General features: G+C 44.0%; 2 protein-coding genes across 3 annotated transcripts; one reads left to right on the top strand and one right to left on the bottom strand.

The window, feature by feature from the left end:
• The first annotated feature begins 7553 nt into the window (after positions 1 to 7553).
• Positions 7554 to 66177, top strand: Plbd1 (phospholipase B domain containing 1). Its single transcript, XM_032905519.1, has 11 exons — positions 7554 to 7991; positions 18956 to 19175; positions 30769 to 30852; positions 32354 to 32492; positions 37675 to 37815; positions 38596 to 38740; positions 60847 to 61047; positions 61152 to 61292; positions 64432 to 64617; positions 65525 to 65631; positions 65903 to 66177. Exons 1-11 carry the CDS (start codon positions 7874 to 7876, stop codon positions 66071 to 66073), a joined length of 1653 nt encoding a protein of 550 aa, XP_032761410.1. The 5' UTR covers positions 7554 to 7873; the 3' UTR covers positions 66074 to 66177.
• Positions 66178 to 67499: 1322 nt separating this feature from the next.
• Positions 67500 to 118544, bottom strand: Atf7ip (activating transcription factor 7 interacting protein). Of its 2 annotated transcripts, none has more exons than XM_032905522.1 (15): positions 118469 to 118544; positions 110687 to 112365; positions 108031 to 108108; positions 106655 to 106800; positions 104747 to 104884; positions 100716 to 100781; positions 98293 to 98366; positions 95192 to 95280; positions 90941 to 91576; positions 88351 to 88415; positions 85010 to 85088; positions 82223 to 82378; positions 77072 to 77254; positions 75142 to 75254; positions 67500 to 71683 (listed from the first exon to the last, which is right to left on the bottom strand). In XM_032905522.1, exons 2-15 carry the CDS (start codon positions 112356 to 112358, stop codon positions 71264 to 71266), a joined length of 3915 nt encoding a protein of 1304 aa, XP_032761413.1. In that variant the 5' UTR covers positions 112359 to 112365; positions 118469 to 118544; the 3' UTR covers positions 67500 to 71263. The 2 variants fall into 2 exon arrangements, with proteins under 2 accessions (XP_032761413.1, XP_032761412.1); XM_032905521.1 differs by lacking the exon at positions 118469 to 118544 and adding an exon at positions 116715 to 117161.
• Between the last annotated feature and the right edge of the window lie 25635 nt (positions 118545 to 144179).

Consider the following 144179-nt stretch of genomic DNA (forward strand, 5'->3'; position numbering starts at 1 on the left):
GCCTCCAGGTCCTCCTAACATCCCTCAGTCCTCAGTCCGATTCTGGCACACCAGCCTGTGCGTGTCCTTTCTCTCTCCCTGCATCCTCCCCATGGCTACTCCCATGGCTTCAGTCCTTGGGGCTAGTGAATTGGGGGCTATTGCCTCCCAATAAACCTGCCTTTAATATAACCTAATCTGGCTTGAATTGGCCCACTCAATGTAGTGCAACCAATTTAAGCTTCTCCCAACTAGCGTGCAAATAAATGAGACTCAGACAATGGTTGTTTTATTTGGCTTTTGACAATTATCTACTCTTCTAACTGATGGCCTGGCTGCTTCCTCAGTGCTATACCCCAGACTCTTGGCCAAGTGTTCATCATATATTTCCTGTCATGGCAGCTTCCTCTCCAGGCTTCTTCCTCCTCCTTTTGGTCTCCCCCGCCCAAACCCCCCACCCCACCCCCACCCCCAGCTAGGTCATTCCAAATCCACCCGCCTCTAATCCCTCCAGTAATTGGCTGTGGCCAATTTTATTCAACCAACTGTTTTAAATCTAGGAACAAAGTTTGCACAACAAAAGCTTGTAAACAAAAGACCTTTGGGTATAGAATTTATCATTACAATACATAGCAACAAAACAAACCTCAACATTTCACCCAGGGAGAAATAACCTGTTCGGTACCTTGGAATGTGATTGCGTATAACTTGGGATCAGCTCCCAGGCACAGAGGTAAGAACACATCTGAAGATCTGCTAAGGGAAGTACAAGGCCAAGGGAGCAGCTCTGCCCGGGTGGGGCCGCCCTCGGAAGGGTGGTTTGGGGTGTGGAGATGTTTAGTAAGCAAATTCAAAACCAGACCGGTTTTGAATTACCAGGAGATGATACTCCAACTCCCACACTGTAGCCCATGAGCATGCAGGCCTTGTAGAGTAGCCACAAGTCCCACGTGGTGCTGGAACCATAGCTTGGCAATGAGCAAGGGGAACATGGGCTGGGGATGAACCCACCATGAGGTGAGAGGGTCATTGAGTCCCTACTGCCACTACCACACACCCGGAGGAGTCTGAGAAAGAGCCTGAGGCCTCGCTGGGATGCCTGTTGAGTACCAAAGTCTCTATGAATGGGTCAAAGCTCTGTGCTGCTTCTGTGGTGATCGGTGACAGCTCCTCTCAGAGCTGTGCTTCACGGTCCTGTCAGCACAGTCGCTGCAACTGCAGGCCTGGCTCCTGTCAATGAGGAGGAACAGAAGTGACTGAGGAGTAGTCTTGTCTGTGGCTGAAAGAAAAGACTCCAAGGCCTTTGGTCCAGCGCTCTTCCCTAACATCTGACATCATAGTCAGTCAACGGAGCGTGATACCTTTTGGGTATTCTAAACAGGGGAACAGCGGTGAGTAACTAGCAGGAAGTTGACAAGCTGTTGGACGAAGGTGCTGGAGAGATGGCTCAGTGGTCAGAGCACACGCTGCTCTTCCAGGAGACCCGAGGCCACTCCCCACCATCCATATCAGGAAGTTTCCTGCACGCTTTCCGGCCCCGACGGGTACTCAAATGCAAACCCATGAATAAACATAAAATACGTGTTTAAAACCGTTAGGTATTTCTTTTGATTTTAAGCCTTTGCTGTATTTTAGTGGGACTCCAAGACCATTTATAAACGATAACAACAAAGTGTTTGGAAACATCTGCCTTTGGAGGATGCTAAAGCCAGAAGATGACACGGGGCTCCTGGATGCCTACATAGAGGAAAGTCAAGTTATGAGTGAAGAACTCCCACACTGGACTGGTAGAATAATAAACTTGTGTTGCGGTAAATCTCTGGGGTTGGTTATCACCAATGGCATGCGTTACCCTCGGTGATCAGAGTATGTGGGAATCTTTTCCCGAGGCCACAGGTGGTGGCAACAGATAGCACACAAGTCCTGACAGTAATGAGCCAAACCACATCCCACTGGAAGCCACTGAGTCAATGAAGGATTCTTTAGACACAGACCTACCCAATACTCAGTCAATACAAAGCTTCCCTTTCCCTCCCGAAGTAAGAGAGAGCTCAAGGGAAGGGACAGGGATGTGGACTGGGCAGGGGCCTGAGGACTTGGCTCTGTTTTAAGTCCCTTTCTGTGACTGTGATAAAAACACTCTGTCTCAGAGCCGGATGTAGATCTCTCCTGAGAGACACAGCAAGAATACAGCAAATACAGAGGCGAATGCCAGCAGCAAACCACTGAACTGAGAATAGGACCCCCGTTGAAGGAATCAGAGAAAGAACTGGAAGAGCTTGAAGGGGCTCGAGACCCCATATGTACAACAATGCCAAGCAACCAGAGCTTCCAGGGACTAAGCCACTACCTAAAGACTATACATGGACTGACCCTGGGCTCTGACCTCATAGGTAGCAATGAATATCCTAGTAAGAGTACCAGTGGAAGGGGAGGCCCGGGGTCCTGCAAGAGCCTGAACCCCCAGGGAAGAGGATGGTGGGGGGAGGGGGGCAATGGGGGGAGGGGTGGGGAGGGGAACACCCATAAGGAAGGGGAGAGGGGAGGGGGATGTTTGCCCGGAAACCGGAAAGGGAATAACACTCGAAATGTATATAAGAAATACTCAAGTTAATAAACAAACAAACAAACAAACAAAAAACACTCTGTCTCAAAGCAAGCTCGAAGAAGAGAGGTTTTATTGGGCTTACACTTCCGGGTCACGGGAGAAGGCAGGGTCTCAGAGCAAGAATCCAGAAGCAGAAGCTATGGTGGAAAACTGCTTGGTGGCTCACGAGCGTCCCTCCTTAGCTTCCTTGTATACCCCAGGATCACATTTCCAGGGAATCATGCCACCCACAGTGGCCGGAAGCCTCCCATATCAATTGACAATCAAGACACTCCCTCATAGACATTCCCACAGATGACCTGGTAAAGACAATTCCTCCTGTTAAGACTCTTTTTTATTTCCAGGTGATTTCTGTGCTGTGTCAAATCGACAGTGAATCTAACCAGGATAGAACCATATGGGATGACGTGAACTAGGTCCCACCAGCCCAGGCCAGTCTTGAGTTCATGAACCTTTTGCTTCAACCTCTTTGAAGGCTGGCTGATATCATTCCTCTTTCCTACTTCCCTTCGCTCTGGCTGATGGGCAGCCAGTAGGGGTTCTCTGCCCACTGTCAAGAGCCTGGGACCCTCTGGTAATGCTCAGGTGGCCACCACATGCCCATTAGCCATTTCCTTGGGGCACAGTGGTTACGAGGGAGATTAGGGTTCTGTCTTGGGCTCATATGGGGCTGGGAGTCCGGGCGAGCATGAGTCTAATCACCTGAGTTCCATCTCTGGTTCCTAGATGGTGTGAGGAGAAAACCAATTCCTGAGGGCTACCCTCTGATGTCCATACAAGTGCTGGAGCATACACATGACGTTCTCAATGAACGTAGCTTTTTAGAAATCTAAAAACAAATGCAGCTTCTAGTAAACTCTATACCCTAGACTTAGGGTAGCCCTCGCTTCGGGAGTGGCTCAGGAAAGGCTTGGAACTGACACCAAGGGGTTCTTAGTCCTCTACCTGGTCAATACAGCTTTAGGTAAACTAGTTTTTCTGGAGGGTCAGCCTCCAGTCCAGGCAGTGACAGGCCCAGCCACAGACAACAGGATGTAATGTTCTAATCTTTGGCACAAAGATGAGCATCCTGACTCCACCCAGGCCAGAGGAAGAACCCATTTTGTTGAAGAGGAGGAGGCAACTGTCCTTCCGAGCACCTCCACTGCACGTCCACTGCACCTCCACTGACACCTCCATTGCACCTCCACTGCACCTCCATTGCACTGCCACTGCACCTCCACTGACACCTCCATTGCACCGCCACTGCACCTCCACTGACATCTCCACTGTCCCTCCACTGCACCTCCACTGCACCTCCACTGACACCTCCATTGACACCTCCACTGACACCCCCACTGCACCTCCACTGACACCTCCATTGACACCTCCACTGCCCCTCCACTGCACCTCCACTGACATCTCCACTGCCCCTCCACTGCACCTCCATTGACACCTCCACTGACACCTCCACTGCCCCTCCACTGCCCCCTCCACTGACACCTCCACTGACACCTCCACTGACACCTCCACTGACATCTCCACTGCCCCTCCACTGCACCGCCACTGCACCTCCACTGACACCCCCACTGACACCTCCACTGCACCTCCATTGACACCTCCACTGACACCTCCACTGCCCTCCACTGACATCTCCACTGCTGCACCTCCACTGCCCCTCCACTGACACCTCCATTGACACCTCCACTGCACCTCCACTGACACCCCCCATTGCACCTCCACTGCCCCTCCACTGACATCTCCACTGCCCTCCACTGCACCTCCACTGCCCCTCCACTGACACCTCCACTGACACCTCCACTGCACCTCCACTGACACCTCCACTGACACCTCCCTGACACCCCCACTGCACCTCCACTGCCCCCTCCCTGACACCTCCCACCTCCACTGACACCTCCACTGCCCCTCCACTGACACCCCCACCCCCACTGCACCTCCACTGCCCCTCCACTGACACCTCCATTGACACCTCCACTGCACCTCCACTTCTTCTAAATCCCAAGGAGGGGTGCAGCTTGGGTATTTTTCCTTTCTGCTGTTTCCATGGGAAGAGGAGAGTGGTGTGTGTCTGTGTGTGTGTGTGTGTGTGTGTGTGTGTGTGTGTGTGTGTGTGTGTAATGTATATGGTTTGGGGTATGGGTGCTGTGTGTTGTGTCATGTATATGTTATTTTTGGTGTGGTCTGTGTGTTGTCGTGTTATGTGTGTGTAGAGTGTGTATTGTAGAGTGTGTGTTTGTGTGTCTGTGTGTATTGTAGGGTGTGTGTGTATGTGTGTGTATGTATAGGGTGTTTGTGTGTGTGTGTGTGTATATATGTATGTATAGGGTTGTGTGTTTGTGTATATGTGTGTGTATATGTGTAGGGTGTGTGTGTATGTGTGTATGTGTAGGGTGTGTGTGTAGGGGTGTGTGTATATGTGCAAGGTGTGTATGTGTATGTGTGTATAGGGTGTGTGTATTTGTGTGTATGTGTGTGTGTATGTGTAGGGTGTATGTGTGTGTATGTGTAGGAGGTGTGCGTATGTGTAGGGTATGTTTGTGTGTGTATGTGTGTATGTGTAGGGTGTGTGTATGTGTGTGTAAGGGGTGTCCGTCCATCAGACTGGGTTCCTCCTACTGCTCTGGCTCCTTTCCTTGTGTTTTGCAGTCTGTGGTGGTGGAGATTGAACCCAGGCCTTCAACACAGGCCAGGCAAGCATTCTAACACTGAGCAATGCTAGGGCTTCTTCTCAGAGAAACCTTTCAAAGGACCAAGGAGAGTTTTCAAATTCCATTTTACTGAAACTAACATTTTCCCAAGAGACTAGAATTTCTCTGAGAATCTCACACTGTGGCAAGTAAAAGACTGAAGCCTGGTGCTGGCCATGGGGCCAGGGCAGGGCTGAGGAGTAGGGGAGGGTTTATATCCCTGAGAGTCCAATGGTTCTGAGGACTGATAGGCAGGACCACATCATCACCAGGACTGCTTGGCATGCATACCCTTTCTGCTCTATTCAAACCTAAAACTCATGTCAGGACCCTGAGGGGGAACTTGGGGTGACTGGATCCCTTTGTTCATCTTCCCAACGTGGCCATAATGAACCAACCCCCTCTTTTTTTCTCTTTCATGAGTGTGGTGGGGATGTGTTCTAGTTTGCTCCCCGACTGCCATAAAATATTGACTGGAGTGGGAAAGAGTGTATTTCAGTTTTCAGCCCTTCACTGAAGGAAAGTCCGAACAGGAACCCGGAGCACAGACCATGGGGGAACCCTTACTGGCTTGCTTCCAGGCACATATTCTGTTACCTTTCTTATATGGCCCAGGCCCGCCCTGCTTAGAGATGGTTCTGACCACAGGACTGGCCCTTCTACATCAGTTAGCGATCAGACGCGTGTCCCACAACACGCCTATAGTTCAATTTGACGGCAGCGACTCCTCAATTGCTTTTTCTGAGATGTATCATGTTGACAACTAAGATCAGCCATCACAGGGTGGGGGGCTGAGGCTAGCCTGCTAGGACTGTCGGGGCTGAGGCTAGCCTGCTAGGACTGTCAGATCCCTATTCACTCCAGTTACAATTTCAAAACCAATATCCTTGGACCCTCTCACCTAGAGTTTGCTGTCACTATTCTTTTGGATGTTTAAAACCCGCAATTTAAATGTGTCAGATGTACCACATCTTACATTAATGGTGCTCGGCTAGGGGCAGTATTTCACCTTGGGGAATATTGGATACCATCTAGAGGCACTTTCAAGGATCGAGTTCAAGGTCTCGGAGTGTGCACGTGCGCACACACGCATGCACATACACACACACACACACACACACACACACACACACACACACACGTATGCTCTCACACACCAAGGAAATAACTGGGCAGAATTTCATCAGTGCTGAGTTTAAGGAAGTCTAATCCAATTAATTTGCTTATACAAATCAAGCCAATCACTTCCTCGACTGGACTGATGTTCTATGGACAGAGTGTCACATAGGTAGGGCTCTATCCTGGAACACTGATGTCAATAAATACCTGGCCAACAAATCAGCAGGTGGGTGAGCCCAGCTCCCATTAGGCATCCTCAGAGAGTCACTTCTTCTGAGCTCTTGCCTCTGGACATCAGAAGGGTCAGCGAGGTCACAGAGTGCAATATGGAGACATGCCTGGAATATTCGGGGTGACACTTCGCCAACCATGTGCCACATGACCTAAAGGTTCAGTTCGCCTTCGTTTTTATTTTATGTGCAGTCCCTATAATGCCCGCAGTTTCTCCCTCCACGAAATGAATATTACCAAATGGAATTGTGATTTGTATTTTTCATAATTCACATGTGTCGTTTCTAGCAAGTACAAATACATTTCTTCCTCTAGCAAAGGCACTTCTTCATTACTTCTTTAATATTTATTAAAAATATTTATTTGTTTATCTGGATTTTTTTTCTAATTTGGTCTTTGGAGACAAGGTCTCATTCGGTAGCCCAAATTGTCCTCACACTTTGAGCAATCCTCCTGCCTCCGCCTCTGGAACGCTGGGATTACAAACCTGGCTACAGGGGGTTTGCTTGGCTGGGTTCAGTAGCAAAAGGTGAGCTCAGTCAGCCTGAAGCCTGTTGCCTACTTCACAATGTCACCTAGGGCACCCTGGGCCAACTTCACAATGTTACCTTCAGCCAGTCCTGCCCAGACATGGGTCTCTATAGGGGGTCAGGGGTGGATCTGCTTCGAGCCCCGTGCGAATCAGCTCTGGCCAATGAAGACACAAAGCCAAGGTCTGGAGGTGTTGAGCTCCTGAGGTCACACTGGCTGGCGCAAGAAGCCCTGGTTCCTGACGGATGAGGGACCTGAGAAGACAGGAGGCCACAGAATCCGACCTGCGGGGAGGCATGCGACCCATCGCTGCCTCGGTTTCTTTTTCCGCGGCCGCTGGGGCCAAGGCTAGCCTTGACTGATTCCTTAGCCTTGAGCCCCAACCTGCAGGAGACAGCCAGAGAAAGCAGCGCGGCCCCTGCACTTCCCAAAGCAGCCGAGAACTTTCCTGGCCCGGCCCACAGGTGGCTGGAGGGTCATACCAGACGGAGAGGATCCGCCTATCCTAGCCCGGGGCTCAATAGGACGAAGGTTGGTTCCCAAGGCCACGTGAAGCGCCCAAGCAGGCAAGACTAATGTCAGAAGAAAGTTAAGATCGTCCCGGCCTCTGCAACGCAGCGCCCCGCTGCCACCCTTCAAGTGCGGCTCTTGCAACAGCTGTCACCACCGGCGCCAGCGGGACCTAATCCAACCAGGCAGAGGTCACAGCGGAGGAGCGATGTGCCACCACAGTCATGGCAGGAGCCTCAGGCCGCCATCGCCGCTGCTGTTGCTGCTGCCATTGCTGCTGCAGCCTCCCTGGGCTGCCGGCGCCGCTGAGAAGCACAACTCAGCAGGTGAGCAAAACGCGCGACCGCGGACTAGGGGCGCCGCCCTGCACCCCCAGCCCACGCCCGCGGTTGGCCAGAGTCCCAGCATGTTTGCATCTAGGGGAGTCTTGGGTCGTATTTCTTGGTGGGGAACCTGGAAGGTTACGCTCCAGCCCTGAGGTAGATCAGCGGTGGCATTTAAAGTGGGCACAAGGGCTCCACCAACTTAAAAAGTTTTGGCCTGAATTCCCCTGTCCTACATCTTGACCCAGACAACCTCGACTGGTCCAAAAGGCTCCAGTCCAGAGATTTATCCAAATCAGACTGAAGCGTGATTTCGAGTTGACTGACCTTTGTTCTGCTTCTAAAAGTAGACAAGTGACTTTGGCTCAAGAGAATTGATAGCAAACTGGTTTTGTCATCTCGATACTGGCCAAGACCAGAGCCTAAGGCTGCTGAGTTATTTCTTCCGAATGGCCTCAGAATCCTAAAGTGGATTAAAGTCTCCATTCTACAGCGCAGAGACTGGGACTTGGGGGAAGTCAAGAATTTGCATAAGCGATAAGGTAGCTGGGTTGCCCGAGGGCACTGGTGTAATCCTTCCTGTCAGTAAAACAGGCCCCAGCAGGTCTTCTTCCAATCTTACTCTTCCATTTGCTTCCATTTTCAAGAAGACCAAAATGCGTTGTGGGATACATAGACTTGGAAGATCCCAAAAGTCAAATCCAGAGAGGATTACTTTGATTTACGTAATGTTCTCCGTGCTGACCTGTGCAGGAATGCAAGGAAATTGCTGATTTTCTTGTTACCTTCCCTCAACAAGTACCTGCACCCTTCCCATGTTGAGGTGTTTGCTTTCAAACTCTGCTTCCCTCAATCTTGCCTGGAATCTTTCCAGTGAGCACAGGCTTATGGGATCAGAAGGGGCTGGTCCAGAAGTGCCTGGCGTCTCCCTGTTTTAGCTGTATGTTCTTTGGACATCCCCCGTTGTCATCATCCCCACCCCCAACACAGACACACACACACACACACACACACACACACACACACACACACACACACACACACGTTAGTCCCGAGAAGTTGCTGGTTCATTACTGTGACCAGCAATCCTGAAAGGCTCCTCCCTGTGGCTCTGGGGATGGCTAAGGATTCCTGCTGTGGCTATTTGAAACACATGTGATGTCCCTTCTCTCTCATTTCAGTATATTATTGGACTGGAGCTTCCTCAACCTTCCAGTAGACTACCTAAAACTTAAATCATAAAACACCAGAGACATTGCTATCTCCCTGTGCTCCCAAAGGTACCTAGCGCTCAGTACTGTGAGCTTAGTAGGTTCTGTCCTAGCTGTTCCTGGGGAAGAGGAAATAACACATTCACCCTAGACAGGACACCCGGAAGCCATCTTAACTGGCCCACCTCTTTAATTTTTCAATTCAGGTTTTATTTGTGTTCTTTTTTTAAAAAAAGATTTATTTATTTATCGTATGAGTACACAGTAGCTGTCTTCAGACACACCAGAACAGGACATCAGATCTCATTACAGATGGTTGTGAGCCACCATGTGGTTGCTGGGAATTGAACTCAGGACCTCTGGAAGAGCAGTCAGTGCCCTTAACTGCTGAACCGTCAGGTTTTATTTATTTCAGATATTGGCAAATTGTTTGGCGGCTGTTTCTTCATACTGTTCAAACTATTACAGACGGCGTACAGATGACAGTGTGACCTCTCTTTGGACACTGGGGAGCACACATGGATTTTTCAGAACTTCCTTGTATGGTGTGGGTGTGTGTGTGTGTGTGTGTGTGTGTGTGTGTGTGTGTGTTCTATACTGGGGATTGAACCCAGAGCTTCACGAACATTAAAATACAGCCTCTGCCATCAAGCCACCTCCTCTCTCAACCCCTGCTGCCATCTGAGAATTATCTTTTTAAGCAGAGTGCATGGCGAAATGGGGTGGTCACCAGAGAGAGATGAGCCGACCTCTGTGAGACTCGAGATGTAGCACATTCCTTGGTAAAACTGGTTCTCCTTCTTGGCAGGGCTAGACTCCAGAAGTCAGTATGTGCTTCATACCAGCTGTGATCAGATCTAAGGGAGACAATTCACCCTGATACACGCCCAAGTCTGTTCCCAGATTCATCATTAATTATTCATTAGAAATATAACTGTCAGGCTGACTGGGGACCTGACTCATCTGCCCTGACTGGGCACTGGGGACTGGAATTAGCTGGTGGGAAGCACTTGCTATCCTGGCCATCGTGTAGTCTCTCTCCTTAAGGTGTCATGGCTGACATGGGTCCAAATGACTGCTCTAACCCTGACAGCAGTTATATATCTCAGTTCACCAAAAAAGTGGGCCTACTGGTTGCTCCGTGGCTTATTCTTAATGTGGAAATTCTTTAGTACTTTTTTTTAAGACACATTATGTGTCTCCTTATGTAGCTCTGGCTAGCCTAGAACACCCTGTGTAGGTCAGGCTAACCCGGAACCTCAGATCTACATTTCTCTCCCTCCTGAATACTAGACATAAGCGAGAGCCACCACTCCAGCATGGTCTTCTCGTCCCCAAACAATGTTCCAATTGCTCCTGTGTTCTGATTTTTAGCTTTAAAGGGTGGCTAGTGAGTTTGTGCTGGCGTTAGTATGTTACTTCTCCTTACTAGGGCAGTGGAGGAACTTACTAATGTTGTGAACCTAGTGAAATCATGAGGAAATGTTTATGCAAAACTTGCAACTCTGTGTCCTCCGCAAAGCCCTGGATGTCCCAGGACATGTGTCAATCCTTCTGGGGGTGGGGAAGAAGTTGTGGAAGTCTTTTGATTGAGGTTTAATAACAGTGAACAAATCCCTTAGAGAAGCTGCCAGTGCTGTGAAAGGCCTCCCTCCTCAAGTCTGGCGGGTGCTTTGACAACAGGTCCAGCGTGAGCGGCTGGCAAGTTATCTAAGCATTATTCTCTTTAAGCGCCTTTGTAAACTCAAGTGACCAACATCCTAATCCATATGTTGAAATTATGAGTCAATATACAGGGGCCAGCGAAATAGCTCAACCACAAGGCCTCATGGGGCCCAAGGCTGACCTGAGTTCGATCCCTGGGACTCACATGAAGGTGGTGAGAGATACCTGACTGCACACTCCACAGAGTTGCCCTCTGACCTCCCCACCACCACCACCACCACCACCACACGCTGCGGCCTGTGCGCTCCCATATGCCACATACTATGAACTCCAGGTGTGTGACCTTCCGGTCCGGGTGACGGTTTGGGATTTAGGTGGCCATGTAATCAGGAAAGAATTGTGCTAGGCCCAAGGGGGTGGATGTGGCGACAGACAAGACTCCCCTCCCATTCTCTAGGAGTCTGTGATGGAGATCATCTCACCAGACGCACAGATATGTCTCAGTGAGGGCCCTGAATGGGAGGTGACTCAGAGTAACAAATCTGTCAGGCATGGCGACACACCTGTAATCCAGCACTTGGGAGGCAGAGGAAAGATAATCTCTATAAATTGAGGGCCAGCCTGAGCTACACAACAAATTCTAGGCCAGCCAGAGGTACACAGTGAGACACTCAGCCAAAAGGGAGTGCGGGCGGGACCTGGGGGAGAACCACAGCTGAATGGAGCCCAGGTAGTGTTCAGGGGGCTAAAAGAAGGAAGGATGAGCAAATCTCTAGGTATTTCCTGCATTCTGTGCTTCGTTGATTCTCAACCGTCCTTCAGGTTTATCCCAGCTTCACGCAGTCGCGTTCCACTGTACCGCGCTCCACTGTGCCTCGCTCCAGCTGCACCCACGTGTCTCGCTTCGCTACGGGAATCTGTGCGGTTTAGCGCTGAAGGCCATTTAAAGGGTTTTAACCTGAGGCAGGGCATCTTATGAGCGTGTAGGACAGGAACAGGCAGAGAAATGAGGGAAATGCGCCCTTTTCCATCCATGTTTGGGTTTGTGTTTGTTTGGGAGAGGAGATCTCACTACGGAGGCCAGGCTAACTTTAGAGTCCGGGTGATCCCCCTGTCTCAGCTTCCCACGCGCTGGGGTTATAGGTGTGAACCATCAGGTCTACTCCCGTTCTTGGGATGGAGCTTGGAGGAGTATATTCCACACACTTCCTCACCAGGCCCATTGAGATCAGCCAGCAGTCCACAGCAAGGGGACCCTGACTGGCTGCCACTATTCCACTCTCCAAGCCCTGCTGTATTCCCAGGGAGAATTTGCCGGAACCATCTTTCTCTTGGGCAGAGACGTGCGTTTCGACCTCTGCACGCAGAGGAGCTGAACACCTGCCATTAGTTTCTTTCGAGGACACTACATAACTCACAAATCAGTTATGCCTTTGGTGACTCTGATAAAGACTCAAAGCAAATTTAGAAGCCAGAGAGCAGTTTCCTGAGGGCCCTTGTAGGAGAAGGTGTCACCCACACACGCACACGCGCGCGCGCGCGTACATGTAAAAGAGGCAGCACGTCTGAGGTACATCAGCGAACCTGCCCTCAACTCAATCTAAACAGACAGTAATCTCAATATTACTGTCTCTCTCACGTATCCCACCTGCTCAAACTCTTTTCTTTCTCCCTCTATAGGACCCATCCATTAGCCCATGCTGTCATCTAAGGTTGAGAGCCATTCCCTCCCATAAAATGAGAAGCTAAGTCAGTTAGGTTCTGAAGATGAGAGCTAGTCACACATGGTAGCTCGCACCTGTAATACCAGCCTCAGGAACCCGAGGCAGGAGAACTGAAATGAGATAGAAGCCAGCCTGGGCTACGTAGTAAGTTCGAGTCAACCTGAGCTACAGAGTACTATTCAATCACAGAAATAAATAAATGAATAAATAAATGGAAGAAATGAGTATTTTTTACTAACTTCAAGAGGTTTTGTTTTTGTTTTAATTAAAAATAAGTTCACATAGAATAGTAAAGTGCACAAGAAATGTAATGAGGACATCTGAGGTTTTGTTGTTTTGTTTTTAAACAGTATCCCCCGGAGCTGGGGATCGAACCAGGGCCTTGCGCTTACAGGCAAGCGCTCTACCACTAAGCTAAATCCCCAACCCCTGCTGTTTTTTTTTTTTTACATGAAAATTATGAAAGCCATCAGAAGCCCTCCAACTTTATTAAGAATTTCTTTCTAAGGTAACTGTTTTGTACAGTCTGACGAATAATCTACAACTGGAAAAGCCCCATTAAAGCACCAGCCAGAGTTCCCAAGAAGGAGTCGGGGCAGAGAGTTCCCCTAGGTTGAGACCAAAGAACAAATAACTGACAGACAGCATCCTCAGACTTAGCATTTCAGGACTTCCGGTAGAAATTGACAGGGAAGTTGAGGCATCAGCTGGAGTTCCAAACTGGGCTTTCTCTCCACGGATGAACTTCTGGCTCCCTTTCTCACTGCAGGCACTTTTATATCGTGGGGTAAATAACAGTGACCTCGGATGGAAATGGTTTAATTTCTATCTGTTCTCAAGGACGCTGTTTTCACTCCTGGGCCATGTTGCTGCTCCCTGCCCTTGCCCCACCCCGCCCCGCCCCGTCCCGCCCCGCCCCGCCCCGCCCTGCTCCTCCCCGCCCCTGTGGGTAGGGAGCTCATCCCCCACCCCAACCTTGGAGGACTTCTTGAGTCAAACGTGCTTCTTCTGAAATGAGGTCAGGGCGACTCCGACTCTAGGTCCAGCTTCTCAGTGAGTTCAATGAACACACAACAATTTAACAATATGACGTACAGTAGGGTAGCATTTCCATTCACTCAGATGCGGATGCTGATTTGGAAGGAGTTGCTGTGAAACACGTTTGAACATGATCCTTCATTCCCACAATTCTAAGAACGTCGACATGCTCGGCATTTGCCTCTCTCTTATGTTTGCAAACACAGTCACGGGAGCGATGTTAGACTAACTTCTGTGAATGAACTGACGTTTGGATAAATTTGTTTTTCATTGGAAGGATAAGCACAAAGCTGAGAATTGTGCGGCTTAGAAAGCGGAGAACAGAGAGTGAGGCGTTCAAGGCCTTCATGGTCTGTATATGGAGCCGGAAGCCAGTCTGTGCTACGTCAGACACCGTCTCAAAATAAACAAATAAGGCTGGAGAGCTGGATCAGGAGTGGAGAGCGCTGGTTATTACAAAGAACATGGGTTCAATTCCCAGCACCTACAAAGAGTCTTATAACCATCCTTAACTTCGGTTCCAGACATCCAACACTTCTTCTGACCTCCAAGGGTATCAAGCACACACAGGCACCAGGGATGCACGTGGTACATGACCACATGTGTGAGCAAAACATTCATAAAATAATTAAATAAGTTAGAACACCCAAATGAGATTACCCAAAGAAACATCATTGGGGGTGGGGGTGGGGGGCTGGGTGACATCGACCTTCACAGAGGTGGGGGTGGGGGGCAGGGTGACAGCGAACTTCACAGGGGTGGGTGGACACCGCTCTGCTTAAATTGAGCTGCTAAAAACCAGGTCAGGGTTAGAAGGACACAGCCTTTTCCCCGCGCGAGTCCACTTTCTCCAACATCTGTCCCTACATAGAAATGCTCTTCCACGGTAGAAATGTATGTTAGATTAACATTCTAAGGAACTTGGGGAAATAGCACAGATGCAGAAGAACAAGACGAAATCGATATAAACTGTGGATTAAGCAGAGTCTATTAGGGGTTAGTTCTGAGAGCATGCTCCAGGGTAGCAGGCTGTTCTGGGTGAATTCTCCTAAGGACTGGGCTGAGGTGTCCTCGCAAGGAGGTGCAGAAGCTAACGTTTATGGTCAGGGGAGGAGGTTGCTCCAGCGGGGATGAGAACTGAGTGAGCCCTTGGGTACTTCCCTTGGTTGGTCTGTAAGATTTGGAGAAAGATGCATAAAGCGTGCTTGTGCTTTGAAGGTGGAACTGAAAGCGGGGGGAGCCCTGGACTTCTCTTTCTTTCGTGGTTTCTGTTTAGTGACTTCTCCCAGCCTTGGTTTTTAGTTAGGAAAGCCATTTTGCTTCCTCATTTCCAGGGCTGGTATGAGTGTGTGAGAGAGTATATGTATATGTGAGTGTGTGTGAATGTGTGTGAAAGACAGAGTCTGTATTTGTGAATGTGTGTGTGTGTGTGAGAATGTGTGTATATGTGAGTGTGTATGTGAGAGAGTGTGTATATGTGTGAGTGTGTATGAGTGTGTGTGAGAGTGTATGTGTGTATGTGTGAGAGTGTGTATGAGTGTGTGTATGTGTGAGAGTGTGTGTGTATAAGAATGTGTGTGAGAGTGTGTATATATATGAGTGTGTATGAGAGTGTGTGTGAGAATGTGTGTGTGTATGTGTGTGAATGTGTGTATGTGTGAGAGTGTGTGTATATGTGTGAGTGTGTATATGTATGTGTGAGAGTGTGTGTGAGTGTATGTGTGAGTGTATGTGTGTGAATGTGTGTATGTGTGAGAGTGTGTATATGTGTGAGTGTGTATATGTGTGTGTGAGTGTGTGTGTGAGTGTGTGTGAGTGTGTGTGTGTGTGTGTGTGTGTGTGTGTGTGTGTGAGTGTGTATGTGTGTGTGTGTGAGTGTGTATGTGTGTGTGAGTGTGTGTGTGAGTGTGTGTGTGTGTGTGTGTGTGTGTGTGTGTGTGTGTGTGTGTGTGTGTGTGTGTGTGTGTGTGGTGTGTGTGAGTGTGTGTATGTGTGGTGTGTTTGTGAGTGTGTATGTGTGTGTGTATGAGTGTGTGTGTGTGTATGTGTATGTGTGTGAGTGTGTGTGTGTGTATGATGGGGGAGGCCAGTAAAAAGATCTGCTATGTCTTCTGGAGACACAAAGAAACTTGAAAGCATATTTTTATATTTGAAAGGGAAATTTCTAAAGAAGACGTCTACAGTTGCTAAACTGTGACTGGTCAGTTTCCTTAACAGTTTCTTATTTGTTGCCAAAATTTCTGTGGGGGGGGTGAGTGGGGGTTGGGGGGTGGGAGGTCATGGCGGTGATGATGGTGGTGGTGGTGGTGTTTTGAGACCAGGTCTTATTCTATTATCCTGGCCAGCCTGGGACTAGAAGGCTAGCCTCAAACCTGTAGTGATCCTCCTGCCTCAGCCTCCTGAGTGCTGGGATTACAGTCGTGTACAATCAGTCCAGACCTACCAGGAAGGTATTGGTAAAACTTGACTTGCATTTGACCTTTGTAAAGGCTTTCTGCTTGGGTTTTGCCCTGACCTGCAGGGGATTCAGTGGAGACCTGGGGAGGGGGCAAAAGAATGGGGGACAGGAGGCACAAAGAAAGAAAGCAAGTCGTCATCTGATCAAGCTCTCAAACTTTATTTCAGGGCAGTGGCTTATAAAGACAAGCAAGCGGGGAGGCCACGTGGGGGCCCAAGACCAATTCATCACCGTCCTAAACCGTAAATTGCGGGTGTACAAATTGCGGGTGTACTGATCAGAACCAACAACTGGCTAGAGACAGGGGTTGTAAAAGTGATAAGAACAGATAACTGGCTAGGTTTCCTGGAGACAAAAGGCTGTAAAAGAGAGCCTGAGAAAATTCCTGAAACAGAAGTGCTTGGCTCCCTGCAGGGACTCATGATACTGTTTGTAATTCTAGCACTCAGGAGTCTGAGGCAGGAGGGTGGTGAGTTCTAGTCCAGCCTGGGCTACAATAGTGAGACTATGCCTAAACAGATCAACAGCAACAAAAACCCTTTTTTCCAGGTCATAACTCAGGCCAGTCTCAGCCTGAGATCCTGGCCATCTTCTGGGTGAGTGTACAGGTTAAAATTAAGACCGTAAGGGGGTTGGGGATTTAGCTCAGTGGTAGAGCGCTTGCCTAGGAAGCGCAAGGCCCTGGGTTCGGTCCCCAGCTCTGGAAAAAAAAAAATTTTAAAAGGGGTTGGGGATTTAGCTCAGTGGTAGAGCGCTTGCCTAGGAAGCGCAAGGCCCTGGGTTCGATCCCCAGCTCCAAAAAAAAGAACAAAAAAAAAAAAAAAATTAAGACTGTATCCTCACTGTCTGGTTGATAGGCAACATTTTCGTCAAAATAAGAAAACGTTGATTCAGTTCTGAACTTTGCTATTTGCCTTTTAGAAATATAAACTCTAGAGTAATATCTAGTCTGAACTCCCCGCCTTCTGACTACTAGCAATGTTATTGAGTCTAAAATGAATGTATTTTTCCTTTCTGATTTCTCTCTTATCCCCTTTGTCCCTTGGTTACACAGTCTAGGATCTTCAGCCGCAAACCTGAGAGTCATCTGACCTACTTCCACCTCTTTGATACTTACATTTAATAGGGTTATTTCTACTGTATTATAGCTATGTATGTATGTATGTATGTATGTATGTATGTATGTATGTATATAATGGCATTGGAGTGTGGAAGTGTACTGTAGAGGTCAGAGGACATTTTGCATGAGTTTCTCTTTATACCACCGGGGTCTTGGGTATCAAACTTAGGCTGTCAGGTTTAGCAGCAAGTCCTTTACCCACTGAGCCAGGCAGCCTGCTCTGTACATTTTTTTCTTTTGGGCGTTTTCTCAGAAAGAATGATGCTTTACACACTGCATGCTTTCTCCACTCCATTTTCCTCTTTCTTCTCTTGGTGTTCGTGCCTTTCATAGCTTCTGTGCTTCTTTATCCACTGCCGGAAGATTGGGGCATGCTAGGCAAGTTACCCACTGTGAGTTCACCTCTCCTTCCCTGCAGAGCCTTGCTTTCCCTCTAGTGTCTTAGGAAAGGATCTTGTGTCATCCAGGTTGGGCTCGAACCTGCTATGTAGCCCAAGTTGGCCTTGGCCTCTGGGCCTCCCGACCTCTGCCCCCGGGCACTGCATTACAAACTTAGTGTCTCTTCCTGTTGCAGTGCAGGATACCTTGACAAAAGCCACTTAGGGGAGAAAGCGTTTATTCTCGATCACAGTTTAAGGGTACAGTCCATCCTGGCAGGAAAATCAAGTTATGAGGAGCCCGGAGCAGCTGGTCACAGTCAGGAAGCAGAGAGTTACAAATACACATGGCTACTCAGCTCCCTCCCTACATCCCGGGATCCCAGGCAGGGGACAGTGCCACCACAGTGGGTGGATCTTCCCATCCCAGTTAATGAGATCATGAAACCCCACCCCCACAGCTATGCTCAGAGGCCTCTCTGATTGGCAGTTGACACGGACATTACACAAACGTTCAACACCGTGCCAGATGGGAAAGAAACAATCTCTGACCCCAGGGATGTACCATGGGTTCAAGGTATTAGTAACGTGTTTTGGGTGCATGGGTCCTGTGGGGACAGTGGTTCCCTAGGAGGCAGGATTATTTCCTAAGTCTTCATTAGCCATCTCTAGCCTGTTAACAAAAGATGCTAGGGACAGATGAGCAGGGCTGGCCAGTTCCTGGCAGGATGAAGAGCTGAATGGATCATTTCTGGGCCCCGGCGTGCTGGGGCTTTGATGTTACAGCTGGACACCTGGACAGGAACCTGTGAGACCAAGAGAAGGAATTGAAAAATTTATTTTTAAATAGTGTGGTGTGTGTGTGTGTTTGTGTGTGTGTGTGTGTGTGTTTATTTTGGGACAGGTGTGTGCAGCAATATTTGTGTGTATTTTGGGGCAGGTGTGTACACTAGTATGTGTATACCTATGTGTGTTATGTGTGCATGGGTGTGTGTGTGTGCGCGCGCGCGTGTGCATGCGCGTGCGTCCGTGCACACGCGTGTAGCTAGACGCCAACCGCAGGAATTGTCCCTTGGGATGTTGTCTACCTTTTAATTTTTTTCAAGACAGGTCTCTTACCCCAGTGAGCTGTGGAGAGGCGCGTGTGGCCACCCTCGCAGCACGGGGATGACAGATGCGTGTTATCACACCTGGCAGGTGCCAGGGACCAATCTCAGGTCCTTAGACTTGCTCAGCAAAAACTTCACTGACTGAGCCATCTGCAGAGCCTGTAGGCTAGAAAGCTTCAAACGCAAATGTCTGACTGTTGATTGCACAGGGGGAAGGCGCAGGCCACAGGTGAGTGGCATTCCTCACGGCTCCCTTTTCCCACAGGAGTCCACTATGCAACTGCATACTGGTTACCTGATACGAAGGCGGTGGAAATCAAGATGGTACTGGACAAGAAAGGGGACGCCTACGGCTTCTACAACGACTCCATTCAAACCACAGGCTGGGGCATCCTGGAGATCAAAGCTGGGTACGGCTCTCAGATCCTGTCCAATGAGATCATCATGTTCCTGGCTGGCTACCTCGAGGGCTACCTCACAGCTCTGTAAGTGCCCCATCCCTTTGCTTTGTCCAGCAGTGGCTCCTGGTGTGATGTGTTAGTGGTGGAGGGTAGCTGGGGTACACATGATAGGTTATCGGCACCCTACTTGTACCCATAATCATCCATTAGTTCATTATCCGCGTTTCATCTTCCATTTTTTTTAAAGATGAGATTTGTGTGTCTGTATGAGTGTGTGTATGTGTGTACTGGTGTGCCTGTGTGTGCGTAGGCCAGAGGCTGGTACTCCAAGCCTTCCTCAATTGCTCTCCACTTGAATGTTTTTGAGACGCGGCTTCTCACGGAACCGGAAGTGATTCAGCGAGATTGGACAGCCAATGGGCTCCAGAGTGCCTCCTGTGTCCACCCCCGCAGCACTGGGTTAAACATGGTGTAACCTCAGCTTTTTTGTGTGGGTTCTGGGAATCCAAACTCAGGTTTTTGCAGCGGCCATCTTCTCAGCCACCTTCCTTTGTTCATTTTGAAAGCTATAAAACCATTTGAGAGATGGGCATCATGCAATCCTACTAGTCATTTGCCATTGGGTAGAAAGCGGGTAATATGCGGAATGACTTCCTGAGAGAGACAAAGCAGGGAAGATTTATTGAGAGTGAAATGTAAGATGACTAAATGGTTAGAGGCAAGTGCCACCAAGCCTGACAGCCTGAGTTCAGTCCCAGGGACCCACTTGTTGAAAGGAACGAACCAGCTCCTATGAGTTGTCCTCTGACTTCCAGACTTACACACCATGGCACGCTCACCTCCATATACACACCCTAAATGAATGGATGAATAAATAAAAACAGAATAGAGACTGCTTAAATTAATAAAATGCAAGAGCATTTATCTTCTAATATTTTGAAACATTTCCAAGTAGACGAGGAGATTTAAACTGAAAATTTAATGAGTTTACAGCATACTGTAACCATTCCTCCTAAGTCTATTGCCGTTCCCTCTTGGGAGTCCTTGCCTTGTCTTATAAAATAACAAGGACAGAGTTGATAACAATGTAATCACTATATTTAAGCTTTTCTGGGGTATTTGTAGCAGGCTCTCACATAGCCCAGGCTGGTCTTGAACTCACTATGAAGCTGAAGATGACCTTGCACTTCTGATCTTCCTGCCTCTACCTCCCAAGTGCTGGGGCCACCATGCCCAGTTTCATGTGGTGTTGGGATCCAAACCAGAGCCTCCAGCACTCTCTGAGCTTCACGCTACCACTGAGACGTGCTCCCACTGCAGTGTTTCCCTGTGAAACGCAGTCACCCTAGCCATGACTGGTCTGGGACTCATACAACAACCCAGGCTGGCCTCAAAGATGCAGTGATCCTCCTGCCTCAGCCTCCTGAGTGCTAGAGGATTGTTTTATAGAGCAAAGGCTCTAAGGGAGTGAAGTTATACCTCCCTGAGTCACGTTGTGTTTGATAGGAAATTGTCTTTTCGACTTGGCTGGCTTCTTTTGTTCTCTGTGACATCCTAGTTAAGTGCGGTTTAAACCTAACTTTATCGGGGGCCACTAAACCCTGCTTGTGGTAAGTTAAACACGGATCTTACTCTGTGCCACTGAGATGGAATCAGTTATAGACTGTGTCTCTTATTGCTTAAACTACAAATCCTGTCTTGTGTGTATTCGTGGGTGTATACCTGCCCGTGGGGAGCAGAGGTCAATGGACGGTGTCTTCTATTTCTCCCCCACCCCCTTATTTTGAGGCAAGGTCTCTTACTGAACCTACAGCTCATCCATGCAGTTAAATTGGCTGCCAGTGGCTCCCCAGACCTTTCTGTCTGCATATACCAGCTCTAGAATTACAGACATGCACTCCCATACCTAGCCGGGAATCCAAATTCAGGTCCTCTTGTTATTTTTCTTTTACCCAGCTTTTGCAATTTTATTATGTAAATAACCTTATCATACAGAAGTGTATAAAAGCCATGCTCTGGAAAAGATTTATTTAATTTTACAAGTGTTTTGCCTGTCTGCATGTAAGTGTGCCCTCTGTTTGCCATACTTGTGGAGGCCAAAAGAAGGCATCAGGAGCCCCCAGAACTGGAATAACCTTGTGGGTGTCAGAAACTGAACCCAGGTCCTCTATGCACTCAACCACTGAGCCATCTCCTCAACCCTTGCACATAATTTTAAAATGCGTTTAAAGCAGCATTAGATGTGTGAATCTAAGTCCTCAGCTCCTCTCGGACTCCGTTTGCACTTCCTTCTCCACTTAACTCTGGCTGTGTTATTTAACCGAGTTGCAAATTTGGAGAAATAATTCAAACAGTAATTGTTTGACTATAAACAGTTAAGATTAAGTTGTTAGTGGCATATACATATATATACATATATATACATATATACACATATATATACATATATATACACACACACATATATACATATATATATATATATATATATATATATATATATATATATATATATATAGGCATGAGGGAAAGCGAGTTCTGAGAGAGCAGCTCTAGTGGTACAGAAAACATGTTGTAACATCTTCCAGCAGACACTTAGGGGTGCGTTAGGGTTGTGATTAATTTTGGGTTAGGGTTATCAGTGGTAGAGAAGCTTTTCAAAGCGCAGGCCACTGGGTGTGTGTGTGTGTGTGTGTGTGTGTGTGTGTGTGTGTGTGTGTGTGTGTGTGTGTGTGTGTGTGTGTGTGTACTTGGGTATATGTATGTGATTGGTAGAGAGCACTCTGTGAGAGGCCTCTCCTTCTGCCTTGTGGGTTCTGGGGATCAAACTCAGCTGAGCCTCTCGACAGATCCTATACCTCCTTTCTAGATATAAAGTGTTTTTCTTTGAGTAACCTTATCCACCTGCACATACCCCCACACACCCCTCAGCCTCCGCAAAGTCATTAAAAGCATGTCTGTAATAATCACATTACTTTTTTCCCCTTTGGTTTTTAAGACAGCATCTTACTACGTAGCTCTGGCTGTCCTTGAACTCCCTGTTTAGACCAGTCTGGCCTTGAACTCAAAGAAATCAGCCAGTCTCTTCCTCCCTAGTGAGGGATTAAAGGTGTGTCCCACTGTGCCACTGCTGAAGTTTATTTCTTAAAAAGCAGCTACAATTCAGTAACTATGATTTGTTTTTGTTTTGTTTTGTTTTTAATTGGTTGGTTTGGCTTTGTTTTTGAAGTAAAAGCTCGTGTTTTGACTTGTTTTCTTTATTCTTTAATGTTCCTTTTCTTTTTCCTTTCTTTCTTCTTCATTTTGTTTGTCTGAAAAGGGGCCCCCCCTATGCAGCCTTGGTGGTTTTGGAACTTGCTATGCAGTCCTGGCTGGCCTCAAACTCACAGAGATCCCCTTGCCTCTGCTGCCTCCTTAAGTGGGGTGATCTGAGCGTCATCGCCAGCCACCCGTGAGAGTTCTGTGAACATAGTCCCAGGGAACAGACATTCTGGAAACGTCCGCTCGGGCTCTGTTGTCTTAACTGTTTCATGAAAGGCAAACACAGGCAGGGACTTCAGCACGAGGGCGTGTTTGAATCAAAGCTTCAAAGAGCGGGCCGCTTTCTTGGTGACCAAGCAAGCTTCAGAGCCCAGCGGCCAGGAGCTGTGGGAAGGCGTGGCCTTATCCACTTCCTTCCTCTTCTCGTGTGGCCCCAGAGAATTCCACTGTACGAGAGCTTGTTCAGTGAACGACCTGCTCAATGGAGTAGATAGGCCGGGCTTGCAGGGGCAGGAGCGCCAGCTGAACGGTACCGCAGCAAGCTGGGCTCCTAGGATCCCGACGTCTAGGTTGAAGGTGCTGCAGTGCAAAGTCTCAACCGAGTAGATTCCTTGGCGCTGCCGCCTTCCTCTCTACTACCCAAACGGTTGCTAGCCATCCAGAGTCAGACCTGCTGTTTGGATATAAAATGTCCCCCACAGGTTCATGTGTTCAAATATTTGGTCGCCAGATGGTGACCCTGTTTGGGAGAATTTGTGGAAACTTTTGGACACGGGGCCTCGCTGACAGATACAGGTTTGTAGGTGTCAAGCTTGAGGGTTAGAGATCAGTTCCTGCCTGCCATCTCTACTTCGTCCCAAACCAGATTTAAAGAGTCCCAAACACAAGCTCTTCCCGATATTAAGTCCACTTCCCCTTCCACGCTGTGTGGACTGTACCCTCTTAAACCATGGGCGAAAATAAATTCTCCCTCCCTTGAGGTACTTCCTCGAGGTACCCCATCCTGGCCACAAGAAATGTGCCCACCCCCATAGGCGCTCACTCTTCCTCTGCCGCACTTTCTCTTATCTTTGTGGGTGGTCGAGTTCTTATATAGCCTAGGTTAGCCCATCACTCACAATAGAGCTGAGGATGCCCTTAAACTCCTGATCCTCCTGCCTCTAGTTCTCAAGTTCTGGAATTGCAAACATGTGCCACCATGCCCAGCTAGAGGCTGTCTTTCTTATTTGTCATGTGGGCGTGTGCGCACATGTGCGCATGCGCACGCGCAACCCCCAGAGGCCAGAAGAGGGCATCAGATGCCCTAGAATTTGAATTATAGCTGGCTGTGATCCATCCGGTGTGGGTACGGGGAACCAAACTAAAGTCCTCTGCAAGAAGAGGAAACACTCCTAACTACAGCCACCTCTCTATTCTCCAATGATGTCTTCTTGATAAAAGTTGGTAAGCTTGTATCCCCGCTGACTTCCGGCTCCACCTCTCCCCTCCTCCAGCTGTGCGCCTTGGAGTTAGGGTCCCAGCCTTGACCCAGACACCTGGCTTGGCACTCTGCCTCCAGCTGGTAATGACATGCTCATTAGTGTTAATTGAATCCTGTTGTTGCAGTCGATGAATCAGAAGGAAGAGGCTTGAATTTCCATATACTGCAGCAGAGTGGTAGCCCCAGCCAAGCTGAGTTTCTGTGTTTTTAACATGATTGGGCGGCTCCCTAAGAGTTGTAAATTGAGTCTCTGGTGTCTCTCTGGTGAGCTAAAAAGTTAAGTGGTCCTGAATGGGTCATTAATAAAATGAGGCATGAAACCAGTCTGAAGAGAAAAGGTGATGAGGACACGGGCCCTGGGATGCTCTCCCTAGTTGTTTAAATGGAGTGGATGATAAATGGAGTGTCCATTGCAGCAGCCGAAGCCGCCGCCTTTGGAAATGCCCAGCTGCAAGGAGGAGTCAGTGCCGCGCACATCTGTTTTGCTGATCAGGAGGGAGGGACCGAAGTGGGCATGAGGGCGTTCTGTGGTGGAGAGTTTTTGACACAGTGATACAATCGATACAATCGTTGCTAAGGCTGATAAAGTTTACCAGAACCACAGACCCAATAGGGGCAGCAGACAATCTCTCCTCAGTATTGCGCAGCTGTCAAGAAACTCCTCCAGAATTTCTTACACATGCCTGGCTTGCTCCTTTTGATGTTAGAAGGCGAATATGTTTCTAGGTCAAGTCTATAGGCAAAGGCAAGAATTAAGCTACAGCTTGACCCTCAAGCACAGCTAAGGAACCATCAATGTGTAACTATTTGGAGCTTAGCGAGGACCACTGAATACAGAAGGCACGATGGCAATCCTGACGTGTGACAGTGGTCACAGCCAGCTAGCTGCAAGCATTTATCTAGTGTGCCAGGCTCCACACTGTGTTCCGAGAAACTTCGTGTGAACCCTTCATGCACTAATCCTGTGATCACTGGGGTCCCTGTACTCGGAACCTGAAAGGGCAGGGAGGCACGCATGCCTTAGGAAGGTGAAAGTTAGAAAACCAGTAAGTGTGTCTCAGTCAGGGTTTCTGTTGCTGCAATGAAACATTATGACCAAAAAGCAAGTTGGGAAGAAAAGGGTTAAATCTTACACTTCCACATCACTGTTCATCATCAAAGGAAGCCAGGACAGGAACTCAGGCAGGGCAGCAACCTGGAGGCCAGAGCTGATACAGAAGCCACAGGGGAGTGCTGCATACTGACTTGTCCTCCATGGCTTGCTCAGCCTGCTTTCTTGTAGAACCCAGGACCACCAGCCTAAGAGATGGCATTACCCAAAATGGGTGGGTCCCTCCCCCATCAATCCCTACTTAAAGAAATGCCCTAAAGGCTTTCCTTATGGAGGCACTGTCTCATTTGAGACGCCCTCCTTTCAAAGACCTCAAGCTTGTGTCAGGGTTGGAAACCAAGCTGTTTAGTCAGAGTTTGTCCATTTGTACACACACACACACACACACACACACACACACACACACACACACACAGGTTAATTACTGTGGAAAACACCAAGGCAGCCTGTCTGGTTCCTGATCCAGGAAAGCCAGACAAACAGAAGAGTCAGACACAGTGAATGACAAGCACTAAATAATATGGTGTTGACAAGAGGAAAAAGATTCAGAAAAGATAAATGGTCATGAGCCTTTGAGATTCTCGACATCTGAGTGTGTGTGACCAGTGACGGGGGTGAGCAACTCTTAGCCCACTTAGGAGGAAGCACTGCTGGTCCCAAAACTAAGCTTGACAGATCCACGACGTTCTGCTGCATGAGACCCGCAACCGTGGAGAAGCCGGGAATCTCGCTTTTAGTCGTTAGCCAATGTAGAGTCAAGCTTTGACCTTAGAATTCAAAGTCTGTGTCCTTGGGGCCGACTTAGTCTGTGAGCTTGCCTTTGCAAGCAAGAGGACCCATGTCACAGAAGAGCACGGTAGTGTGCAGGGGAGGCAGAGACGGGCACATCCCTGGGTTCACTGGACAACCAGCTCATGGAACTGGCTGAGTTCCAAGCCAAATGGAAACCCTGCCTCAGGTGGAAAGGGCCTGAGGCACAAACCTCATGGTTGTCATCTGGCCTCCATGATTGCATGTGTGTGAGAGAGTGTGTATATACACAGAGGGAGGGGAGGGGAGGGGAGGGTGGGGGGAGAGGGGGTGACCTTGGATATTACAATGTTATGCTTTATTATTTTCCCCTGCACAAAGAAGCACGACCCAGGCCAGGAGTCTGAGCTGAACATCGCTGAGACTAAAAGTAGACGGTGTGTCCCTCAGAGCCCCCAAACGCAGACGGATGCACAGCTCCACTGTTCACCTACTTATCTCTTCCCTGCTCTAAATGTCAGAACAAAACATAAACAAACAAACAAACCTCGTCTTGGGGCTGGAAAGGTGACTTAGAAATTAAATCTGTGGGGGGCTGGGGATTTAGCTCAGTGGTAGGACCAGAAGCACAAGGCCCTGGGTTCGGGTCCCCAGCTCCGAAAAAAAAAAAGAACCAAAAAAAAAAAAAAAAAAGAAATTAAATCTGTGTACTGCTCTTCCAGAGGACCAGAGTAACTCTAACTCCAGAGGACCTGATGCCCTCTTCTGGCTTCCTTGGGAACTGCATTCAGGTGCACACACACACACACACACACACACACACACACTTATGAAGATGATCAAAGTAAAATAAAAATTTTAAATATAGTCTCTACTAAATAAGCAATAGTCTAGTAATTACATGTTAGCTGGTAATGTCAGGGGCCTGCCTATGTATATTTCCGTCTGTCTTGTGTTGTGTTCGTCTCCTTAGCTGCCGTCTCCCAGTCGCGAGACTGATATTCCTCTGCTTCGGGTTTTCTCTGTTAGAAATGCTGACATTTGGGTCTCATTGTTTCTCACTGAGGGCTGTACAGTGTCTAAGAGCCAATGAGTCTCCACGATGCTCTGTGGAGGGCAAAGTCCACAGGACTTTCTCCTTTTGAGAAGTGCTGTGCTTTTGACAGTGGAAGTGTGAAAAAGCTGGAACACTGTATGAACTAGGCAGGGTGCAGGGGTGGGGACTGTGGGTGCAGTGACAGGGACTGTGGGTGCAGTGACAGGGACTGTGGGTGCAGTGACTTATGGGGACTGTGGGTGCAGTGACAGGGACTGTGGGTGCAGTGACAGGGACTGTGGGTGCAGTGGCAGGGACTGTGGGTGCAGTGGCAGGGACTGTGGGTGCAGTGGTGGGGACTGTGGGTGGCAGTGGTGGGGACTGTGGGTGCAGTGACAGGGACTGTGGGTGCAGTGACAGGGACTGTGGGTGCAGTGCAGTGGGTACAGTGGTGGGGACTGTGGGTGCAGTGACAGGGACTGTGGGTGCAGTGGTGGGGACTGTGGGTGCAATGGAGGGAAGGACTGTGGGTGCAGTGACAAGGACTGTGGGTGCAGTGACTGATGGGGACTGTGGGTGCAGTGGTGGGGACTGTGGGTGCAGTGGCGGGGACTGTGGGTGCAGTGGCTGATGGGGACTGTGGGTGCAGTGGTGGGGACTGTGGGTGCAGTGGTGGGGACTGTGGGTGCAGTGACAAGGACTGTGGGTGCAGTGACAAGGAACTGTGGGTGCAGTGACAAGGAACTGTGGGTGCAGTGACAAGGACTGTGGGTGCAGGACAAGGACTGTGGGTGCAGTGACAGAGACTGTGGGTGCACTGGTAGGGACTGTGGGTGCAGTGACAGGGACTGTGGGTGCAGTGACTTATGGGGACTGTGGGTGCAGTGGTGGGGACTGTGGGTGCAGTGGGGATTGTGGGTGCAGTGACATGGGGACTGTGGGTGCAGTGGGGGGGACTGTGGGTCCAGTGGTGGGGACTGTGGGTGCAGTGACTGATGGGAACTGGGCAGGGACTGGGTGCAGTGGCAGGGACTGTGGGTGCACTGGTAGGGACTGTGGGTGCAGTGACTGATGGGGACTGTGGGTGCAGTGACAGGGACTGTGGGGTGTAGGGACTGGGTGCAGTGACTGATGGGGACTGTGGGTGCAGTGGCAGTGGGGACTGTGGGTGCAGTGGTGGGGACTGTGGGGGCAGTGACAGGGGCTGTGGGTGCAGTGACATGGGGAATGGTGGGTGCAGTGGCAGGGACTGTGGGTGCAGTGGCAGGGACTGTGGGTGCAGTGGCAGGGACTGTGGGTGCAGTGACTGACAGGGGACTGGGTGCTGTGGCAGGGACTGTGGGTCCAGTGGTGGGGACTGTGGGTGCAGTGATGGGGACTGTGGCTACAAAGATGGGGACTGGGTAAAATGCCCAATATTTTTGTTTCCTTACCTAAGTGAGCATTGTATATCCAAAATTTACATTTTATTTTTTTAAAGTTAACATTGTATATAAAGTACAATATTATTTAATTGTGTGTGTGTGTGCGCGCGCGTGTGTGTGTGTGTACTTAATGTGTGGTAGGGAGAAGGTACTTGTCATGGTGTACCTTTAGAAGTCTGAGGTTAGCCCTTGGGAGTCTGTTCTCTATTTATTTGAGTTCTGTTTATCAAACTCAAGGTGTCGGGCTTACAGGACAAGCACTGTTATTGGCTGAGCCATCTTGCCAGACTTCTATACTTGCAACCCGTGATTTCATCTTTTAGTAAGAAATGCAGCTTAGATGGTTGGCCCTGTCTCTTTTCCCCTTCCAGTTCAAAATGCTCGCATCCCTTACTGCCCAGGGTTCTCCGAGATCTACAGGTGGTCTCCACACACTCGAGCCTCTTTCTAGGCTTAGCCTTTTTCCAGAAAGTAGGTTTCCTGGGCTTCCCCGGGCAGAGAGAGACCCCCTCACCCTTCCTGTCATGTGTCCCTTTGAGGAGTTGGTGTTTTAGGAGCAGCCACCAAGTTTGTGGGGCTGCGTTCAGCTCGGGAGCTCCTGCACTTTTAATTATATTTGTATTTTTAATTTTTTTTTAATCTTAGGTGTCTGAGTGTTTTGCCTGCATGAATGAATGTGTACCACGTGTGTGTCTGCTGCCCATGGAGGACAAAAGAGGGCTTCGGGTCCTCTAAAACGGGAGTTACTGATGGTCGTGAGCCACCATGCAGATGCTAATATTTTCAACCACTGATCAGTCTCCCCGTGCTGTAAACATTATACAAGCGCATAAGTAGTCACACACACAGGGAGCAAAGCCACAGAGCATTCCACTGAAGGGGAAGACTTTGAATTAAGTACTCAGAGTTTTTCTACATCATCCTGGGATAAACTCTACAAGCAAAACCCCCACTTCTCCGTGGTCTGAATCTCATTCCTTCAGATTTTAGAATCAATTAATAATTGTCCCTCCTCCTCTGACCAGTGAACCCCAGAATGGGTCTATGTTACTGGAGGCACCTTGTAGGGAGAAGAGGGTTTAGTCAATGGTTGTGAAGACATCCCCAGCACCCATCGGGGTAGAGAGATCTCTTTAGTCATTAGTGTGGGTATTTGATCACCTGCTATGTAAGACCTGCATGCTCTTCCGGATGCCCGGCTGTGTAATCACTGCCGTCTGAGATTGCCGTAGCCAACCCCTACCTCTTCCAGCTCTGTGGACTTCCAGCATCTCCTCACTTCCAAGGCCACACGGAGTATTTAGCTGTCTCCTGAAACTCACTGAGATGTGTAGGGACATCTTGGAATGAGAACCCCTAAGTTTGTTGCCCGGAGAAACCGACTTAAATCGTCAAACCCACGAGGGGCACTTGGTTAGTCCATTTTTCCATCTGTGACAAGAGGCTTGAAGTGATTAGTCAGCCTTAGGGTGAAAGGCTCTCTGGTGTCAGAGGGGTCAAGCCCTGGTAGTTCGGGCCCATGAGAGCAGTGAGTCATGTGGGAGCCTCACAGGAGCTCTATTAACATTTTTCATCATGGTTATAAAACACCAGTAAGAAACCACTTTAAAGGAAACTTTATTTCGGGTTTGTAGTTTGGGAGACAGATACAGTCCATGTGCAGATGTTTACATGATGTCCAGAGTCACAATGTACAGGACTGCAGGAGAAGGGATCACCCATAACCCAGAGCCCCCACTCCCATAGCTCTACCTCTAACCTCTAGGCTTTGTTAGAAAGACTTCACCGTGTCTCAAAACAGTACTGCCAGCTGGGGCCACACAGGCCACACGGTGAACGTTTCATAGCACACCAGTCACTTACGGTGTTTTCCTCTTCTGCATTCCATGTTAGTTTAAATGTCATCGTCATCATCGTCGTCATCGTCATCATCATCATCATCACCACCACCACCATCAATGTGGAAATGCTGTGGTGTGTGTCTGTATCTGTGTGTCTGTGTGTCTTTCTGTACATGTCTGAATGTGTCTCTGTGTGTATATGTGTGTGCCTGTAAGTGAATGTATATGCATGTCTGTGTGTGTGTGTCTGTGTGCAATAAGGAGTCAGAGACATTATAACTCCTTGGAGCTGGAGTTACAGGAAGTTGTAAACTGCCTGGTGTGGGTGCTGGGACTTGAACTCAGGACCTCTGCCCAACCAATTTTCACTCTTGACAACTGAGCCATCTCTCCAGTCCCACCGCCTTACTCTTTATGGAACCCGGAGCTCGTTTCGCCTAAGCTGGCAGTCCAGCAAGCCTCCAGCATCCAGTCTCCCCATCTTCCCAGCACTGGGGTTACGGTTGTGTCCCACCACGTCTGACTTTTATGTTGGGTGCTGGGAAACAAACTCAGGTCCTCTGGGAGGGCAGTGAGTGCTCTTAACTGCCGAACCATCTCTCCAGCTCCTGGAAATAGTTCTTAATGTTAAGTTGTGCGTTTGTTTGGTTTAAGTTCTAAAGAATGATGGTGGAGACTTGCATCTGGTAAGCATTCCAGTTAGCCAAAAAAGAGTGGGTTACTGAAGTTACATCCAAGAGACACTGGAAGGTAACGCTGTATCTGTCATTTCAGACACATGTATGACCACTTCACGAACCTGTACCCACAGCTGATCAAGAATCCTACCATCATGAAGAAAGTGCAGGACTTCATGGAGTATGTATAAAAGCTCCCTTTCCTTGTTCCCATGGCTACCCTTCCTTGTTCCCATGGCTACCCTGCCACTCCCCCCACCATACTGAATCTGAGTTTGCCTCTTCAGCAGACCCTTTTACTAGAGAGGCCACATTTTCTGTAATGGACGGAAGCCTGGTTGTTAGCAACTTCAGCTCTTTTAGAAACAGAGAAGGGGAAGTCAAATCCCTGAGGCTTCCCATGTGGGTGACCCCCTCTTTCTTTCCAGGCCCCCCTCTCCTCCTTCCCCAAGGTGTTTCTGTGTCGTGAGCATGGCAATTAACTCTAGTTGGGAGTTGGGAGAATATCTAAGTCCCTCACCTGGTACATGGGGAGACATAGAGTCTTACAATGTATCCCAGATTGACCTCGAATTCAAGCTAAGATCCCCTTGCCTTGGTGTCCATAGTACAGAAGCTCTAAAGTCAAACATCTTAATTTGCTTTCTGGGATACTTCTTTTTTTTTTTTTTTTTTTTTTTTTTGGAGCTGAGGACCCGAACCCAGGGCCTTGGTAGGCAAGCGCTCTACCACTGAGCTAAATCCCCAACCCCAAACCCAAAGATTCTTGTGTGCGCTGCTGAGCGGGCACTAAACATCCCTTTTGGATGTCTAGAGGTTCTCGAGCATCAGGCAAAACTGTGAGGCTGGATCCCGGAGGTGTGCACTGAACTGTCTTAAGAAGAGAGACACCCTAAACAGAACTGGAAACAGCTTTCTGTGCGTAAAATTTGTGTCAAATCACTAAATCATCTCATTAAAAACAAAACAAAGCAAAAAAAAAAAAAAAAAAAAAAAACAGAGAACTCAAAGAAGTAAAAATGAACGAACTTTTAAAAATAAATCATTTTGGGAGCCTGGAGAGATGGCTCGGCAGTTAAGAGCACTTGCTGTTCTTGTGGATAACCTGGGTTCTGTTCCCAGCACCCATCTGGTGGCTCCACCGTCTGTAACTCCAGCTCCAGGGGATCCACTGCCCTCTTCTGGATGTCACAGGTACTGCAGGCACCTGGTGCACTGACAAGTGTAATAGTAACCTTTTTTTCCCCCATGAGAATGCTAGAGCAGAGCTGTTGACGCACACAGCAATAATGAAGTGAATAGGGTGGAGACCTCTGTGAGAGCAGCAGCCTGTGTTTAAACCATCTTGTCCTTGGCATCATTTCTCCCATTAGCAACTACCTACAAAAGTAAACTTAACTGTCCCTACTGACCTGATGAAACTCTATGCTTTCATGTATGGTGTAACATACACAGGTCAGTGTAACACTCAGAGTCTACACAGGGCCCTAAAGAAGCTATGAAAGAGTTAATGTCCTGGGGTGAAATTAGGAACAGTTTAAAGTTAGTACTGAAGTCACTTGAATGACAACAATGTAACACAATTAATAATTTAACTATACCTGCGTGTGCAGGTGCGGGCCTCCAGACTCCTGGTTTGGTTTGGCTTTGAGATCTATGGTAAAGTCTAATTTCTCCCCCAGAAAGCAAGAACTGTGGACTAGGAAAAACATCAAAGACCAGAAGGATGACCCGTTCTGGAGACACACTGGCTACGTGGTGTCACAACTAGATGGGATGTATCTTGGAGCACAGAAAAGAGCTTCAGAGGAGGAAACGAAGGTAAGACTTTTATAAGGTTCCTCAGAATTTCTATGACTGGAATGATGAAACAATTTTTCTTTTGATCCAAGGTTAAGGGCAAAGTTTTGTGTCACAATACTTATCTAGCATATTCTGGGTTCTATCCCTTGCACCATAAACAAAACAAAATAAAATTTTCTTCATCTAATGATCGTTCTCATAGAAATGCACGTAACTAAATCCAACCGGCAAAACAAGGAAATGAACAAAAAAGCAAGCCAAGCATCCAGGGCACGTGGCCATCCTGGGTTCATGGCCAACCTGGGCTACTTGATCACTTGCAAGCCAACTCTATCAACAGAGTGGGGAAAAAAGCATTCCAAGTGAGGTGCAGATCAAACTGGGACCAGAACAGACATTCCTCACAGGCAAGCACTGTAACGCCATACCGTGACATCTAACTGCCTGACACAAGGCTTAGGCACAGAACAGTGTGTGTCTGTTTTCCCCAGCCTTTACTATACGCCGCTCCTGCAGAGGTTAAGGGCCAGTTCCAAGATTGTAAGCTCACCCAACAGGAGTTAGTGTTTTAGGTTATCTGCTCATTAAGATAAAATGTCTCTATATAAATTCTGACTGCCATGCCTGGTGGCCATCACTTAAACACAGGTCTGGTCATCATTCTGGAAGGACACTAACAAGCCTGAGGTCCCTAAGATACCATTGACAAAGTTCTGAATGTTATGGATGTTTGTTCCCTTGGGTAAATGGTAAATAATGTGTGTGTGTGTGTGTGTGTGTGTGTGTGTGTGTGTGTGTTATGATGTGTGTGTGTGGTATGTATGGTGTGTGGTGGTGTGTGTATGGTGTGTGTGTATATGTGTGTATGTATGGTGTGTGTGTATGGTGTGTGGGTATGTATGGTGTGTGTGTATGGTGTGTGTGTGTTTGTATGTGTGTGTGTGGTATGTGTATGTGTGTGTGTATGTGTTTGTATATGTGTGTGTATATGTGTGTGGCATGTGTATGTGTGTGTATGTGTGTGTGGTATGTGTATGTGTGTGTGTGTGTGTGTGTGTGTGTGTGTGTGTGTGATGTATACATCAGGCAAAACATTTGAAAAAAAAGTCACCACAATGATGTTCATGATTCTTTTTGTTTATTTTTTAGTTTTTCTACTTTTATGTATGTGAGTACACTGTCGCTGTCTTCAGACACACCAGAAGAGGGCATCAGATCCCAGTACAGATGATTATGAGCCACCATGTGGTTGCTGGGATTTGAACTCAGGACCTCTGGAAGAGCAGTCAGTGCTCTTAACCACTGAGCCATTGCTCCAGCCCAGATGTTCATGATTCTTAATCTTAGGGGTCCCCCACCCCCTAGTCCTGCTAATACATTAGAAATCAAGTTTACACGCTGGGCATGGTGACACACACCTGAACCTCAAGCCCTTGGCTGTACGGATGAGGGGTCAAGAGTTCAAGGCCATTGTGTTGGCTAGTTCAAATTGTCAACACAAGGAATGACCGTCAGGGAGGAGAACCCTGAGGGATTGTCTAGAGCAGGTTAGCCTACGAGGGATTATCTGGTTAACTGAGGTGGAAAACCCCACTCTAATTATGGGTGGCACCATTTGATGAGCTGTGCCCTGGCACTGTGCAAGAATGGAGAACACTGAGTAGCAAGCGCACAGTGAGGATGCAAGCGCACAGTGAGGATGGCTTTGTTTTCTTTGCTCTTTACTGGGGATGGGTCTTAACCTGGACTTGCAAGCCACTAAGTCCTTTCCTTCCCCGAGTCACTTCTTGTCCACATAGTTTATCACATCAATGGAGAGGAAAGTAGAGCAACCATCTTCAACTGCGGCGTGAATCTGAGGCCGTCCTGGAGTACACGAAACACTGTATGTGCTGTCTGCTTTAACTTGACACAACCTGGAGTCATTTAAAAGGTGGACCTTAGTTGAGGAAAGGCCTCTATAAGATCAGGCTGTAGGCAAGCCTGTATGGCATTGTAATTGTAATTGATAAGAGAGGTCCTAGCCCATTGTGGGTGGTGCTGCCCCTGGGCTGTGGTCCTGGGTTCTATAAGAAAGCAGGCTGAGCAAGCCAGGGAGAGCAAGCCAGTAAGCAGCACCCTCCATGGCCTCTGCTTCAGTTCCTGCTTCTAGGTTCCTGCCTTGTTTGAGTTCTATCCTGAGTTTCTTTGGTGATGAACAACACTATGGCCGTGAAAGCTTTTTGGTCATGGTGTTTCATCACAGCAATAGAAACCCTAACTAGGATACTACATAAGAAAGAGATAAAGGGGGGTGGAGTGGTTAAGAGCACTGACTGCTCTTCCAGAGGTCCTGAGTTCAAATCCCAGCAACCACATGGTGGCTCACAACCATCTGTAATGAGATTTGATGCCCTCTTATGCTGTGTCTGAAGACAGCGACAGTGTACCTATATATAATAAATAAATAAATCTTTTTTTAAAAAAGAAAGAGATAAAGGAAGAATAAGGAAGGGGAGGAAGGAAGGAAGGAAGGAAGAGAGGAAGGAAGGAAGGAAGGAAGGAAGGAAGGAAGGAAGGAAGGAAGGAAATTTGAAACCATCCTGATAAATAATTCCTCCTCCATACTCTGGTGTTGACAGGCTGTGGAAAAAGAGGGCCCTGTTCTAAAACCACTGGTTAGGATTTGTGTGCTCTGTGTGAAAGCCTGGTACTCGTGTGCCCTCTGACCCAGAAAGCCCCCTTTGGTGTTATCACAGGGATACAGCAGCAGATACACAGTAAGGGAGGTGTGCAGACCCGCTGATTGCAAGCCCTGTGTCATAGCAGAAGACTGAAACTGTCCAAACGCAGAGAGGACCAACCAGACCAATGGGGTAGCTCTGATAAGTCCAGGCTCTGTCTGGGAACAGCCTTGGTGATTTGTTGTAAAAGGAAGTAAGATGAAGAGAACTGTTTCTTACATGCTGCCTCTACATAAGACAGATAATGTTGGATAGAAGGGTAGAGAGATATGTAGACGATAGATAGATAGATAGATTGATAGATAGATAGATAGATAGATAGATAGATAGATGATGGTAGATGATAGATAAATAGACTTTTCTGTTTTCAGATTTTGAGAATCAACAATGTCTATTGAGACCACCATTAAAATATAAAGTCTCTTGCTGCCAAGCCTGATGATCTGGATTCAGTCAAGATATGGGCATAGTGAAAGGAGAGAACTGGCTCCTACAGATTATCCTTTGACCTGCATATGTGCACTGTGGCATTTGTGTACGCACACACCCACATGCACATGCACACACACATGTGTGCATGCACATACCTTCTACCCGCCAACACAAAATTATATAAATTTATTATATATTAAATATATATAAATTATTTTATTATTTAAAATAATAATAAATTTAAAAATCTAAACCTTAAAAAAAATTACCCACGGAAGAAAGGGAGAGCAAAGGAAGGAGCAAAGACAGCATTTCCTTGAAGGAACTTGGTTGGTAGGCTTGACTTCAGAACCACACTGGTCCTAATTACAAAGCACAATTTAACAACAAAGAAAAATCTATCTTTTTTTAAAGTGGGAAAAAATGATATAAAAGTATATTTAACCTTTTAGATTTCTTTTTACTTTTTTGAGGTCATAATTATCACTTTTCCTTTCCTGCTTCCTAGTCCCTTCATGAACTCCTTGCTCCTCTCTTTCAAATTCATGACCTCTTTTTTCTTTTGTTTAAGATTTATTTCATGTGTGTGAGTGCACTGCCACTGTCTTCAGACACACCACAAGAGGGTGCCAGATCTCATTACAGATGGTTGTGAGCCACCATGTGGTTGCTGGGAATTGAACTCAGGACCTCTGGAAGAGCAGTCAGTGCTCTAACCGCTGAGCCATCTCTCCAGCCCCAACCTTTTTCATTAACCGTTGATACATACGTACATATATGTGAGATGTATATAATTCATTCCTAAATACATAAGTGCAGCCAGCTCTTTTTCCAATTCTCAGCACTTCTTAGTTCCTGGAGTTCTTCAGTAGGCTGAGGCCCTGTCGTCTCTCCCAATCTCCTCCTGCCTTCCATTCTTGCCGTCCTTATTCAACTCACATTAAGGCCATCATGTTGGCGAGCCTTTATGGGAGTAGCCTCTGACACTCCTAGGAGGAAGAATATCACAGAATATCCCTGGTTTTGTGGGTCTTTTCATCTCTACACGCTTCTCCCACAATGTTCCTTGAGCCTCGGGTGCGGGAGTGTTTTATAAATATATCCTTTGGCACTGGGCTCCACAAAACATTTTGATTGGTTGTGCCTCTCTGTAGTGGTCTCCATCTGTTGCAAAGAGACATTTCCTTCACTGTGGGTGAGAATACACTTACCTGTGGGTATCGGGACAAATATCTAAACTTTTAGCAAAATGAAGCTAACATGGGAGTGACCCATCAAGTGTGGTGGTTCATTCCTGTAATCTGCTCACTTGGGGGTGCAAAGGCAGGAGAATTTCTCTGAGTTCTTCAACAGCCTGGCGACATAGTAGAATAATGTCTCAAGAGACAACAATAGGAAAAGGCCGGAGAAGAGGACCCTCTGTTAAAGGCACTCTCTGCTTTTCCAGAGAATAGACATAGAACAAAGAGACAGTAAAAACTATGTGGTGGTTTGAGTGGTAATGGCCCCCATAGGCTCATATGTTTGAATACTTTGTCATCAGTTGCTAGAACTGTTTGACAAAGATTGGAGGAGGGGGGGTTGTTGGAGGAGGTGTGGGCTTTGAGGTTTCCAAAGCTCATTTCCAGTTAGCTCTCCGGGGCTCATGCTTAAGGATCGGATGTAAGCTCTCAGTTACGGCTCCAGTGCCATGCCTTCCTGCCTGCTGCCGTGTTCCTCAGTATGATAATTATGGACTGTAACCCTCTGGAACCATGAAACCCAATAAAGTTACTGCCACACCCGAGGAACCCCTGCAGAGGAACACCAACAGAAGCCCTGATGGCTGTCTCCAAGAAGGAACTTCATTTGTAGACTCTGCCCCCACACAAATGTGCTGTCTCTGCTTCTCAGTTTTAAAGCCAGAAAATGAGTTTGTGAATTACAGTAGCATGAGGTCCCCCGTCGCACTGTACACCCTCCACAAAGCAGTAACTTAACAGAGCATGAACAACAAGAAAAGTCAAAGTGACACACGTCACAAGTGCTATTGTATCTTTTCGCAGCCCATGACAATGTTGCAAATTCAGTTGCTGAATGCTGTTGGTGATCTGCTGGACCTCATTCCCTCCCTATCGCCCACAAAAACCAGCAGCTTGAAGAAGTTTAAGATTTGGGAAATGGGCCACTGTTCTGCTCTTATTAAGGTGAGACCTGCAGCCACTATCTTCTTCCCACTGACATGGATCTTTCTATCAGTACATATTAGCATATACTAGTACACGCCATAACAGATTTCACGTGCTTTTTCTATATGCCTATCATCCACGTATAGCCAACCTCTTCTCACTCCTGGCTGGATGTCATGGCATGTGGATCCTCTGCCAGTTTGTTCTGTTTCACACAGCAGAAGGACAGTTTGTGTTGCGTACGTTAAGGATTAATGTTGGACCTCTCAGCTGTATTTTCCAATAATAAAGAAAACAATAGTCGTTAAGATGATTCATTAGGTAAAAGGCTCTCGTTGCCGAGCCTGATGACCTGAGCTCAATCCCTGAGAACCACAGGTTGAGAGAGAATTAACTTCACAGATTGTCCTCTGACCTCCACGTGTATACTGTGGCACGTTCACATTCACAGGAATACATACATACACATGTACGTACATACATACATGCATACAAACACACATATAAATACATGCATGCATACATACACACACATGCATACATACACATGTACCTGCATGCATACATGCACACATACATACTACATACATGCATGCATACATACATACACATGTATATACATGCATACATACATAATGCACATTCATGAACACACACACACATACACAAAAATAAATGTAATTCTAAGAAGAGAGTACCATAAATATTTACCTCAGGCACACCCCGTGAATGCCTCCTGTGTGTAATATGTAGACAGATACCATACACCCGTGTCATTAACTATGATTCTGACTACAGGTCCTTCCTGGATTTGAAAACATCTATTTTGCCCACTCGAGCTGGTACACATACGCAGCCATGCTCAGGATCTATAAACACTGGGACTTCAACATCAAGGACAAACATACCGCCAGCAACCGGCTCTCTTTCAGCAGTTACCCAGGTAAGTAAACTTAGAACAAGATCTGCACACTTTTTCAAAACAAAACGTTGGTGATCTGAAGTTAGCTGGAAGGGGAGACGGAATGAATGCAGCTGGGTTATAGTTGGAGTTTAGAGTGTCGCTTGAAGAAATAAAGGCGTCTTGTTTAACAGAATGACACAAGGGGGTTTACAGAGCCGCCGAGTAGAAAATGCTTTGCAAATGTAAGTAGACGGCGTACGGTTTTACTGCAGATGCCAACAGAACGCTTAGATATATGTTTCCCGGGCTGTGCGGTGCTGGCAGATGAACTCGGCAGGTCCTGCTTTCAGTGTCTCTGTTTCCCTCATTCACAGCAGTGAGCCCAGTCCCTCTTAGACGCTTCCCTCATGCCTTTGTTCATGGAGGAACGTGTGTGTAGACTTTTAGCCCTCACACAGCAGTCAGGAGAGCCAGGAATCACAGATAATTGACAGTATCACTGGGCATGAGAGGATGGCAAAAGCGACTGAAGGGAGAAAGGGTTTCTTGGCTCTCAGTTACGGGTGTAGGTAGTCCATCATGGAGTGGACTCCAAGAGCTTGGGGTAGCTGGTCCCATGTGTCCCCAGTCAGGAAGCAGAGAGAGAAGGATGCTTCCATTTCGCTTCCTTTCTTCTGTTTAAAAGTCCATAACCCAGGACCAGGGAATGGGGCCATCTGCTTTTAGGGTGGGTCTTCCCAGCCCCATTAACCTAGTAAGACAGTTCTTCACAGGCTTAACCAGAGGCTAACCTAATCTAGGCAGCCTCTCACAGGTGTGCCCAGACTTCACAGGTGATCCTATCATGTTGGCGATCAATATTAACCATGACAGCTATAAAATCATAATAAGCATCAGGAGTAGCCCAAAGAGGGAGAACACCCCAGTCACTTGATGGGGAGAGCGAGGCTGACGGTTGCGATGCCAGGGAACTGTGGCTAGGATTAGAATAGTAGAAACGGATGGGAGGTCTCTGAGAGGCAAGGGCTTGCAAAGGCCAAAGACCTGTGAGGATGAACAGTGGATCAAGGGTGGTGACAGGGACACAGGGGAGAAGGACACAACTTTAGTGAACACTGGGTATGTTGAGAGGGACAGCTGCATAACTCCCATTGACTGAATGGCAGGAATGTGGAGCCTGTGTTTCCAGAGCCCCAACTTCTTGAGAATAGAATATAGATTTAAGGCTATGCCGTTAGTTGCACCACTTGGGAGGGAGAAGTAGACGGGTCCTTGTGATTTTTTGAGGCAAACAGACTACATAGAGAGTTCCAGGCCAGTTGGGACTACATAATGGAACTTTGTATCAAAGGAGAGGGGAGAAAGAAATAAAGAAACAAAGGAGGGGGGTAGGAGGAGAGAGGAGAGAGAGAAGAAAGAAAAGGAGGAAGAAAGAATGGAGCTAACGAGTAGCTCAGCTGGGAAAGGAACCTGCTGGAAGCCTCAGGGCCAAGTTTGACTCCCAGGACCTCATCCTAGAAGAGGAGAGTAGCATCTGTAAATTGCCCTATGACTTTTATGTCTGTGCTGCATACCATAGACTCCCACATACAAGAAATTGAATGCGATTTTAAATACTTTTTTAAAGACTACATAAGTCAGTGCAGATAATGCAGAGACCCTTATAGGAACTCCAAAGACAGCTGAAGAGTTTTGGAGGGAAGGTCTTGCTATGTGACCAGTGTGGCCTCCATTCCCCCCTGCCCCGCCCTCCCTAGCTCTGCCTTTGAGACATGCGTCCTGGTATCCTTCCAGGAGCTCACGCAACAATGTAACTCACTTTCCCTCTGATTAGACAGCTCTGTTCTCAAAAGGAGCTGGCAGAGTGGATTGGAAACAGGTTGGCACGGCCAGCTGGTTGATTAAGGGATCAGCCATGTTGGATTTACAGAATAGATGAGAGTCTGGCTTTGACATGAAGCCATGATTCATGTCACCGCTTCCCTATACCACAGGGTGTGGTTTTATACTCACTGGTGGAGAAATAACGCAGTGACTGGGTAGAACGGGAAGAGATGTTAGTTTGGGTTGAATGGCAGGGACCTGGGAGGGCTTTTCACAGTCTGAGTGAGGATGTTAAGTCTTTCAGTCAATAGTTCCCTGCAGTGCGCCACACTTGAAACTTACTCACAGTAGATCTTACATGGTGATGCATACACATGAAAAAGTGGCTATGTGAGCTCACTGGTTTGGCTAGTATCCACTTACGTTACGGCTAGACTGCTTAGTGGTTAGAGCACTTACCGCTCCCGCTGAGAACCAGGTTCAATTCCCAGCACCTCCATCAAGTGGCTTGCCACCATCTATATAACTTAGGATTCAGGGATGCAAGGCCCTCTGGCCTCTGCAACCCCTGTAGACAAGTGACGCATACACATCCATGCAGGTGCACGCGCATACACAGAAATAAAAAGAAATGCTTTTAAAAACACCTACAGCCCTGAATATATACAAGTCTTATTTGTTAATTATGCTGTAGTAGAACTGGAACAAAATCTAGAAATGAATCAATTAGGACATAAGCAAATGACTTAGTAGTTCAAATTTCGTATTAAAGTTAAACAACGCAGTATAAAATTTAACAAATTCCTGAGTCAGAACATACATATCAAGTCACGAAGCAAACCTATCGAAATGCCAATGACCGGGATGGTCTAACCTCCTCCACCTGCAGATTCAGTCATGTCGGAGATTTCATATGATCTTGTCCTCAGTTAATAATGCGTGGTGTTCCCGGCCTGGAAATTTGAAGTGGCTATTGAGATGTCTGTCCTGGAACTGGGTACGGTAATTCAAATTTATAACCTCAGCATTGGAAAGCTGGGGCAGGAGGATTACTGTGAGTTCAAGGCCAGCCTAGGCTGCATAGGGAAACTCAAGAGAGGAAGAAAGTGGGGAGAAGGGAAAGGAAGGAGAACCAACCAAGAGTGGTTCCACGAGGGGGCAGAATGGGTACTCTCCTGTCTATAATCCTGGTACATGGGGAAATGAGGCAGGACGGCCCAGTCAGAGGCCTCCCTGTGAAAGGCCTCTCTGGATTCAGAGTGAAACTCTGTCCCAAAGAACCATTAACAAGCATTTTCTTTTACGTCACTAGGCTTGAACGTCTGTTAAACTGTGCTGAACATTCCTGCCCATTATTGCTTTAATGTTAGCGCATCTCTGTATTTTCAACAAAAACAAAACGGGGTTAACATGCTGTCTCTTTGTAAAGGGGTGCCCAGAGGCAAGCACTTTATTGCTGGTTTTCTATAATGAAGTTGTATGAAGGCCGCCTCCCTTAGAGGCTCTAAAACTTTGAACAAGTATTTTCTTGAAGTATCATCACCTGTAGAGACACATGTATGCAACTCAGTGGAAGGCAGTATGTTGTAGTAAAATATAAAAATAAAAAATGTGTGTTTGTCTTTTACCCCCTTAGGTCCAGCACCGCAGTGCCCCAAGATATCTGCTAGATATCTTGCCAGAAACACACATTCCAATTCCGGGGCGGCCCAGACTAGCTCCCCCACACTCCATTAGACTTAAATCTACACATGAAAGAACACACAACACAATAATCTTTGACCCAATTGGTAGATATAATTGCCCACCTAAACATACAAAGCCCAGTACCATCCATCCCTTAAGAACATTAATAACAACCTGTAAATACACAGAGCGGAATCTTAATGTCACCTGCCATGGCTTCTTGCCCTCTCCCTCCTGTCTCTTCTCCTCTCCATTCCAGTCTCCTCCTCTTCCTTCAAACTTTTCTCCCGCCCTTCCTTCTTTCTCGTCAATGAAAGGCCTCCTTCTATCTTGTACCTGCCCCTCACCTGTACTTTGCAAATTCAATGGGGAGAAGGTTCTGGTGAAGTCCCCTGAGTCCTGAGTACATGACGACACAGCTGTCCTTGGGGCAGTGGAATTAGCATCAAAATACAGATAACTCCAGGGCAAACCACAACAGCAGTAAATCTCTTGAAACCAGGTTTGTCTACTGAAGCAACCTGGGGGTGGGTGGTGGGAGGGGGACGGAGCCTCTGTGGAACTGCTGATCACGTAAAAGCGGGGCCGTCGGGTGAGCTGGCCAGAAATGGAGCTGAGGGTACGCGTTCTATAACATGGTCCATGCCTCCCTTCACCCTCCCGCCCCCACCCCAGCTGAAGAAGGGGGATTGGGATTTCCCTGAGAACGGGGTCAATGGGTGACCTTGGGAAGTCGGGTTATCTGCACATGCTCGATGATAAGAGTTGTTCCAAATCAAGTTTCACCGGTGAGACAGCACGGACATGAGCGTGCGACAAAGAAGAGATTAGGTGGCCAGCTGAAGGAGTTTGTTCTCCAGGGCATGCAACAGGCAGAAGTCTTGAAACTCCTCATATTTGGGGGGGGGGGAGGTGTGCGTGCGTGTGTAGGGAAGCTAGAGAAGAGGTCCCAGGCAAAGAGAAGGGTAGGAAGGGCCCATATGAGACACCTGTGCTCTCCCAGCCAGTCCTGGCCCACAGAAGATCTAGAAATTATTTAGAAAGCAAGTTTCTTCTGCACTAGACACAGATCAGGAATAAGATGTCTGGCACGCTCCACCGGGTCATTCATTGGGTGATTGAAGGTGACTTCAGACATTTTGAGGAAGGCGAAGATGAAGAGGTGTGCGTTTGGGCAGGGTGGGACTCCAGCCCTGAGCTCGGGTTAGTGGTGAGGTCAGTAGTACCTGGCTGGCACACCTTGCTGTACCTCAGGGTGTTGCATGGTAACCTCTACAGTCCATCATAACAAATTAATGAGGTAGCTAATACATAATGGAATTACTCCTTCAAGTGGTGGTATTTAAAAAGATTCCAGCCGAAGCTGGGTGTAGTGGTGTTTCCCTTAGCCCTGCGGAGGCGGAGGGAACAGGCTTAGGAGTTCAGCTCCGCCTGGGCTATATTAGATCACCACAAGGCTATATTAGATCACCACAAAGCAGCAGAACAATGTCAACTGTGAATAATGGATCTGTAGCAATTGACTTGAGCACGTGTATGCATCTAAATATATGGTTGATGTTTTGTAACTTTACACACAGCCTTAATCCGTTTTCTGTCACTGTAATGAAACACCTGGCCAGGCAGAGTGGCCAACACTCAGGAGGCCGAAATTGGCAGATCTCTGTGAGTCACAGGCCAGCTGGGAGTACATTGACTCTCTTTCTTAAAAATAGATTAGACAGACAGACAGACACACAGATAGATACATAGATATAGGTAGATGAATAAATGATAGATAGATGGGGAAAAAATGAAACACCTGATATTCTGTGAGGAATAAATGGCTAACTTGGCATGAGAATTTGTATGTTTGACAGCACAGTGTTGACAAATGCTTAGTTCCGAGCTACGGTACGTGAGGGTCCAAGCCAGACCATTGTCAAAGCCACTGCATCTCAACCGAGAACAGGGAGGAGGGCAGAGGGAGGACAGCCCTTAGTCCTCCTTGAGAACGGTCAAGAGACCATGAGAAGCATTAGTCAGCTTGGCCTCGGCGATGACGCTCTCCTTCGAGGCCCCACCTCACAAAGGTGCTACCGTCCCCAGGAACAACAGTAAGGCATCTTTCTTAATAGACCCTTGATGGACCCTAGACCATATTGAAGGTTGGGCATTACAGTTTTGATTACATTTATTCTTAAACAAGTTCTGATGGTGCTGTGATCAAAATGAATTTTTAAGTTCCTTCTCCCAATTGTTCATCACACATTGGCGCGTGTGTATTAGTTAGCCGCTGCTACGTAACAAAAGAGCCCTGAAACCCAGCAGTATCAGTCACTTAGCATCCTATGGATTTTGTGGACCAGCGACTCAGATAGGTTCAGTGAAGAAAGTGTATCTAGATGGTAGCCAGAAGTCACAGAGACTGCACAGAGATGTGTAGGTGACGTAACTGGAGCTTGGGGGAGTCCCAAGGGCACTCACAGGGCTGGTATGACAGCTGACACGCCTTCCTCTCCACTCTAGACTCTCCTCAGGAGTGACTAGGTGCCTCCATGACAGGGTACTTGGTTTCCACCAAACCAGGTGACACAGGAGAATAAGCTGGTCTGCCTATTGTGACCTGACTCAGAGGTCACATAGCCACTTCCACCACATTCTGTTTGTTGGAAGGGAGGGACTATGGCCAGCTTACAATAAAGGCAAAAAATAAGGATCTAACTCTTTTTTTTTTTTAACTCTTTAACCTTTTTTTAAATTATTTTTTCATATTTTTGGTTATTTTATTTATTTACATTTCAAACGTCATCCCCCCCCTCCCTGCTTCCCCTCTGCAAACCCTTCTCCCCCCTGCTTCTATGAGGGAGCTCCCCCACCCACCCCACCCCCCACTCCTATCTCACCATCCTGGCATTCCCCTACCCTGGGTCATCAAGTCTCCACAGGACCAAGGGCCTCTCCTTCCATTGATGAGACAATGCCTTCCTCTGCTACATATCCAGCTGGAGCCATGGGTCCCCCAGTGTGTGCTCTTTGGTTGGTGGTTTAGTCCCTGGGAGCTCTGGGGTGTCTGGTTGGTTGGTATTGTTGTTCTTCCTATGGGGTTGCAAACCCTTTCAGCTCCTTCAATCCTTGCCCTAACTCCTCCATTGGGGAACCCATGATCAGTCTGATGTTTGGCTGTGTGCATTCGCGTCTATATTGGTCAGGCTCTGGCAGAGCCTTTCAGAGGACAGCTATACCAGGCTCCTGTCAGCAAGCGCTTTTTGGCATCAGCAATAGCATCAGAGTTTGTTGTCTGCAGATGGGATAAGGACAGAGGGTCAGGAATTTGAAAGGAGAGTAGCAGTGGGGAGGGGAACCGGGGGTAGCCACTAGAAAGTCCCAGATGCCAGAGAAGAGGTTCCCAGGACCCAGCAGGGAGGACATTAGCTGAAATAAAGACACAACCAACAAAGGGGAGAGAGAGCCTTTAGAGACCATATCTAGTGGATAGGCGTGGCACCCAGGTGAGGGATGAGGCCACCTGCCCACCTCAAAAACGTTAATCCAGGATTCCTCCTGTCAAAAGGAAGTGCGGGGACAAAGAGTGGAGCAGAGACTGAAGGAAAGGATCTAACTCTTGAAGCAAAAAAAGAAAAGTGGAAAATTCAAGGCCACCGCTGTACCCCACACTGGAGTGGCTGGGGTGAGGATTGCGAGTTTAGGCTGACCTGGGGTACACAGTGAGACTCTGTCTCACAAACCCTAAGCAAGCAAGCCTCTGTGCAGGCAGGGCTTTCACTGTTTCTTTTTCTCTTTCTTTCTGATGTTTGAGGCAGGGATTTATTATGTGGTCCTGCCTGGCCTGGCACTCGCTATGTAGACCAGGCCAATGTGTTATTTACCTACCATAAGCTCCAGAGTGCTGGAGTGAAATGTGGCCATGGTGTGCAGCACCTGACCTCCGGTGATAGTTGTCGTTATTTACTTCCCGGAGACCTTTCTGTCTTCACTGTAGGTGCAGTGTTCTCATGCACGTGTGTGTGTGTGTGTGTGTGTGTGTGTGTGTGTGTGTGTGTGTGTGTGTGTGGTGTGGGTGTGTGGGTGTGGGTATGGGGGTGTGGGTGGGGTGTGGGTGGGTGTGTGTGTCTGTGTGTGTATGGGTGTCTGTGTGTGTGTGGATGTGTGCATGGGTGTGAGTGTGTGTGTGTGGTGTTTGAATGTGTGGGTGTGTGTGAGTGTGGGTGTATGGGTGTGTGTGTGAGTGTGTGTGAGTGTGTGGGTATGGGTGTGGATGTGTGAATGTGTATGTGTGAGTGTGTGTGTGGGGGTGTGTGGTGTGGGTGTGGGTGTGGGTGTGTGGGGTGTGTGGATGTGTGCGTGGGTGTGTCAATGTGTGTGTGAGTGAGTGTGTGTGTGTGTGTGTGTGTGTGTGTGTATGTGTGTGTGTGTGTAGAATAGCTAGAAGGAATTAATGCTCTCTTCCCATCACGTGGGTCTGGAGCTAGAACTCGGGTCTTCAGGCTTGGCGGCCAGTATCTCTACCTCCCACACAGCTCTGAGTTCCATGAACTGGCTTCTCTCCAGCTCTAGACTTCTCTGAATTATTTATTACATAGATTTTGTAGATTCCTCGGGATTTTTTTTTTTTTTATAGCCACAAGGAACTGTCATCTCTGAATGAAATTCTCTCTCTCTATCCCCTGTGTGACTGTGATGGCCTCTCTCCCATGGCTATCTGGGTAAGATCTTGGGGTTGATGAAGACTTGCTGTCAGGAAACAAAGATGCAGGGTTTTTAAAGATTTATTTATTTATTAGATATAATTACACTGTAGCTGTCGGACACACCAGAAGAGGGCATCGGATCTCTTTACAGATGGTTGTGAGCCACCATGTGGTTGCTGGGATTTGAACTCAGGACCTCTAGGAAGAGCAGTCAGTGCTCTTAACCGCTGAGCCATCTCTCCAGCCCAGCTGTGGACTTTCTGTCTTGCATTTACGGTGGTTACATGTCCTCCCCTCCTACTCTGCTGGGAGATTTTGTCAACAAATGTTTTTTATGGTTTTATTTCTTTTTGTTTTGTTTTGTTTTTTGTTTTGTTTTGTTTTGTTTTGTTTGGTTCTTTTTTTTTTTTTCCGGAGCTGGGGACCGAACCCAGGGCCTTGCGCTTCCTAGGCAAGCGCTCTACCACTGAGCTAAATCCCCAACCCCTGTTTTTTATGTTTTATGTTACCAAATCCTTTCTCAGCCCCTTTCGGGAGGAGCATATGACTTTTCTTTTTTACGAACATGGTGGTTGATTTGTGTCTATTGATTTCCTGACATTAAGCCAGTTTAACATGTCTAGGTTAATCCTAACCATGATTCATTATTCAAAACAACAGGGCTTTCTATGCCCACCAAGTCCAGAATAACAACACAGAGGCTTCTATTTATTACGAATGCTTAAGGCCTTCCCTTAGGCCTGTTCCCATCGAGCTCTTGTAACTCATTAATCTAATTATTCTATTCCTCATTCTGCCACATGGCTCATTACCTCTAAATCTCTAGTCCCAACCTGCTTCTGACTGGTGAATTCTCCCACACCTGATTCTCCCAGAGTTCCTGTCTCTGCCAGAAGTCCCGTCCATTCTGTCCTCCGTTGGTATAGGCCTTCCAGATTTGTAGTAAGCCAATCAGAAAGCGAGTGGGGGAGTGTTTACAAAATATGTGAATAACAACACCAAGGACTCAGAGCTTTGGAATGATACAAAGACAATCTTCACCCAGCGTGTGGGCAATAGCATTAGCCTAACAATTCAATTTATTTCTTCTATTTCAAATTACCAATGTTTCCTTAAGGGCTTTTGTTTTCTATATCCAAGAGAAGAGATACTGCTGTGTTTTCCTTTTGAGACAATAGCATTAGCAGCAGGGTGAGCATGTCCTGAACATAAAATTGTCCTTCCTCTTAAATGTCGTGAAGGAGCTCCTAAGGGCTGGTGTGAGCTTTCTCCCTTAAGTGTTCGATAGGGTTCACCAGTGAAGTCATTAAGGCATGGAATGGTTCTGGAACATTCTCAGGAACTTAGTTTCCTTCATCGATAGAAGCCCTAGTGGTCTAATTCCTGAATTTGTGTCCTTTAAGGATCCTTTCCTGTTCTAAGGTTTTTTGAATGGAAGTTAAATGCATCCCCTGACATTTTGTCGCCTGTAGGACGGGCAGTCCTGTTCCTGGTCCTCATTTCCTTGCTGGTTTGCATTGATCTCATGCATTAGTTTTTGTTGGTTTTTATCCCCCCAAAAGCCAAACCTGAGTTCCATTAATTTGTTTCCTATTCTTTGTCAATTTTCTTCTTTATTGTTTCCATTGTATCACCTTTTCCTTCTAATTAACTTAGAAGCTTAGATAACTGATTTTGACCTATCAAGAGCACGTCCTGTTTGGCCCATATATTTAACGTAATGTATTTGGACTTAAGCCAGCCATCTTGATACTTAGTTTCTTTATTTCATCTGTCTTGTTTCTCTGTTCCTCTTTATATGCATTTTAACACAACGGTCTAAAATTAGCTTCTGTTTGGGGTTGGAGAGACGGCTCAGAGGTCCGGAGCGCTTGCTGCTTTTGCAAAGGGGAGAGGGTTGGTTGCCAGCACCAGTGTGGCAGCTCGCACGGCCAGCCTCAGATCTAATATCCTCTGCTGACCTCCGCAGACACCAGGCGTGGGCTTGGTGCACACACACACACAGGCTGGCAAGCACTCAGACACATAAGCGCATCTAGAAACGTCTGTGGTTAATACCTAGGTTGGTTTCTTTGCAGTGCATCCTCGTTTTCTCTGCTTGCTTAGGGACTGTAGCATACTCCTTGGTTCACACTTCACTTCAGGTTAATATTTAATTATATGTATAAAACACGGGTAGAGCTGGGGATATAGTTCAGTTGGCAAAGTGCCTGAAAGTCTTAGGTTCAACCCCCCTGCACCACATAAACTGGGTGTGGTGGCTTTTGGTGATAACACTAGTCCTCAGAGGAAGAAGGATCAGAAGTTCAAGACCATCTTCAGCTACGTATGAGTTGGAGGCCAGCATGGGGTACAAGAGGCCCTGTCTCAACCCAAGTGAATAAATGATAGGGATCTGTGACAGTAATTATTCTTTGTGCACATATATATATATATATATATATATATATATATATATATGTGTGTGTATGTGTGTGTGTGTGCGTGTAATGTGAATGCGTGTGCACATAACGTATATATTTTTATTCAGACATCTAATGAATTAGGATCACATCTATTAAGACTGAAGTAACTTGCCATCATTTCCCATCTGTCTATATGACTGGTGGTTTTTGTTTTCTATGTATTTATTCTCGTGGAGCTTCTTGAGCTTATAGGATTCATAAAATAATATTTTTTTAATCCTCTTTCAAGATTTTTCAGCACTTACAGCTTCAAATATTTTTTTCCCATCCATCTCTTCTCTCCTTTGGAGACTCCATTACGACTGCGCTAGCTCCTAAATGCTGGCATTACCGGTCTGCTCCCACGCCTGGCTTCCTTACTGCTTTTAAAGGCATCCTGGCAAGGCTTAAGTCTCGCTCACCTTAAGTCTCGGTTCACCTTGATTCTTTTCTCACCCCGTCTCCATACACAGGCAAGGTCTAAGATAGGAGGTCTAAGGACTCCAAACTTTTCATGTTAGGGATCGCAGCCTAGGGTGTGATGAGCAGTGAGGACCCCGAGGGAAGGAAAAATTGCTCCTCTCATGCTTAACCAGCGCTGGGCCGCTGTTCAGTTTCTTCCCGCAGTTGGGTATTTTCTAGAACCTTCATAGCAATTCTGATTAGAAGTCGTATGGAAGCCCACGCCTCTAAAGCCAGCACCCAGGAGGCTGAGGCAGGGGCAGGGGCAGGGGCAGGGGCAGGGGCAGGGGCAGGGGCAGGGGCAAGGGTGGGGAGGAGGGGGACAAAGGGGCAGAGAGAGGCACAGAGAGGCACAGAGAGGCAGAGGCAGATAGATCTCTGTGAGTTTGAGGCCAGCTTCTCTACAGACTGAGTTCCAGGACAGCCAGAGCTATGCAATAAGACCTTGTCTCAATAAAAAAGAAAAAAAGGAAAAGGAAAAAATAAAGAAAGGGGGTGGGGGTGGGGGTGGGGTGGCACACATGGGACCCGCCAAGCCTGAGAGATTGGACCACATTCAAGGCTGAAAGTAACTGCTATAACCCTTGCTTGTGTTCTTCTGTTATAGAGTAAGAAGGGAAGGAGAATCTGTATTTTCTGGTTCCCTACTGTGTGCCTGGCTCTGTGACCTGCTGATGAACATTTGTCTTATACACAGTAGGCCTTTTAATTTCTACCAACCAAACAAAAACAACCAATGGTGTTTTTATTTGATTCCTCAAAGACAGAAGTAGGTTGCGAGAAGCTAAGCAGGATATACATCCACGTCATTCAAACCGGAGTCCTGGGCTCGAACACAGTAGATCTGACTGTGTTTGTTTCTGAAACGGCTCGGTTTGTACTGAACAGAAATAGCTACATGGGACGGAGCCATGAACTCAGCCTCGGGTTGTGAGGAGCATTTGCTCGCGGACAAAAGCTGGAACCCACTCAAAGCGTCTTTGATTGAACCCAGTAATGGTGAGACTGAGGCTTCGAGCTGTAATGGAGGCTTCCTGCAACATTCTGAGTGGGTCTCACCGCACGTGTGTGTTCTTGGTGGGCACTGGGGCTGGGTATTCCACCCAGATACACATGAACACAAACCACAGAACTGTAATTTCCCCTCAAGTTTCTCAGGCGAGTTTACTGGAAGTCCACGTAGAGCGTTACCCCTAGGAATACATCTTTAAGTGCCACAGTGAGTGTGTGAGGTTGGAGGACAATGTGGTATGATCCGTCCTCTCTGTCCACCCTTTCATGGATTCCAGGGATCAAACGCGGGCCACCAGGCTTGTGTAACAAGCGCGTTTACCCACCGAGCCTTCTGGCTGGCTGCGAAGATGTCTTTCTTATTGCCAGGCAGGGGCATTTAGAATAGCTCCTGGGCGATGTTCACGTGGGGACCGGAGCCCATGCTTGGAGCCACTAGCTGCCTCTGTGGTCCCCAAGGCACAAGGTTTGCAATAGACACAGTTGAAAACGGAACCCAGCCCCGGAGAGTTTAGTCAGTCTCCGAGGTCCATAACGCGGTTACTTTCCTAGGTTTTAAAGTTGTCTCTTTAATAAATGTATGCTGTGAATATTTCAACGAAGCATAATTACTTTGACTAATTTCATGTTACCTCTTTGATCTTGGAGACACTAAAATCTATACAAACCATGAGCTGGTGGGCACGGGGCCAAGTTCCCGGCTCAGATCTAGGGAGGGGACGAAGGAAGAAGAGCGGAAGCAGGACACTCGTTGCAAAGGATTACAGGCAGAGTTTGTAGCACTTGATTCTGGTTGTCTTAGGCTCCCTCTTGGGTGTGTTCTATCTCCTTTGGCACTGTCCCAGAACTCGACGTCTTCTGAGGGACACACCTGTCTTAGTCATCTTCCAACACCTGGCTCAGAGAGCATCCTCCCTTCCCCCGCCAAGGCCCCAGCAATCCCGCCGCCATGTTTACTGTTCTCCAGAGGATGAATTGGCAGCTCAGTGATCCCCCAACTCCTCCCTGTGTACACAGCTCCCAGGACTGTCTGTTCTGTTGCAGCTTCTTCCTTGTGAGTGTGAGTCACCTTCTTTCGCACGACTGTGCATCTGTTCCCATCACCCTTGTCCGGTGAGAGGCTAGAAAAGAACTGTGTTCTGAGCCTGCCTGAGATGATTCCTGGCTTGTTGTTTAGTAGCTTCAAATAGTTTAGAGAGAGAGAGAGAGAGAGAGAGAGAGAGAGAGAGAGAGAGTGTGTGTGTGTGTGTGTGTGTGTGTGTGTGTGTGTGTGTGTGCATCTGTCTGTGGTGTGGGTGGGTGTGTGTGCATCTGTCTGTCTGTCTGTCTGAGGTGTGTGTGTGTGTGTGTGTGTGTGTGTGCATCTGTCTGTGGTGTGGGTGTGTGTGCATCTGTCTGTCTGTCTGTCTGAGGTGTGTTGTGTGTGTGTGTGTGTGTGTGTGTGTGCATCTGTCTGTGGTGTGTGTGCATCTGTCTGTCTGAGGTGTGTGTGTGCATCTGTCTATCTGTCTGTGTTGTGTGTGTGTGTGCATCTGTCTGTCTGTGTTGTGTGTGTGCATCTGTCTGTCTGTGGTGTGTGTGTGTGCATCTGTCTGTCTGTGGTGTGGGTGTGTGTGCATCTGTCTGTCTGAGGTGTGTGTGTGTGGTGTGTGTGTGTGTGTGTGTGTGTGTGGTGTATGTATGCATCTGTCTGTCTGTCTGTGGTGTGTGTGCATCTGTCTGTCTGTGGTGTGTGTGTGTGTGTGTGGTGTGTGTGTGTGTGTGTGTGTGCATCTGTCTGTCTGTCTGTGGTGTGGGTGTGTGTGTGTGTGGGTGTGTGTGTGTGTGTGTGTAGATCAAAGAAAGACTTCCACCCTTCCAGAGTAAGGAGCTCCAAGTGCCATAGATGCATAAACATTTCACTATGCATAAATATTCACTATTTCTTTTTCAATCACTTTAACAGATATTTATCGAGCACTTCTGTGTGTTTAGCCTTTGGTATCTTTTGTGATGCCAAAATGGACAGGTATGAGTCAGTAAGACAGAATTCCCTTTCTTAGTAGTTTACACACTGTGGGACTGTGGGACAGAAAGGGGAAAAAAGTAAATAACTATCTGGAGCGATTTCTCAGTGGGTACAGTGCTTGCCCCCCCCCCAAAAAAAACCAAAAAAAACAAAAAACGAGTCTTAGGTTCGATTCCCACAACTCACATCAAAAATGCTGGGCCTGGTGGGGAGCAGGTGTAATCCCAGAGCTGGGGAGGCAGGGACTGCTGACGCCTGTTCACTGGCCAGCCAGCACAGTTTACTTGGCAAGCTCCAGACCACTGAGGGACCCTTTCTCAAAAAGTAAGGTGGGAGGCTGCAAGATAGCTTAGCAGGTAAAGGTGCGAGCTGCCAGGCTGGATGGCCCAACTTCAATCCCTGGGACCCATATGGGGAGAACTGACTCCCTCGGGTTAGTCTCTGACCTCTCTGGCCCACGTATGCAGGGCACAGCACGCTTGAGCACACGCTTTTAAAAAAGCAAACTTTGTATTGATTCGTTGTGAGTTCCACACTGTGCACCCCAGCCCCCTCATCTCTCCATCTTTCCATAGCCACCCTTTACCCATGCGACCTCCCCTCAAAAGTGAAAACAAAGAATAAAAAATTAAGAAAAAAAAAATCTCATGCGGAACTTTCAGACACACACTTTTATTTATGTATTTATTTATTTATTCATTCATTTTACATCCTGATTGCTGCCCCCCTCCAGCTCCCCTCCCACACGGTCTCTCCCTACATCCCCTCTTTCCCTCTCCTCTGAGAGGGTGGAGCTCCTCCCCCATCACCCCACCCACCCACCCACTCACCCGCGCAGGTATCCCCACCCCGACCCTGGCACATCAAGTCCTGGCGTTGCTAGACGCATTCTCTCCCACTGAGGCAGCCCAGCCAGGGGAACGGAGTCCACGGAAAAGCAACAGCTTCAGGGACAGTCCCCACTGTAGCTATGGGGGACCTGCATGAAGACCAAGCTGCACATCGCTACATGTGTGTGGGGGACCTAGGTCCAGCCCATGTACGCACTTCAGTTGGTGGCTCAGTCTCTGAGAGCCCCAAGAGTCCAGGGTAGTGGACTCTGTTGGTCTCCTGTGCAGTTCCTATCTCCTCCAGGGCCCTCCATCCTCCCCCCTCACACTTCCGCAAAACTCCCTGAGCTCTGACCGATGTTTGGCTGTGGGTCTCTTGCTTCTGTTTCAGTCAGCTGCTGGGTTGAGCCTCTCAGAGGACAGTTATGCTAGGCCACTGTCTGCATGCATCACAGAGCATCATTAATTGTGTCAGGGATTGGTGCTTGCCTATGGGATGGGTCTCAAGTTGGGGCCGGTTACTGGTTGGCCATTCCCTCAGTCTCTGTTCCATTTCTGTCCCTGCCATTTCTTGTCAACAGAACACATTTTGGGTAGAAAGTTTTGTGGGTGCGTTGGTGTCACCATCCCTCTACTGGGGGTCCTGCCTGGCTACTGGAGGTGGCTACTTAATTCCATGAGTTCCAAGGTTCCAAGTCACCCCCATAGGCTCCACTGAGCCTTCCCCATCCCAGATCTCTGGCACATTCTAGAGATGCCCCCCAACTCTGCCAGTCACCATTTTCCCCTTGACTTCCTGGGACTCTCTTGTCTCTCCCCACATCTGATTCTGAACCCCCCCCCCATTCTCCTCCCCGTCTTTCTCCCACCCAGTTCCCTCCCTCCTTCTGCCTCCCATGATTATTTTGTTCCCCCTTCTAAGTGACATTCTAGCATCCTCACTTGGACCTTCCTGCTTCTTTAGCGTCACTGGGTCTGTGGAGTGTGGCATGGGCATCCTGTACTTTATGGCTAATGTCCGCTTGTCAGCGAGTACACACCATGCTTGTCCTTGTGAGTCTGTCATGAATAAAGCCGCTATGAACATAGCTGAGTGCCTGTCCTTGTGGTATGGTGGAGCGTCTCTTAGGTATATATCCAGGAGCAGAAGAGCTGGGCCCTTAGGTAGAAGAAGTATTTCCGATTTTCTGAGAAACTGCTAGATTGATTTCCAGAGTGGTTGTACAAGTGTGCACTCCCAGCAGCAATGGAGGAGTGTTCCTCTTTCTCCACATCCTCGCCAGCATGTGCTGTCCCTTGAGTTTCTGACCCTAGCCATTCTGACTGCTGAAAGATAGAATCTCAGGGTCATCTTGATTTGCATTTCCCTGATGACTAAGGATGTTGAACATTTCTTAGAGTTTCTTGACCGTTCGAGATTCCTCTGTTGAGAATTGTTTGGCTCTGTATCCCATTTTTTAATTGGGATATTTGATATTTGGTTGTGTCTTACTTCTCGAGTTCTTTATATATTTTGGGTATTAGTCTTTTACACACACACACACACACACACACACACACACACCAAGCTAAAAACAACCTAACCCCCCCCAAAAAAAAAATCAAACCAAAGCGAGCTGATTCAAGACAATGTATTGTGCAACTGAATTATGGTCACCACATCTGCTTCCTATGGTTACATAAAAACAAGGAACCAAGACGTTGAGACTGGAAGCGGTCTATGATCCATACTGCATGTTTAGGTGGTCAAGGCGGGTCTCTCTAGGCATCTCTTAGGTTGGCTGAGGGTTTCATAGCCAGCTCATCAGATCTCTGACGTTGAATGTTCTGGGTCAACTGCCATGACCTGGACCGCCCCATTTTCAGGGTGTTCCAGGGTGTTAGAGAACAAGCTAGCTGCTCCTCCAGGTAGTTCAATGCCCCAGGACTAAGCAGAAGTGAGTGGTGGTCTCCTGGGTTCTCTGCTTTGAACAAATCCTAAATTCAGCCAGGTTTTGAGGGAGGCCTCAATGGGAGATGGTGCAGTCACACGGCACGGTGGGGAGTGCCGACGGAAGGGTGGACTTCAACCCTGGTTTGCCACCAGGAGCTGAGATGCAGGTGACTGAAGTGCACAGCAGGGAGTCCCTGGTCCACAGGGATTCATTCCCCACTCCTCCACTCTGTCTTTCCCTATCAAATGTAAGTACTGTGTGTTCACTTTATAAATCATCAGTGTAAAAGATTAGCATTTATCAAAATAGAACATTATTGTAAGAAAGTTATGAATTTGATTTTTCTGGGTTTTTTTTGTTTGTTTGTTTGCTTACTTTTTTGAGACAGGATCTCATCCTGTAGCCTAGGAATTCTTTTTAGCCCTGCTGGCCTCAAACTTGCGCTGACCCCCGCCTCTGCCTCCCAACCACTGGGATTACAAACATTTCCTCATCCAGCTCCAATTTTCCAGTTAGTATTTTTAGACCACGACGTTAGAGAGACCCTGGACCCCACTTACAGGGTGTGCCATCCTAGAAAGCAAGATAGCTCGAGCTCCCTTTCCGGTTAGCTGACTAGAAACGCAATTGATCACAGACTGCTTCCAACCTAGAAACGCAATATTGATCACAGACCACTTCCAGTGTCAACGGTTTGGTTCCTTGTTTTCAAGTGAAATCCTGTGTGTGTGTGTGTGTGTGTGTGTTTATGTAGTATATGTGCATGTGCATGCTATAACATACACATGGAGGTCAGAGGACGACTCTCAGGAGTGGGTTCTCTGGTTCCATCACGTGGGTCCCAGGGATAGAACTCAGGCTTGGTGGCAACTGCCTTTCCCTGCTTCCTCACCTCGTTAGCCCTTAAAGTGTGCTTTATTTACGACGGAAAAGGCTCACTACTTCTTACCCTCAGCAGCAAAGTTACCATGGGATCTTATCTGAGGGCGGACATTTATAAAACACTGGGGTTTCTCCCTTTCCCCCTTTCTGATAACAATCTGCCTTCCAGAGCTGCCTGTGCAGTCGGCCTCAAAGTTAGGGTCGACAGGAGAATGAAAGCAAGGTTTCCTGTTAGGGCCAAGTGTTGGGACTTCGTATGCTCCTTTAGTCCTTTGCTTGCTGTCTTTTTTTTTTTTTTTTTTTAAGTTTTTTTTATTTATTATATACACTGTAGCTGTCTTCAGACACACCTGAAGAGGGCATCAGATCTCCTTACAGATGGTTGTGAGCCACCATGTGGTTGCTGGGATTTGAACTCAGGACCTCTAGAAGAGCAGTCACTTTAACCACTGAGCCATCTCTCCAGCCCTTGCTTGTTGTCTTTAAGCTTGACAGTATAGAGTCACGCTCTCCAAGTAGCTTTTGCAAATCAATTCAGGCTGTATTTTTCTATCCTCTCCTCTCTTAAGGACCCTTACCCCACAGTGAGAGTCTCTCAGGCACTCATTCACAAAAGAACGCCTGCCCTCTTGTGTCCAGAGAGGGTACTACAGCAAGGAGCGAATTAGCAATCCTGCATTCCACCGGCAAGATCTTCCTTCTACCGGGCTGGACCACAGAGGCCATGCTTGATTGTACAGTTTGAGCACTGCAAAAGGGACTTAGAAATGAATGATCTGCCCGTGAAAACTCTCCCACACTCTGTTCCATATCCAGCCTGTGTCTTCCCAGAGAGGATACTCACAAAAATTGCATTCAAGGGTGCCGTCAAGCCAGCACACAAGTAGAAAACTCACTTTTGCTCCCAAATCCTCTTGTATAAGCTTTGGAGCCTTGGAGAATCTCATTAAGTTGGTGGACACTCCTCTTACCATTAAGATTCTTACTCTGGGGGTTGGGAATTTAGCTCAGTGGTAGAGCGCGTGCCTAGGAAGCGCAAGGCCCGGGGTTCAACCCCCAGCTCCAAAAAAAAAAACAAAAAAAAAAAAAAAAAAAAAAAAAGATTCTTACTCTGAAACTCTGGACATTAAACAGATGGTGAGAGCTGAATGACGTCATGCAATCTCAGGCTGTCAGATGATGTCATGCAGTCTCAGGCTGTCAGATGATGTCATGCAGCCTCAGGCTGTCAGATGATGTCATGCAGTCTCAGGCTGTCAGATGATGTCATGCAGCCTCAGGCTGTCAGATGATGTCATGCAGCCTCAGGCTGTCAGATGATGTCATGCAGTCTCAGGCTGTCAGATGATGTCATGCAGTCTCAGGCTGTCAGATGATGTCATGCAGCCTCAGGCTGTCAGATGACGTCATGCAATCTCAGGCCGTCAGAGGTGAAGTGGTGATTGCCAGGTTTGGTGTGAGCTGCGCACATTCTCTGCTTTCAAGTCCTCTTGTTCTTTGTTTTCGTTTGTTGAGGCAGATACGAGTTTCCTGTGGCCCAAGTTGGCCTTGAACTTGCCACGTAGCTGAGGATGCTCTTCAAACCCTGGTCTGTTTCCCTCACGGAAGCACTGGGACTGTGGATGCTTGTGAGACCTTGGTTTGATGTAATCCCTCTACTGGACTCTAACCCTACCTGGCCCATTCCAGCCTCCTAGGGGTCACACAATGACACACATCATTGGGGGTGGGGTTCATGTATGAGTACTTTTTGAACACAAAAAGAAAGGCGTTTGTTTTCATTTTCTGGGGAGGGGTATGAACATCATAAAACTCCTGTTTCTTTAGACATTTAATGTATACAAAGGGTAATATGTTTTAGGCGTGAAAAGAAAGTTGGTAGAAAGAAAAAATACTGAGTAGTATATAAAGAGTGAGTTAGACACTCACAATGTGTATTTACTGAAACATCTGATGTACCCCCATAAATATGCACAGCTTTACATTTTACTTAACAAACGAAAACAAGGGATCCCGGAGATGGTTCAGTGGATAAGAGCGCTTGCTGCTCTTGCAGAGGACCTGGGTTTGTTTCCCAGCATGCACATGGCGGTTCACAATTGTCTGTAAGTTCCAGGGGTTCTGATCCCCTCTTCTGGCCTCCTCAGGCACTGCACATATATGTTTTACGGTATACACACATATACAGGCATTGATATGCATACATTTTTTTAAAAAAAAATTTAAATACCCAAAAACTATAATAGCAAGGGGCAACAAGATCACTCAGCGGGTAAAGGTCTCCCAGTGGGTAAAGGTGCTTCCTTTGAAGCCCTAATGCTCAGACCCTGGGACCCATGGGAAGGTGGAAAGAAAGAACTGTCAGAGTTTCTCCCGTTGTGATAAACACCAGGCCCAAAGGCATCTTGGAGAAGACAGGGTTTATTTCAGCTCTTGGCCTATATAGTCCAACACTGAGGGACGTCAGGGCAGGAACTTGAGGCAAGAAGTGGATGGAGGAACTGAAGCAGAGGCCATGGAGGAGGTCAGCTTGCTGTCTTACACACACCGGGGCCACCAGGACAGCCATGGTTTTCCGGGCTCTCACACCCATCATTAATCAAGAAGATGCCCACAGGTGTGGGGCCGTGCTTACACGCGCCATCGTCGGAGGCATGTTCTCAGATAAGGTTCTGTCTTCCCAGATACGTCCAAGTGTGTGTCGAGTTGACAAAAACAAACAAACAAACAACATCAAAAAAAAATAGGTCAAGAAGCAGCCGCACAAAGTTGTTCTTTGCCCTCTAGTTGAGTCTGACACAGCCCAAGTGCGAGACACATGTGACATCTATGCACAACAGTGACACGCTGCATATAAATAAATAACAAAGACAGCACGTTAAGTGAGTAACAGTTTAGATAATAAAAGTGTAGATAACAATGCTCAGACATGCCGGAAAGAATGGAGATGTTATAAGAAGGTAGACATTTGAGCCTATGTCGGTCTGTTACAATGGAGGACTTTAGACTGGATAATCTCCAAATAGAAGTCTATTGCCTGCTGTTCTAGACACTGGGAAGTCTGAGGTGAGGGCAACAGCAGACTCGCTGTCTGTGAAAGCCCTTTCTTATAGCTGGTATCTCGCTTTGTCTGTCTGGCCTCTTCCCAGTGGCCTCTTCCCAGTGGGCTCTCAGACATTCTGTAACACTCTCAGTTGGGGACCCCTGTCAACTGCTGACAGTGCTCTGTCTTCCCACTGCTCTGGCTGTGTCTGATCCACCTGTCCGCACTCACCCAGCACAGACCTCAACACAAGCCTTACACTGTCTCCAACACAGAAGACTCAGTGAATAAGGGTGCCAAGGTCTACTTTCAAGGCCATGTTCAGATTGATACATGCAGGTTCATCCATGTTTCAAAGTCATACAGACTCCAATAAAATTCATAAAGAGCCAGTTAGAAAAAAAAATGAAAAGAAGGAAGATATCTGTATTCCAAACCGCCTAGCAGTGGTCCCTACTCCCACCCTCCTGAATTACAAGTTCTGCAAAGTTTTGCCAAGGAGGGATCTAGTTCTGTCTGTTTATAAATGCTCACACATCTACTATCCCCTTGCCTCCATATGCGTGCACACATACACATACGCACACTCACAAACACACAGACACATACACACTCACACACACTCACATACACATACACACTCACACATTCACACACACAACTCACAAACACACACACACACATACACTCACACACTCACACACACATACACTCACACACTCACACACACATACACACACACTCACACACACACACACACACACATACTCACACACACACACACACACACACACACACACACACACATACACACACAACAAAAAACACATACACACCCATACACACCCATACACACACACACTCACACACACATATACACACACACACACACACACACACACACACACACACACACACACACACACACACACACACACACACACACACACACACACACACACACACACATACACACTCACACACACACACACACACACGCACACACACACATACACACACTCACACACACATACACACACACACACACACTCACACACTCACACACACACTCACACACACGCTCACACACCTCAGATTGCCAGCCTTTTCTGACAGAGAATCTAGGAGGCTACGGGTTCTACTGGCACCTGTGTACGCAGCAGCTCACTAACTACCAAGTATCTGGCTCAAAGCTGAGAGAGCGAGCCTGCTAGAGAGAAAAGAAGCCCGTAGCTGCTCTGCTGCCAGACCCACAGTGTATGTGACGCCATGCTGACAGTGGCCGTGTGGACCGTGTGGATATGCGGTGACCTGTGTGTTTGTCTTCTAGGGTTCTTGGAGTCTCTGGATGACTTTTACATTCTCAGCAGCGGCCTGATACTGCTGCAGACCACCAACAGTGTATACAATAAAACCCTGCTGAAGCTGGTGGTCCCTGAGACTCTCCTGGCCTGGCAAAGAGTCCGTGTGGCCAACATGATGGCACAGGGCGGTAAGGAATGGTCACAGCTATTTTCAATGTACAACTCTGGTAAGTGGTTCTGCACAGTAATCCTAAGGTACCTGCGTCTAGCCTTACAGTGGTTCATCAGTTGAGCCATATCCATGTCTCCCTTGTGTCTCCCAATGCTTCAGGTACCTACAACAACCAGTACATGGTCCTGGACCTGAAGAAGGTGACCCTCAAGAAGAGCATCGACAAAGGCGCCCTCTATGTTGTGGAGCAGATCCCTACATACGTAGAGTATTCCGATCAAACCAATATCCTGAGAAAAGGTACCTCTTCTTCCTACTCTGCCTGGACTGTGTTGCCAGTGCATGTACGATGCTTTCATTTCTGTTGTGATACCCTGAGGGGAAAAAAAGTCATAGCAATGGAAAACTCGTGATGCCACGTGGAACTTGAAGCAGCCGATTATATCATGTCTGAAATCAGGAGCCGAGAATGAAGGCGGGCACACACGCTTACGGCTCAGCCAGCTTTCTCGGCTCTTCTACAGTCCAGGGCCCAGACCATGCTACCATCCACCTTCAGGTATCCTCCCAGATCAGTTAAGACAGTTGTCCTCCAGACGTGACCACAGGCCAAGCTGATCTAAACAGTCCCTCTTCCACATTCTCTGCCCGGATGATTTTAGGTCACATCAGGTTGAAAGTTAAAACTAGTGCGTGTGATGCGGGGGATGTGCTGTATGTGAATGGATGGCGGGGCTCTCAGTGATAGATGTCCTGGGAAAGAATCATCTTTGTGAGAGGACACTTCATTCTCTCATGGGAGATTGGGGTGTCAGTCAGGTCTCGTGACCTCTGACCTCTCTCTAACAGCTCTAAAACTGCCTTCTTCCTGCAATTCTGATGGCTAAATTGTAAGTTCCACTGAGCACATTTGTGGGGTGTCACTGTGACCCAGGCTAGGAAAGCAAACTGCTTCTCTCTAGAGACTCCGGAGTATCATATAGCAAAGGACATAAGCCCGGGATGAGAAGACAAGGAATAAGTTCTGATGTGCCAGGCCTGATAGAACCTTAACAGGGCCCCATTAGCGTGAGGGCTCAGAGGTGGTGGCTGTGGCCACCAAGGGTATATCCAGACAGGTGAAGCCCAGCGATTGAACCTTGGCTTCTCAAAGTCTCAGGTAAATGACTCTCTCTTCAAATGTGAATGCGGGCAATCCCGATGCAGACCCACTAACCATTTGCTTACTATTTTAAAATCCCAGAACTCTAATGCCAAAAGAATAGCAAGCCAAGGCAGGCAACTGCCCTTGCTAAGCTGTGTCTTCCTCACAAAGGGGTTGGTGGTGCTTAAACATCACTAGGTTGATCTGGGAATAAGTAAGCTTCTCTCGTAAACGCTTTTGTAAATTATGAGGCTTTATGAAACTGTGATGTGTAAGACATGCTATTTGGATGAGCTGTTCTTATAGTATTGATTAATTTATTATGAAGACTGGCATTCCTGTAGGCACTGCAGCTGTTACGTTCAGTGTCTGCAGTGATCCTTTAAAATGGCGTATTTGCACGGTACTGGATTCCTTTCTGTTGCTGTGATAAATGCCATGATGAAAAGGAACTTTTACAAGAGTTTATTTTGGTTCACAGTTCCAGAGAGAGAGTCCACAATGGTGGGGAGGCGTGGCATCAGGCTGCAGGAACAGGAGGCAGAGATTACATTTTTAGTCACAATCAGAAAACAGACAAACAGGAATGGGGCCAGAATAGAAACCCTCAAAGCCCACCCCCATTAATAAACTTCCTCCAGCAAAGCTGCACCTCTTGAAGGTCCCATAACCTCCCAGACAGCACCACCAAAGCAAGTGTTCAAATATCTGAGCCTATGGGGAACATTTCAGGCACCCCACAGATGCCAGCATAAAGCATTTGCTGATATTATAGAAATGAAGACACCAAGGCACAGAGAGGCGAAACAATTTGTCCAATGTTGGAGCAAGGCTTTGGGTCTAGTCAGTATTGCTTCTGAGTCTTTGTATCCTAGGTGTATCCTAGGAACCAGCGTTTTCCCAATAATTTACAATGTTCTTCCTGCTGCTGGTTCTGTGCCCCAGTGAGGTTCAAAACCTGCTCTGTCCCTACTGTAGTAGATTAGGAGATCCACACACAATATCGAAAAAAGGACAAAGACATACAAGGGCCAACAGAACACAAAGGTAAGAAATAATTTCCTGAACTAGAGAAACTCCTAATTTTTAAAGTTGAAATAGATTCACTGTACGTAGTGATGGGCTTCATCAAGACGTTTTCATTCAAGTCCCTCACACCCTTTGACCTCAACCATCGGCCATCCTCCTCCCTTGCTCCGTCCTTCCACCCCTTTCCTGCTAGCCGGCCCCTCCCTTCATCAACAGTCTCATTCTACTTTCACACCAAACACAGACAGAAACAAGTATCATTTTTCTGAGTCTGGCTCGTTTCCCTTCATATGGCCATCTTCAGGTGCATCCTTCCCTGCAGATGAAGTCTTTGTGGTTGAGTAAACTCTACCAAGTATAAATGTCACATTTTCTTGTTTGTTGCCGGACAGTGGGCTGGTCCTGTGAGTTAGATACTATGAACAGTACTACAGTAAACACCGGTGCCCGGGTTTCAATGTGGTGTTGATTTAAGATTTCCTTGTGTGAATTCCCAGGAGCAGTCTAGCTGGAGCATGTCACATCAGTTTGTTGAGAAACCTCCATAGCGATTCCCTCAGTGCCTAGACACTCCCTTATTTTAACTGATGGTTCTGTAGGTAATAATGTAGGCTGGTGTAATCCTAGATGTTCCTAGGAATTGTTTTCACATGTCTGGTGCTTTGTGGCTTGAGGTACAGAGTTTTGGATGGCCATGGGTCCTGTGAAATGTTTTCAGTCCTAGGAGTTATACGCCTGCTGGAACATGAGAGACCACCCGCACCCCATGCCCACTCATCATGGGCACCCCTTCCCTTCTCACAAAAAAGGGAAATGGGGCTAAGTGCCTAAGACCTAATTCATCCATAAACCTGGCTAGAACTCGGGTTTTCTGATGACAGTGTGGTGTCTTCCAGCAGAGTGATGAGCATCTGTGGTCAGGGCATCCTACTCACCAGATGGACCTCAGGCAGCTCCCAGAACACTGCGCCATTTCACCTTTTTGGTCCACAGAGAACAATGTTACTGTCTGGGCTCTAAGATTACACTAACAAGTTGAAGTGAAAACCAAAGACTTCTTATGCTCTCCTCCCCTCCCGTCTGGAGTTTAGAAGGACCACTGTGGCCTCCGGGTTCAGTTACAGCTTCATCTCCTGTGCTACTTCATTTTGTAGTTACACATGTAATTTTCAAATGCACTAGCACTTGATAACTTTCTTCTTTTGTTCCCCTTCTCTTCCCATCTCCCCCTGTTCAACCCCACCGTTTTCTTCCATCCCAAATCAGGATATTGGGCTTCCTATAATATTCCTTTCCACCAAACGGTCTACAACTGGAGTGGCTACCCACTGCTGGTTCACAAGCTGGGTTTGGACTACTCTTATGACTTAGCTCCACGAGCCAAAATCTTCAGGCGTGACCAAGGGACTGTGACAGACATGGCCTCCATGAAACATATCATGCGATACAACAGTATGTAGCACGTTTCTCAAGAGTCCCTCTGCAAAACCCCTTTTCTTCCCCGTGAAATAAGAATCTATGTAAGTTAACCATCTCTGTACTAGAGGGAATTTTAGGAAATTATCTGAACCAATATTCAGGATACTATCAGTATTCAGGATACTATCAGTGCTCTACACATATCGCTCAACAAATAGAACATGTAACTCCTTTCTAAAATCTCAGACATTTCCGAAAGGCTGGCAGGATGGCTCAGCAGATGAAGACACACTTGTTGCCAAGTTACTCAGCTGGCTTCGAGCCTCTGGACCCACACAGCGAGAGGACAGACTTCCACAATTTCTCTTCTGACCGCCACAGTACACCATGGTGTGCACACATACAGACACCAAAATCGAATTCTTGATCGTCCTGTCTACCTCCCGAGTGTTGGGATTGTGGATGTATAGAACTACACCGGGCTCTACAGATCTTTTTATCTGACCCCTCACCCCCACCTCCCCCACACACAAAGAAAAAACAAGAACAAAAGCAAACGCGTAAAATACAAAAATAATCATTTCCGTAGCATCGCCTAACCTCCTGCCAGCACAACTCCCAAGCACACAGGCAGCTAAAATACTCATAAACGCTTTCTTTTGGTGAAGACTTTCCAAGCCTAGTTTGTATTTCACCTGTTGGAAAATGGCGATGCGTATTTACCTTCTCTTTCTCCTCTTTGGGGGGTGGCTCTTGAGGAAGGCTGGTCCTGGGATGGGGGGTTTGCACTTAGGTATTTCCTAGTGCAATCCTAGAGCGATGTCTGTATCTGGCAGCAGGCTGGGCTGGAGAGCCAATGGGATATACTCTTTAATGATCATTGGCCAAGTATATGCCTGAATAGCCCACACCTATTCTTCCTCACCACTGTGTCTCCTAGATTACAAGGTGGACCCCTACAGTAAGGGAGATCCCTGCAGTACCATCTGCTGCCGCGAGGACCTGAATGAAGCCAGTCCAAGCCCTGGAGGGTGCTATGACACCAAGGTAACAAACACTGCTGCTTTCCATTTACTCCTAACCAGGAGTTAGGCCAGAGGCAAGATTAACAACCATCTGAACTCCAGTTCTGGGATATACAGCATCCTCTTCAGGCTTCCACGGGTACTGCAGGCATTGGTGCACGTACACTCATGCAGACAAAATACCATTCGTGCAAACTAAAACAAACCACACCACGTCCTTGAGAAGGGGGATGAAGGCTACGTAGTCAGTCAGATTTTACATGGTCTTTTCAAGTGTTTTCCTCTTTTTCCAGGTGTCGGACATCTTCCTTGCATCCCAGTATAAAGCCTATGCCATTAGTGGCCCCACGGTACAAAATGGCCTCCCACCCTTTAACTGGAATCGGTTCAATGACACGCTCCACCAGGGGATGCCAGATGTCTTTGACTTTGATTTTGTCACCATGAAACCAATCTTGACATAGGACAAAAGTGAGGAATGGAGATGACAGAAAGCTGCAAATAAGATACCAAAGGCACTTCAGTTATATTTTCCCATCTGTACTCTTAATAAAAAAATATTAACTTCGCATCTGTGGTCCTGCATTCAGCCTTGAATTGGCGCTTGGGCAGGCAAAACGGGAAGCACCAATTCACCACTTGGCAGGGGAGGGAGGTGCAGCCTTGAGTGGAGGCCTCAGCCTGAGGGAGAAACAACGTAGGCTGAGGCTGAAGCTGGGATTCCCTGACTCCCAAGTGTCAAGCTGCCAATGAAACCAGAGAGGGGAACCGAGGGGGCCCGCAGGCCTGCGAGGGGGCTACTAAACTCCTGGACATCCAGATGGCCGCTCTTAAGTCGCTGGAAGTCACAGGAAGTTGGGAATGGAGGAGGCCCTTAGCTCAGCAGTGGTGAGTTGGGGAGTGGGAGAAACTTTCTGCAGGAGACTTGGATGGCAGGCCTCTGTAGACGAAGGCTTTCTCCTTGCTCCCCATGGCAGTTCTTGATAAGACAGTCCTTGGTTCCAAAGTGACTGTTCATCGTAGAAAATGGGTGTATACCACCTCCTCAGGGTGGACCAGGTATTAACTATCTCTGGCAGGAAGGAATGTCTGGGAAGGGAAGCTCATTGCCTAAACCCCCAGGGCCCATCTCAATACCTCATTAGCATGGAGAATTCTGTTCTGATCTATGTGACCATGGTCATGTGGGGAATGTGGTCATGTTTTCCCAGCCAGGGATGTGGCAGGAAGCAGGGCGATGCCTACCATCCTCAGGTGAGTAGCTGGGACTCTGAACCCACTCGACCTTACTAACCTCCTGGCATGGTCCATCGGCCCACACCCATCCATTTTTCCATGGTTTTTTTTAACAGCAAACATTTCCTGAAGGGCAGAGAGCTGTAGAATGAACGCTATGTGTGAAACAAATACACCAAAGGGTAATAGAAGCTCTGTCACAGTTCACCATTCTCCTCTTAGGCCTGCAAACATTAAAGCTCACCGTATAACCAAGTTCTAGCCAGAGGAGCTTGAAGTAGGATGAGGGCCACTTCTCGGTCTACTAGGCACCTGCATTTCTGGAGGTCTTTCTCCTACCCCTGCTGCTACCAGCAAAGCCCTTGGGGTTGGGGGAGTTCAAACAAGAGGCCGCTTGTGATCCTTCCCGGTTGTTAATGGACACCAGGCTAGTCATGCAGTTGTCTCTCACTAGTTGAAAACTAACCAGGCAGCAATTCTGCCTAACACCCCCTCTTCCAAAGCCAGGGAAAGACATACGGGTTGAGTACCAGGGAACTGCCAAATAGGTTAAATAAGACACACTCAACAGGCAGCAAGGGGTTCTTGTGACGAAGTGCAAGTTTTTAAAGAAACACATGGACTGAGAAATCTCGGAATGAGGCAGGGTACTCAGAATGTTAAAAACCCAGTCATTTATTTCAAAGTATAAAGTTCAGGCTTGCCGGACAAACCCCACTACAGTCGACAGACAGACACCACTCTACTGTACATTTAGATAAGAATGAAAATTAAAACCTTCAAAACCTAATAAAAATAGGGCGACCGACCTGCTGCCTCGCAGTTGGCGTCAGACTTTAGAGGGTCTGAAACATCTCAGTATTTACATTTCCAACCTCGGCAGACATTGGGATGCGAGTTTCCTACAGGGGCTCATTGTTACATATACATTTGAAATGGTTGATAAAGTCCTCTGCTAGGATCGCCCAGAAGGTGTTTGATTGCTTAGTTCCCTTATTTACATAAAGAGAGGAAACATTTAAATATTTAAATGATAGGTACTCAGCTATCGCTACATATAAAACACAAAAGCTCAAACATGATAAAGTCATTTGCAGATGGGAGCAGAGCGTGACTTCAGCCCCTCCTTTTCGGCTGGCTCAAGGGGATGAGTTTTAAGAATTAGTCTCCTACGACAACAAACCCCTCATAATTGCTCTAATCGTTGTGTGTCCCTTAAATATTTCTTAAAGCCATTTGCCCAGAAAATAATTAAGGAAGACAGAATCGCGCATGGTTACAGAGCTGTTTTCGACAGCACAAGGACATGTCTAGTTCCATGAGAATCAACCAGTCCACCCAGTCACAGGCAAGGGGGAAATTACCATATTGAGATAGTGAAATGGCCTGAGGAGGAATCAGAAGACGGAAGGCTTTCTCTGTAGGACCTATGGGGTGAAACCACAGATGTCAACAGAGGAAGCCACACAGAGCATTCTAAATCACATATGGTACTGGGAGACTCATGGGAAGCAAAATGCAACACCACCTCACAGCGACACCAAGTGGTAATTCTGAGGCTATTTAAAGCACTTGGAGCAAGCCACCGGAACACCTGTCCAACACCGGAAGAGCTCTGAAGAGATGCCTCTGGTATCCCATGCTTGCTTCTCTCAGTGTTTTCAAGGCATCCTTTGTCTGGCATAGGTGGGAGCTGGGGAAGGATGCCTCTCTGTGAGGCAAATGCTATCCCAACAAGTATTTCCAAGGCAGAAAGCTCTGTTATGTTCATAAAGTCATACTGCATCCATCACACAGTACACACAGCACTCTGCAGATTTAAAAGAGATCGAGCGTGGAGAGGGGCCCAGAGAAACGGAGGGACACAGTCAGCTTGTGACATGAACTGCTACAACATGCAGTCTCTGTATGCCATCAGCGAGAACACAGAGGCTTACTCACACTTAAAACAGGTGAAAAGTACTCAAAGTGCAAAGCTGGGAGTAACAGACACAGCTGTTACCACTGGTTACTACTGACTGATGCCTCATCTAGAAATTTCAGAAGTCTCCAGGATTCCCAGTAAGTCAATACTTACTTACCAGTACTGTCAGGCTAAAAATGTAACAAACCAGAACCCCCAGAAAGGGGACAACTGAGCTTATTTATAATACTTTTGAGAAAAGACACCAGGAAGTAAAAAGTCTCCACTCTCCCTCACCAACAGCCAGATAAAAAGCCGATACCCGTCAGCACCTACATTTTGCCACTCACAGGTTGAGCACATTTGGGAAACTCAACATGACTGCTGCCCAAAGCAAAACATCATGACAGTCATCTGAGGAGACGGCCCGCGATTACGGTCTCCGTCTATACCTTCTTCCAATCTGGAATAAACAGTTTACAGTAATTACTTTCTGAAGTAAGTCACATCGAGAGCCATTATTTGGGACATTTTTTCCTTTGACAAAAAAAACACCCAAGTAAAAGCCAAAACAATAAAATAACATTAATTCCACTGGGCTTTTTTCACGTGATTATATAACACTACGAAAACTTTTTAAAGAAGAACTCGTAAATACAAAATAATTACTTAATAGAAACAAACATATTATCCAGAGACTCTCATTCACCAGTGAGCAGACCAGCCAGGGAAAAACATTCTGAATATGCGTTTTGTACTAAACAGGAATGATGCTGACCAGACCAACACTGCATCCGTAAGACAGACACCCTCAGTACAGAGACACGCTCACAGCAATTAGGAAATCATTTCTTCCTTCCCAAAGCCTTATCACCATAACACTGGCAACAGTTTCCCATGATTGTGAATCTTGGCAGTCCTAGTGACATGATTGCTTGCCAAGCTGAACTTGTGGGAAAAGGATTCTGCTGTGGTTATCCTTTCTCTCAGAGTGGAAGGTTAGAGCATTTACACTTTGGCAACTGCAGGCTTCCTTCAGAAAGATGACAGACACACTTTTTTCATAGCGATTCCTTCTGTAAGCCATCAGAGAATACACAGAGGGAACAGGGCTCCTGCTTTTAATGCCAGGACAAGTGAATGGCTGATGCAGCTTGTGAAGGTAGAAATAGGACTTAAAATACCCTAAGGGAAGACAGCTCAAAAGTGCCTTCAGCCTCCACAAACGCCTCACTTGTCCCTAATGCTCGTGCTCCCCTCAGGTCTCGAAGGCACCTGCCTGACTCCCTGCAGCGGCCATGCCTTGGAAACGTAAGGCTGAGCCTGAGTCTATTAATGTATTGAAGGAGAAACAGTAAAGCGAGCAGATTTACCCCAAGTATGGAATGACCCCAATGGTAGCATTTAGGCTCTACTGAAACCAGATTAAATCAAACTCCACTTGGCACCATCAAAACAGTTCAGACTAAAGCAGTAAGGACCTCCTGAGAATCAAGAGGAAACCGAGCTTTTCTAGTCGTTCATGAATTCTGACATGAACTGCCTTTGAAAGGACACCACCCCGTGAGTGCTGAGTGCTGAGATGAACCAGAACTTCCTTCGGATTCTCTAATATAACATGGATGATAAAACAGCCTTAAGGAAATTTGTTCCTAAACACTATGGCAGTTTAAGATGGGCAGTTAAATGATGGGCAAAGATAGAAATATGTTCTTAAAACATGAGTCAGAACTGTGGAGTTGAGGACAGTGACGTCGTGGAGAACGAGCACACACACGTGTCCACATCTTGCTTCTAAAACACTTAAAAGGGTGCGGGATTTTTGGTGGCAATGAACTAATGAAAGCTTAAAGAGGAATTTACAATAATGGACACATGGCCTGTAGACTTCTGCAGTTAAGGCACGAACACAAAAGGAGAAGCCAGATTAGGAATTCAGGTGAGGGCAGGCCACTGTTCACCTTGTCAGCAACTGAGAAAGCAAAGCAAACACAGAGGGAGTATCCCCTGCTCAAATCCATCTACTGTAAGCTGAATATTTTCCTTTATTTCTTTCTTTGGGTTTTAGTTAGATTCTTTGATCTTAGCCTCCCCTCGAGGCAGAATCACACCAGCTCTGCACCTCAGATTCGCTCACCAATACACTTCCTACTGGAAGAGAGGTAAATTTGAGAGGAAAACAGGAGATCGCACTGTGATATACATACAACTAGAAATTTAAAATTTCAAAGAAAGGAAGAAAACACACAAACACCCATACGTATTCCCCAGCCTCAAAACCAAAGCAAGGAATAAATATACATTTCAAAACCCCAAAGTTTGAACTGTTCAGGGGAAGACTTGCTTTATGGGCTGAATTTATTTTGCTTCCGGTTCATAAACAAACGTAGTGTATACAGTCATCTGTCCGGGAGATCTTGCACAAGATGGATTTTTACATTGAATTTCATGCACAAGATTAAAAACAAGCCCAAATGTGAAACCTTCAAAAGTGAAAGCTAAAGAGCTCCAAGGTCTAACTGCTCTGGGACGAAGAGATCACGTCCGTGGACTGAGGGTCACAGAAAGGCCCAAAACGGCCATAAATGTCCTTGGCGCGCACGGCAAAGTAATACTTGCTGCCAGACACAAACTGCGTGAGAGTACAAGCCATCGGCAAGGGGAGGGCTTTGACTTCGCCGATCTTCTTCCACTGTGAGGGCGCGGTGGCACTTGGCTCCTCGTGGTAGGCGTACAGATGGTAACTGTCCACAGTGGCACAGCTCCGGTCCACTTCCAGGACGCTCCAGGACAGGACAATGCCATTCTGACTCTGCACTCGCGCTAACTTCAAGTGTGGTTTCTGAGGCAGAGAAGTGTTGGCAGCTTCCGGGGGCAGGCGCTGTGGCTGTGGGGCTTCTGGTAAGGGCGCTGGATGCAGAGGGCGTGGGGGCTCCTGAGGAAAGAAGAGGTGTATTGGTCTCTAGTGATTACAGAACAGGTTCAGAAGATCCTCAGTGAACACAGAGCTTAACTAACATCCTCACAACCACAACACCAATACCACAACCATTGCCCCGACAATGATGCTAAACTTTCTCAACTAGACCTCCTAAAGCACAAACACTATGTTCTCCTTGGGAAACAGAAATCCCTTCCTAATGGACTATCATGGAAGAAATGTTGATACAACTATGTCTAACAAATATTTACACTTTAACCTCTGCTGTAGATTCTCATTTTAGGAAAGCACATACGCTTATGTGTAGCATATAAACGGGTACATGCAATCACACCGCTCTACAACTACTGTCATATAAAGACAGCAGCATGTGTCTGGATGACGCTGAATAGCACTGCGGTCTGGCGGGTCCGGATGAAAAGGGGATACTATGAAAGACAGGGGACGGACTTATAGATGCAAAACGGCCAAATGCTCTCCACCCTGTACCAGGGGAAGCATGAGCAACAGTGGCAGAGGAAGCAGGAAGTTAGCCAACAACAATAAGTTCCAACACTTTCTTTGACATAAAAGACAGAAAGATCTAGAAGAGGAGGCTACAACCAGTGATTCAGAAGCATGGAGCTGACCCTGGAGAGCCCTGGTGACCTAACCCCGCACAGCACCAGTTACTGAAAACACTGCGCCCACAGCTGTTCTCAGATGACACTGATAACAGTTTTCAAAGCAGTAAGAGTCAGGACACACGGTGAACCTAAGTGGGACACACTACTCATTGACTTTCTGGAGTCACACGTTGTCCTTTAACCAACACTCCTGAACAAAACACATGTCTAAATCTGTATTTCAGGGTGGGCATGCAGCCGAGTGCTAACCCTACTGTGTGAGGCCCTATAGCACCCAAGCAAAGCAAAGCAATACAGTACTAATTGTATGGATAGTTAATACAATGCTGAATTATGGGACAGTTCAATAATGTAACATGCTTTTAGATTCCAACGCCTTAATATAGTTAAGCTGTCTAAAAGTCAAAATATTCTACAGTCTTAAAGAAAAAAGTGCCAAGTTACAGCTTAAGTGTGATCGCCCCTAAAGAATTATCATTCAGCTAGAGTTCAAAACCCAGAAGAAAACCTACTAATAAGAGAGCATGCAAAATACAATCCTACTGTAAGAGAAGCTACTCAAAGAACAAAGAGGACTGTGAATGTTAAACTGAAGCTGGAAGGAGCTGAAATCATATAGTGACGCTTCGAAAGGGGATGGTTTGCTCAAAGGCACTATTTCTGGTAGAAAAGAAATTTATACATACAGTTGTGGAGAGGCACACACACTCACCAGTTAACAGACAAAACCATGCTCAGAGAAGCCCAAGGTTAAGGGAGTAGTATCACACCAAGAGCTGTTGTATTTCCTGTAATTATCTCTTCCTGAAGTGACTTAATCAACTCATTAAAACTATACAGCTAGCCAAAGCTAAGAGAAACTGGCTGAAACCATGGGCTTAGGAAAGAACAGGAGTTGAATGGGTTTGCCCAGAGTGTATAAGGCCAGCTGTACTCTGAATACATAAATTACGTATGCTTTTTGAGTACTCCCACGTTACTTACAACCAGTCAAGGGTTTGTGTTGGTTTGTGTTGGTTTTGTCAGTGCAGCTGGTGAAGTTTTAGACTAGAAATACACCACTAGGTATTTACTTAAAAGAACCAAGTGTGTCTACATAGACAGGGATCCTGTGGTATGCCAACTTTTGGGAACTGAGGCAAGAGGACCAAGAGTTTGCCCCAGTCTGAGCTACAGGGAGAGCCCTGCCTCGAAATCAAGAAATGTAGCATGTACTTAGGGATCAAGGGATAGAGACAAACTGCCAAGAGCTGAAACCTGTTGAAACTGGTGATATATAGAAACTACACTCTCTTCCCTTCAAATGTTTGAAAATGTCTTTAAAAGGAGTTTTAATTGCATTAAAATAAAATTAAAAGTCTACGCCTGTAGCAAAACAGTTTAAGCTCTAAGAGTAAAAGCTTTCAAAAGCTGTGGTGGATTATAAACTGGGGAATTAGTCTAGTTTATTGCTATAATTCCTTGAAGAAAGCAAAACATTCTTTTGTAGCTACAACAACAGAAATTTGTCATGCACCTCAAAACAGCTAGAACTGAAACAAGGACATTCCAGAGGCAGACCTGATCTGACTGGCTCTGGCAGTGGTGGGCGAGGACACGGAGCAACCAACCACTGACACCTTCATGACACACAACCTTGTACCCCCCCACCCCCACTTTTTCTGCTAAAGTGAAAACACTACTACTGATCCCCATAGGATTACAGGGGTAAACAGTACAGTAAAATGCTCAAGTGTGGCTGTGACACAGATGCTCAACCAATGGGGCTACTTTTCAATAAGATTCATGAAAGTCACAGCTGTTCAAATCTAGGTTCTAGGGCCAGGGGTGTGGCTTACTGACACATACACACAGCCATAAGCACTGGGGAGTGTGGGCTTGTAGGCGGCACCATGGGTTGCCGACTCAAGCTCTGACTATCAGCTGCCACACAAGCAGTAAAGACCAGAAAGTCCTTCAGCACCAGCCTTGGAGTACTCTGTGAGGAGGACAAGCATACCAGCATGTTAGAGACACAGTGAACACCCAAGGAGAACTCTGGGTAATGTGCACCAGCCTGCCCTCCTCCTTGCCTCTCTGAGAGCAGCACTTGTTCTCACGTACACCCATGCATATTCATGTCTATGCGTGCTACAGCACTTCGAAAGACCAGTTATAACTGTGCCACACGACAATATGACTTTGTTTAAGGCTAAATGTAGAGGAAAATACTTAGTTTTCTGTCCTTTTGTTAAAAAATGCATTCCAATTGTCAGTGGATCGTTTAAGATAAACTAATGACAAGACAGAAATTAGAAATTGTAGATTTATAGATTTTAAGACATACAAAGTCATAGCATAAGGAATTGACACCTGAGTTAGAGACACTGTCTGTCCCCTCAGAAGCCTGGGCCATCATCCTATCTGTCAGACACAGTAAGCAGCAGTCCTTTTTCAGAATGATAAGATCAAGTTTTATAAAATGACATTCTATTAGAGGGAAGAAAGAGCTATCTCCTGCCTTTGTTAATATTAAGGAAAGGAAGTGGTAGGCAGGTGTGGTGACTAATGAATGCCTTTAATTCCGGGACTTGGGAGGCAGGGACAGGTGGGTCTCTGAGTTCCAGGGTCAGTGTCAGCCCAGTCTACAGAGTGAGATCCAGGATAGCCAAGGCTACACAGAGAAACCCTGTTGAAAGAAAGGAAGGAAGCAAGGAAGGAGGGGAGGGGAGGGGATGAAGAGGAGTGAGGAAGGGGAGAGAGAGGAGGGAGGAGGGCGGGTGGGCAAAGGAATGGTCCAGCAGCTTAGAGACTGAGGATGTCCAAAAGGCAAGCGTTGATATTTACATTGTGCACTTGTGGTGGCCTGTGATGCACCGTGAGCTGAGGCCCTGCGGATCCTAGGGTCAGTCCATTGTTTACAACGTATGTGGTTGTCTGAGGCACTCGAACTGTAACACCTGCAAAAGAAAATTGAGGGAAATATGACAATTCTACTATAAATTTATTTGTTCAGCCATTGTAAACATTTTTTTTTAAATATCAAGACAAGAAATTCCAATGGAATCGAGTCAGCCAGCCAAGCTGTGACGAAACATGAAGATAAAGAAGTCAGACACTTCACAGACTCTCTCGAGTGGTGCTGCAGGCTGCACGCAGCATGAAGGAAACCGAGAAGCAGGAAGACATGATAGTAACACACAGGACAGCAGCACAGAGACCCTCCTGAGGACAACTAGAAATAAAACACACACCAACTGCTCTGCCCGCCAAGGTAGACAGCAGCTAGACTGGACGGAGACAAAGACGGAAAGGATCTTCAGACAGAGGCTCTTAAAAAAAGCAGTCCGTCCTTGGGGCTACTGCTCTTGCAAAGGACCTGAGTTTGGTTCCCTGTACCGACATCAGCCGGCTCACAATTGCCTGTAACACCTGCTCCAAGTGATCTGAGCAGGACATCTTTTTCTGGCCTGTGCAGGCAGGCAGGCAGGCAGGCAGGCAGGCAGGCAGGCAGGCACATAAATGAATAAATCCTTTTTCTAAAAGCCACCGGTCCTATGTTAGTGGGGGTTCCCTATTTTTTCTCTTTATACTGCTAACCATCCGAGGACACCAAGGAAAACTGCTGTGACATTACCAAGTCAACAAAAGTAGAGAATTTAGAGCCATGCCATCTACTCTCCCAATCATGCTGCTCAGACATTCAGTGCATTGGTGATCCACACTCAGTGCCAGGACCGCTCCAGAAGTCATTCATAACCCAAACAAATGACTGCCTAGAGGAAATCCTTGCAAACTTGAGAAACTTAAAGCCAGAGTATGGATCCGGTCTCCAGTTGGTTTAATTTCCTTTAGAAATTAACAGTTAATAATGGCATTACAGTTTTTTTAAGGCAGCTAGATGTGTTATTTTATAAATATATATGCACAACTATACATTAGCGTTGACATTCTCTGTTTATATGCATGTGTGATGGGCATATGTAAGTGACTCTTACACTGATGTCAATATTTAATAAAGAGAGAGTGGCAGAGGGAGAGACAGACACAAGAGTAGTTGTGTTTCCTAGTGTGGCAAACGTCGCTAGTGTTTCGCTTTTATTATTTTCCTCTAAATTTTATATACTTTGTTTTTATATGCTATACTCTATGATGAAGCCATGTATTCTAAGATATTAATATACATGCTAATTTTATACAGATTGGGCATAATTATTATTTAAGTCAATTGAATTTCCTGTAAGATTTGAGATGACTTTTACCATAACGTTTCTGGATCAACCAGAACTTACCGTTCTAACTTCGATTTGACAAGGTAGGAATCATTAAGTGCACACCTTAACCCTCGGCACGGAGGAGGCAGGGGAGCAGATGGCTGTGAGCTTGAGGCCATCCTGGTCTACACTGCCAACTCCTATAACGCCAGGGACATACAAGACATAAGTACCAAACAGGGTACTACAGCAACAGAGTCAAACTGAAGACAATACAAAGACTACACATCCCGCAGTATATATACCCAGTACCTTTCTCTAAGTCATCAGAAAGGCTGCGTGCAGGGCTGGAGCCCTTTAATCCTAGCACCTGGGAGACAGGCGGTGCATCTCTGTGAGCTCCAGGCTGGCTGGTGATCTATGGCATCCGTAATTTCCAATGTACTACATTGTTACTAATTACACCATGCAAGTGTGCTGTTCCACATGCTAATGGATAATCTTACGTCAGTATAGAGTAGTACATACACTTCAAAGCCGTATATAAGAAAAGAGCCTCTTACTATTTTGCGGATTGACCTGGCGGACGGCAGGAGCCTGCATAACAGTTCCTCGTAGGGGAGCCTGAGTGGTCGGTGCTGGGAGAGTGGTATAAACCACTTGGTGGTTTGCAGGAGCTCTTGGTACAGGGAGTCTTGTGGTCACCTGAGTTACTGGACGATGTGTTACATTCACGGTGGTTGGAGCTAAAGGAAACAATCAAATATCAAGAATTCAGCCAACTCTATGTTAAGAAGGCACCAAGCAGAAGTAATTACCATTACACAAAATCTAAGCACCAGAGAAAAGGGCTGCCAGGACCACGTGCAGATCGCACATCTCCAGCCCTTCCTCCAGCTCTGTGGGTCACGTGCACTTTCCCTACTCCAGGTGTTTGTCAGCAGAGCTAACTATGGCGGGGAACAGGGGCAGATCAGGCCACTGCCTACAAGTAAGGGCAAGTTCCAGTTGAAGTTTATCATCCCACCAGCGAGACTCACCAACTCAGCAGACTGAAGAGAGAAAGTAGCAGAGCTCAGAGAACAGAGCTCATGTAAAGGAGCTGTGCGTGTGTGCGTGCGCCCCACATCATGTGATCTGACTTTTGTTTCCAGAGCCTAGCTTGGTCTCTGCTGAGTGACCATGTCACCATGTGCATCGAGGCTGGCCACTGAGGTCATCTTTAGTCTCCCGGATTTCCCTAGACTCAACTGTCACCTTTGGTGGTTTTGGTCTCTGTTCTCTGAACTCAAAGCACCAGGCGCTGTGAGTCAGTCACACACCCGTTTTCCAGAAAGCCTCCTGGTGGTTGCACATATAGAAGTACGTAACAGCTTACAACCTTCCAAGTGACTTTTTTGCAAAACCTTGACAGTGTTTATTAAACAGCTTGATTTAGATCCTGCTCCTGCTCTGATAGACAGGCACTGCATACAATCTTCTAGCAGATGCTAAAACTGTATATGATGAGGTGGGAAAAAAGATGTGTTTTGAGGGGATCATGATATGAAATTACTCTCTTCCCCTTTCCACATGAATTCTCTTCTAAGGGTACCAGTGTCCAAATCAAAGCCTTATTCAAACTACATTTTATAATGCTGACATAAAACTTTAAATTGTTTTGACATCGTAAAGGGGAGATGGTTCTCTTCTGCCACTCCGCGAGGAGCTGAGGACTGCAGCAGGTTGCCAGGCTTGGGGCAGGTGGTTTCACCCTGATGCTGGTTTGCAGCACTGGGATGGACTCACTGTCTTAGTTTGTTGTCCTTGGTGCTACTCTGTACGTGGGATCTAGCTCATGCCTAACCTAATGGGAGTGCTGGGAAATGCACATTTCTAGTAAGGCAATAACTCACTATTAGTAAGGCTCACACATATATTTCCAAGAGTGAGTTTGAAGCTACCTTGGCTACAAATGAGTTGAGGAACATTCTGGGCTAGCTTACGGATAAAGTGAAAGAGCTGAAGAAATGGCTCAGCTGTCAAAGACTAAGCTCACAACCAAAAATAAAGCAAAACAAATAAAAGTAGAAGAAAATAATATGTAACAGGAAACTAAAAACAGCAGTCAGTTTACTGGTCCCTTCTCTATTGAATTCTTTGTTGCTAACATGGTAATGCCTGAGCTGAGGTGAACTTGAGCGCTGACTGATGATGGCTCACCTAGATTCACACCAACCACACACACACACACACACACACACACACACACACACACCTGAAAGTGGTGCCACGGAAAAAAGCATGCTTCTTGGCTGCCAATAACTTGGATTCTTTTGATTCTGCGGCCTCCTTCCCTTAAACCTGAATCACGGCACCAGTCACCCGGCACTCATCCCTACCGTGCTGAGGACACTGCAGGGCACGCGTGCACAGCACAGCCTGTCTATAGCAGGCATCTGCTAAAGGCTTGCTGGCTGCCTGACGTGGATAATGAAAGATGATTCGAGTTTTTCACATACATGGCTGAACTGGCACAAGCATACATAACCTCACAGTTGTCACCTCATAAAGGGCACCATAAAAGGAAAGCTCTTTAAATGCAGACACGGTCCAACCTAGTAAAGATGCACCCACAAAACTTTAGTCTTCTAGCAACTATGTGCTTTTGCTAGTGTTGTGCTAGATAAAATCACTAGCGAAAGAGGCCGTCTCCTGTCTACTTGTCAGCACTCCCTACTTTACAGTGAGTTGACATTTGATGCCAATACTTCCCTACATTTAAACACAGCTTCCAAGAAGGTTCTGTGGTGCTACATTCCAGAGGATTAGTATGTCCGAAGCCCTTCAGTGGACATTCTACTGTAGTTTATATCTTGCTTACTGATTTTCTTACTCAGAATGGAAAGCAAAGAAGAACTCTTCAGCATGTGAGGACAACTACCAATGTCTCTCTTTGCATAAGGACACTTCCTTCTAAACTCTAAATTACATAACTGTCCCTGGAACTTTGGATAAGGCAAAGAGACACAGAACTCCTAAGTTTTAAATGCAATGTAGCTACTTAGATAGAAAAATAGCATTTGAATATAAAGACCAGCAGAAACTTCTATACAGGACATAGTCACATAGCACACGGCTTTGGCTAGAAATGGCAGCAGGATAAACAGCAGCTTAAGCGACAGGACATGCAATGACATCAAGATTTGAAAGGCAAACCACACATCCAGGCACTACACTAAACTCCAGGCACTTACCGCACCAAGAACCATTTTGAAGATTAACAAATGACTCGCTAAACCATTAGAAAATAATTTATTCACAAATTATTCTAGCATTCTAACTTTTATGGCTGACAAGCTATTTAGTCACTCAGGAGTGTGCTTCTGTAAGCACGGTGAGTGATAACCTGACCTGCAAGAAGCCAGGATGCTGTCTACACAGTTTAGGCAACAGAGGCTCTGTAGTGAGAATACCCAATCTTACTGTTTTCTGAAATGAAGCAGGTAAAATATTAGCATAAACTTCCTGATTGTGCTGGTTTGACTAGGTTTGGCCCCCCATGGATTCATGTTTGAATGTTTGGTCCATAGGGACTGGCACAATTAGGAGGTGTGGCCATGTTGGAGGAAGTGTGTCACTGTGGAGTGCTGGGGACAGCATACCATAATAGGGAGTGCCCTCAGGAGGCCAGGGTGGAGATATCTCAGAAGCCGCTAGCAGCCCCTTGTAGAAAAGGATGGCATCTGGGACCCTGAGAACCTGGACACATCCCTCCAGGGGACCCGCCATGTGAAATAAGGAACTGCCTGCAGGAGGCCGGGATGGAGACTGGAGCCGTCTCAGCAGCCTACGGCAGCTTTGTAAAAAAAAAAAAACACTTGTTCCGATTTCCCCTAACCTCAGCCCTGGACAATGGCTGTATAAGATTTTATTTGTGCATGACTGCTTTTCAGTTGGCCTTGGTGTGCACAATTATTCTATTATATCTGACTTTCCTATTTTTCCTTCTGCTTTGGTGAATTCTGTGAAACTGTTCCTTGATGTAATGATTCTTAATTAAAAACAGAGGCATAGGGGCACAGCACAGCACAGCACAGCCCTACTGGCCCAGGTGCATGCTGTGTGTTCTCATCTTGGAAACAATGCAATAACTGCACAATGGTAGTTTCCAAATTAATGTTTGACTTGCAAAGGAAGTTTTTAGACATTATTAGAAAATGAAGTAGAGCCAACACTGGGACCCAGGAAAGGAAAGAGCTCCTGAAGTTAGGAAGTAAGCTTTGCATGACAAGTGAGAGTGGTTCCTGGGTAAGGAAGCATAGAACACATACAATTATATCCTAGTAAAACTAGGTCAAATGACTGGGACTCTTACGAGAGTCACTGTGTGCAAGGAACAGAAAGCTAGTGGAAACACTGAGTCAAGGGTTAACGATTCTTTCTGGCCCCTGCCTGGCAGCTTTGCCCACATCACTTATCGTCAGAGCGTCACAGGACAAGGCAGGTAGCGGAGCTGAGCTCTGCAGTGCACTAAGTCAAGAGTTAAGGTTTACAGAACGATAAGTGTGCTGTTATTATTGTTGTGGACACAGGCCTGGGGATAGGGGGAGCTCAAAACTTTGGGGAACAATTGTAATTCTTAACTCTTTGTGGGACGTGGTTATTCTTTTGAATTTGATTTGGCAATGATTATACAACGCCTTTTTTTCCACCTGCTTTTGGAGCATCAATAAAAGACTGGGGCAAGAAAAAGGTGAGAGAGCAGGTGGAAAGCAAGTGAGGTGAGAGTGAGATGCATGAGGTGAATGTGAAGAGAGAGTGAAGAGAGAATGTGAGGTGTGTATGGAGAGTGTGTGTGAGTGAAAGGAGAGTGCATGTAGTGTGTGAGAGACTGAAGCGGGGACCGCACAGGAAAAAAGCAGAGTGCACGGAATGCACAAGAGAATGCAGTGTGTGTGCAGCCTCAAGCTGTGAGCGAGCGAGAAGGGCGGGCGGCGAGGGGGAACGGGAGTGAGCAACTTTAAACCTTGAAAAACTGCCTGTCCATTTACACCAGAAGAGTAGTCTCTGTCTGTTTATCATGCACCTTCCAGACATCCCTGCTTCCAGTTGAGAACTCCAATCTGTGTCGAGGCTGGACCCAGGCAGTGGAGGCAGGCTTTTATGTCTCATAATGAGCTCAAGCTATGCCTAGTCTCCTGGCTGCCTTTGGATCAAGTGTAGAAGCCAGCCCCAATTAGATGTTTGCCTTTTAAGAGTGGCCTTGGTCATGGTGCCTGTTCACAGCAATAAAGGCCTAAAATGCTGATATTATGGGATGTTACTTAAAACCAGCTTGAGTCTCAGCGCTTGCCTCAGGAACAGGTTGCTTATCCAGCATGCTTAGGTTCAATCTCCAACTTAAAAAATAAAATCTGACCTGTCCTGGAATGTCTTGGTTCTATTCAGAACAGTCATTATAACCAGCCTTTCTGGAGAGCTAAATTAGCTCTGCTCTTCAGAAGAGCAAATGACAGTGACGCAGATAAAGTCTCATTTACAGTTATTCTCTGCCCATGTTGCTCCTTAGGGCAGTGAGCAGAGCTAGGTCACATTGCACATTCAAACCACAAAAATTCTCTTGAAAGTTTTAGGAATTATTCTTAATATTCTGCTGATTCTTCCCACTGCTTCCAGAGCCAGTTCTATAAATGGGCTACTAAAGTTCCTGCTTGGTGAGTCAGCAAATTTACCTGTAGGCAGAACGTGGATAGTTGCCTGAGATGGCCCACTTGTTGGCACCCCTGAGGGCTGAAGAGGTGGTGCTGGTAGAATGGGCTGCAATGGTCGAGACATGGGCTGAGAAGTACTCACAGTAGACGCAGAAGGAGGATTTAGCTTCTTGGGGTCTGTTAATTAAAAGGTCAGACACATGAATATGACAGAAGACACGAGGCGACCCAGGCCTGACTGCTGACACTTGCTTGCCATCTTCACATCACATTGCCCTCTTCAGAAACAATGTTCTCTTGTTCTGGTTATGTGTATTTTTGCTGATTTGAAAACCTAGTCAGGAGCTATTTAAAGAATTCACCAGTGGCTCTTAACAGGTTCCAGTTTACACTTTTAGAGAAATACAGTCTTATTCTTCAATCTTCTGGACTCAATATATAATATTAACGTCATTGTAAAGATGCTTGTACATGTATTTACTAACGTACCAAAGACGTTCTTCTAGACGATAGTGTAGTAGAGTGAAGGTTTTAAATCTCAATTACTCAGAGTTGTTTAGATTTTTATATAAGGCTTACTACTCGTCAGCATGTTTCTTAACAGTCAAAGGGCTCAGAGTGTCCAACTGGTCTCTTCACCACTGGAAACACCCTGACAGGGGCACTCTGAAGAAGATAAGCCAACTACTTTCTCTAGGAGTTGACATCCTCACCCGTTTTTGAGTATAGCTCTGGGTCCTTCGGTTTGTCGCAAGAGGAGAACAATATTCTTTAGAATGGGAAAATGAAGATGACCCAGACGTGATCAATGAAAGCAGCCCGAAGAGGCCAGCTCGGTGGCAGGTGGACTGCCTGGGACCCTCATGGCCAGCTCTGCCCTCACAGAAGCCTGCTTAAGTGTTTATTTTTGTTCTCTAAGAATTCCCAAGAGCAAAACCAATCCACGAAAGCAAACTAAACAAAACTGAAAGTAAAGTGATGATTTGAAACTCTTAAAATCACCCATGATAGCAGTCATGGTGGCTATCACACCAACAAGAGCTCAGCCGTACCTCAGCTTTCTACACTACTTCTATACACTGCCTAGAATTAGCTATCATTTCTCTCAAATCATGTCTTATACCCTAAAACATAACTACGTTTACTGACTTCAAGATAAAAACAATTGGCATTAGATCTTTCCAAAAAAAACACATTATCATGGTTTTGCAGATGTCTGTGAGCAAAGACACTTTGATAGCCAAAGAAATCTGAGAAATATCATACTTTGAATCAGAACTGGGCATTTTTACTATAAATTACTACAGAAAAGGCTAAATTAGTATACATTAAAAGTAAAAAATCTTGTAATTAGATTTGACCCAGGAACTTTCATTCATGAAACACTGCAGACTATGCCTTAGTATCTGTCCGAGTTAGTTCTGGAATACTACAACTAAGAAAATTATTAGAGATTCTTGATAAGAATGATCATTAAATTTTGATTTTTATTCATCTAGCACTAAAGGAAAGCAATTAAAATGGACAGACACTTAAAAGTATCTACGTCAGAAGAGGGAATGGAAAGGAGTGGAGAAGGGGAGGAGGGGAAGAAAGAAGAAAGAAGGGAGAGAGGGTAAGGGAGCAAGCAACCAGAGAACCAGTGATGACTCCTGGGTCTCTCACTGATCCTGGTGCTTCCTAAGTCTGGGATGTGGATCAGGTTTCCTGAGAAAGAGCTCAGGGATGGCACAGGCAGCCTAAGTGCTCTTTTCTCACTGCTGCCTCCCTCTGTAGCCCTTTCACACTCACTCAGGAGCTGAGTGCTGATTTTAATTCTAACATTAAAGACTTTCATTCTAAAAGGCATATAGAGAGATGTCCAGAGGGCCAGGAGAATGAATAGAAAGAAAGTGGCCGTGGGGTTGAGGAACTTGGAGAACCACTAGAAAGTCCCAGGCGCCAGGAACACAAGAGGCTCCCAGGACCCAGTGGGGATGACATTAACCAAAATACCCAACAACAGGGAAATAGAACCTGAAGAGACTACCTCTAGTAGACAGACGTAGCCCTCATGAGAGGGATGGGGTGCCCCCATCTAAAAATTAACCTAGGATCATCCCTGTCTAAAGGAAATGCAGGGACAATACCGAGTAGAGGCTAAAGGAGAGGTGGCCACCCAGAGACTGCCCATCATAAAACCCATTCCATCCTCAGACACCAAAGCCCGACACTATTGCTGATGCCAGGAAGTGTTTGCAAACGGGAACCTGATATGGCTGTCCTCTGAGAGGCTCTGCCAGCACCTGACTGAGACAGATGCAGATACTCGCCACTGGCCTGAGCCTGGGACCCCAGTGGAAAAGTTTGGAAAGGACTGAAGGAGCTGAAGAGGATTGCCACCCCATAGAAGAACAACAATGTCAATTAACTGGACCCCTCAGAGCTCCCAGGGATGAAACCACCAATCAAAGAGCACAAATGGGTGGCTCCATGGCCCCCGCCACACATGTGGCAGAGGACTGCTTCATCTGGCATCAGTGAGAGGGGAGGGACTTGGTCCTGTGCAGGCTTGATGCCCCAGAGAAGGAGGATGCTACAGGGGTGAGGCAGGAGCAGGTGGGTGCGGGAGTACCCTCTTAGAGGCAAAGGGGAGGGAGTTGGGGTGGGGGGTTAGGGGAGGGGAGAGCAGGAAGGGGGATGGCATTTGAAATATAAATAATAAAAAGGGGGGCGTAGATACATCAATGTTACCACTGGAAATTTTCACCAAATACTAGGAAGGAAACATTCCCAAAGCATTTCTGGGAGGGATCACTGTTCTGGTACCTTGTGTAGTCCCGCTGTCCTCATCGTCCATCGTGAGATCAATGACACCACTTGAGTCATTGCTAGAAGCTTTTCCACTCTGAAAAATAAAACTTGTTTGATTCTGCAATGGAACTGGCAGCAGCTACTAAGGAAATGTGTGGTGACAGTGAAGGCAAAGGGACAAACGGCCTCCTTCAAGCTTGGGCTGGAGGAAATCCCTGTATCTCAGCAGCGTGGCAAGTCAACACCTTAGCGCCGCTGCAGTCAGAACTCCTGGGGCCGGCAGACGTCTCAGTGAGCGACAGGCACTTGCTGCCATGTCTGAGCTCTGGAACACAGGGAGGCAGGAAGGACCTGACTCTCCCCTAGGATGGACGCACACATGTGCGAGTACCAACACAAAATAGATAAGTAAAATATAATAACTGTCACTGGTAGGATAAACATAATTTCCAAATATTTTCCACTGAAATGCTAACAGTTTCAGAAATAAAGCTGTTACACAGAACAACCGAAGTGCCTAGAGTCTCTTAAGGGCTGCATGATTCAATACTAACATCCACTTTCTGACAATGAAAATCCTGGCCAAGCTTACTCTTAAATCATCAGTATGGAAATATCTCGGCTGGGGAGGCACTGTTGCATCATTAGGAGGTGTCCAATTGACTAAACTCGGCACACTGTTGAGAATCATTATCAGACAATTAGGATGAAAGACAAAACTAAACCGGAAGTGGCAGAAGGCCGAGCGGCCCAGCAGCAGAGCCAGCACGTGCACCAGACTCCAGCTCAGGAGCTCTGTGAGTCAGCCTCTGGAGTGCAGACATGTAAGTCTGCAAAGATACACAAAATGTACACACACATTATGTATACAAAATGCCTAACAGAGCGTGTGACCTATAGCAATGCTGAGAAATGACGACCACAATCTGCTCTGACATATGAGACATAATGACACACCATTATTATGAGACTCATCTAAATAGTTAGTACCCTCATCTGTAAAGGTCAAGTCGTTTTGGGAAACTACAGAAGGAGGCTACATCTGGGATATGGCTGCACAGGGAAAGAGTCCTTGCTACAGAGCTTGACTGGGTGAGACTGGTCCAGGACCCACCTGATGCAGAACTGATGCAGAACTGTCCTCAGAACACCACAGGGTTCTGTGGTACATACACACAAATAGAGAAGTGTAATGATGATAATAAAGATAATAATCAATAATTAAGCAAAGAGTTCTCTGACTTTAGAAAATTCAGATGATTCTAAATCTTATAAAATCCTTATAAACACCACAAATTGGTTTAATTCAAAATGAAGTTTCTAGTCCTCATGGAATACAAAGTCATTAGTTACTATATATATTATTTACAAGGTCCAGTCTTCAAAGTGCTACTGCATTTTGAAACAACTGATCGCAGATATTACCAAATGTGGGAGGAAAAAAGCATATAGTAAAGTGGAATTTAACTTTGGACAACAAAAGTCAGGACACCTTTAGTCCCACACTCGGGAGGCAGAGGCAGGTATGGGTGGACAATGCTGCTTCTAGGAGACATGGGCTATGAAGTAAAAGTCTCAGTGTTATGCATGGTTACTGTCATGGAGACCACAGGACAACACAGACTACTATTACCATTGCTCTCTGTCTTCCAAAACTACCTGGCAAGACTGTACTGCTGAAGACACTATACTCAATCTGGAACCGACTGGAACTTTCTCACTATTGTCTTTCAGTGCTGGCAGGCACTATGCAGGCCACTGCAGAGGACAGGTATCAGTGGTCTTTCCCAGTACTGGTCCCTGCATGCCCAATACTGATCTGCCAGGTAAGTCACTCCCACTGGTACAATGGTAGCATGGTATGGTGACATTAGTGCCAGGGTGTAAATGACTACTTTCCAATTGAATTTCAGGTCTGTTCCACAGCAGGGAATGTGCCTGGTATTGTACACCTGATCAAAGGCCATGGCTGAGGAAGGCACATGCCCTGGGGTTGAGGGGTGGGGGGTGTGGATTTATTATTGTTCTTTGCTAAACTGTCATGTTATCAAACTGTCTTCTAAATATTTATGTTTGCAGCCATGGATCTGTACTGCTCTTGACCTTAGCCAGGGAATCGTCTCTGCAATGGGCAGCTGTCAATACAAAAGTGGTCAAGGACCTAGACTTGTGTGGGCCCATGAATGGGACAATCTGTGAACAACCCACCCTGCCACCATCACCACCCAAGGCTCAGAGTACATGGTGGAAAAGGGGCTGGAAACAAAATAAGAGCCCAGGAATGGGGAGGAGCCTGTGACATGACACAGGGCTGCAGTAATGAACCTGCAGCCAGGACTATCTGCATGAGAACTTCACGAGATCAAGCCAGACAGACTCCAGCAGGGGGAAGAAGGGGTTTATGAGGCCCCACTCTGGCTATGGCATTGGTAACAGTTGATGGCGGCTGGAAGAGGGTAGATTACCCCCAACGCCTGTGTCCATATGGGCAGCAGTAACTGGACTCTGGATATTAAGTGCAAGGTGAAGTTGGGAAGAGATGTGGTCAGGAGCATTTAGGGGAGGAGGGATGGCATGTGATCAAAATACACTGTACACATGTATTCTCAGAGAATATTAAATATTATGTTATGTTGGCTGGGCACAAAGGCAGTTTATAGAATGCAGATGAGCTCAGTGAAAATGATGTTTGACCAATGGAATTTTCCTATCGAAGGAATAGAGAACAATAAAAAAGAATGAGAAGAACTGGAGATGGGGCGGAGCTCAACCACCACCTGCAAGGCCAGTGCAGTGGCTCAGCAGACACAGGCTCCGTCTGCACCTGCACCGGGCCTGAGCTCAAGCCCCAGAGAACGGACGTGCAGGAGCTGTCCTCTAATCTCGGGGTGTGCACTGGTACACCCCAACAAACAAATGTACTACGACTAGTTAAGTGAGGTGGGGTGGATGAGTACATGAGGAAATAACTTCCTTCTGGTGAAAACATCTACAATGTGAAAGTACCACAGACCCTCGAGCAGACCGAACACGAAGAGTGCACTGCTGTGGAGCTCACAGTGACACTCCGCAAGTCAACAAAGAAAAGAATACAAACGAGAAATTACGTGTTGTAGAGCACCCAAGAGTCACTGCCACATTCAACAGTATTAAAAACCTCTAAATTCAGCAAAGAAGGAAAATGAACAGAAGACTCGTGCAGTGAGTTTGAAACTAGCCTGGACTACAAAAGATTCTGTCTCAAAAAATAAAAATAAAAAAATAAAAATAAATAAATAAATAAACCCTGTAATTATGATGTAAGGGAAACTTCTGTTGATCACAACATGACGCTGCGGCAAAGGGAAACATCTTACCTGGGATGTGCTATCAGCTGCTTTCTTATTAACAGCAGAGTCTACTGTCTTGTTTGTCTGGTTTTCTGCAAATTTAACCAAAAGGACAGTTCTGACACATGTATGGTGGAAAAGCCCAGGCTGCACACACATAACTTATGAACTCTTTGCCAATGATTTTCCTGTCAGTGTATTACACAAGTACCTGGTTTCCCTCACAGATCACTGTTTTAGAAGGTTAATTCACCTTATACATTTTTATTTTCCTTTTTAAAAATTATTTTTTTTATCTTATGTATGAGTACACTGTCGCTGTCTTCAGACACACCAGAAGAGGGCATCAGATCCCGCTACAGTGGTTGCTGAGAATTGAACTCAGGACCTCTGCAAGAGCGGTCAATGCTCTTCACCGCTGAGCCATCTCTCCAGCGCTCACAATGTAAAATTTCAAGCTTCATATACTCATTACCAAGCAACTTAAACTCTCCTAAGGAATACCTGAGAAATATAGTTTAACATTTGTATAACAACGAGAATGTTCAATATGAGTAAATGCTTAAGCAAAACACCATTCTTTCATATCATGTGTCTTTGTGGAAAATATTGTATAAATTCAGTGCAGGTTACAGCAAGGATGAGAAACACATACATGTATTAATTGGAGTAGAGACTGTTTCTCTTTGTGTGTTGTGCAGATGCTCATGCTTGGTTAGGACTATGTACGAGGCCAGAGCGACATCACGTGTCCTCCTCCATCTTCCCCTGAACCTGGAGGCCACTGCTTCTGCTCAGCTGGTTGGCCAAACAGGGCCATGAATCCACCTGTCTGAGCCACTCCCCTGGGTTAGATTCCTGCTGCTGGGCCTGACTTTTATGTAAGGATTGGGACTTAAAATTGAGATCATCTACCGACCCAGATTACTTTCTTGTATTCATTTTCATTTGACTTGTATCAAGTTCCCATGGGAAGATTGTTATAGACCTGGAAACTACTTCCAGAACAGCAAGGAAAGCAAGTTTGCTCACACTGGATTCTAACAGACGGAAGAGAAGCTTTAAGAGTTTATAACATATCTGTTAGAGCTTCCAGGGACTAAGTCACTACCCAAAGACTATACATGGACTGACCCTGGGCTCCAACCTCATAGGTAGCAATGAATAGCCTAGTAAGAGCACTAGTGGAAGGGGAAGCCCTTGGTCCTGCCAAGACTGAACCCCCAGTGAACGTGATTGTTGGGAGGAGGGCGGTAATAGGGGGAGGATGGGGAGGGAAACATCCATGGAGAAGGGGAGGGGGAGAGGTTAGGGGGATGTTGGCCCAGAAACCGGGAAAGGGAATAACAATCGAAATGTAAATAAGAAATACCCAAGTTAATAAAGATGGAGAAAAAAACCATATCTTTTATATCCATTGAAGTAATTCACTTTCACTCTTTGAGAATAATTAGCTGAATTATCAGGAGTGTTCTTATATAAAAAACATCCATCCTCTTTCTGAAAATAACTTCTGGTCAAGTAGGGTACTCCTGTTATTTTCAAACCCTCAGAACATATGAAGAGTAGACCATAAATACTTAAAAACTGATAGAGCTGTCTGTATTACATATATTAGTCTACATTTAAAGGATCGACTAAGATAAAGGCCCACGAGGAAACCTGAGGGCAGGAACACCAAGGCTTCGTGATGTCCTTTCCAACCTGGCTTCCATTGTATTTTTGAAGAAGTAATATATTAATATAATTACTTTCTTATAACAAATTTAAAATTGGCAGGGGGCAGTGGTGCATACCTTTAAGCCCAGTACTTGGGAGCAGAAGCAGGCAGAGCTCTGAGTGACAGAGGCCTATTTGATCTACATAGCAAGTTCTAGGCCTGCCAGAACTACATAATATACTATCTCAAAAAATGAGAAAAATCTATTTTTTTCCTGAAACACCTTTACAATAAAACTAATTCAAGGTTACTTGTCTTACATGGGAAAGAATAAATAAACACAGGCAGTATTAACAAAACATTTAAATGTTTTGTTGTTTTTTAACTTACATACTAGATATACATGTGTATGTGTGCACGCTGTTTGTAATCCAGAATGACTCTGTCCTTGGCATAACTGTCTCAGAGTGAGTTCATTATTGACAAAATGGTAACAAGATCCCTTTGCCTAGCCTTTCAGTACGCCCCGCCCTTACCACAGGCTAAAGCCTGCCTCGTGTTTAATGCAGCACTGGCCCTGCTTCCTTCACCTCCTCCTACCCATCTGGGCTGCTTCTCAGAGTGGGAAGGTGAAAATCATCTATTATCAAAATTAATAGATCCAGGTGCTCGTAACTGCTGAGCCATCTCCACACTGCAGACCAGACCTCAAGGTACTTTACGACAGAAACTGGTAGCATTCTCTTAGTCTGGATAACTGAATAAGTAGAGACAGAATGCAGAAAAGTCCCAACACAAAAATGATTGAAGCATAAAAAGAGTTCAATGCTCTGAATTAATTATTAAATTCCATAAAGTTGTACAAATATGTCTGAATAAGAAAGCACAGTGAAATAAATCCTTCTCATACTCTACTTTAGTAGGACTGCCAGTGTGTAACAAAGCAAACCAACTTACCAGCCCGGGGGGTGGCAGAGCTGCTCTGTTCCGCAGAGGAGGAAGTGCTAAACGCGGGAATTGGGATTTTCATCTGTATGGAGCCTCGGCTGCTTGAAGAGCTATAGAGTCCTGATGGGCCGACTGGGGGTAGAGAAGTCCTCGTGGCTTGCACAATAGAATGTGCAGTTGGGACGGCCTGTACAGCAAGTGTTGTTCCCAAAGGTGCAGCAGTGGCTGAAGAGTTCCTCTGAATACTAGGACTGGGCACTGACGGAATGTTTGGTTTAGTGGGGTTTGGCAGAGGTGGCAAGGAGACTGGAGTTTTGGTAAGACCACTCACTGTAGGTTGGCTTTGTACTGATATGAATTCCACGTTGCCAGATGGTTGATTGGTCACTAAAGTCCCTGGATGGCTTTGCAGGAGCTGAGGCTGAGAGGTTACGGCAACGGGCACATGCAGAATCACCGGCAAGGGCTGCAGAGAGATGGTAGGCTGAGGGTTCCCACTAGGCACCTGAGTAGTGGCAACTACTGTGGCCGTGCTGGGCACAGGGAGAAGAGGTGCTGCCGGCAGAGAGCCTGAGGTTGCTGAGGTCTGCACTTTAGGCTGGCTACTGACAGCTGCTGAGGACGGGCCATGGCTGGCTGAAGACACTGCAGAGACAGACAGCACTGTCAGTCCAGACAACCACCTCAACTTACCAGCAAAACATAAGATGAATTCAACGTGCTCTACACAGGAAAGCCACCACAAAAGATTACCAGGTTTAAGTTTGAAACTCTGAAAGGCTTAGAAGCACTTTTGTTTTGGTTTGTCAATACAAGAGTTTCTTTATGTAGCCCTGTCTGCTGTCTGGAAACTCACCTCTGTAGACCAGGATGACCTCAAACTCAGAGATCCGACTGCCTCTGCCTCCTGAGTGTAGAGATTAAATGCCTGCACAAGCATGGCCCAGGTTAGAAGTACTGAATCCACATGATTTAATGTTAATATGTGAGATTGTTCTCTCAATATCAAAACAGCTCCATAAGGCCCTGGGTTCGGGTCCCCAGCTCCGAAAAAAAAGAATAAAAAAAAAAAAAAAAAAAAAAAAAAAAAAATCAAAACAGCTCCTAAAGTATTTTAGGTTCAAAGGAACTAAAAACTGAAAAAATACTAAAAACTAAGTAAAAATATACAGATATTTTGAAAACCTCATTTTCACCATTACACATGCCTTCAGACATCGACAATATGTAACTTAGGCAGGGAATCTAGAAAGAGCTGGCCATTGGTGAGTAAAGCCGACCAGTGAATTCTGCCATCTGAACCACAGGAGGCCTGACGGTTCTACTGAGTCCTTCGGGAAAGAACGAGCCGAGAGAGAAGCCCTTCAAGAAGAGTGTATAACCCTGTCTTGGTATGGAAAAAGCACTGAGGGAACAGTAGAGATGAATTAAGAAATGGGGCAGATACCTAAGAGGGACAAGAATATACGCTGACCACACCAACACTTATTCGTCTCATTGAGCAGGCTTAAACTAGAACTTATTTTACTGCTCAGATATCTAGTTGTTCCAAAAATCCCAGGTATGACGGGTGACTGATTCTCAGTGAATGCAGAGGGACTCCTGTACTTTGCTGAGAACCCTGCATGGAGTTTGCAAAGTCAAAGCTATTTTCATAATACTAATGAGTCATTTGAAGTCTGCACTATGTGGACAGAAGATGCCTGTTGGCCTAGTTCAACAGGTCCACGGGCGAAGACTTCATGTACTCACTCCCAGGGATGCATAAGCAGGCAGTAAGGAACCCTCCCCACGCTACGTCGTTCCCCACGCAGCCACCTAACCCTTAACAACATGGGTATGTTTGAGAAATGTCACCACATAGTTCCAGTGCTGTATGATCACAAGGCTGTAGAAATCTAGTTGGAATACATCAATCACTCCATGGGTCCTGGGACGGTAAATATGAAATTTATGCACCTACTACAAGTATAAAATAGCATATCAGCTTACAGTAAACTAGCGGTAAGTGTAATAAAACAGCTAAGTGAGGTGTTCTGTATAATTCTGTTTGCCACAGGTCTACTCACGTGAATGTAAGACATGAGTAAGACACTGAGCTCCCACAGTGAAGGGCTAAGACCTCAGCAGCTAACGAAGAGGTTCTCAGCTGCATTCTGCGCTCACCAGACAACTGTTTCCAGTGCTCTCAGAACTCTCTGAAATGTCATTATTGGGCACAGGATTGTACACGTGTCCTTACAGTGAGATAGAATCTAGAGACTAGGCATAGTAAGAAAAGTACCTAAAAATACAACAGAATTATTATAATATTATAAAAGATATGAATTATTTGTGGAGTGTTCCATGTAATATTTGTAATCCATAGTAACAAACTATGGAAAATAAACTGTGGAGAAGGAGACACTACAAATCCAAGGTGGTTTCGAGGCACCAAATGCTCTTGTCACACTAACTTCCTAACTAGCAAATGCTTATTATAGTATTTAACAAAAAGTAAAATTTCACTTTAAAATACCCATAAAGAAGTAATAAAACTATCATTTTTATTATGCCCCATCTTCCAGGAAAAGCACAGACTGGCTTTGAACTTATCATCTACACGCCATAGCCAGTAAGTTCTGGAATTACAGGCCTGCACTACCATACCTAACAGGGCCTATTTTCTTCACAAAGTGACTTAGAAGAGAATGACAATGAGAAAACCATATTAATATGATTTCTGACTCTGTTCTGCATTAACCCCACCAAAGGGGAGTAAGCACCCAACCATCTAAAGGGCCGGCCTGTTTCCATGTACCTGTGTGAGACTGCATGTCCTTCATGTAAAAGTCAGCAGACTGAAGGGATTAAAGCAGATATAGACATAAGAATCCAGCCAGCTTGCCAGGCAGTGGTGGAGCAAACCTATCATCCCAGCACGTGGGAGGCAGGGACAGGAAGATCTGAGTTTGAGCCCAGCCTGGTCTTCAGAGCGAGTGTCAGGCTAATATAGAAAAACTATCTCAAAAACAAACAAATAAACAAAAAAGCCTGCCATCTTTTATCTATATAGAACCAAATATTATTTAAAAGAAATATGGATAAGGGAACATGATAATTCCATGTTTGCTCATCTGTGTACACGTGGAGAGCAGAAGGCAGCTCAAGTATCAGTCCTCTGGCGCCATTGGCTTTTTTCTTTCAGTATTTTTTATTTAGTCACTGGCAGTGTCACACACAATCCTCAGTATCTTAGTCACATTCGCCCCCCATTTGCTTCTTGTTTTTCATCTATGTTGAGACAGGCTCTCAATGGCCTAGAACTCACCACATACGTAGGCCAGTTGGCCAGAGTCTGCTGACCTCTCTAGTGCTGGGACTGCTGCCTTTACCTATGTAGCCATTTGTTTTATGTGGGTTTTGGAAATGGAACTCAGATCTCTACTCTTTCACTAACCATTTTTAAACCTGAAACTTAGGGGTTAGAGATTAGCTCAGTGGTAGAGCACTTGCCTAGCAAGTGCAAGGCCCTGGGTTCGGTCCTCAGCTCTGGGGAAAAAAATTAAAGCTATTTTCTATTTTTTAAAATAAGTTCTTTGTGTGCATACTGCAAGCTTATTACAATCTATCATTTTTCATTTCTTAGACAAGGTGTCACTGTGGAGAAGCTGTCCTAGCCCTGACTATGTAGACCAGGCTGGCCTTGAGCTCAGAGATCTTCCTGCCTCTCGGCTTATTATTAATTTTAAGTGAACAAAAAGTCCTTCAACTTTTATTTTAACTTAATTGGCAATACCAATTAGTTTAACTCCAAAAATTCTCTGGACTTCTTAGTAATTGCACAGGGCTGTAAGCGCCTAAGCAGGACAAGCGTAAGAAGCCCTGCATTAGGACTTTGAACATCTGTATGTACATGCATACTTATTTAGAATCCTGAAGTTGTTTTTGAAATAGACTTGTATTTATACCAAAGTGCCCTGTTTTCTAACCCATTTCTAACCACAAAAGAATGTAAGAGGGCTGGAGAGATGGCTCAGTGGATAAGAGCACTGACTGCTCTTCCAGAGGTCCTGAGTTTAAATCCCAGCAACCACATGGTGGCTCACAACCATCTGTAATAGGATCTGAGGCCCTCTTCTGATGTGTCTGAAGACAGCACAGTATACTCACATATATGAAATAAATAAATCTTAAAAAAAAGAATGTAAGAGAAGCAAAGATAATGGGGTTTCTTAGGAAAATGTATGTTGGTATTAAAAACAACAACAAAAATGTTACCTGTATTCACAGGAGTTTGAAAGGACGGTGGTGGACCCTCGCTAACATTTCTTTTGGACTCCAGCAGCTGTCGCACTGTGCCTGCATTTCTATGAAAAAGACACATAGACAGTCAATGGCCGTGCCGTCCTAGGAGAGACCCACCAAAGAACAGGGAAACAGTGGCCCATGGTGGGGAAACGTGATGGGATTTGTGGTTTGTGTCCTATTCCTCAAGACGAAGTTGGTACACAGAGCACTTCATGTCAGAGAGCCCTCACTGCACAAGAGTCCTAGTCTATTTTCAGACATCTTCAGTACATTACCTGCAGACTAAATATAGGCACAGGCACATTCTTATCACTGATTAAGCAATTCAATTGCTAAAAACTACTAATGACACATCCATAAAGGAATACATAGGGTTTGGGGGAGGCTGAGCCCTATACATTTAAAAATTAACAGTGCAAAAGTAAAGAACAATGATAGACCTCTCTGCCTACCTTTATCAGACCTTCAAATCCTAAACCATACAGGTCAGTTTCCCTCTCCCCACCCATCTACCCTGCTCAGAGTCCACTGGGGCAGGCCACACTGCCCTGAGCAGCCTGCAGGTCCAGGCGGAGCTCCAGTCTCCCAAACACATCTCCACCCTCCTTCATCAGATCTGAGGCTCCTGAACCATAAAGATCTGCAGATCCGGAACCGTACAACCCAAGGATACCCATCAGAGGCCTGCCACACCAGGACCATCGAGTTTAACGCCCCCTCCCGATACCTACTATAGGAAACTCCAGAGACTAAAGACATCCAGATGGCTAAAAGCCTTCGAAAGAACACAATCAACAAAAGTCAGAAAAACATGACACCTTCAAAGTACAGCAACTAAACTACAGCAAACCCTGGATGTCCTAACATAACCAAAGCACAGGAAAATGACCGTAAATCCATGATTTAAATATTTATGGTATAAATGACACGGGCCTTCAAAGAGGAAATGAATAAATCCCTTAAAGAAATACAGGAAAATACAATCAAACAGTAGAGGTTTTTAAAGAGGAAACAAATACCTTAAAAATACACAGGAAAATACAATTAAACAAGACGCGAAAGTAGAACTAGAAGCAAAAAAAAAAAAAAAAAAACTGAGGAATCCCGGACGGAAAACCTAGGAAGAGAACAGTTACAATAGAATCACCAACAGAATACAGGAGATGGAGAATCTCAGGTTCAGAAGAAACTATAGAAGAAACTGATACATCAGTAAAAGAAAACGATAAGTCTAAAAAATTCCCGACACAAAACATCCAGGAAATTTGGGATACCATGAAAAGACCCAACCTAAGAATAATAAAAATAGAAGGTTGAAGAGGCTCAGCTCCAAGGTCCAGAAAATATTCTTAACAAAAGCGCAGAAAAAAAAAATCGCAACCTAAAGAAAGAGATGCCTATAAACATACTAGAAGCTTATAGAACACCAATCAGACTAAACCAGAAAAAAAAAATCTCTCCCCCACCACATAATAATCAAAACACAAAAGATTAAAAGCTGCAAGGGAAAAATGCCAGGTAACATACAAAGGAGGACCTATCAGAATTACACCCAACTTCTCAAGAAAAACTCTAAAAGTTAGAAGGGCCTGCACAGATATCTTGCAACCTCTAAAAAAACAAATGCCAACCTAGACTACTATACCCAGCAAAACTCTCAATCACCATAGATGGAGAAAACAAGATGTTTCAAGACAAATTTAAATTCAAACAATATCTATCCAGAAATCAAGCCCTACAGAAAATACTTGAAGGAAAATCACAACCCAAGCAGGATAACTACATCCAAGAAAAACACAGGAAATAAGTAAATCCATACCAGCAAAAACGAGAGAATCACATGCAAATACATATTAACACCACCAACATCAAAATAATAGGAAATAACAATCACTGGTCATTAATATCTATCAACATCAATGGATTCAATTCCCCAATAAAAAGACACAGGCCAATAGAATGGTTGTGAAGACAGGATCCATCATTCTGCTGCATACAAGAAACACATCTCAGCAACAAAGATAGATACTACCTCAGGCTAAATAAAGGGATGAAAAAGTTTTTTCCAGGCAAATGGACCCAAGAAGCAAACTGCAATAGCCATTCTAATATCTAAAATAGACTTTCAACCAAATTAACACAGGGAAGGACATTTCATACTCATCAAAGGAAAAAAAAATCTATGTACCAACATTTGTAAAAGAAACATTGCTAAAGCTTAAATTACACATTGACCCCCCACACATTAATATTGGGAGATTTTAACACCCAACTTGTACCAACTGACAGGTCAATCAGACAAAAACAGAAATAATGAATGAAACTAACAGATATTCTGCATCAAAGGGACCTAACAGACATCCACAGAATATTTCACCCAAACACAAGAGAATATACCTTCTTCCCAGTACCTCATGGATCTTTCTTCAAAACCTGAAATAATGCCTTGTATCTTATCAGATCCCCATGGATTAAAGCTGAACTTCAACAACAGCAGAAACACTAGAAAGCCTACACACTCATGGAAACTGACACAACTGAACAACTCTCTCCACTCCCTGCATGTATGTAGCAGGTGTGCAGCTTGGTCTTCATGTGGGTCTGGAACAATTCAAGGAGGGGGGGTTGGCCCAAATATGTTCTGCCTTGTCTGGCCTCAGTGGGAGAGGATGCATCTAGCGTCACAGAGACTTGAAGTGGGGGGCGGGAGGGGAGAGAAGGGGCAGGGAGAGGGAATACCTACTCATTGGAGAAAGAGAAGGGGAGAAGGATTATGGGAGGGAGTGACCATGAGAGGGACAGTGAGCAAGATGTAAACTATATAAACAAAAGCCTAAAAATAAATAACTTTCTTTTTAAAAGTTTTAAAAGTATTAAGAAGAAAACATTATAAATTCACAAAAACAATACATACTTTAAGGGAAAAGTAAAAAAAAAAAAAAAAAAAAAAAAAAATTACATGCCCTAACATATGTTATATACCCAATTCACCAGCATAGGTATCTACAACTATATGCCAAGATTAATCTTGCTTTCTAAAATAAACAATATAAAGAGAACACAGGTCTTACCTGTAGGTCACATTATTATTGCTATTGACGTCATTGGCAGGCTTTCCTGGTGATATGGGTGGGTTTGGAGGGCTCTGGAAGGGGGAAATAACAAAGTAAAAAATAAATTCCAATATATAGGAATTGTTTAAAAAGAAAAATAAGACCTTCAAGGCTTTCTCATTTTTTTTTTTTTTTTAAGGTTTATTTATTTACTTTATGCATATAAGTAACTGTAGCTGTCTTCAGACACACCAGAAGAGGGCATCAGATCTCATTACAGATGGTTGTGAGCTACCATGTGGTTGCTGGAAGTTGAACTCAGGATCTCTGGAAGAGCAGTCAGTGCTCTTAACTGCTGAGCCATCTCTCCAGCCCAGGCTTTCTCATTTCTTGATCTGCTATTTAACTAATATAACAGAAAACACTGCAAGATCAGAAAACATCACTTTGTCTTTTCTTATCTTCTCTTGAACATTTTTTTTCATAAACCTCAAAGTGTCTCACGTTGTCAATCTCCAGCTGGTGACGTCAGTCCTTTTCTCCTTCTGATGCCTCTCCCTCTAACTTAGACAGCTCTGTACACTTCACTTCTCTGGTGCCTAGAGTGACGCTGCTCACCACATGTGAAAGGCACCAAGCTCTATGCATGTTCACAGCTCCGAAGTGGTGCCACTTCTCTTTAGATTGGCTTCACAGAACGTTCTGCTTCTCTGAAGTAACTAATTCTCTGATCAAGTGTGGAGCACACTGCTGAGTGATCGTTCCTCAGTCTCACAGACTGCTCAGTTTAGAATGAGCTCTGGGTAGCAGCCACGTTGTGATCCATTTGAGATCCACGAGACTTCAGATGCTTTTTCTTCATTTTCTTGACAATTTGTGAAATCTAAATATCTCAGGTTTCTTTTTTAAGCCAACCTTTAAAATGGCTTTGTTTGGGGAAGATGGATTATCTCATGAAAAGCCATTATTCTCCCAGGGAAGGAAACCAGGCATTTTCTCTTCCAATCTATGGAGCTGACAAAAAATGACTTACATAGGCAGCTGTCATCAATTAATAAATTGGCCACAGACCTAAGCGAGATGCAGGTCCATTACACGATGATTACAGACAACAAGAACAATAACGAGCTCTTCAGAAGAGGAGGATGTGGTATGGAACTATGTCAATAACTAACACTGTTACTGTTGTCATTGTGTACCAGATAATGGGAGGTATCAAAACATAGAAATACTATTTACTCAACTGAAAATAAATTTAAAATGCCATACTAAATTAGGAATAAAAATATAATGGAATAATAAAGAAATAACAAAAAAGAAAAAACAAGCAAAAGAAAGCAAAACAAAAGCTGTGCTGGTGTTTAGATTTAATTCTATTTTTAAAAAAATATGTCCAAACTGTTAAAGGGAACAAGAATGACACAATCTAATCTTCGTCTGCATACTGTAACAATAGCACAATAGATGATGACTATAAGGAAAAATATAAACGAAAGGAAGACACTAGCAAGAACGTACAAACAAGTAAACAAGGTGAGACAAGTCTCCAAGACAAAACTTCTGTTTTGTGAAACAGAGCTTCTTGTACTCTAGGCTGTCATAAAACTCTCTATAGCCGCTCTTTTTCTCTTCTTTCTCTTGTCTCATTTCCCCCATTAAATCTCACCACATGGAAAAAAAAGACAAAAACAAAAACAAAAAAACAAATTCTCTCTAGCCAACCCAGGAAGGCCGTCAACCTGACTCTCCTGCCTCCTGAAGCTCAGGTGCTATCACGCCATGCCCTTCCCGTGTCAGGCTGGGATGGATTCCAGGGTTCTTACATGCTAGCCAGGCTCACACCAACCAAGCTATATGCCTAGCCTTTTAAAACATAATGTTAAAGAGAGAAGACACAGCTTCAAAAAGTCTGCAACCTCAAATAGATTAATGTAAATGCTGACATCTAAGAATATCAACAAGAAATTATTAGTCTAAAGGCTCAGCTCCAAGACTATATAAACTAATATGTGGGGAAAAAGCAAATTTTACTTTCATGATAAAGGAAATGTTAGTACCTCCTAAAAGGTAGCTAAATGTGGTGGCTTAAATAAGAATTGCCCACAGGGGTCATAGATATGAATGTTTGGTCAGCAAGGAGTGCCATTATTAGGAGGTGTGGCCTTAGAGGAAGTGTGTCACTGGGGCTGGGCTTGGAGGTTTCAGAAGCTCAAGCCAGGCCCAGAGTCCAAGTGTATGTCCATGTGTCTGTCTCTGCCTCCCGTCCTGTGTGCTCCCCAACCCCTGCCTGCTGTGTGGATGGAGAACTCTCCGCACTGTCTGTATACACACTGCTACAGTAAAGGAAACTCTGAACTGGGAGCAGCCCCAACTACACGTTCTCTTTGATAGGAGCTGCCGCAGTAACAGGACACGGATGCAGACTAAACAGAGAGGCTTACTTCTTGTCTTTTCTTAAGATCATCTTTGGCTGCTCCAAAACGTTTGGTTAATCTGGCTATCTTGGCCTAGAAAATAAACAAATAAAAGTTAAGTGCTATACCATCCTCTAGTCTGCTACACAGACGAGAAACCAAAGACATACAGCTCTGGCTCTTCCTAGAAAAGTTAAAACAAGATAGAAATAAAACACTGGAAAACAGGGAAACCACAGGAAACCCACTGCAGTCCCCGAATTAACTGCCAGGTATAAACACGCACACACCAACCTGCCCTTAAACACAACTGCTGTGTTGTTCTCAACACCAGATTATTTTGGAATGTGTAAGGCTTTATTTACAGCTGTTTTTCAAAATGGCTCTAGTCACACTTAAGTGTTTACTGAACACAAACAGGCATAGAGATGTAAATGTGAGTCCTAGGAGATCCGGGGACACAACTCCATGTCCTGTACGGACTCATTTGCACTCACTCTCCTACTCCATCTGTGGGTCTCACCCTTACTCATGCTGCAGCCTTTAACACAGTTGCTCACGTCGTGACGCTGAACCTTAAAATTATTTCATTACCACGTCGTAACTGCAATTTTGCTACCATATGAATTCTAAATACTTAATATGAATGACATCTGATATACGGCCCACCAGTGGGACCGTGTTGAGAACCAATGTACTAGAAGCTGATTATATAAGTGGTTTTTGTTTTTATTAGATAAATTGTTTCCCAGGCCTTAATACAGCCATACAAGGCTGTAATTGTTTGGCTTGTTCCTTGAGAATATTTCTTTATGCTTTTTAACAGAAGTGGAATTCTCAGTGCATATTCCAACGGAAGTCTCCTAAATGTCTTTCAGAAAGGCTTTACTGACTCTACAGATGGGCAGCTGAGGGCTTATTTAATTACCCTTTGAAAGATGAAGGGAGCAAAGACGGCAAAAACCCTTTCATGTCTACCCTGTTTGGAATTCACAGAGAACAATTCAGTGACCCTGGGCCTTCTGAGGTGAATTGCCAACTGAGGAGCTTAGGGGACACACCTGAGCGCTCCTAACCTCCCTCTACACAGGAGTCGGCTGGTCCCTGCTGCTGCTCCTCTGACTCTGTCATTCTGTTACCGTTCACTACAGTTCTCTCTCTCTCTCTCTCTCTCTCTCTTCTCTCTCTCTCTCTCTCATCGTGTGTCTGCCTGGTCTTTCCTGATATTACCGCTCATGTGCTGTCCTTTTCCTATATTGTTCTCTATTTCTAATTAACTCTGGCTTAATTAATTCCTGAGCATATCACATATTTCCTGGGCCTTTACTCTTTCACCCTGAGTATAAGACCAAAAGACCAAATGTTTCTAACTATTTTACTTCATTTAAGGATGTTGTACAAGATGGCTCAGCACTTCCCACCAAGAGGACAATCTGAACTTAATCCCCCAGAACCATAAACAGAAAGAGAGCTGTCCTCTAGACTCCACCATGCGCACCATAGTGTGTCTACACACACACACACGCACACACACACACACAGGCATACATATACATATACATACTAAATAAATGTAATAAAAATTTTAACATCTAGGTTTGTTTTTTAAATAGCAATTGTTACTGTGGTGTGCTTTCCCTTCCCTGAGGAGTAAATGAGGCTGAAACCTCAAGAGAAAACAGCCAGCTAAGACAACCCTATATAAAACTAGAAATATCAATCGACAGATACATACAATAAAGTGTAGAAACACAGAAATGTGAGAGTTCTCCAAAAGTGAATGACCCTTTAATAACTGAATCTGAAAATAATGAAATGACTGAAATGCCAGACAAAGAATTCAAAAATATAATTTTAAACAGAACAAGCACCTCAATGAAAAAAAAAAAAAATGAAGACAAATGAAGTAAATCAAATTTGGGCATTTCGTTAGCAAATCCAAATTTAACAAAGAGCTATTCTGTGAAATATATAATTAGTGCAAATACTAGAAATGAAAAGTTCAATTATATAACCTCAGTATGAAGCATCATCCAAAGACCTTATCACTCAGAAGAAAGAATATCAGAAATTGAAAACAAGTAAAGAAATTCTTATATTCATATAACAATAAAGGAATATAAGAATGATGAACCATGACCACAACTTCCAGGAACTCTGATCAAGAGACCAAACTTAATCCATGAGGGACAAGGAATTGAGATGCAAACTCAAAGCATAGAAAATCTATTCAATCATATTATAGCAGAAAAGTTCCCTGATTTAGAAGAAGATATGGATCTTCGTGTATAAGAGGTATTTACAACTCAGACAGAAAGAAATTCTTCATGTCACATTGTCTAAGATGAACAAACGTTACTTCAAACCATGACTACTTAATCAAAATTAGAGAAAATTAGAGATCCTACATATACAAAGAAGAAAGTCACAATCACAGAAGTTTATAAAAGGATGAATTCCATGAGAGAGTATATAGAGAGAGTATGTACAAACAGAACTAGGAAATGAAGCAAGTTTAACACAGTAAACCACAAAATTATAAGATGAGGAAGGAAGAAAAAGTGTTAAATCAACTGAGGAGCAAGGATGATGAAAGAAGACAGAATTCCAGGAATAAGAGTATAATTCTCAGTAATAAAAGTAAATCATCTTTACTATCCAGTTCAAAGATGCAGACAGACTGACCAACTGATTACTGCCTGCAAGAAACACATCACATAGTTAAAGATAAAGAGTTAATATGAAAAAATGGAAAATGATAGTCCAAGCAAATGATAACTGAAAGCAAGCTGGGGTAGGTACCTACACATCTGATAAAAGTAGAATTTAAGCCAAAGTTAGAATAAAAAAGGTGGTGGTGGTGGTGGTGGTGATGGGGGTGGTGGTGGTGATGATGATAAAAGAAGGAATCATTTTATATCCATTTTTATTTTCCCTGCAGAATTATTGGGAAATATACTAAATTTTTTTTTTGAACTCAAATGATTGAATAAAAAAACACTTGGGCAGGGAGTAAAAGCAAATGGGGATGTGGTTCAGTTGGCAAAGTATTTGCCCAACATGATTAGGGCCTTTGGTCATAAACCAGATATGCTCATAATCCTAGCACTTAGGAGGGCTAGGGTTTCAGAACTTCAAGATTATTCTCAACTATACATAGAAATCATATTTATTTTTAATATGGGTTAGGTAACATCTTTTTTTTAGTTTATGTGTACAAATGTTTCCACTAGCATGTATGTATGTATGAACTGAAACTAAGTCCTCTGAAAGAGCAGCCAATTCTCTTAACCACCAAGTCATCTCTCCAAGACAATAAACTATCATTAAAATATAATTCCACAAAGTGCACTGATGCAAAAATAATCCCCCTACCTCCACCCCCAAGAAAAACTTCTTTTAAGTACAAACTTATATAATTTCAGAGTCTCTACTACAGGTTAAATACCAAACCTCACATAATACAGTCTACAACACAGTACTTTGGGGGCACTGCAAAAATTAATTAACTAATATGAAGTCACATTGGACTGCGATTTCCCCTTCTTATCTAATGAACATAACTGGTACCTTCAAAATACAGAGAAATTTGGATACAACATACATACAAAGAGAATAGCTTTTACAGGTAAAGCCAGGAATAGAAAGGACACCTCCACAAAGCTGTCAGTAACCATGAGAGGAGAGAGGAGAGGAGAGGAGAGGAGAGGAGGGAGGGAGGGGGGAGGGGGAGGGAGGGGAGGGAGGGAGGGAGGGGGGGAGGGAGGGGATGACATGCACCCTTCCTCACAATACTAAACCTCAAGAGAAAACTGTTCTGTTGACACCTTCACCTTGGGTTTCCATCTCCAACTGTGAATATACTCATTCCATTTGGTAAAGCATCCAGCTATGTGTGGTTCTGTTTTTACAGCAGCCCTGGCAAAAACTAGTAACAGACACCTTTCCTTCTTTTATAGAATGCAAAAGTATTTAATTCTGTAGTCAACCTCAAATATATAAGTGGTGACACACGATCAGAAGATAAATTATAAATGGAAGACTGGCATGGGACAGACCTGCAACTCGGTGAGCACTGCCTTATGCCTCTTGTTGCACTCTATCTTCTCCACTCGGGTTTTTAATTCTGCCAACGTCTTATCAAACACAGCACACTGTAGGGCACACAGTTTTTCTTCTAGCAACCACTGTATGACCTAAAAAAAAAAAAAATCCTGTTGCAAAAGGCAATTCAGCAAACAAAACACAAAACAAAAACAATAAATATTAAAGACTAATAACAATATAAACTTAATGAATAAAATACAATCAACTAATTTAAAGAATAAAATCCAAAGCTCAATGCTACCTACTAAGATTCTCTACTACCTCAAAATGAAAGTACACCCTAAGAAAAACATTTCCATATAGTAGAAATCGTAAAATAATTTGAAGTTTTAGCATTTTCTCATCTTCCGTATTATGCTGAAACAATAAAGACAAAATTTGTTGAAAAGAACAAGTTCAAAATTTTTCTAACCTATTAAAGATTGGAAACTGTGTGAGATACATTAAAAATGCCACTGCGGTATCAGAATTGATGAAATATTTTTATCTAAATGCCTCGTCACAGTCCCTCTATTACTCCACCTGGCCCCCCAGTGACCAGGACCCTGGCAGTCTGAGCTGTCCTAGCAATGGAGACATCAAGCCACAGGCATTCCCCATTCCCTCACAGGCTTATCTCACAATGTGATTAGCACTGTACCCATTACCACCTCACATGCAGAGGAAGAAACTAGGCACTAACAGCATTTTTATCGCCTTATTCCTTAATTTTTCTTTTTAAAAAAAGCATAAATATTTGTTCTTGTTGTACTAGTATCTCAGTGGAAGAAATTTTAGATTATTAATTTATAACTAAGTCCATAAGACCCTGAAAAGCAGAACCAGGTTTGGTGACTCACACCTGTATTCATATCACCTGGAAGTTGACACAAGAGGACATCTGCAAGACTGAGGTCAACCTGGGCTATAACTTAGGTACAGCCTAAGCTATTATGAACCATGTCTCATGGGAGAAGGAGACTGGGAGATACAGACAGAGGCAGCCTGAGTTTCACATCTCTCTACAAACATTTGAACACATTAACATGTGCACATGTGGTATACCATGCATGTGTGCTCATGAAGGTTAGCATGGAGTCCAGTGATCAACACGGGGTATCTTCCATGATTCTTCAGTTAGAAACAGTATCTCATACTGGCTGAGTGCAAGTATACCAACTGGCTAGACTGGCTGGCCCTTCGGACCCCCGAAGTTGCCTCCGAGCTTCCCAGTGGCCTAGCTAGGACAGGTGAGCATGCCCATGCCTGGCTTATGAGTGCAGCCGATGAAAACTGCGAACCCAAGCTGGCACGCTATTTACCCTGAGACGGTTCCCTTCCTCACACTCCGAAAATACATACAGCACTAATTGTTTTCAACATATATTGTATATGCTAGCATATCATATACAGGGAAGATTCAAAAAATCTTTACTCTGAACACTCACTTTTCCTAATCCATCTAACGTCTTGTCTCTGTCCTGCTTTATACTAACATAAAAAGGGATTTGGGAATGAACCAACTTAATATTATAGAGATTAAAGTCTACTAAAAAGTTTAAATATTAATAAAGTTTGTTTCTTCTTCATTGTAAAATAATGTTCATATAGAAAAAGAAAAGTTCAAAAACCTTAGTTTTTTAATAACAGAAAAATGTCATAGCTCCCTTCTATTTAAATATTCACTACAATGTTTTAAAATAAAAATACTGTAGCCAAATAGTCAGAGGAATAAAGTTTATCACAGATTTCATATCTTGTCATTGTCTTCAAGCTCTGACTAGGTTATGTCAAGGTAAACAGAGAAGAATAGGACCATGGTGAAAATCTCCAAGCATGCAGCGACACTCCTGACGCATTTGAAACGCAATGTGTGCCACCTTTTGAAGCTTCTGGTTGATGTCTCCTTTGGCTGTGATCTTCACTTGAAACTCTGCCTCGTATTCTTCTTCCATATATCGCCGCCGTTTGGACTGCACACTGTCCATGTCTTCTGACTTGGACCGTTTTCGTCTGGAAAATTCATCTGAGAAAAACAACAAAGCAACCAGCACTGCTGAGTCCACTGTCTCGGTCACGGCCTCCACACTCCAGCCAGCCAAGGCTGCGCTCAGCCACTCATCCTATGATACTCTCACGACCACAAACACTCAGCAGGCATGCTCAACAAAGCTCAGCTTTAAAGATGAAATAAATGATTTCAGCATGACAAACAGAACTTCCCAAGTGTTTAGCAATGCACACCGAAAACAGCATTTTTCCTTGAAATTGTCACATTAAGAATGAGAGCTGTCTATAGCTTTGCCATGCAGACAGGAAGCCTCCCATCGTGCTCGTCTCTGCTCAATCCCACAGCACACAATAACACGCTAACATATAACAGCCATCATTATGCCACAGCTATCTGTTAGCTATGTACATGCTGAATGATTTAATCCTCCTTCCTCTGTGAAAACAGTGCCAGGTCGTCATTCTGACTGAGCCGTGCCCTAATCATTCAACCTTTCGAGCAGTAAGAGTATCTAAGGTATTTAACATAGCCAAGTAGCGTTCAAATACATACAGATAGCAAAATTATGTTACAAAAGTACATTTGGCACAGAATACACATTCAAAGATTTTACTTAAAACATTTTTTCAAATGTTAACATTCTTGAAGTCCTTTGAAGACCTGGACTGGCTTTTCGGCATTTCAAAACCTAAATCACTTGTATTCCAACATCGTTTATGGCCACCAAAATGGAACCTATTTCCTTTGATCTGTAAAATAATGTTCAGGATATAAAGTAGAGAGGAGCTGAAACACTATTTAGCTTTGTTAGAATAGCAAAGAAATGTATTCACACCCATGTATGCATTTATTTAATATCATGAATAACTTTTTAATATAGACAAAAATCAACCAAAGTAACCCTGGCTTCTGGCTTCTTCTAGGTCTCCAGCACCAGCTCCAGCTCCTTCCCCATGCATCTGCCGTGGACAGAAACTCACGGCCCTCGCTGACCACAGCCAGGCAAAGCCCCCTGCCCTAAGCCTAATAGGAGCCTTACGGTGGGAGTCCGCGTCCTCTGCAGAATGGAGAACAGAACAAACACAAAAAACACATTCCTATTGGAAACACAGCCCAAGAACCCTGAGCTACTCATAAACAACGTCAGTAAGTTGTGGCTTAAATTAAAGAAGGCTGCAACCATCCGTGAGAGAAACGGGGCCCATGACTGAGGCCACACTAAGACAAGAGCTGGAGCATGCGTACTTCTCCCAGGCGGCCGCTCCTCATCGGGCACTCGCTCCTCTTCCTGAGCTTTGCTGTCCTTCTCACTCCTTTCTCCCTCTGTTGGGACAAATGTAGAAAAGGGAGCCTTATTTCTATGGAAATCAGGGACACCTCATTAATTCACATTTTTGGTCACCATTCGGACTACTGAACAAATGTTTTACAAAACTGAAGTCACAAAATAGGTAATTTAGAGAATATGGGAGCACAAACTGAGAAGTTTAAGAGCAGGTTCACATTCAAGCCGTATTTATGTTTAATAAATGGAATATGAAAAATACTAGAATTCAAAGTCAATTATTTTACTTATTAATTTTCCATAATCGGTAACAACTATTATAAATCATTCTGATTTCTTGACTTTCTGTTATTAAAATAAACCAGAGCCAGCAAGGTGGCACAGAGAGTTAAGGACACATGCCAGCCGGCCTGACATCTATGCCCAAGCTGTACATGGTAAAGAGAACTGACTCCTTATCCTCTGGCCTTTGCATGTACGCTGACCACCTAACAATAAAGAATCATAGGAAAACTAGAGCAGTAGCCACAGTTATCAATATGATGATGATAAACGACACACTGCTAAGGTCTAAACAACTCAAAATCTTCTGTGCTGAATTACCATTTGTCAGATCTACCTACTAGATTCATGGCACTTATGACAGAACATACATTGAGTTTTAGAATAGATGACAAGGATTAGAATGTACAGTACGTTTTACATTGTGTCGTAGAATGAACTCATAAGAAAAAATGTTAACAAGTTCTAACAAGGAAGTAGAGTCCATATATCTTTAACTTTTTGCTCAGTCTCTAGGGATTGTGCAAACTTTCTTTGGGTGTGTGGTGTGTGTGTGTGGGGGTATGGGTGTGTATGTGGGGGTAGGGGTTGGGTCAGTCTGTGTGTGTGTGTGTGTGTATGTGTGTGTGTGTGTGAGTGTGTGTGTATGAGTGTGTATGTGTGTGTATGTGTGTGTGAGTGTGTGTATGAGTGTGTGTGTGTATGTGTGTGTGTGTGAGTGTGTGTGTGTGCGTGTGTGTGTGTAGGTAACTGAAGAGACAGAAAAGAGCTCTGTCTTTCCAGAGGTAGAGTTATGGGAGGTTGTGAGGTACCATATGGGTGCTTTGGTCTTCGGCGGCAAGAGTAGCAAATGAATATCCAGCATTGAGCCATCTCTCTAACATAAAATAATCGGATGCCCTTGTTCAGAACAGGGGTTTCTAAAACTCATCCAATACAAAGCTTATTAGCTCATTAGTTCTTATAGACTCCATCCTTCTGGGTAGGCCAGGTTGTCATGACAACCTGCTCTTCTCAAGAACAGCCTTCTCATTAAGTTGCTATGTTTTCATAGTTCTAACTTCCATGAGCTTCGCTCTAGTCTGTCAAAACTAGACAGTAAGATCACTTAAAGTTGGTGACCAGATCTTATAGTTCTGGTAATGCCAAAACCTTTGATGTTGTCCTGTGCAGAAGTAACAATAACTATATGTAATATAATAAACAAACAGGCTTGCCTCTGTCCTGCTAAACTGATGGGCCACAGCCTGCCAACCCCTTGCTTTGGTTTGAATCTGTAAGGATATTTACACACACACACACACATACACACACACACACACACACACCAAACAAAAAACTACAAAGTCCTATAGATTAGTTGATAGAAATATACTCATTGTGGTTTAAAAAAAAAAAAAGAGGAAGTAACAGGTAATCCATACATAAGTAAATACAAAAGGCCAATAAACATTTTCAATCTTGTAAAATACATCAAGAGAATGTGGAATGAGGAAAATCTACCTTTTCCACACATTTTCTAAGCTTTATACCAGTACAATGGTGCAAATGCTATCTTTCCGGTTAGTGGATTTTAACCTGTGGGTTACCACTCCTTTGTGGTCAAATGACCCTTTTATGGGGTCAGCTAAGACCATCTGCATATAAAATATTTACATTATGGTAAAAAAAAAAAAACAGCAAAATTACAATTATAAAGTAGCAACAAAAAAGATTGTATGATTGGGGGTCACCACTTCATCAGGAACCGTATTAAGGGGTCGCAGCACTAGGAAGGCTGATGACTAAGGCTCTATGTGAAGTTTGAGAATAGCCAGATTTAACAGGAGAAGAAACGCTAGCTGTGCTAGCTTTGTCCATGCAGCTGGAGGGCTTGATCTGAGAGCAAAGAAAGCGACCGACTAGCAGCTGAAGAATGCATATGATGTTAGGACAGACATCCACTAATGTCTGAACTTTCCCAGAAAAGGAATACTAGGTTAGTCTCCTCAGACTATGATTTTAATCATTTAGAAAGTATCAGCTATCATTCAGCAATATGCAACAGCTCGCCTCCAGATTACTATGACATACTAGTTCTTCTAACTTTGTAAAAGTAAGACTTTTTTTCTATTTATTTTGATAATGGTTTGAGACTAGGTCTCATGTAGCCTAGGCTAGCCTCAAACTACTTATGTAGCCAAAGTTGACTTTGAACTCTTTGGCCCCCAACTTCTCCCCTTTTAAAACCAACATTTCTTTAAAACCTTACTCATGGATCACTAATATTGATATTATTGAGTATGTTGTATTAAACAGTTTATTAAAGCAAATAAAAATCCTTAATCAGCTAACCTGGAGAGCTCGTCTTATTCTGTGCTAGAACTTCAGACTCATCTTTTCCACACGAAATATCCTCTTCATCAGAAAGGACTAAAAAGGCTTCTTTTGGCAAATTCTCACTACTTTCTTGTTTTGAGGGTGAGCCAAAAGAACCCTCCATTTTATCCTCCAAGTCTTGACTTGTTTCAACTGGAAGGAGAGAAGTTTTTGAAAAGCAACTGAGTTCATCCTCAGTGGGTGCAAGTTTTTCCAAAATAGGGATGATCTCATCTGTTTCCATAGAATCCGTGTTGTCTAAGACGGTATTCTTCTTGTCCTCCTCTGTGGGGTCCTCACTGGCAGCGTCTACAAGTTCTACAGGACTTTTATGCCTGTCCTTTTCACTTTGGTCAACTTCCATGCTGCTGGAGATGGCCTCTTCCTCAAGAGCAGGCTCAGCAACAGCGTCTTCCTCTACCTTCTTCGTATTTTCTGGAGGTAGATGATCAGAACGAATAATTGCACTGTGTGTTTCTAGAGTTCCTTCCTTCTCAGCAACATTACTGTTCACCTTATTCCCCTCATCAAATGAATCTTTACTTTGAATTTGGGCTAAGTCTTCGTCGTCGTCATTCTTGTCTGGACAATCATCATTGTTTTTGCTATTCTGCTCTGTCTTGTCAGTGTCAGGACCTGGCTCACAAACTGGCACTGAACTTGGTTTAAAACTGTCAGTGGCTGACTCCACAGTGAGCTCACCAGGAGTCAACTCACCAGAAGCCAGTCTGCTGCAGACAGACGTACGAAGCGACTCCTCACTAGAAGGCAGATCATCAGAAGGCGAGTCACCAGAGGTGACACAATCATCCAAAGCCGACTCCCCAGAGGCCAGGTCACAAGACGCCACTGCACCTGTGAGTCTTTCATCTGAAGCTGGCTCACTTGAAGCTGGTTCACAAGACACTGGCTCACCAGAAACTGGCTCATCAGAGGCGGAATCACCAGAGGCAAGAGCATCAGAGGCGAGTTCTTCAGAAGCAATATCTCCAGAGACGGGATCACTACAGGAGGGATCACTAGAGGTGGGATCACTGGAAGAGGGATCGCTAGAGGACGGATGGCTGGAGGGGAGCTCCTCACAGGCAGACTCACCAGTGGCTGGTTCTCTAGTCGTCAGATCTCCTGCAGCCAGATCACCAGAGCCTGGGTTATCAGAGGCTGGGTTATCAGAGGCTGGATTATTGGAGGCTAGGGTACCACAGCCTGGGTTATCGGAGGCTGGGGTATCACATCCTGGGTTATCAGAGGCTGGAGTACCAGAAGCTGGTTCAGTGGTTACTTTAGAAGCAAGATCAGAAGTTATACTGGGGGACAAAGTTTCACTATTCAAATCTTCTTGCTTGTTTTTTACACCAACAGTGGGGATACACGGTGTTTCTTTCCATTCCGTTTTACTTTCTTCAGATTCAAAACAAATCCCATCAACGCCATTCACTTCTTCTCTATCTTGAATACAATCTGTGTTTTCCAAAGGTGAAGTAGGATCCAAGTCTCCATTTTCATGGTTCCCATTTAGCAGTTTCCCGTCAGTTCTCAGCAGCTCCTCTTTGACTCTGTGCACAGCATCGAGCTGCTGGCGATCACTTGCTCGCATTGTTTTTCGAGCCTTGAAAACTTTTTTCTGTGGTTCTTCTATATTATCCATTTTGAATCTTTAAATAAAAAGAAAAGGATTTCAATGATTGAGACAAGTCATTTAATTACAGGTTTAATGAAAGTTAAAATATGAACAATTTAGATCATATAAATATAAAACAAAGACAACAGAAACCTTAATCCTTACTATGTCTTAGTTCTCGTATTTACTAGTTACGTAATCTAAAAGGGACAAAACAATGCACAGCAGAACATCAGTACAGGAGAATGAAGAAGGAACACAGCTTTACTCTTGATACAGGAGAGCTTCAGGAACGTAAAAAGTCCATGGAAAAAAACAGGTGCTGGGAACCAAACCCGAGTCATTGTCTACAAGAGCAGCACTTAACCAACCACTGGGCCATCACTCCAGCTCTGTTTGAAGGTTTGGAGAAAGCAAGAAATGAATGCTAAAGAGTACAGGGTTCTTCTATGAAATAATAAAAATGTGCTAGCATCCACTGCAGTGACAGCTGCACAACTTAAAAACTACATACACCGGAATATGCTCTCCTTTGGTCAATTTTGCTAGCGTCCTATCTGCCCAAGAGTGCACTCTTGGTGATGCTCTTGTTTGCATCTGCATTGTCGCTTTGCTGCTTTCTCCCCTAATATAATGTCTTTGACTTTTTGGATGAGGTTAATTTGCATCTGCAACTTTTTTAGTTGCTGTAATAAAATACAGACAAAAAAATCAGCTTGGGGAGAGTGGATTTGTTTTGATGAAACACAGGTCATGACAGGGAGGCTAGGCTGAAGCAGCAGGGGTTAAAGTGGCTGGTCACATCGCATCCACTGCCAGAGTCACAATGAACTCCCACACACTCCTTACTTTTTCCAGTTCTATAGACCCTCATCCAGCCCAGGGAATGGGGCCACTCACAGTGGGTGGGTCTTTCTACCCAATTAACCTAATCAAGATAAACCCATCCACAGGCATAGCCAAGAGGCCTACCTCTCAGTGATTGTAGATCTCTTCACGTGACAACTGAGACTAAGCACTGCACGTCATCTTTTTCCTTGTGCTTCAAGTTTAATCATTAATCCTCAATTAAATTTCACCTTTCATATTATATACACAGAAATGAATCTAATATTTTTCAAGGTATTTATTTTTATTTTATGTGCATGCAGGAGGTGAGGAAATGGTGATTAATCCTCTAGAACTCGTGTTATAGATAATTCTGAGCCACCATGTTGGTGCTGGGAACCAAACTCGGGTTCTCTGTGAGAGCAGCCAATACTCTTTCTTAACTGCAAAGTTACATCTCCAGCCCCTCATCCTCACATCTTTTTTCTGCTAAAGTATTTTCTAATTTTCATAGTTCTTCCTTTTATCTATAAATGACTAAGTAGTATGTTTCATCAGGAGATAACACTAATCAGGTAAAGATCATTAAAAATTCACATCCAAAAGCCCAGCAATATTGATCATTAGCAAGTCTTGAAGCATCCTAGTATATACAGGGCCACAAAAGTGCCTAAATGACAGTTTTTCCCAAAATGATTAAGAATGGGGTTCTATATTCTTACTGTTTAAATTGTAAATGAATATAAGGTTACTAGGGTGAGCCCTACTGCAAAGTGATTAATGTCTTTGAGACTACGACATGCACAGAATAAAACCATGTGAGACAGGAGCCATCACAAGCCAAACAACAGAGGCAGCTAGAAGATGTGTCTGGACAAATCCTTCCTCAGAACCTTCCAAGGAACTATGCCTTGACAACAGCTCCATTTTGAAGTTCTAGTCTATAAAATTAAAACAATATATTTGGGTGAGTGGGTGCGTGCGTGCGTGTGTGTGTGTGTGTGTGTTATGTGTATGTGTGATTTACCACATAAACTGCCTGAGCAGACATAGAATATCCATTAGACCATATTCAGCACTACCTCCTAATTAAAAATAAAACTCTAAACAAGCAAAAGGGAATTTATCTGCTAAAGGTTATCAAGATGTAGATGCTACATTTAATTGTGAAATGACATTAAGATAACAAGAGAGACAAAGACACCCCATATCCCCAATTTTATGCTATCAAAAGGTTAATGCAAAAGAGCATTTAAAAGAAGACAGAACTAAGACTAAAGCTCATTGCAGAGCATTTCTGCTTGGTGTGTGAAGGAAGGTCCTGGGTATTGTCCCACAAAAAGGAGAGCATAGCCAGCTGTAGAAGAGACTGAATCAGGAGGGGGAAGAGGAAGGAAAGAAAGAAGAGAGAGATTAACTATAGGCAGAATAGAACACATGTAGATGTGCAGCTGTGTGCTCGTATCCACTCTCCCTACCCCCCTTCTCTTTTGTTGATATACTTCCCAATGCTACTCAATCAAGAATGGGGCTAAAATGCCACAAAACAACCTACACTACATCAAAGTTTTAACACCTTCACTGATGTAACTTACCCACAATAAATAAGCAACCTAAGTTGTTAATAGTCAATGTTTTTCCATAATAATAAGCCTGTTCTGTTTGTCAGAGACCAATAGAGCTCTAAGAACATGGCACTTTGTCAAAGAATGTCCAGATTATGTTATTCTGCATTCACTTTTTGAATTTAATTCAATAATTTAAACAGTTCTTAGTGTTTTCTTTTTATTTAAAGTACTTCTTAGAAAAAGTATCTTTCAACTCTACAGAAACCTTCAAACAAAGCACACTGGTATTATTTTAAGAGTCTAAAATTAAACTTGGAGATTTTCTTTCCTCATCCACTTCCAAGTCCTGTTACCTATACAGTTTCCTACATAAGCTTTTGGCCTACTTTTTGGTGCAAGAAATCAACCCCTGGAATTTCCAATGCCTGCTGCTCGGTGCTGTCAGTGAACTTTACCCCAGACAGCACAGCTCAGCACTCACTGCGCTGACTGTAATGAACATCGTTAATGTTCAAATACTCAAGCACCATTCCTTTAAGCTTTGAAACACCCATTTTCAGACAGTCTATGCATAACCAAGAGCTATAATTATTTACATTAAAATTAAACATTTTTAAAGCTTAAGCCAGTGTGGTTGTGCATGCCTTTAATCCCAAAACTTGGGTGAGAAAGGTAGTAGCATGCAGAGGCAGGTGGATCTCTGAATTCTGGGCCATCCTGGTCTACAGATTGAGTTCCAGAACAGCTAAGGCTATATAGAGAAACCCTGTCTCAAAACAACAACAAAAACAAACAAACAATGACAACAAAAAACTGTTGTTGTGGTTATATATAAAATAGAAAAGAGTAATGTTGTCTATTACCCCCACTGCGTCCACACCGGGGGTACCCCAGATATCTATCTGCTAGATATCTTGGCGGAAACACATCCCAGCCGCACACTTTCCTACACTCAAACCCTCACATAAAAGAACACACAACACAATAATCTTAGATCCAATTGATAAGATATAATTGCCCACTTAAACATACAATGCCCGGTACTATCCATCCCTTGTGAACATTAATAACAACCTGTAAATACACAGTGCACCTGCCATCTTGTCCTGCCACGGCTTCTCAGCCCCTCTCCTCCGCCCTGTCTCCTCCTCTCTCCCCTAGTCTCCTCCTCTTCCTTCAAACTTCTCTCCCGCCCATCCTTCCTTCTCCTCCAATGACAGGCCTCCTTCTATCCTGTACCTGCCTCACCTGTGACATCATCCTACAAAAAACCCTTAACTTTTCATAGTGCAAATAACCAATGAACTTTGCTGAGAGTTATAAATTTGAATCCCCACTTCTCCCGGATGAACCAGGTGCCTAACATTTCAATCTTTTAAAGTGTTAAAAAGAAACTGTACCTTAAAGTGTCTTAAGAGGCACTGTGTCTACCATACAGGCTTTCCTGAGAATTATGAGATGTGACTAATTCATAACATTAATTAATACATTAATACATTAATTAATTAGAAGGATTCGGGCCAAGCAAAGTAGAGTACACTGGTAATCCTGGCAACTGGAAGGCTGAGGCAGGAGGAGCACTACAATTCTGAGGCAAGCCTGAGTTACAGTCAGTTCCTACCAGCCTGTGTCACAGTGTGAGACTGCAAGCACACAAAAGGCCATCTAGAATGGCCGTGTGCCTGAGCCTGGATGTAAAGTCTGCGTGTTGCTTGCTTATGCCTCACTTTCAGACTCTAAGACAAATTTTCTCTTAAATAACATTGAGTGAGTGTGTGTGTGTGTGTGTGTGTGTGTGTGTGTGTGTGTGAGACAGAAAGAGAAATTAGAAAATCTAGTAAGCCAGTATAAACAAAAATTATTACTAAACTCTCTCCACCAAATAACACTTAATACAAATAAATACAACCCAAGTAAAGTTGGTTTTTGCAACAAAGCCATTAAATTCAGTAATAACTAAAGTATTGCCAGAGACTGAGGTAAATACCTTCACTACCCACAAGGAAGCACACTGCAGCCATTCAGCAGATTTTCATAGGTTCTAAGTCTAACAACAAAACAGACAAAACAATAAGGAAGTAGCATGAACAACAAGTACAAAGCAGTTCAGACATATCTGTGCAAACCAATCAGCAATCTGCTTAGAGAAATCTATTTTGCATAGCAAAGCTCATCAGGAAAATTTTACATCAGGGAAGGGTGTGTACTCTGCAGACAAATCTGCAAGGCTGCGTTACCAGAAGGTAGCCTAAAGCTCACTTTAGGTATCATCTGGACTTGAGGTGTCGTCCATCTATATTATTCTGTAGAATCTGTGCTTCGCTGTGAGGCAGCAACACGAGTCAAAGCGCTTCCATGGGACGGCAACTCATTTTACAGAAAAAGCATGTCTATCTTACAGCAGAAAATGTCTGCATATCTAGAAGAACATCACATGATGTAATGAATTAAGTTTCTCCCGGAAGTACTTTTTTAATCAAAAGGCAGTTTAAAAACAAAATATATATATATTTTAAGTCCTTACTTTACATATATGGATCCAAGTAAATATGGTGAAATATCAACATTTTCTATAGAAATTTATACATTAATAACCAGAGAAAAGTATGTTACCTGATATGTCTCTATGCCTTGTAATTTTTTCAATTTTTTGATAAATTCTTTTTAAAGGAAGAGCAGTGAGCCTCTTCTTTAAAGAACTTTTTCCTGAGCCTCCTCCCCTGCACCCACTTCTTTCACTTTCTAGCAAGAGATCTCAGCCATGAACCAAAGGGAAGCTGTTTTGTCTTAGCTTATAACCTTCCTGCTCAAAACCTCAAGAATTTAAGTGGCTGTTGAAGAGCTACATACAAAACTCAGCCAATCAGCAGCCAGCATTCTATTTCCTGCCCAGCAACAGGAGACAGACAATAAGGTCAGAGAAACATAGTTAACGAAACACAGATCTGAAATAGTGCGATGTGGTTCTTTGTTTGAAACAAATAACCTAGAACACAGATTCCATGTCTTAATTCCATGATATGTTTTAAATATACAGTACACATAAATAAGTGGATAAGATTTATATCTTTTATGCTACTTTATCTGGATTTTATCAATGTTCATAAATGTTTCTAAAATATAACTTATCTGAGGAATCAGTTAAACAGGGACAATACATAAAAATAGCATTTCTACATAATGAGTTAAAATCTATAAAATTCAAATATATTTTCTTTCACAAGGTTAATAGTTCTTATATTTGTAAAAAAAAATTATAAATAAAAGCCATCAAAATATTAAATCCAAATAATTGGGATGATCTCTCAAACCATTTCACGTACCGTTACTAATATAGATTTCCAAACCCAAAATGCACCAGGACTGTGGACATGGGCAGGATGGCAGAGCAGAGCCTCCTATTGCACGGAACTGACTCAGCTTAATTCACATAACGAAATCAAAATGTCCACTCTTGGTGACTGGGTGGTAACAATATATTTACTACAACACGCGCAATTAATTGCCTTTCACAGTTGGCTAAAAAAACTGTATAAGCTCTGCTTTTGAAAAGCAATAAAATGTGTAGATTATAAGGTAATTTTACAGGGGATTTTTAATACTACAAAAAAAACCCTGTGACCAGAGTTTCTTATTTCCCCCAAATTCACTATCTTTATTAGTTTTTTCTAGTCAACACATTTTTAAACTAATCATTTTCCCCCTTCCTTACAGGTGAACCTTGCAATTTTTCAAACATACCCAAGAGGGAGCTTGCTGCAGCCATAATTTTAGTTTATATAATCTCCTCATAAGGGGAATAAATCAACAGCTGCTTCAGCGCTTCCTTCAGTCCTGTGAGGGAACTGAAATTCACTCTGATTGGCTCAAAGCCTTCTCTGCCTAAAGCCAATCAGAGAAAAGTATCACAAACCTTACCCAGCAACAAAGGAAGCAGATGAGGGCAAGAGCTCTAAGAACTACAGCCACTGTGAAAGTCAAAGGAAATAATTAAAATGGAAACCTATTAATACCACAACCTCAAATGCCTTGTGTTAATAAAGATATCTATAATACTGTTCAGCTTTTGTTTGAGAAGTTCCCCCCATTTTACTGTCTATATTTAAACTATATATTGTCTGTACTGTTTCTAAAAATAGTTCTGAATAAATATTAAGATTATTGATTCAAAACACACACACACATACACACATGCACGCACACACATGCATACACATACACAAAACCACCATGCTCTAATTCAAATTAATATCTCTAGTAAAGAACACATAAAAATACAACTCATAAAAAACCTGGAACATAAAACAAAATCATGTAAGTAAAGGTAGCCCGGATTTCTGACAAACGTCCATGCTGGGAGAAACATCACTAATATTTTTCTAAATGATCGGATGCTGAAAATCGCAGGATTTTTAGGATTTATTTCTGTTTTCATCTATGTGAATGTTTGTCACATGTGTGCAAGTGCCATCAGCAGCCAGAGAGGGCATCAGATGCCGTGGAGCCCGAGTTAAGGCTGCTGCTGGGACTGAACTCAGTGTTCCTAACCACTGAGCCACTTTTCCAGCCTGTGAATGTTTTATTCAATTTTTTTCCTTACACAGCTTAACAAAATCAACTCAACAAGCCTGACTACTAATAACCTAGCCCTAAACCTCATTGTATTCATTACCCACAATCCCTAACCTATTTGCCGATAAGAGCCTGTTCGACATCATGCCGACCTGACCTTCAACACCATCATCTTCATGACCTGAATTCGGGCCTTGGGACCCACAGAATACAAGGAGACACGATTCCCACAGACTGTCCTCTGACCACCAAGGCACACGTGAACTCACACCCACACCAAATAGAAGGATGGACGGCCAGGTGGATAGATGGGTGAATGGGTGGGTGGATAATATAAATTAAAAACAAACAAAACCCTCATTTTTCAGTTGATTAGCCCTAAGCTTTGCACTGCTCAGAAATTTGTAGTATTTATTCATGAAAACAGGGCCATAAAAATAATCAGTTATACGATAAATACTAACAACCTTTCTCACTGTTTACTACCATTTGTCTGATAATACGATGAATCGTCACTTATTTTATTTTTATACCCATTATTTTTCTGTGACTTTAGCCTGACCTCTTTTGTTAGGTCATATTTTTAACATTCAAAATAAAATAAAAAGCACACCACCTGGGCTGGAGAGATGGCTCAATGGTTGAGAACATTGGTTGTTCTTCAAGAGGACCAGGTTCAATTCCCAGCACCAAGTACTGCGGTGCCTCAAAATGTGGCTTCCCTGGGCCCCAGGCGTACATAGGATGCACTGTGTGTGTGTGTGTGTGTGTGTGTGTGTGTGTGTGTTTCATTCGTGCACACACATGTGTGTTGTATGTACATGCAGGCAAACACACATATACATAGAATAAATCAGGATGAAAAACTACCAAGAAACTGAATGTTAGTTCACACTTTGTTTTAGGGAGTTCAAACCTGCAGGTGCTCACGTACTTGGTGTGATTGCTGCTTTGGACAAAGGCGGGTACATGTAACTATTACCAACCTTTGTCTCTCCATACTCAAACAAGCCTCTTCCTCTTCTTCCTCATTCCAAATAGGACGAGGGTCTGTACCATGTCTATCTCAGAAGACAAGTGCACTGTGTGCAGTAAACAACTATAAACTACGAAAGCACGGGGCACTGAGCCCTACCACCTAACAATCTTCTACTGGGGAAAATGCAATAAACTATCTTTTCCCAGGACAGCCAGAGTCTGAAATGAAACAAATGCTTTGGAGTCTAAGCAAACCTAACATATAACTAAACCTGGCACGTCTCATGAGATACATTTCCTTACCTTCCTGGACTGGTGGCTTAAGCACATTTTACCAGTATTCTTAAGTATCCTGCTACCATTATCCTATTTCTGCCACCATTTTAAAGATATCATTTAAAAATAAACATTATTCGGTTTTAATGTCTACATCTACATTGTTTGAAAAAGGACTTTAACATGTCTCGTTATATTTCCAGCATTTTAGTATAGGCATATTTTAGAAATGCAAAACTTCTATACCAGAAAACATCTTAAATATGTCAGTGCCATGTGCTTGTAAAGCCATTCACAATATAGTGAAAACTGGAGTGTCCTAGTATTATAATGAACGTATACTACACAGTAGAGACTATAGAATAAAGAACACACTGAAGACTATACCTTACATATATGTAACTCAGACCAATAAATAATGTTTAAATAAAAAAGTCGTCTGTTCTTTTAGAAAGCAAAGGTAGTAATCTAGAACATTCTAAGAGCTTCTAAGCTAGCATGCTCACACATTTACATGTAAGTAATAAATGTACCACGTATACAGTGTCTAAGTATCAAAGTATATCACCATTAAAATCAGACCTGACAAGAGGCGTTTTCAGCCTTATAGAGGTTTGCATGGACAGTATGATTTTTTATTTGAAAAACAAAAGATCCCTTTAAGAGAAACCCACACTCATTACCCCATGCTATGAAAACCCTCCTTGAAATGACAAACCTACCCCATAGGAGCCCCTTGCAGCCATCTTATCAGCTCTGACAGAAACAGAAACTGAAATACAATTTGCATAGTCACTGTGGTTGGCTAATGAAAGCAGGGCCATGTAACCAATCAGGAAGTTAGAACTTGGGCAACCATAAGAGGAGAAAATTTAAATCCACCTGGCAACAGCCTAAAAATAGAAACAATATGCAAGCCTAATTCCTAGAACAGATGTGAGCCTAAAAGCAAAACTTCCTGGCTGAAAAACCTTAATTTCTTGGAGAGAAAGTCTTGCAATTTATAAACCTAACATTATCTGACACCTTTCACCAAACTCCAATTATAAATGGCTCCGTGCCAAGTAACATGCCATTGTCTGCTCTTCTGTGTGCACACGTGCATGCACATACATGTTGCCTTTTCCAGGCGAACAATGAGGACCTGAATCCCAGTTCTAACAAATTCCAGGCTTTCAAGGGAAAAAAAATCCAAATATCTGAACAATACAGCATTTTCCACTACTTTTTGTGCAATTATTTGAGTACGTCATTTATTGATTTTTAAAAGTCTGTTCTGTACTAAAAACAACTCAAAAAAGCAGACCTCTAAATACAGTAAGGATTTCCATACTCATTTTTAAAAACAAACTTCTATCAATTATTTTATCAAAAGTTAATTAGTATCACTGAGGGAAAATTTGTCAAATATATTTGAACTTAAATAATTTGTACAAAATTTCCATTTTTGATGTTTCAGTTGGTTCCTAGTACAGTGTAGATGTACTTGTTTAAAATTTCTTTAGGTGCCAGCCTGGTCTACAGAGTGAGTTTGAGGACAGCCAGGGCTACACAGAGAAACCCAGTCCCAAAAAGACCAAAAAAAAGGAAAAAAATCTTCAGTTGTCCAGATGTGAGACATGTTTCATTCTGAACTTGAAACCTCATGGCTCTTAGCATGTGTGTGCCTTTTTCTCTGTAAATTACAAATTTACTCTGAAAGAATTCTCATTTCTAAAGGTGACAGTCTGTAATCTATTAATAACAACTGTGAAAGAAGAATATAAAGGCAAGGGATTTGGCTCAAAATTAAGAGGGCTCACCAAGCATGAATGTAGCCGTAGGGTTGGATCCTAGGCATGGAGGTACACGGATAATGAGGAAAATTGTAAGACAAAAACTAACAAACAAAAAAGCCGAGAAAGGTAACACTTGAATTTCACTGTAATCAAGTTATAGCTGCCGAAGTCAAAGGTTGTGTCAGAGTCCATTTCTACTAAAACAAGCAACTGCCTCATGTGGTTTCCTTTTTTGTGTGTTTTGGTTTTGTTCTTATGGTGATGGGGATCAAACACAGACCCATTTAAATAAACAGTCAAAGCTCTGGAAAACAGATGGTAAATCTACCTCTGATAACACAATGGCTAAACATTAAAATGGAGTTTCATCCAGCATAAAAGCACTTATTAAAGAGTTGACATACAAAGTAAACAGTCTTTTTCTTAATGTTTTATTCTTGTTTGCTGCATATCCAGAATCTAGCAATATTTACATCTTAATAAAAGGATTAAAATAAAATTTTAAATCATGAGCCCATAAACTATTATTAACCCCATCACACAAGAAAGCAATATGAATTAAGCAATGAGCTACAAAGTAATTAGGTTTATTCCTTACAAGTGATGGGAGATCCTCTCTGATAAATCTAGATTAATATGACTATTTATACACCTTAGGATGTCTATTGTCGTCTACTGTGGTACTAATTAAACTTCTTTTTCCCATCTTTTACTTACATTTGGTCAGTTTTACTTTGAGAAAACCAAGCATTCCTCAGCACCCACAATCAGGAAACTCACAGCAATTTGTGATCCCGGCTGCAGATGTCCCAGTGGCCTATTCCAACAGCACTCAAAGTCACACACACATACCCACACACTAACAATTACAAAACAGGTGTTTTTCATCATTTAAAAGAATAGACTTTTAGGAATTGGCCTGGTGGCTCTCGCAAAGGACCCAAGTTTGGTTCCCAGCACCTATCTCTGTTGGCTCCCAACTCCAGCTTCACAGCGCCCAAAGTCCTCCTCTAGGGGCCAAAGACACTCACAAGCTTAAGTGTATGTCGGTGCACAAGCATATGCACACACTCTCTCACACACACACACATATACACACACAAATAAAAATAACTTATAAAAAGATTTTAAATGTTTAACTACAGATAAAAATTCATAAAGCCTTACTGTCTTCCTGATTAGCTCAATTTTTATAAGCCAGATTTCTAAAGGCTACATTTAAAACTTCTTTAATCCCTCAAATTCAAATGAGAAGAAAGAGTATGCCTTTCCTTCCAATCCCATTTTCAACTGCACTACTGCTCAGACCCCTATTTATAATTCAGACAGAGACAAAGACTTCACCAGTAGTTGCTAGGCAACAGCAGCATGCTCAGTTTGGGTCTATTGGAGATCTGGCTGTCTGCCACATTAGAGGATTTAACTGAGCCTAGAGCCTCCAGAATTCAAAGAAGCAGATGAGGAGGAGGAGATGAGGAGAAAAAGGATGAGGAACAGAAAGAGAAGAGGAAAGGGAGGCGGAACAATGAGGAGGAATAGAGAAAGGAAAAAAGAAAATAATCAAAGATAGACAGGAAAGCTATAAGCCAAGCACCTAGCACCTTATTCAGCTGTTTCCAAAACCTGACAATCCTCAGAAGGTTGACAATCCTGAAGTCCCTCTGCTAATGAGCAAACAATGTAGCCTGGGCGAGCAAACAGGCAAGCGCATGCGCAGGACTGCGCTTACATCAGACCTTTAAGGACTGGAGGAAACCAACTACATTTACCTGAAATCTATTTCTATATGCTTGACACACTACTAAAAGATAGTCTATTTTAAAACTGTAATAATTTAAATTTAGAAAATGTACTAATAACCTAAACAATTAGAAAGCCCAGCTTTCCTTTCTGAATAAAACTCGGATGGCAATGGGTGTTTCAATATCCATTCATTTATACAAATTAACAGTGGTAAAAAATAAAACTTTGTAATGTCAAGATTAGTCCTTAAGCAAACATAGATCATTTTAAACAAAAATCTTCAGCACACAACAGTATGGTGCTATACTCAATACTAGAAACCCTGACCGACAATCTCCAACCCTTGAAGCTAGAGTAAGAAAAACCTCCACTCAGAATATCAAGAAAAACCAAATGAATTTTTAAACTATGTGAAATACTGAACTATGTAAGACATAAGACTTAATGCAGAAAAATACCTTCCTCTTCCTAGGCAAAACTTGTCAAAAGAAAATTCTAACCAAAATTTCGCCTACATAATTTTTTACTATAACTGTTAAGAATAATATGTAAAACAAAAAAGTGGTTTATAAAAAAGGGAATATTTTAAGAATCAAAATTGTTTCATCAAATATAAAAGTTTATGAAAAAGTAAATTATTGTTTAAAATAAGAGTGCAGTAGAATTGTTCATAATGTAAATAAACAATAAGACAACTTTTTAACTAAATGAATAAGAGTAGACATGAGTCTACATCAAAAAGTCATATATAAAATTATGGAAAATGCAATGGCTTAAAATGAAAATTAAACACAAATTCTGAGGACCATTTAGAAAACAGGAATAGTTACAAATGATTCTGAAAAATAAAAGAAAATTCTCTCATTAGCATTGATGTAGAGACATCATGTCGCTCGCTGTCAGAATTAATCAGAAGCGCTGTTGAGAACAGACAGACATTAGCCCTGCCCAGGTGCCTGACCTTTCTATCTCAGGTTATGCCAGACTGTTTAAAAGAGGAACTTAACAGAATACACAGCTACACTATAAATAACAAACAAGAAAATAAATCACTAAGAAAATAGTTTTCAAAAATAATGGAGCATCCAAACTAAAGAACATTAAACGGTTTTAAAACTATAATTGACCTTTTTTTTTAAGGTATGAAGAAATTTCTGAAAAGTACTATGTCAAAAATATACTACAGGAGTTAGTAACTCATCAAAAAGAGACCTGCCTGTGACTATCTGCACTGTCCCTGCCTGACTGGCTGCTACTTAAGGCATACTACTTTCCTTGTGTTTATATTCTCTTGTAGGATACTGGTCCTATAATAATGTCTCTGTACAAATACTCTGATATCATAAGCAGTCGAGAAATATTTTCCTATTTTATAACATTACATTGCCAAACACACAGAAAATTCTGAACACATATGTGGTCATCCAAGTGATATTATCCAAGTATGGAAGAATAAATGCCAAGCCTGTTAAAGCAGCTCACTTGAGAAGAGTGAACACAAACACACGTTCACTTAGACCACTTTGAATCTTCATGTGAAAGTACACTGAGTAATTTCTATTTGACCAGCTAGCCATATTCCACTTACTTACTGTCTTCTATGCTAGTACTAAGGGAGATAAGTGTATATGGCTGTAGTTAGGGTACACTACATATGCAAAGACAGTAGGCCACCATTCAAATGACAAATTCACAGGGTATCCCATGTACAGTAAGTACCACTTCCCCGCCTTTATGAACATGAGAATGTTGAGACCTAGGAGATCACACAGTTTGTAAAGGACTTCCCCACCAAGCATGCAGACCAACAACAGTTTAAGTCCTCAGCGAGTACATTAAAGGCCAGGCCCAGCAGCATGTGCCTATGATCCTAGCTAGCACTAGAGAGGCAGTGAAAGGAGGGTCCCTGGAGCTCACTGGCCAGACTGGAGAGATTCAGGTTCTATGAGGGACCCTGTCTCAAAAAAAAAAAAATAAATAAAGCGAGAGAGAGCACACTGAATTTCAAGTTGGTGAGCATATTTTTTAAATCATATATAGGCAGGTACTCCGTCTAAGAGGCCTATCTTATAATAAGGCAATACAGAGGCTCTGAAAAGGAGGGTCTGACAAAGTAGATGCTAGCCAAATGCTGACCCAAATTAGAGGAGCATATAAATAAATGCTATAACATATTTTTAAAGAATTCAAAGTGAAAATCAAGTAATGCACCCAAGAGATTCACTCCAAGTGCACACATCAGAAACACTAAATAATGTACTTCATATCATACAAAACAAAACAGGGCTCAGAAGTTCAGGAGGAAAAAAATAAATCCCCAAACTGACATATACACATTTCTTCCTAAAATCTACAGTAGATACAATCAAAAAACATCTATTAACCTACAATGATAGGGAGATACATAGAATCATATACCACAATAGCCAAAATGTAAAATTCTTATAAATATACCAGTAAATATCAACAGTGAGCTCACATGTGGTAATAAATTTTTCCTAAATGCAAAAACCCCCACAAATAAAATTATATAGACCAGCAGGATAAGGAGATTATCTAATAAAAGAAAGAAAGAAAGAAAGAAAGGAAGAAAGAAAGAAAGAAAGAAAGGAAGGAAGGAAGGAAGGAAGGAAGGAAGGAAGGAAGGATGGATGGAAGAAAGGAAGAAAGAAAGAAAGAAAGAAAGAAAGAAAGAAAGAAAGAAAGAGACAATTTGTAGAAAATTTAGAGCAAAGCACTACCAGACTATATCCTAAGTAATTCTGCAAAACTCGTCAGATAAAGGATGATAGCCCAGGTCGGCAGTGGTGCACTTAATCCTAGCACAGAGGAAGAGGCAGGCAGGCAGATGGCTGAGTTCTAGGCCAGTCAGTGGTATAGAGGACTTTGTCTAAAAAGAAATATTTAGACAGACAGACGGACAGACATACAGATGGACAGATGATGCATGGATGGACGAATATTGATGGGTGGGTAGGTGGATGGATTGAGAGTAGGTGGGTGGATGGGGGATGGGTGGGTGGATTGGTGGATAGACAGACAGATGGACAGATGTGTTGGTGGGCTTAATAAAGTTGATGAGGTCAGTTTCTTTTTCTTTTTTAAATGGAGTCCTAATCTCACTAATTCAAAGAAGTTAGCCTACTTAACTGTACTAACCCCAAACACTAATACAACCAGGAAGGTATACTATCCATTCAATACAACAAAGGCAGAAACCATGAAAGAAGCTCAAGCACAGCTGTCAAACCGTGAAAACATAAAGGGAAATACAGCAAGCCAGCAAGATGCAGAGAAAGCAGGGAATAGTGATAGAAATGTGAGAGATGCAGACTGAAGAAATCTGCTTGTCTCAGACATTCACGTAAATTACAGAAATGGAGTCCCAGAAAGGACTGAAGACTTTTAATGTATTATAAACTCAAGATGTGGGCTGGTAAGATGTCTCAGTAGGTAAAGGCTTTCATAATTTGATGACCTGAGTTTAATCCCCAAAACCTACATAGAGCCAGAGGGGAAAAAATGACTCTCACCTATACACAAGTATCATGACATACACTCTCTCCAACAAATAGAGAAATGTACCACCAAGCTTAAAATCTTCAACAGCACGAAATGGTCACCAAAACCAAAGGTAAACCCCAGAACAGAAATCTAAAGTCAAGGAGAAGGGTACCTACCGCTTCAGAGTAGCAGACTGACTGAACATTAGAGACAGTCTTTTACCACCTAAAAACTAACAATGAGAATGCCCATCCTAAAGAAGGCTCTGAACCACATGTTGTATGAGAAATAGTTGTGGAAAATGGAGAATATTCAGCCTAGAAAATACAAGGTATCTTAATGACTTCAGGAACACAGACATGGGACAGAAGGAATTGAAGAGATGACAAAAGACAACTTTATATCAAAAGCATCAATCTGCCCCATGCCTGACACAACAGACTAGAACGAGAACAGCGTCTTCATCTTCCAAACCTGTTGGCCATCAACACAAGCAGCCGCACAAGGGGATTCCCTCTCTCCCTCCCCGACTGTCTGTCCATCTGTCTGTCTGTCTGTCTGGAACCTAAGCAACCACACCTATATAGCAAGGCAGTTCAAACTATTCCAATCTGCCCTAACTCGTTTCCAAGACTTTATGGTTCTATGGTATGCTAAATAATTTATTGCTATAGAGGAAAGAGAACTACTACATCTCACACTTTTATCTCCTAACTTGTCCTTAGTTCAGTTTTTTTTTTTCAGTCAGAGTTTCAGTCAGAGTTATTCATTAATGGACACATGCATTTCTTCACAAGCATACACCTTTGTATCTTTATAGCAATTATATATACCCTCTATTATACATACATATTTTAACGGAAAGTAGGATGTAATATTTCAGGTGTACAACACAAGAATAACAACGCCTATGTACCATTGGTCAACTTATGAAATAAAGTATTAGATAAAATGGATGTCTTAATTAGTGCATATTAAAATTGTGATAACTTTAAATATTTGGAAATGAATTTATTACAAATGTGGAGTGAAAAACTGGACACTTGACTTTGTATAAACGCCTATTGTTAACATGTAGGTCAAATGTGAATGCATAAGCAGTCTGATCTACCATATGTTAACCTCTGTGTTAAATGTATACTAAACCTTGACAGTGTGTTAAGGTACAGAATGTCATTTCTCTTCATATACCAGCTGGTGTTGATGGAACTGAGGACATGGTAACATGCCTGATTCAATGTGTAATATGAATTAATTATATACACGAGCAAATTCACATGAAACTCATTTCATTCATTTAGTTCATTTCACTTCAAATGTAATTTCACAATGACATCTCTTTAAAAGACTAAATCCAAATATGGCTCTCAAAATCTCCTGAATATTAACATGAACAATCTACCAAGCCTGTTATTACTATAGCTAAGAAACAAAAAACAAAAAACAAAACATCCAAAGGCAGAGAGACAGCCGGAGCACCTAGGATGAGGATATGTCACAGAAAGGGACCTAAATCTCTTACCTGGGGGCAGCTTGATACTGCAAAAAAATTTCTTCTTCTTCATTTAAGCCACTGCAAACTTTAATCTCTAATGAGATGCCTACGTTAGCCTTCTTGAGTTTAAATTTCTTATTTGATTCATATTCATTTAAAAAAATCTCAGGAACACAATACAATAGTTGGCCACATGTTGTGACTCCTTTCAGGGTTCACATCTGTTGTGTAGTTTGTGCAGCAAACATCCCATCAATATCCCATTAACCACCAAGAAGCCAAAAGGCTGTCATTCAACGTGTCAGTGATGCTCACAGAGCACAATCGCTTATCTTCAAAAGGACTGTTTGCAGTGAAGATGCCTGGAATCCCAATTCTCTGTGCCGCTCTCTATCTGGCCAACTATGGGGTCTGCAGCAACTGCTCGCAGTTAAGTACCTCCCACCTACCACTAATGGTGTCAGTAGGTACGGTCTCTAAGAGCAGAGCTTAAAGCTTAAAGCTTAAAGCACTCACAGCTGCTCTCGGTCATCCATGGCACTGTCAGTGTTGGACGTCTCATTACTGTGACACTAATGCTTCCACTCTCCTCTATCAGCCCAAAGGCTGAGTTCTCACACATTCCAAAGAGGAAGTCCATGACACATGTTATCTGCTGCCACTGCACAGGCAGACTGCAGTTCCAGCTAGCTGGCGCCAGTAAGAACAATTTACATAAAGCAGTCCTTTCTTCATTGCTGGGGAGAAAACCCTCACCATTAGTTCTCCAGCAGGCACTGACTGGTTCTAGAAGCCATCTAGCTAGTTTCCACTAAAAGAGTTCAATTCCCAGGAATAAAACAAAAGCAACTTCTAACATTTACATAACCAAAACTCAACTCCTGCCACATGAAACAATTTAATTCCCATTTTTTTTAAATCCTTAGCTTACTTGGTCACAAACTAATAAATATATTATATTATATATAATTTAATATTTTCTAATTATACAATCATTAAAACCATAAATTATACCTCATTAAATAAAAGCTATCTTCATTCTTTTAATATACAACTGTTTTTTCAAATTTTATTAATGAATAAATACAAATTTCTGAAAGCAAACTTGCTGTTAGCCACATTGACAATTCTCCAAATAAGATGCACATACCCATGTGCCATTATTATGATGGTCAAGTAAATCAACATATTTACACCAACTAACATTACTAAAGTATGTTCTTTCTTCCTACCAAAACAAGGATATATTGAATTACAAACGTCAACGCCATAATTCCTGTCAAAATTATGTGGCTGATTTATCATTTCAATTAACCAGGTCTTTGTGGGCAAGCATCAAGGCACCACCAATGACTGTGGGTCCCTTGGTTTCAACTATTTTTAGTTACCTTATGACTTACTGATAAAAATTCTACAACTCCATTTACTTGGACTTTACCCCACTTTAAAAGTATAGATGACCTAAGCTATAGTCAAATCCACAAACTACATTCAGATTAATAAACTAAAAAGTACGTAAAATGCTAGGGACGACCTCAAAATACATTTTTATTTTTAGATTTATTTTTATAATTTTAATACCTGTATGTATGTATTTTACATATGGGTAGGTCCATGTAAATGCTAGTTGTACAGAGGTCTGACATGTCAGATCCCTCTGGAACTAGAGCTGACGGCTATGCGTCACCTGAGGTGGATGCCAGGAACTGCAAGAGCAGTGAGCACTCCCAGGCGCAGAGCCTTCTCCTCTGACCATGCTCTCCAGCTTTGCTCTTGTTTTTACCTCACTTAAGTTACCCTTTACATAAGCATGAGACTCTAAGTATGAATAAAGAAGTATTGTTGTATAAACAGGAAATGGGAATCTTCTGTTATGCAGACAACTGTGTTACCTGTGACAGATAATAACTGAAAGGACATGGTAAGTTCTTCGGAGACAACCACATTGTCCTTCCAAGACCTGTCACCCTACCCACTCCACCCCAGCAGACAGCAAAATGACAGCAAACTACAATGAGACTTCAGAGTCAGCCGCACACTTAATACTGGGGAGAGGGGACACACAGCTCTGACACCAGCTTAAGTACCACACTCATAAAGCCTCGAGAACTGAGGAGAGCTTCGGAGGCTTTAGTGTCTTCACTGTCCTACTGCTGTGAAGAGAGAGAGGCCATGACCAATGCGATGAGTAAGACAAAGCATTCAATGGGGGCTTGCTTAACGTTTCAGAGGCTGAATTCATTATCATCACGGCGGAGAGAAGAGCAGCAGGCACAGTGCTGGAGAAGGAGCTGAGAGCTATGTCCTGATCCACAGGTAGAGAGGGAGGCGCTGAGCTTCCATGAGCTTTTGGATCCTCAAAGCCCACTCTCCTCAAGGCTTCCTCCAACAACGCCACACATCAAACAGAGCCACTCCCGTGACTAAGCATTCAAATATAAGAACCCATGGCCATTCTTATTCAAACCACCCATCCTGGTCCCTGGCCCCTATAGGCTTCTAGCCATATCAAAAGGCAAAAACGCATTCAGTCCAACTTCAAAAATCACCATAGTCTATCACAGTCCCGACACTGTTTAAATGTCAAGTCTTCGAGACTGAAGGCCCGCTCTTAACCTTAACGTCCTGAAAATCAAAATCGAAAAGCGGACACTTCCAACACATACTGGCACAGAATATACATTATCATTCCAAAGGGAGGAAGGAGAACATAATGAGGAAATACTGGAGCAAATCATAACCAAAAACTAGCAGGGCAAACTCCAAATTCTGCATTTCCAACTCCTTTTACTGTTGTCGACTCTGCAGCTCTCCTTGGCAGGTGTGCCAAGACTAGCATCTCCAGCATCTTTGGGTCTCCAACGCAAGCCAGGTTTTACCTTCACACCTTCATGCAATGGCCTCCCTAGGCCTCCATACAAGGACACCCTTCACACATGCCCAGCCTCAGATTTCCTTAGCACTACAGGGAGATTTCACAACCCTTTCTTGTATTATGAACTCTAATACCAGAACTACATGGCTGAAGCTGCCAAAAAGTTATGCTGCTTGCTGGGGCTGGAACTTGGCATCCCTGTTCAATAACACTTACATCAGCTTTCTGCCTTCCTTGCTGAAGTTTTTCTTTAATTCCTTTTCAAAAGTCGGAGAGTGATGCTGCCCTGAAGTCACCACTCCATTTAGCAACAGGTTTTTCTTTAAACTTTCTATGTCCTTGAGCACAATACTCAGCTCCACCATTAATTACTTCACAGTGCTCCTTTTTCACCACAAACTGTAAATGTATTTCTTTGTCCAGCTTGTTCCTTTACATTATAGATCTGCATATGAGTAGCCACTAATAATCACACAACACAACCAATAATACTAGAATGTCTTGAAATCTCCTCTTCAAAGGCCATTAATCCAAAATTCTTCATCCTCCAGCAGGTTTTTCAGACAAGGGCATTTTCTTTGCTAAAATATCACAAGAATGGTATCTAGGACTTACTAATATTCTTCCCTTCTTAAATCTTTCGGGGTGTGTGTGTGTGTGTGTGTGTGTGTGTGTGTGTGTGTGTGTGTGTGTGTGTGTGTTTGTGAGAGAGACAGACAGAGACAGAGACAGAGACAGTGTCGATGTTGCTCTCAGCACCAGTGTCTTCCATGCTCCTACTAGTATGGCTCATTAAGTCCCACTTAAAGCAGTCAAGTACTTACTAAGCCAAAGTCCTAAAGTCTTCCAAATTCCTCCAACAAGCAGCATGGTGAGGCCTATCACAGCAACACCTCCACACACACACCCCATACCAACTTCTATATTACTCATTTTTCTATTGCTGTGAAGAGACCATTGACCAAAGCAAAGGAACTCTTACAAAAGAAAGCATTTAACTGGGGGCTTGCTTACAGTCTCTGGGTTTAATTCACTATCATGGTAGTGGGAAGTATAGCATGGCAGGCATGATCCAGAGACAGAGACTCTGGGCTTGGCATGGGCTTTAGAAATCTCAAAGCTCATCCCACTCATAACACACTTCCTCCAGCAAGGTCACACTTAACTAATCTTTTCAAGTAGCACCATTTCCTAGTAACTAAGCATTCAAATATATGAACCTATGGGGACCATTCTTATTCAAACCACCAGGTACAATGTATTTCATTTGAGCCCAGGTTGGCCTTAAACCCAGTATCAGAGGTTCTTGATCTATAGGTTTTGCCTTCTGGGAGTCGAAACACCCTTTTGCAGAGGTCATAGATCAGATATCCTCCGTATCAGATATTTACATTACAATAAATAACGTTACAGTTGGGGGTCACTACTCCATGGGGAACTGAGTTTTAAAAGAGTTACAACATTAGGAAGGTTGAGGACTGCTGCACTAATCTTCTACCTCAGCTGTCAGGTGCTGGGGCCAGAGGTCTGTGATTCTGACTCCAGCCTCTCAGTTTTTAGTTTGTCTGCTCTCCCTCTTTGTACTTGGTTAAGCATCCAACTTTAAGTTTAATACAGCATAAAATACAATGCAAATTATAAGCACTTATGTATTATTTTAATATCAAATGAGCTAATTAATCACTTGCAGTGAATTATCAGAATCAGCTCATCATTCCTGCCTATTGACAGTGCCAAACAGAGGACTGGTGATCCTCTCACAGCCGCTTCAGCCAACAGCAGCAGAGGAAGCAGAGGACTGACATCTTAGTTCCAGTGCACCAACACATAAATAGTTTTGAGGGATACAATGAAAAGAATTGCTTGACACAATTGAGAGACATCAAAATAAAATGAGCTTAAATTACATTTTATGAAAACTGGCAAAAATTAGTTTATCACACTGATTTTTAAAAATGTCTAGACCCTCTGACTTACAGCTTTTATACTATGGAGGACCAAGGCTAGGTCCTATAAAAAACAGTTCTTGGACCAAACGTTTATCTAATGTGATGATGGTTTGTATATGCTCAGCACAGGGAGTGGCACTATTAGGAGGTGTGGCCTGTTTGGAGTGGGTGTGGCCTTGTTGGAGTGGCTGTGTCACTGTGGGTGTGGGCTTTAAGACCCTCATCCTAGCTGCCTGGAAGCCAGAATTCTGCTAGTAGCCTTCAGATGAAGATGTAGAACCCCTCAGCTCTGCTTGCCCCATGCCTGACCGGATGCTACCATGTTCCTGCCTTGATAATAATGGGCTGAACCTCTGAACCTGTAAGCCAGCCCCAATTAAATGTTGTTGTTATAAGAGTTGCCTCGGCCATGTGTCTGTTCCCAGCAGTAAAATCCAAAGATACCCAGTCTACCCGCAAAGCCAGGACTCTTGTTTGACATTACCTTTTAGTCTTGCTAAATTGTCTAAGCCAGCCTCAAACTTAGAATCCTTTTACTCCAGGTGGTTAACATGTACTTTCTAATTCTTTAATCATTTCTAGTGGTCAAAAAACAGCACAAAGAGATGAAGCGATTTATCCTGAACTGAACAGCAGCAAGGGCGGGCGTGGCCTCTCCTGACATGTTTGTTAATGCTCCGCTATAACACATGAACTTCCATGTCCGACAAAGAAGCACCACGGTCACAATTTTCCCAGCTGCATTTGGCTTACTTCAGTGACAGGATGGATACACTCAGCAAACACAGAACTCCCCAGACATCTCTCAAGTTAAATCCCCTCCTCATTAAATTTATACTGCTGTGGTCAACTGATGTGGTTCTTGGTAGCCTCAATTCCAAACTATTATGAATCAACAACAAAACAAAAAAACCCCACTTTGTGAGAGTTCTAACTTGAACTATCTAAGCTCTCTGAACAGAAATTTTCTCCCCAGTCACTGTCCTTGGGCCGTGTGGGAACCAAAGTGGTCTACTTCCTGTACAAGATAGCAACTTCTTCATCCGTTACAGATTTCATTTTTATCTTGAAATCTGCTTCCAAAGGGTATTTTCCTTGGAGTTACCTGTCATTTTATGAATGTCAAGAAGCTGTTGGGTATGGTGGCATATGCCTAATCCCAGCTTCCAGAAGGCGGGAAGAGTTTGAGGCCAGCCTGGACTACACAATAAGACTATCACCCAAAGAAAGAGAAAGAGGGAGGGAAGGAAGGAAGTAGGGAGGGAGGCAGACAGACAGACAGACAGACAAGCAAACACACCAAGCAAGCAAGCGAACTTGGCTGATGCTCTGGAAGATGTGGGTTCAAATCACACCACTCACAGTAACATTCCATGTTCATACACAATCAAAGCCATTTTGACATCTGACATGGTGTTGTTAACTACTAAATGTAAAGAGAGATTTTTCAAAGCTAACTGTATATTGGCTTTCGTTGTTATCTATGCAAGAAAAGTATTTTATCAAAAATATTTTCAATTTAGAAAAGTTCATATTAGAAAATTCATTATGCATTGTTTAGTTTGGGCAGAAAATTTTGACAAAATGTTACTTTATTTACCAAGCTGCACTTCTGGAATGTGATTTAGTCTGTCCTTCCTCCTCCACACCACTGTCAAAAACAGAGGATAGCCAGTAATGTTTCTAAGACAGTGACGCCTTTAACGGAAGACAATCTCAGTCCCTTTATGCACTTGTAATGAGTAATCATCTCGCATTGAATCTTAGGCTGATGTCAATAACTCTACCACTTAAAAAACAAAAATCAAACAAACAAACAAAAAGAACCGGGATTGGAGATCACTGGCTGCTCTTTGGGGACCCAGGTTTGAGTCCTAGCACTCACATGGCAGTGGACAACCATCTCTAACTCCAGATTCAAGGGATCCAGCATCCCATTGTGACCCCTGGGGACACCGCACGCATGTGGTATGCAGACACAGACACAGACACCTGTACCCATAAAATGAAAGCAAACCTTAAAATACATTTCAATTAGAACATCTGCTACCTAAAGTGTCATATCGTAAAGAATACACTTAATTTACATGTTAGATCTCTCTTAGGTTAGGTATAGTAGAGCAGACTGTTTTCTTCTGGTTAGAAACTGTACTTTAGATATTTAAGGCTGTCAGCACTCCCATTAACTGAGTACAAAAGGGATTCTAGTGAAACTAGCTGCACAAGTGTCAGAGTGAAAAGGATGGGCTGGGGACATGTTTTATACTTGGTGCAGATGAATGTACAGAAAAACAAGCCTACCACTGCCCTATCTAGCAGCTTTTAAGAGGCAAGAAAATTGGATTTTTAGTCGTACCTGACATTAGATGTTAACTATAGAAATGGGCAGCGGTTAAAGGATAAAAATCAGTCTAGGCAGCTGTCAGTCTGTGGCCACTGAAAGAGAACTGTTCTTAAGGTCCTCATGTGCACCAAGCACAGAGCTTGGCCCTGGATTCAAGTCAGCTCTTGGAGAACCTTATTTTCCCCTTTTTCTTTCTTTCCTTTTTCTTTTTTAATAATATATTTAAGACTCAGCCATTTATGCTACGCTTCCAATTCTGTAATAGCAACATTCCATTCAGGATTTACTTATGAATATATTTCAGCATGAATTATGGGAGAAACTACCCATCTTTTCCCCGACACTCTGATCTAGTCACACATGACAAGGGATGTGACTTGAGAGATAATAAACTAAAGAGATGGGGAGCCAATCAGTGTCAGAAAAGGGATTTGTATTTATGTGGGCACTCTTCATCAATGAACTTTCCATCCCAACATTTCCTTTTGAGACTTACGCTAATTCTTAAAAATAGCTTATGAGGGGGGTTGGGGATTTAGCTCAGTGGTAGAGCGCTTGCCTAGCAGGCACAAGGCCCTGGGTCGGTCCCCAGCTCCGAAAAAAAGAAAAAGAAGAAAAAAAAAAAAAAAGATTAGCTTATGAGACAGGAAAACAGAGAAGGAGAAAAAGAAGAATGGACAATACATGGCCTCAAGAACTCAGTTCCCAGAATATAGACCACGCCCTCAATTAGCCAGCATAATGTCTAACCTGTAGTTCACAGAAAATTTGAGATCTATAACCAATGAAAAATAATCCAAAGTCTGCTTTATGTTTCTAAGCTGTAAAAATGGGACAGCATGAAAACTTTTAGCAATAGCCTACATAGCCAGAGTTTAGAATTTCCCAATGCATAACTGATCATCTTATATAAAGTATGAGAGTAAATTGTACACTCAGCAACAGAAGGCAAAAAAATGTAAATGCCAGCATAAGCTGCTCCATCATTTCTACTTTATCAGTAGTTTCCTTCCATATTAAAAACCAAATGGCTGCCTTACATCATTTTATTCAAATACACCTATTTTAAATAGTACACGCCCCCTTCCCCCATCCTTCTACCAAGATCCCAAGTGCTCAGACAGGAAAAGGACAGTGACAGAGATGGGAGCAGGTTCCCATTCCGGCCTCACTACTGAGCACAAGCTTACAGAAAGCAAGAGCCCACACCCACACTTGCACATGAGTGGATGATTTATATAAACTATCATTCAAATTATTAAAAATTCATAAGTCTACTTGAGTTTAAATTATAAAAAACTAATTATTTTATTTAAAAAAAATATAAGCAAGAGCAAGAATAATTTAAATTCATGACAAGGCAGCAAAATTAAACTATTAAGTAGCAGCTCTGACGGTCCAGTGTAGACCTTCAAGAAAAATCAAAAAAGGAAGAAAAGTCGATGCATTTCAGGAGAATTTCAAACCGAATTCCATAATGCGTTAGAGGCTGAGTTCAGCATATAAGTCAACCAGATGTAGACACTAACATAAAATTCTAAAGGTCATATGTGATCTCATTTCATTAAGGTAATGTTAAACAAACACACTACCTTAGTTATTAAATACACTTACGACAAGCAAATTGTATACATTTATTCTATAAAATGGGTACAAAACAGAACTTCATACAGACCTTTTAATATGCTGGGAGAGTAATTTTCTTCTCTTCTGTCCCTCTTTCCTTCTCTCCCTCCCTCCTTTAATTTGCAAAATTTAATTTGCTGTTTTAGAAGTTGCTTTAGAGCCTCTAATTCTGGTAGGCTGAAGCAGGAAGATTACAAGTTCAAGGCCAGCCCAGGCCACAGAACAATGTTCAAAGCCCAGCTTATACTATATAAGACACTTTTTAAAAATATAGAAACAGAGGGGAAAAACGAAAACTGAGAAGTATAAAAGGTCACAAAAATAAAAATAAAATTTCCTCTATCAAACATACAGAACTGTTCTCTATTATATTCATCAAGAACATATTAAACTACTCCCTTGACACAGTAACAGGAATATATGACAGCATTCAAAAATATAAGCAGTGCTTAAAATATAACTGTTCTTCTACCCAAATTATGCAGTGGAACTTCATGTCCACTTTGGGGAGTGCACAGCAGCACAGGAGCCTGTGACCTAAGCACTGGTGAGTCAGAGATGAGGTCAGGAGCCTCAGGCAAGCCTCGCCTACTCAGTAGGCCAGGGGCAACCGACTGCAGGCCACGCTGAGACTGTGGCTCAAAAAAAGGAGAAAAGAAAGAGAGAAAGAGAGAAAGAGAGAGGAGGGAGGGGAGAGAGAGGGGGAGGGAGGAGGGAGAGGGAGGGAGGGAGGGGGGAGAGAAAGAAGATTATTCTCCCAATTTGCTAGGTAACCATAAAATTGTATATTACAGTAGTTTAGCAAATATTTCTATTTTACAATGCTAAAAACCTTTTTCAAATTTACAATTTGAGTGTTAGCAGTTTTAAATAAATATAATAATGCCACTTAACTAAAACAATATTTATTCTAGCTCTCTAGGTATCAAATTGCATTAGATTTTAAAAAGAAGTACAGAGGTCTTTACATAAAACCATTCTGAAATTTAAAATCTAAATCCAAATGTCAATTCAAACAAAAAGCAACTTAAGGAAAATGATACTATAAATATAAATATATATAAATAAATATATATTTACTATAAATAGGCAGCATGTGAGAAAGCACTGGAGCATATAGTACAGAAAACACAATATTATTTTTCTATGATTTATATAGCAAATTTCTGTTCTATGTATAAAACTACCATACAATACCTCATTTTAAAAGTCAGAAAATCTTTCTAAACAAGGCTAATTTATGGCTTCTTAAAAAAATACCCAATACACTGTTTGAATTTCTACAAATATCTGATGAATTAATTATTAAATACACAAGGAGCATTAAATTCCGCATGGGTCAGAACAGCACTACTGTAGTGATCAAATGTTCTGGCAATGACAACAAAATGGTGAGGAATCACAGGAATTTAACCTTTGACCTCACCATCCCAACATACTGTTTCTCTAATATAAGCTTACAGGTCTTAGTAAACAGTTCAACTTTTTCATAAGCGAATTCTCTTGCCTATACAAACCTGGTCATGTTCCAATGTTTTCTAATTGTAGTGTTAAAGATAAAAGCTTCCTGACTCTTACCTCAGATCCTGGTGCATGTGACAAGCCTCTTCACTGGCATACTTGCTGCCTAAGCAGCTTCAGATTGGCTTAGCAGCCATTTTGAGACAGCTGCACAGTCTCAGTTGCACACAAGTGTAATTAAGATGGCTGCACTGTGCACTAAAGAACTCACACAGTGAAAACTCAGCCATGGATCAAAGAAAGCCCCTCCCACTTTGTCAGGCTGCAAGAACTGAACACAGATAGCTAATGCATATACTGCAACAAACAATGCAGTCACTTAGGACACGGAAAAGAAAAGAGAAGGCAGCAAGCCAGTTTTGCAACAAAATGCCTGTGAATCCGGACTTGCAGTACAGAGTCAGGGCACATTCCGATCCCAAACAACTTGAAATCCAGGCCATGTATTAGCAGTAACAGAGATAGAGCCAAATCACACAGAGCAAACACCAGGGAATTGCCTGAAAGAAAGCCTCCATTTCAGTCCAGAAAAAAAGGGAGGAGAAAGCAAAACCCTCGAACCCCACTCAAGACCCCTTTTTTCTTTTCACCTTTTCTTTTTTACCTTTAATTTAACACAGCCATCACAAGAAGAGTGCCAAATCTGTCTAAATCCTATATTCATTTGATCATGTTAATTTTAATTTCAAGCTACTTAAAATGTTCTAACAAAAATCTAAGCTTCAAACGTGCTCAATCTAGCAGAATGGTTTGAATTTACAACCACATTTTTTAATTGGAATGAGAGATACAGTCTTAAAAACTAAGGTGTCAGGGTTGGGGATTTAGCTCAGTGGTAGAGCGCTTGCCTAGGAAGCGCAAGGCCCTGGGTTCGGTCCCCAGCTCCGGAAAAAAAAAAAAAAAAAAAACAAATACAAAAACTAAGGTGTCAACAAAGCACATTTTAGTAATGTCTCTTAAATTAATCATCCCTTTGTAGTCTGAATGGCACAAGCACACTCCCAGAGTACACAGAGCTACCAAGGCTTTGGTACTAGGAAAAAGCCAATGAAGATAGCAGACTGCCCGAAAGGAAACAGGAAGGACAAAGGGCACAGCCCTCTGGAAGTGGCTAGGTGGATCAAGCCGCATCTGAGAACACTCCTAGCAAACTTGGCTTGGCAGAAAAAGGCCCCAAGGCACCCAAAGGGTCTGTTCTGCCTCCCAGGCTCTCCCAGCTCTGGAGCTAGACTCCCCATTCTTCGCACACAGTGTTCTTCAAGCTGGGTTCTCTTGTGTTGTGCTATCTAAATGTTGGTATTTACGGTATAAGAGAGGTGACAGACATAAGACTGGCCAAAAGAGATGATAATTCACGTGCTTCATTATCTTATTCTACTTCTGTATACGCTTGATATATGACATAAGAAATTTGTTATTACTCAGTCTTGAAAAAGACATGATTTGCTTTTGCATGAGATGAACTGGATAATGTCTGTGAAAACTGTCCTGAAAGCTGTATCAGAAAACAAAACAGAAGTTACACGTGATCCAAGCCATGTCAAATTCCAGTCTGGAGAGCAAGCCTGGGCTTGGGGCATGCTCGCTCCGTGCTTCCGGTCACTTACTTTCTATTTTCTGAGACTATCTCACAAACCCTAAATCCACTGTACATTCAGGCTGCCCTCAAATTTGCAATCCCCTGCATGTAGGCCCTGACGGCTAGAACTGGCCAAGTCTCAGTAGCCTTACAACACTGTGGCTGGATGGTTAATGGGACATAAACGTAATAGGGTGAGACGCTACAGACAAGCAAAGTACAGCTGACCTGGTAAGCCTTAGAACACTAACCTCTCAGTGGTTACTGATTCTAAGGACAGGCTTTACCACCAACCTGTGATATCCAAAACAGGCTCAGAGACTTAAATAACAGTCACACTTTAATAAAGGCTGAAATGTAACTCAGCTGTACACTCATGCACACGGCTCGAGCTAACTTCTTTAGATACTGGTTCTCTCTCTCCTAATGAAAACAAAGGAGGATGGCGGCCTCACACCTTTTGTTCTGTGTCCCAGAAAAACAGCCAACTCAACAGATAAAGTCTATTCTGGATTCAACGGGTTTTGTTTGTTTGAGACAGAGTCTCACTCTTTAGGCCTAGACTAGCCTAAAACTTACAGTATTCCTCCTGCCTCTGCCTTCCAGAGTCCTGGAGTAACAGACATGAGCTAGAACACCCACCACTCAGAGTTATCACTGACAGTCCTCTCCTTCCACCACCCTTACCGTGTGTCCATCACCGAACCTAGGACAGTTGCTTCAATAATTCCTATCTCCATGGCACTGACCACACCTCAACACTCTCTTCATATACTACTTAAATCAGAAACTGTACCTTAATCTGTCTTCCATTTGAATATCATTTTTCCATTCAATAGTATAAAACTATCTCAACTTACTAAGTACGTTAAGATTCTCATTGTTTCTGACACAAAAACTGAGAAAATTGTGCATTTTGTGAACCTTTACTTGTAGTATCTCTTTTCTTCCTAATTTTCTCCTATAAGACTGCAGTCCAATGTGGTAAAGACACCTTTTATACAGAACATTCCCATTTTTAGGTTTGAGAAAAACTGCAGCATCTACTGTTTGCATAATAATTGAGTTCTATAGAAAGAGTTTCAACTTTGTATTCTCATTGTTGTTATCATTTTGTTCTTGTTGCTGCTGCTGCTGCTGCTGTTGTTGTGTGTATACACATGCAGAAGCACATATGCATGCCCATGACTTATGCATGGACATCAGAGGACTACTTCCAGGAGTCGGTTCTCTCCTTCCGAGAGTAGGAAGTAGGTTTCAGGGACAGACCTCAGGTCAGGCTTGTGTGGCACCCTATTTCTTAATTAGAATATAGCAGATTTCATTACAACATTTTCACATATAACTTAATTACTTTTTAAATTCTATTACTATTTCTAAGTCTAGCATGGCTTAACTTAATGTCACAGGTAATCTTTTAGGAAACTTTAGATGAGATCAGTTACAAAGCCACATCATTTATTTGTAAAAATAAATGACTTGGAAAGAATTTTAACTTTGGGTAACTAGGTCCACAACAATCTTACAATTCCTCTCTCACAAGGACAAAGTAGCAAACGTTGTCACAGTCGTCTCATCTCAGTACAGCAGTGTGGCAGGCATGTGCCAACTACCATCTGTAGTCAGGACAGCTCTGCTCTGGAATCTGGTCTAATGAACTTGTAAATCATAAAGTCATATTATAGCAAATGTCAAGAGTCTAGCATCCCAAGTGCTACAATCACCAGCTTTCATATCCAGAGAATATAATCATTTGCAAGAATTACACAAGTACAATGAGAGAGGAGATTTATGAGTCAACTATTATATTTTTTTAATTTACCACATTAGTGAAATAACGTGTGTGTAAATTACTAAAAACTCCTTTTAAAAAGACATAAAAGGCTCTAGCATACAAACCAGACCAACACTGCTCCACTAGCTTTCCAGGGTTCTAACTCAAACAATGTAACTTTGTTTTCTCTCTTAGGTTACTGACCAAAATCCTAAACAAATCTAAACAGCTTGCTTGACACTCCACTTTCTCACCCCATCCCCCTTTTGAAGGCCCTGTCCCTCCCCCTGCAGCAATTACAGACTGCAGAACTCAACCTACTTGCTTGCTTGGACCCAAATTCAAAGGACATGCATCTCCCTCAAGGCAACCTCCAGTAAAAAAGTTTTTGCCAGCATGCTCCACAACCTAGGTTTAATCCCTGGGCCCCACATGGTAGACAGCAAGAATCAATTCCCTCAAATACCTCAATGTCCCTCCACACCCATGCAATGAATATCCACCCCATAAAATAGAATAAGCTTGTAACTTAAAAATAAATAAGATACGAACTAAAGATAACTTACTTCTCTACCTCTCATTCCATTCCCTTAATTATAGACAGGAAGGAGATTTGTTTTTTGGGCTTTGGGTTTTTTGTTGTTGTTGTTGGTTTTGTTGTTTCATTGTTGGGTTTTTTTGTGTTTCTGTTTTGTTTTGTTTTTTAGGTATTTTTGGTTTTGGTTTTAGTTTTGTTGTTGTTGTTGTTGTTGTTGTTGTTGTTGTTGTTTTAAGTACTTTTGTTTTTATTTTTCTGTACTTGGGATCAAATCCTTAACTTGCCCATGTCAGGCAAGTACTCTACCATTGAGTTTTATTCCTAGCCAGTAATGATATTTTTTCCAAGGCATAATTTTCTTTAAATGAAAGTAAGATGGGGCTCTACAGATGGCCAAAGCTATGGGGATCGGTAAGAACTCAGATGCCCTTATCAAAGAAACAGACCAGTGAACACTAGTCTTCCCTAAACCTAGCAAGGTCTGATTGGATCCCCAATTACAATGATAGTAGGAGGGTCAGCAACATTGTATTTTGTGTACCATTTACAAGGTATTGGATTCCAACTACAAAACAACAGCCAAAGAGAAAGAAAGAAAAAGAGGGGTGGAGGAGAAGGAGGAGGAGGAGAAAGGAAGGAAAGAAAAGAGTAAAGAGAGAGTACCACAGAAAACTGACAAGAGTACAGACTGAAGAAATTCTTAATCCTCTTTCTCCATGAATCAGAACTTTATTATCCATGCATAAAAATGAAAATCTTTTGTGGGGAGACAGCAGTAAAATGATTGCCACAAATCTGGTTCAGCATCCATTTTGTGAGGCAGTGGGGGGCCTGTAACCCCAGGGCTGGGAAGCAGAGACAGGGCTTGGTAGCCTGCTAGTTGAATTGAATTAGAAAGCA

This window comes from Rattus rattus, chromosome 6 (assembly GCF_011064425.1).
Source record: "Rattus rattus isolate New Zealand chromosome 6, Rrattus_CSIRO_v1, whole genome shotgun sequence".
NCBI classification, from domain to species: Eukaryota; Metazoa; Chordata; class Mammalia; order Rodentia; family Muridae; genus Rattus; species Rattus rattus.

Excerpts from the sequence above, each read along its gene's own strand:
- Plbd1 (XM_032905519.1), top strand. The coding sequence starts at position 7,874 with ATGTGCCACCACAGTCATGGCAGGAGCCTCAGGCCGCCATCGCCGCTG. Across the intron at positions 32,493-37,674 it reads CTTCAGAGGAGGAAACGAAG|CCCATGACAATGTTGCAAAT; the intron begins GTAAGACTTTTA and ends ATCTTTTCGCAG. Across the intron at positions 61,048-61,151 it reads ATTTTCAATGTACAACTCTG|GTACCTACAACAACCAGTAC; the intron begins GTAAGTGGTTCT and ends CCAATGCTTCAG.
- Atf7ip (XM_032905522.1), bottom strand. The coding sequence starts at position 112,358 with ATGGATAATATAGAAGAACCACAGAAAAAAGTTTTCAAGGCTCGAAAA. Across the intron at positions 82,379-85,009 it reads GGACAGCGGGACTACACAAG|ACCCCAAGAAGCTAAATCCT; the intron begins GTACCAGAACAG and ends TTTAATTAACAG. Across the intron at positions 75,255-77,071 it reads CCAGGTCAATCCGCAAAATA|GTGTTACAGTTCGAGTGCCT; the intron begins GTAAGAGGCTCT and ends TTTCTTTTGCAG.